General features: G+C 39.2%; 1 protein-coding gene across 1 annotated transcript; it reads right to left on the bottom strand.

Moving 5' to 3' along the window:
• Positions 1-40807: 40807 nt before the first annotated feature.
• On the bottom strand, positions 40808-135656 carry FSHR (follicle stimulating hormone receptor). Its single transcript, XM_070947698.1, has 10 exons — positions 135481-135656; positions 94167-94238; positions 70930-71004; positions 69933-70007; positions 63754-63825; positions 62078-62155; positions 55512-55580; positions 53794-53868; positions 46197-46382; positions 40808-41975 (listed from the first exon to the last, which is right to left on the bottom strand). Exons 1-10 carry the CDS (start codon positions 135654-135656, stop codon positions 40808-40810), a joined length of 2046 nt encoding a protein of 681 aa, XP_070803799.1.
• Positions 135657-144179: the final 8523 nt, after the last annotated feature.

The raw sequence follows: 144179 nt of genomic DNA, 5'->3' as shown, positions 1-144179 counted from the left end.
AGGCAATAGGCGCGAAAATTACATATAGAAAGCATCCCTAAAACTCTTCCCCCAACTGTCCAGTCAGGATTATCCAATCCACATTCCCCCCAGGGGTCATGTGGGGTGCAGCGTCCGATGGTGCCATCCTCCTGGTATGTCATGATGGTTGACCTTGAGTAGTTATCAGCTTCAAAGAAAATGCTGAAGAAAACTTTCTCTTCTGTTCTCCACCAGCTCACTTCCCCACTCCCAGACATTCAAACAGCTCCCCCGCCCCCCGTTACAATGGCAGCCGAGCAAGTAAGCAATGAAAAAGCAGAGGCTGACATTAAGTCAATATCTGGATTTCCATGATATGCTAAAATACAACATCTGTTTGAAGTTAAAAATAAGCACCACAGACAATCTTGCAATTGCAAGTGGTCTGTCTCTGATATTTGAGCTAGACTGGGGCAGTATGTAGCATAGCTGCCTAAGCCATGCAGTGCAAACATAAGCATCATTTCCTTAGCAGACACTCTCTGAAACAACATAGTATGGACTGGGACATGACATGCAGCTATGTGAGAAATAAGAGTACCCATTGCAATATCACGACACACATTTTGTATTTGCACCTTTTAATGGATGCCTCTGGTTGTAAACTGTGTGTAATAGTCACCTCATAGTTATCATCTGAAGAGGAAGTACAATAGAATACTTTGGCTACTGAAGAGCCAGGATACAATACAGCATTTGTGACAGAAACAGTTTCCAACATCTACTGCCCTGTGGCTCTGGAATAGAATACTGATGGACGGGTTCTTGGTATCCTCTGAGCTTGGTTATTATACTGTATTGTATTGTATTGTATTGTATTGTATTGTATTGTATTGTATTGTATTGTATTGTATTGTATTGTATTATTATATAGAATATATTATATTATATTATATTATATTATAAATTATATTTATTTATTATATTAATTATATTTATTATTCTCCTTTATTAATTGTGATGGAATTACATACTATCCAAAGCCATGAGGATATTCAGTGTACGGTAATTTAATGCCAGCTGAGCTTCCGTGGAGTGAGTCTCATTCTGTATGAAAACATCAGTCAGAAGCAGTAAGGCAGTAAAATAGTTGGGAATAATCTTGTCTAGCATCTACTGAGCTTTGAATTTTGCAATTCAATTTCTAAACCTTTGTTATTTCCTTGACTCTGCATGGCTACTCAATCCTTTGGATTTGTGTATTTTGCTATCTTCACATCTTTAGCTCTGGATCATTTTTGACCATGTTAGATACTGTTTTGAGTAACCTGGATAATTCAAATGTATTGCCTACATAAATTTAGTTTGGAAATTTATTGCTGGAAATATAAGGGGAAACAGGGAACAAGTGATGCTGCCTCTCAGTATGGAAAATTGTGAAGGAAGGATATGGATATGGGAAAAAAGTAAAGTAAAAGTAAAAAGTAAAAGTAAAAGTAAAAGTAAAAGTAAAAGTAAAAGTAAAGTAAAGTAAAGTAAAGTAAAGTAAAGTAAAGTAAAGTAAAGTAAAGTAAAGTAAAGTAAAGTAAAGTAAAGTAAAAGTAAAGTAAAAGTAAAGTAAAATAATTTTTTTTCATTTCAACACATTGAGCAAATGCAACCAACCAAGCAACCAACCAACCAAGCAACCAACCAACCAACCAACCAACCTCTATAATAGTTGACCCATTGACTTCCGGTGGCACCGCGGGCGCCGAGGATGCTCTTTTCTTGAGCGCCAGCCCCGCAATCTCGTTAAACTGCTAGAACAGCACAAATCAGCTGTCTAGTGGCTTGGAAACTTTCTCCCTGGGAAAAGGGGAGGAAGAGAGCAGATGGGCGTAGGTAGAGCTCCCCAAGGAGCCCCAGGAATAATTCTGGGGCTCAAAGGGTGAGAGCTCCCTGGAAGCCCGACAGAACTCCGGATCTGGGATGTTTCTGCTTTAAGCAGAAGAAGATGCTGCGACCACCCCTGCAAACAACGCTTGGAATAAACATCATTCGGAAGCAGGCTGAGCAAATTCAGGAGAGATTAGATCTGCAAGTACTGAATTTTAACTCCAAATGTGTATTACTTCTGACTTATTAAGGGGAGAAAGTGAAACCAAGATGGTGATTGAGCTTTAATGGGGCATGAAAGTGAAAGTTAAAAAGGAAGTTTCTTTTAGTGTTGGCAGCCCCTGTTCAAAATTAGAGATTTGTGCTTTAAAAAAAAAGGAGAAGATCAAAGATTACAGCAGTGATTTTTTTTTAAAAAAGGATTGCTATTATTTAAAGACTGATTTCTGGATTTGGTGGATTTACCGTTCTGGCAGCTGATTAAATTTAAATTGGAAACTAAAAATGGCTTCAAAACAAATTAAGGCTATTGTTCCCAAAAGTGCTGGGACTTCACCAGCTCAAACGTCCAGATTGCAATCTCTCTCTGTTCCAACGGAACCAACAATATTAACATTTGAGATGTTGCAGGAAGCCCTCAAAACACAAGCCTCTGTTACAGAAAAAAAAAATTGCTTCAATGTTTCAGGAGCAAACTCGAAAGGTTGCTGAAGAGATAGCTCAAGTCAAAGAGACTATTCAAAAATGAAACCAAGAAATTAGAGAAGATATTATCATGGCAGTACAAGGATTGGCAGGACATATTGAAGCAATAGATGAAAAAGTGGAAGAAATTAAGCAGTCTAATGAGAACTTGGAAAATAATGGGGGAGGTCCAGGACAAGACGGAAAGAGCAGAAGCTGATGTGATAATGATACAATATAGAGACATGGAATTTGCTCTGAGAATAAGAGGCCTCAAGGAAAATAAGCAAGAGAATTTGAGAGAGATCTTTTCAGAAGCATTTGCACAGATAATGGGAGATCAAAAAGCAAATTTTGAATGGCAAATTGACAAAATTTATCGTGTCAATTCATGGGTGGCCAGACAGAAACATCTACCAAGAGACATTGTAGTTTATTTTACAACAAGGAGACTACGTAATGAAATCCTATAAGTCACTTTTAAAAATAAACTTCAAGTGCAGGGGCAGGAGGTTTTAACATTGAAAGAAATTCCCCCCAGAATGTTGAGAGCCAGAAAGGATTATGCCTTTCTGGTGGAAGAACTGAGAAACCATCAGATACAGTATAGATGGGAAGTTCCAGCTGGTTTAGTGGTGAATTATTCAGGAGAAAGATATCGTCTCAATTCAGTGTGGAAGGCAAGAGATTTCTATACCAATGTATTAAAGGCTGGATGCCCACAGCCCCAGGAAGCTAGAAGGAAGACGGAAATAGAGGGGGCAAGAAAGGGGGAGAAAGAAGAATTGTTGGCACAGGCCCAAAAGGGTGACTTGATTATTCAAGAAGAATTAATACAATTTTCGACTACTGTTCAAGCTTTGGAGATAGAAGAACCTAAGGATCAAAGACAGACCCAAGCGGCAGCCAAGCATCAAGAAGAATTAAGAGTGCAGCAACTTCAAATGATTCAAGATACTACAAAAACAGAAGGAGTGGGCCAAAAAGCAAGCCCAAAAAGTAAAATGCATGGAGATTTCCAGCATATTCTCCAAATGCTTCAGGGGGCCAAGAATGGCAACTAGATTTTTGACCTGGAATGTTAATGGCCTAAATTCACCACAAAAGAGGAGAAAAATATTTCATTATTTGAAACAGTTTAAAAACGATGTAATTTGTTCACAAGAGACTCATATTAGAAGTAAAGATCAAAAATACTTAATAAATGCAAGGTTAGGTATACAATTTGTTGCATCTGCTCCCGAGAAGAAGAATGGTATAGTTATATATCTAAAAAAAGACTTAATTGCCAAATTAATTGAAGCAGATCATCAAGGAAGATTTATAGCAACTGAACTTTTAATAAAAGGAGAAAAAATACTTTTAATTGGAGTCTATGCACCGAACCAACAACAGGAAAATTTTATAAGCTTTTACATTCCAAGTTACTACAATGGGATTATAAATCATGTATTTTATTGGGTGATTGGAATGGAGTTTTGGACACTAAAAAAGATAAGAAGGGGCTCTTGCAGAACATTTCAACGCGTGCCAGATTGCCAAAATCGTTTTTTGAAATGATGGAGGATAAGGAGCTGAGAGATATCTGGCGAAAGAGAAACTCCGAAGAAAAAGACTTTACCTTTTTTTCTGATAGACATCAATCTTTCTCCAGGATTGATTTTATATTAATTACAAATGTTCTCTTTTCCAGGGTGAAGAAGATGAAGATTTGTCCAAGAGTTTTAACGGATCATAGTCCAGTTTGGATGGAATTAGAGTATGGAAGGGGATCTAAGAGGTCTTGGAGGTTAAATGAAAATCTGTTTAGATATGAGGAAAATGTAAAAGAATGTAAAAAATTTATGAAAGAATTCTTTATCATAAATATGCATAAGGGTACATCTATGGAAATGGTTTGGGTTGCAAGTAAAGCATACATGAGAGGTATTTTGATATATCTGAATAATAAATATAGACGCAAACAAGAAAAAAAAGGAAGGACTTAGAAGAGGAAATTAGAAAAAAAGAACAAGCTTTGATATTGAATCCAGCAGATAAGAAAACAAAAGAGGCAATTAATTTATTGCGAGGGCAATTTAATATGTTAATGGAAGATCAGGTCGCAACTACTTTGCAATATGCTAAACATAACATATTTTGTAATGCTAATAAACCAGGGAGGTGGTTAGCATATTTGTTAAGGAAAAAAACAAAAGTCACGGACTATAGAGAAAATAGAATACAGTATAAAGGTAAAGAGGTTTATCAGCAAAATATGATTAAAAAAGCATTTTTAGAATTTTATACGAGGTTGTATGCTAGGGGAAAATTGTTGTAATGATTGTTAAAACTTTTTAAATAAAAAAAAATATAATAGTTGACCCATCCTCAAAAAATGGCACAAGCACAATTCAAACCTTGGTAGATATTTGTGAGAGAAGAAATACACTTTGGGAATTCTGAAATTTGGCTATTAACAGGCAGCTTCAGCACATGTCAAAAAGAGTTGCAGTACTGCACCTTACTGCATAAGGACTGTAAGCAGAAATCCTGTAAAGGTTATGCAATCTTTTATCCATTTGCCTCTACAGCATTGCTGGAATGAGCAAAATGATGCACCCAGAATAGAGGTCTCAGAAATCCCTTTTGAAAATGTCCACTTTCAAATCTGAACTATTGAAGTGGAACCAAACATTTTCCTCAGTGCTTGCATGACAAATTCACTGAGTACATGGAGAATCTAGAGCTATTGAAAGTATACTTGTATTGACAAAAATGATTATGGTGTCCTGGTACAGTTTTATTATCTAAAATGACATTCAAAATTCCCCAAAAGTTCCCACTCTGCCATTTCTGCCCCATGCCAGATATTATAAGTAATAAAACAGCTTTGTGGTTTTAATGACCCTCTTGGTGAATTATTTAGTACAGAAGTGATCATGACTTCACTAATCTCAGTATTAGATTATAGAAAAGCACTGAACCTTTTGAATAAATCCATAACGTATCATCACCAGCTGACCTTGCAAATTTTAAAATGATTCTTTTTTTTTTAATAAAAGGTTTTTATTTTCTAATCAAACAAGTATACAATATAAACAATCATTCAAACTATCATCAAGAAAAAGAAAAAAAAATCAATCCTAGGTAAACTCAATCTTCAACCCCTCCTCACCACCCCCCACCCCCGACTTCCCAGAACAAAAACAGGGCATAGATTTCACCAAACATTCGCTAAAATAAACTAGCTAACTGCAAGATTTAATAACTCCCAAGACCCCTTAACTCCCCTTTTACAATTTCATCAACCTCCCTTTTTATAGACTCAAAGTAGCATGTAATCTAATAACTCTAAGAGTTTTAAAACCATTAACAAATATTAAACATTCAAACCTAAAAACATTTTTCCCCCTCCTACTTTTCTCAAAGTTCAGATATTTTGAAATCTCATAACAAAAAATAAACCTTAGATATTCACTGATTAAATTTCTACATTTTTCAAATTTCTAAATTTCCCCCCTTCATTATTCCTCCCTCCAACTTTTAAAATTTTTAAAAGATAATCATCAACATAATTAACCATTAGTACATAAACTAGAAAACCAAAAAGGATTAATCAACCATTAATGCATCATATTTAAAAATCAATATTTAACTTTATACTTTTTCCCCCTCAGTAGTTATAACACCTAAAACATAATCATTTTTAACCATAAGTAGAACAACTGCAAAGCCAAAAGAAAAGGTTAATCTTCCATTCTTGCTTTCTTATTTTGAAATCTCATAACAAAAAATAAACCTTAGGTATTCACTAATTAAATTTCTACATTTTTTAAGTTTCTAAATTTCCCCCCTTCATTATTCCTCCCTCCAACTTTTAAAATTTTGAAAGATAATCATCAACATAATTAACCATTAATACATAAACTAGAAAACCAAAAAGGATTAATCAACCATTAATACATCATATTTAAAAATCAATATTTAACTTTATACTTTTTTCCCCCTCAGTAGTTATAACACCTAAAACATAATCATTTTTAACCATGAATAGAACAACTACAAAGCCAAAAGAAAAGGTTAATCTTCCATTCTTGCTTTCTTTTTATATTTTTTCCAGTCTTTCTGCATCCCTCCTACTTCTATTTTGAGGAGGTTTTTCATTTTAATTTGAGGTTGATGTAACTGCAAAGATTGTCCCCTTTTTGAGAAAATTTCCTCTGATTTAGAGCCCCCAAATCGCCTCTTCATACTTATATAAATCAGTTCATTCCTTCGTCTGTAAAACCAAAGTTTGCCAAGAGTTTGTGAAAAAAAGTTCAGTTGTTTCTTTTCTATTAAATGTATAAATGCCACTGGCAAATCTCCTTCATCTTCTGAAACTTCAAAGTCTGGTCATTTACTACTTTTTTCCAAACCAAGTCATAATTTTGAAAGATTCTATCAATTTTTCCGAAAAGAGCAGAGAATAAGCTCGAAAATTCTTGAGAAGATTCTTCCACCCTCTCTGCTGCAATCAGAATATCTCCTGAATTGTCATCATGCTCCGTAGTTGTTTTTGTCTCCTCAGTCATTTCTGTTGTTATCCCTTTAAGAATTGCTATTTGATTACTTATAGCTGCAGTATGATTATTCATGGCTTCTTTTATAAATTCTGTAAATTCTGCATCAAAATCCTTATAACTCTGTAAATCAGACAACTGTTTCGTTTCTGACACCTCCAAATAACTTCCAGCACTTTCAAGATCTCCTTTCTTAGAAGCCATTTTATTTTAAAAAGATTTTCTTTTTCCCCACAACCATAAAATCATAAAGTCAGAGCCATCCTTTTGAGCAGCTTTCAGCAATTTCTTTATAAATCACCAAACGAAATAATCTTTTGCCAAACAGCTCTTCAAAATCTATTCCAGCAACTTAAAGCCAGTCTCTGAGCACGAGTCTATTAGCGAAGACTTTCCTTTCTAACTTTCAGTTTTAAAATCGCAACAAAGAAACGCCATCTTAACTTCCAGCTCAGAAAATCCAATTAGAAACATTGTATCCCCGGAGTTAAGTATTATACTTGCAAAAAGCTTGTCCTCCTGCTTCTGTTCCGCCTGCTTTTTTGAAATCATTTAATCTTCTGTTTGACAGCAGAAATTGGACGCAACGCCTAGCTCTGTAAAAAAAACAGAGTCCCCCTGGATCCGGAGCTTCAGTGGGCTGAACGGGGAGCTCTCGCCCTCCTAACCCCTGGAATTAATCCAGGGGTTTTCGGGGAGCTCTACCCTCACCCACCTGCTCTCCTCCCCTTCTTTTCCCGAAGGGGAGATTTTCAAGCCGTTTGACAGCTGATTAACGCTGTCAGAACGGCTCAACGGAATCACGGGGGCGGCGGTCTAAAAAGACCGTCAATGGCGCTGCGGAGCCAACCCGGAAGTTGCAAATTTTAAAATGATTCTTGATGCATCCTGATTTCTGATCTGGGAGAGAAAGTTAAAATTTCTCCTGCTGCATGCAGTATTTCACGTAGGCCACCATTAATATAAATCAGATGGGAGTATGATGAATCTTGAACATATTGTGTAGCTTAGACCTCATCTCTAAGTAAGCTAGCATAGGATTGCCATTACGTAAATATCCATTGCTCCAACCAAGGATATTCAGAAAGTTTTTGTTCAGCTAGTTTTAAACTGATCCAACATTTTTGCAATTCTTGAGCAGTAATATTATTTCTAGGCCAATTTTCTCACCTCTTTGATCTCTAGTTCTCAATACAGAGCATATTACCTGGATGTGTGAGCTGAATTTTTGAGTTTGTAATAAAATGATTAAGAGCATTTTTATGTCTGATTCTAGAGAAGAAGGGACTTTTAGGGAAGAAATGATAGACTGAAGAAGGTCTCTGCAAAATATGCAGAGGAATGAAGAGCCAGAGAGTACATTGGTAATTCCTTTCTGATTCTTCTTTAAAATTTTTCCTCTTTGATAATTCCTCTTAGGATAAGAAAAAGACTTGAGATTGCCCACAAATGCTCCAGATGGCTGCTCCTGACAAGGAGATTGAAAGACCATGGTTTTAGAGCTCTGGCAGATGAGAGAATAGCCATCTTGCTCAAATCATGATTTGCTCTTTTGAAAGGGCATTAAGTTTGCATACTTCTTTTTCTAATCATTTTTGTAAATGGCTTGTTTTGTTCACTGTCCCTACAAGACGACTTAGGTCAATTAAGACTCCCGAACAGCTGAGATGTTAATGGTTCTTCAGGAGCCCTTGAAGAACCTGTTGTCTCGCTGTGACACTGGTCATGCCTCTCCCTTGTTAGTACTTTTCAGTTATTAGGAGCCTTTGGATGAAGTTATTTTAGGGCACCAGGTGAACTTCTTTCAAATTTTAGCAAAAGAAGTTTTAACTATAAGTTTAAGAACTAACTTTTTAAATAAATAGCAAAAGGGTGATTAAAACTTTGATTTTAGAAAGTTACTGACTAAGGATCCAGAGAAAATTGAAATAAGATTTTGAAATTAATTATAAAGAAACTTTCCTATGGGAAAATGCTTTTGTTTTGAATTCTTTAAAGTAATATTATTAAAATAAGACTTTAAAAGTTGGATACTAGAGGGAAATAGAGGGAACTAAAGATAATAATTAAAGGACAAGAATATTCAAACTCAATTTACAATTATAAATTGTAACTTGACATATTGAAGGAACAGTGAGCAATGAATCAAAAAGCTAATTTTAATGTTTGCTTCTGTAGATAGACTATGTTTAAAAATGTTATGGAAGAGAAATAAGCATTACTAGACATGACTGAGACTAATTTAAAAATGAATTTAAAAATGACAGGGTACAAAAATGACATGGAAAAAGATGTTACTTTGACATGCAAAAGTAACCCAGTTGTCAAGCTTCGTTGTTATCTCCAAATAAATGAATTTCCAAACGCCCGATCTTTGAGGAAATTTTTCTCTTTATTGAGCATAACGAACTGACCCTGACTCAATGCGTAGTTAGCACTGAACTTTAGCCCCCCCAAAAACCTCCCTTTCCGGTTCCCAATTCTCTGCGTCTCGTTGGCCATCTTCCAAACCACTCTACTCATCCCATCTCTGTCATTTCACAGGAATGCCCCCCTCCCATCTCATCTCCGTGGAGACAGTTCTTCAGGGGAAAAAGTAGGTGAAAGTTCAAGCCTCTCCTCTCTTCCTTATAGCAACTTGGAAGCTGACACCAGTAATGTGTTAATAATTAAAAAAGATATACAAAAAGCAATCCAAGAGAGTGACTGGGATAATTTTCCTATAATGGATGTATAAAAGAGGCTAGTTAAACTCTGAATAATTCTATAAGAAGGGACAAAGAAAAAAATGAAAATAAATCAAATTCTAGGACATTATTTGAAGGGGCTAAAGATTAAATTTGTTAGAAGTAAAAGAAAGGAATAAAAGATTGATTTATTTGATCAAGGTTAAAATAGAAATGTTATCTCTGATAACCAGTGGTGGGTTTCAAAATGTTTTACTACTGGTTCTGTGGGTGTGGCTTGGTGGGCATGGCTTGGTGGGCGTGGCAGGGGAAGGATACTGTAAAATCTCCATTCCCACCCCAATTCAGGGGAAGGTTACTGCAAAATCCAAATTTCCTCCCAATCAGCTGGGTCTTGGGAGAATAGATGGGGGGGGGCAATCAGAATTTTTACTACCAGTTCTCTGAACTACTCAAAATTTAGAATAGAATAGAATAGAATAACAGAGTTGGAAGAGACCTTGGAGGTCTTCTAGTCCAACCCCTTGCCCAGGCAGGAAACCCTACACCACTTCAGACAAATGGTTATCCAACATCTTAAAAGTTTCCAGTGTTGGGGCATTCACAACTTCTGCAGGCAAGTTGTTCCACTTATTAATTGTTCTAACTGTCAGGAAATTTCTCCTTAGTTCTAAATTGCTTCTCTCCTTGATTAGTTTCCACCCATTGCTTCTTGTTCTACCCTCAGATGTTTTGAAGAATAGTTTGACTCCCTCTTCTTTGTGGCAACCCCTGAGATTTCCGTTACCAGTTCTCCAGAACTGGTCAGAACCTGCTGAAACCCACCTCTGCTGATAACCCTTAATGGGCTTTTGCTGATGAGGACTGAAATGATGAGGTTTTATAGATAAGGGATGGAGTATGGGAGAAAAATATCATTTGTTGTATTTTAAGAGAAAGCGATAAATTAATAAAATTGTTTATGCTTGTGATAAAGGCAAAATAACTTATTTATGCATTTCTTTTCTTTTTCTTTTTCTATTTCAATTTTTTCCTTCTTTTCTGCACCTTTTATTTTTCTTTTTATTATTTGTTGTTGAAATTGTATCCTTTAATAAATTTGTTAAAAAAGACAAAAAGATTGTAGCCATCAACTGATTTAATTATATAAATGAGAGAAGTAATGAAAAATGGAAATGACTGAACCATCTCCAAAAACAAACAAACAAAAGGCAAAGAAAGAAATGAATCTAAAGTTGCTGGAGATATCAGAAATTGAGTCTCAAGCCCATTAGGAGATTGACGGTTGAAGCCTAACAATGGAGGAATGAAAGAGTAGGAGAGTGTGTGTATATCTTTATATATAAAAGAAAGACTGAGCGAATGAAAGAAGACAGACTTTTCACTAGAGAGAAGGGGAAAGAGTAAATGATGGTGTAATTTGCACTTTTAAGATGTCTTTCAGTCTCGGAAAGATCTGCCCCCTCAGGAGAACCATTTTTCTGCCTGTCAGAGTGAAAATGCCAGGATTAGCAAGTCCAGACATTTTCTAGCAAGATGATCAGATTCATCTTAGGGCCAAGGAACACCAGTGCCCTTCTCATTGTGGCTGCTTTTTCAATTCCTGCCTATGGCATCTCGCCATAGGTGAGTGGGGAATATCTTTCTTTCTACTTGACTTGTTTGCTAGAAGCAAGAGCTTGAATGTTTCATGTTATCCAAAATGCTGTCATTGGGATTTGATAATGGCTTGCATAAATTCTAGGTCTTCCTGATGCAAGAGGAGGGTATCTGTTCAGTTCATTTTTAAAAAAGATATTTAATGTTTTGCATAATTGTCACCTGTTCACAATGCACAGTTCAAAATCTGATTGAATTAAAAGTGATTTGGGGCAAAGGGGCAGGTACTGATATATATTAGGCAAACTTATTATTTAAAATGTGGAATAAATGGTATCAAAATACATTTGTAGGCTCTGGAATCTCTCCTTCTCTCCCTCCCTCCCGCTCTCTTTCTTCCTCTTCTCTCTCTCATCTCTCTCTCTCTCTCTCTCTTTTATCTATCAATCATTTGTTGCTTTTTGTGGTTGGAGCAGGATTGCTTGAGGACTCTTCATCTCAAAAACCACATACTTTATCAGGGGTCATAAACACAGTGTGATTTAATCACTGCAGCAAACCTCAGAATTGCTCAAGAATCTTCTTATCAGGGACCATAAACCATTTTTGAGTGAATTCCTGTACATGCAATTTTAAAAATGGGTGGGTTCTCATTTTTCACTGAATTATAATGTGGTGTGGTTTATTTTGGCTTTGGCTGCACTGGTTTGTAAATCATGGCTTATGGCTACACTAATACTACACTACACTCTACACTAAGAGCCTTGGTAGTACAGTGGTTTAAAGCACCCTGTTATTAACACAGCTGCCTGCAATTACTGCAGGTTCGAATCTTACCAGGCTCAAGGTTGACTCAGCCTTCCATCCTTTCTAAGGTAGGTTAAATGAGGACCCAGTTTGTGGGGGCAATAAGCTGACTTTGTATAAATATACAAAAGTATGAAGGCTATTGCTTAATGCATTGTAAGCCGCCCTGAGTCTCCGGAGAAGGGCGGCATATAAATCAAATTAAAAAAAAAAATGACGTTCAATTTCCTTCACTCAGTAAGAAATTAGAACCTTCTCAAGCGAATTTGACTGATGGATTTTTGAAACCAGCAAATTTGAATAAGAAGAAGCTTTTAAACATTCCCTTTCCACAAATACAGAGCCTTGATAGTACAGTGGTTTAGTGCACCCTGTTATTAACACAGCTGCCTGCAATTTCTGCTGGTTCGAATCTCCAAGGCTCAAGGTTGACTCAGCCTTCCATCCTTTCTAAGGTAGGTGAAATGAGGACCCAGTTTGTGGGGGCAATAAGCTGACTTTGTATAAAATATACAAAAGAATGAAGGCTATTGCTTAACGCATTGTAAGCCGCCCTGAGTCTCCGGAGAAGGGTGGCATATAAATCAAATTAAAAAAAAAAGATTAACTATAGGTAAGACATCATCTATAGATATAACATCCCCCCCGCCAAAAGGTTTTGCTTTAAATCCTCTAAACCCTCTAAATCACTCAGATGCAGCCAGCTAGGCCTTTGCCGCTTGATCACAGCTTTCAAGATATATATTTTTTAATTAGGAGATTCTGTGGCCTGAAAAATCTTGAAAATTCTTACTCTACATCATCATAACTATACCAATGTGTATCTACCAATCTATAGATAAAAAGGGAACTGAAAAGCCCCCTGCGGAACCAATATATCTCACATAAAAGAAATTATAACTTTATTTGCTAATGTGAGTTGCCAGTTTCTAAGATTTGAGAGAGCATGCTGTGGTTGGCTTGTCTGTCAAATCACATTAAGCTACAGATTGTAGGCCTGGGATATTGACATCCATGACTCCCAGACAATTGCCAATAGAGTGGAAAGCAATAGATGAGCATCACTTTGGATTTCATGCCAGTCTGTACTGGAAATCTCACATGACAGCTTGACGTGGCCAGAACCTGTTTGGACTGATGCCTATATTCTTGGAAATTTTGTCTCCTTTTGTCTATTCTGAGTAGGATATAGTGTTGTTTGCTGTAAGATCATTATAGCATTCATTGGATATATATGCTGAAGGAGGGCTTTTCAGCCAGTCAATTTCCAAACTCACCCCAAAATTTAGAGAACAGCTTTATGCTGACTCAGGCCATTGTTCACTTCCATTCAGTATTGTCCATATCATGAAGCCCATGAAGTATCTGCCTAACTTTGTCTACCTTATGATTCTTGATGAATGTATCGTTTCTTTTATGTACATCGAGAGCATATGCACCAAGACAAATTCCTTGTGTGTCCAATCACACTTGGCCAATAAAGAATTCTATTCTATTCTATTCTATTCTATTCTATTCTATTCTATTCTATTCTATTCTATTCTATTCTATTCTATTCTATTCTATTCTATTCTATTCTATCCCATCCCATCCCATCCCATCCCATCCCATCCCATCCCATCCCATCCCATCCCATCCCATCCCATCCTATCCTATCCTATCCTATCCTATCCTATATTTGTATAAGGCGTCTTGAGTCACCATGTGCAAATAGGTGGAAATATACATTTAAATAAATAAATAAATAAATAAATAAATAAATAAATAAATAAATAAAAAATGCTTCAGCCAAGAATTTCTGGGTTTGAGGAGACATGTCTGAGTGTTTCACTGTATTAAGTGCAGTTACAATTGCTGAAGCATCTGAGATCAGGTATATGCTGTTGCATGTAGATGGAATTTATGAACAGGTCAGAGGGCTAAGCTTGACCTGAGGCTAGATTAACATCCAACTTCCCTTCACACCTTGGTGGAAAAAAGGAATTTTATGGCACCTATTCAAAAGAATAGTCATACCTATAATGGTGTCTGCTGAGGTGATCTTCATGCTGGGACAATCCATATGAGCATGAGAAAATGAAAAACCATATTTAAGACATCTTTAATGATGCAAAAGCAATAAAATTATCATTAGCTTTAGATTTAGTGCACTGAACTGGTTGTTTGATTATCAAAACAAATTAAAAATAGCTGTATCCTACTGACAATATATTTACTTCAATTCCCCACTTTGCCACCAAATAGCAGATTCTTCTAATGTGTGGGAAAAAATTCTCCCCTTCCCTCCAGAAATGATGCTCAGAAAACTAGCTCTATTTTAAAATATCTTATCCAGACAAAACTGATTAATTTTTACATTCAAGAATTTTCATTTTAGCTGAAAAAAAAGATGTGTCTAAATGAATCCCTGTAGCAAATGATGTCAGATGAAAAAAAGATGTCATTTCTGATTCCCAAAAAAATATTTTATAACTGAATCTCAAAGATCAGTCTGTGTATGTGTGTGTTAAACTTTCATCATTTAAACTTTTCCTGTCACTTAGCGGTTGCTTTATAATTGTGATATTATAGTGCTTTTAACTAACTCTGAAACTGGTGGCTTTTGACCAAATTAATATGACTAAATGCTGCCAAAGTCACTTATAAATAATGTTTGTTCAGCTGTTTAATAGATCAGGCATGCTGAAACATAGATTTTACTGATTAATTATTTCATAAAACCACAATGCCATTTTGTGTCTTTTTCAAGGTGAAAATTTAGAACATTGAGTTAATTTTTTGGTAAATATGGTGTTTGCATGCTACATTTCTGTTTTTGCAAAAGTGATTTTCACTCTGTTTTGCGAAAGTAAGTACGTGAGACATACTTCTATGCAAAGTGCATAGAAAAATTAATTCAAACATGAGCTAGTAAGTGTTGTAGCAACAATATTTGTAACAATACACAATCATATGTCTATATCTATATAAGTAGTCCTCGACTTAAAGCCACAACGAAGCCTGGATTTTTTGTTGTAAATTATAATGGTCATAAATGAAAACACTGGACTCTATTCTCTTTTTTGGGATAGGATGTAATTTATTCATTTTTTAGTTGATATATGTTGTTATTCATTGTGATCTCCACAGATCTTCCATGATATCAACAGACGATCAAGTTATGTTGGACCTACCACAGAAAGAGGAAAGGAGATAAAAGAGGGATATAGAATCAGCCAGCTTAGTTTAAAGAAAAAAGTTTAAAGAAAAAAGGAATGCAAACAGAATTGGGGAAAAAAAACATTTTAGTATTTTATAGTTAACAGTGATCTTTCTAAGCATTATTTGCCCCCCTCCCCCAAATATGAAACAGGAGAATATTCAGTGCATTTCTATTTCTACAGTACACTGGGAAAGCAATCCTGCAAGAATTCCTCCGTCTCACCAGAATCTGTTTTCAAAAACATGGCATGCTCCACCTGTGCTTTGTCTGTGATTATGTCTTTTTATAAATAGACTCATAAGTGTCAAGGACTCAGCAAGAGGAACAGTGCACCATGCGGTATTACTCAGTGGGAGTCCGTCTTTTTCTCCCTACCTCAATTGGAAATTGTTTGTTGCCATGGTGACAACTCTACTCATCATCCGGGTTTTATTTCTCCCTCAGGGGAAAGTTAGCCAAGCTATCATAATAATGTATCCCCCAACTGGAGGACTGGGAAAAGCCTGCATGGCGATAAGCTTACCGCATTTCCTGCAGATCTGGTGAACATTTGTTCAAGGAGATACGTGTAACTGTTAAGTAGCCTGTGTTATTCATTGTGGGCAGCGAATAAACCTATGCACCACTTATTAAAGGCATCTGGAATAAATAGGCTGACCCTGCAGATAAGAAGATACTGGATTTTTTATGCTTGAAAAGAGGGTCTTCAATTTTCTCAGTGTTTGGAGAAAGGTTCCCTCTCAAACACATGAACACATTAACAAATAGGAAAGGGCATTTCCCATGAAATAGGTTTTCAAACTGGCTGGGGCTTTCAGAACGTGCTAGTTTAATAGAGGTGGGAGTTTATGTTCATCCTTAGGGAATCTGGTTGTCATGATAAACTGTCCTGTCCTGTGCTACATAATACTACCAAGGAGCCTTGGTAGTACAGTGGTCTAAAGCACCCTGTTATTAAGACCAGCTGCCTGCAATTACTGCAGGTTCGAATCTCGCCAGGCTCAAGGTTGACTAAGCCTTCCATCCTTTCTAAGGTAGGTAAATTGAGGACCCAGTTGTGGGGGCAATAAGCTGACTTTGTATAAATATACAAAAGGATGAAGGCTATGGCTTAGCACATTGTAAGCCGCCCTGAGTCTCCGGAGAAGGGCGGCATATAAATCAAATAAAAAATAAAAAATAAAAAAATAAAAAAATAAAATAATTGTGTCTTGTTCATTAGAATTTAGCCCATTGTGTGAACACGGACATTGAAGGCATCCCTCACTACTACTACTACTATTAATATTATTATCAAAATCTTATGAGATAACTCTGTATTTTCATACGTACAGAGTACACATAATATGTGAACTCCTTAAGAAAATTCCCAAGATGCTGAAGAAAATTAATTGAATTCATAAGGTGTTTAAGGCAGGCCTTCCTATTTGGTCTCCCTCCCCCTCTCCAGAACTCACTAGAGTTCAGTACTCTTAAAGTGACCAGGAAGTGATCTGACTATGACAAAAAAACAAAAATCCTGGTGGAAATGTTCTCTGTTAAACCTAACCCAACTGCTCTCAGGTAAAGATAAGACGTAACACATGGTTACCTGCATGAGATGGGCTCTAATCTCCTGGGGCAACCTCATACTTGTCATGGTGGCCATGTGTTTGCAAGCCATTCCTGACCTCACTCCCTCAGCACTTTATGAAGCTGTATGTGTTGCCAGCTAGTTTCATCCTTTTCATCATGGTTAATTCCAAAGGTAATTATTCTGCTTTCTCCCATATACAACTTTATTTCCTTGCTACTGAAGGAAATTATCCGCTATGTTTCACAATACTTTTCTGCAAAAGAAGTTTATGTCTTTTCCTCCTTTCTCACTGCCTTCATTCTTACATAGAATTTACCATGGAGTCAAAATGGTCAAACTGCTTTTTGTACTCACACTGCTCACAGAGAGGACATTTCCTAGTGACCTGTAGCCTGGGATTGTGCTGTCTGTGGTAAACAGCCATTTTTCTTTTACCCAAGGTCTCCACAAAAGAGATATGGCTGGCAGATTCACTGCTATCCTTTTTCAAAAGTAAAAGTGAAGGGACCAACGAAATGGAATACCAGTAGATTTAGAACAACCTGAGAAGAAAGAAAGAAAGAAAGAAAGAAAGAAAGAAAGAAAGAAAGAAAGAAAGAAAGAAAGAAAGAAAGCCCTTCATAGCACAATGCATAATTAGCTGATGAGATCCATTGCCTTAAGTTATTGAGCTGGCAGCTTACTAAGACAGCTTTAAAAGGTCATTAGCAGATCCATAGAGGATAAGCCCATTAAAATTATTAAAAATCATTACTAAATGGAACTTGCCTATTCAGCAGCAACAGATCTTGCACTAACCAGATAATGAAAATAAATAATGGAAGGACTGTTAAATTTGTATCCTGCTAATGTGCTTGTGTATGTTCCTGGGGTGCAAAAAGAGAAGGCATACATTTAATAACAAAAACAGCAGCTATATAATTGTGTCTGATGGATCCTCAAGGTAAATTTGACTCAGGTTGACTCAGCCTTCCATCCTTTCTAAGGTAGGTAAATTGAGGACCCAGTTGTGGGGGCAATAAGCTGACTTTGTATAAAATATACAAAAGGATGAAGGCTATTGCTGAGCACATTGTAAGCCGCCCTGAGTCTCCGGAGAAGGGCGGCATATAAATCAAATTAAAAAAAAAAAATTAAAAATTCAACGGATGACATGGGCATTTTTTTCCTTCCTCATTCCTCTCCCTTGCACTCATAAAGTCTGTTTCAGAGATTCAAGAACAGATTTGCAGTTTGCAGAAAAATGTATTGGAAGGAGTGGGAGGGAAGGTCCTTTTGTATGAATGGAAATCCTGATACGATATTAGATGATGCCTGAAATCCGAATGAGTCAGTTTGCTTAATGTCCCTTTTCTTTTCTTTCAAAAAATACTGTTATGTGTTCTGATTGATTGTAATACACATGTTACGCCACTATGGATTTTTCCTCCCTATCTAACAAATCAACCTAACTGTAGAAGCTTTTTGTGTTTGTACTATCTGATAGAAATGTAGCAGTGAAGGTTGGATAAAAGCAGGCTGCCAGTTGTCCTATTTTCCCTCACCTTCACTTCAGGAAAGAATTGAAATAGAATTTGAGAAACAACATTTCCATTTCAAGAATTGTCCTGCACTTGTCATTTCTCCATTATGACAGGTGGCAAGGAGAAAGACATTCTGAAGATACATCACCCATGACAATGGCAATGACTTTATTGTGCCATGTTAACTCAACAAACCATCTTGGGAAATTCTCTGCATGCTATTCACCACAGCTACATGTTTTCCCAATATGAATGTGTTACTAATAAAGAGCATATTCTTTAAATAATAAATATTATGAAAGTCCTCTTTGATAGTTTAAAATTATCCACTCTCAGCAGAGGTGCAGCTGTTAAATTTTCATCATTTTCATCATTTTTAAAATCAGAATGTCTCCTAAAGCTGCTTATTACTCAGAAATGAGTTTTTCTTCACACTGCTTGTCTCCAGAATGTATGTATGTGCTTTGGGAGATAAATAAGTAGCAAGTAAAAGAAAGAAGAACAAATCCAGATTGAAGTATGCCAAAGTGATGCACCTGACTTTGCACATTTTCTTGAATTCATGGCCCAGTTTATCCCAACTTCCTTTAGCCTCCAAAGCTCTTTTCAGTTGTTGTCTCAGAAATTCTGAGAGTTGCAGTCCACAAATCATAAAAGGGCCAAGGTTTCCCACCCTGTCTTAAATCAACTGCCTGAATAAACTACAGGTAGGCCTCAATTTACGACCACAATTGAGCCCAACATTTCTGTTGCTAAGTAAAATATTTGTTAAGTGAGTTTTCCCTGGTTTATGAATTTTCTTCCCACAATTGTTAAGTGAATCATTGCAGTTGTTAAGTTACTAACATGGTTGTTAAGTGAATCTGGCTTCCCCAATGACTTTGCTTGTCAGAAGGTTGCAAAAAGGAATCCCATAACCCTGGGACACTGTAACTGTCATAAATACAAGTCAATTGCCAAGCATCTGAATTTTGATCACATGACCACGGGGATGCTACACCGGTTGTAAGTGTGAAAACTAGTCATAAGTCACTTTTTTCAGTGCCATTGTTACTTTGAACAGTCACTAAATGAACTGTTATAAGTGGAGAACTACCTGTATATCATCTATTAAACCTAAAGCCACTTTATAATTTAACTGGTTTTAGCTTCCAAATTCTGGAAATCCAACAATTGTATCTATTTCAACTTTTGGTAAGCTTCAGAACTTGGCTAATGACTAGTGCATGATGGGAGTAATGGTAACATGGCATATGCATGTATCCACCAACCAAGTTTTCTGGAGTAGAATGTGCACTGCAACAGGAATGGAATAGATCTGATTGCAGGGTTCAATCCCATGTTCTTTCTCCTACAGCCTATTTTGTTATAACCCAAGTTGATTAAAAATGAAGCTTCATCACAAGCAATCTATTTAGGATTTCTCTCTCTTTCGCTCCTCTTTTTATATAAACAAGAAAAGTCAGTTTCTATATTTCTCCATATTTGTTTAGGAGATAATACTAAAGGGAAGGCTGATCTTACCATTTCAGTTTTATGTATGTAGCTTTCTTTGTATTTCATGTACTATTGTGTGAAACTTTATAAGAAGACAATAACAGAATGATGACATATGAACTAAACTGGGAATTGAAGGGAAGGGAAGTATGCTTGAAATGGCTACTAGGTACCTTTCTGATCCTGGTTATTATCTGTCACCTGATTTAATGCATTAAATGATTTAACTCATTAATGCAGTGAGGCTGAAGCTTATCAATTTAAGTAAGGAGGTACTACCTTCTTACTTAATACCCCATACAGCAAGGGAAACCTGAAACCTGGATTCTTCTTGGCTGGTGATAGAATGAACCAACATGCTTTGTATCCCAAAGGTAAGCGTGCCATCCTTCAAGGAGATCGTGTCCTTCTAGTGTCAAAATTCTCCCTTCTTGTAATTTGATCCACTCCTTTATCCAAATTATTTTTGCCATCTTTTGATATAATTCCCAGTCAGGGAGCCCGAACCCTCCCAAATTTCTTTTCCCTTGAAGTGTCTTAAGAGAAATCCTCGATTTCTTGCCCTCCCACAAAAAATTCCTGTTATGTTTATTCAAATCCAAAAAAATTTTTTTATCTAGTGATATCGGTATATTTTGGAATAGAAATAGAAATTTTGGTAAGATATTCATTATGATCGCCGCAATTTTACCAGTCAGGGACAATTTAAGCCTCCTCCACCTATCGAGGTCTTGATTAATTTTCTGCAATAAGGGGATATAATTATCATCTTTTAATGAAGAGAGTCTCGCCGTAATCCATATTCCCAGATATTTTATTTTCTTAACTGCCTGGAGGCCTAATAAATCTTCTAATTCTTTCATTTGTAGGTTTGTCATATTTTTCACAATTATTTTAGTTTTGTTCTTATTAAGTTTAAGGCCCGCGACTTCTCCATAATTCTGTACTTCCTGCATTAATTTTGAGCTGGTGTCTAATGGGTCTTCTATTATGAAGGCAACGTCGTCCGCAAAAGCCTGTGTTTTAAATATTTCCTTCCTGATCTTCAAGCCTTTGATATCTTCATTAGCTCTAATCCTTCTAAGTAAGACCTCTAGTGCTAGAATATAAAGTAAGGGGGATAGGGGACATCCCTGCCTGACTCCTCTTTGGATCTGAAATGTCTGAGTTCTGCCTCCGTTTACTAATATATTTGCCCTCTGATTTTGGTAGATATTCTCTATCATCCTCCTAAAGTTAGTCCCAAATCCCATTAAATCTATTTGATTTATCATGAAAGTCCAATTCAAATTGTCGAATGCCTTTTGGGCATCGACAAACATTAAAGCCATCTGTTTTTCAGGGTGTTGTTCATAATATTCAATGGTATTTAGGACTGTTCTCAAGTTGTCTCTAATCTGTCTCCCTGGGAGAAAACCATTTTGATCCTTATGTATCCATCGGTTTAGAATTTTCTTGAATCTCTCCGCTATTATAGTCATAAATAATTTGTAATCTGCGTTAAGCAGTGAGATGGGTCTATAGTTAGAGATCTGCTTCGGGTCGGCACCTTCTTTCAGAATGATCGTCAAATACGCTTCCCTCCAGGAGTCTGGGATTGTTATGCCAGCAATAACATCATTTAGAATTTCTAACAATTCCAGTTTCAGGGCATCATCAAATTTTTGATATAGTTCCCCGGGGAGACCATCAGGGCCTGGAGTTTTATTCTTCTTTATTTTGGATAAGGCGGTTCTTAACTCCCCTATGGTGATCTTTTCATTTAACATTTCCTTTTCTTCTTCCGAAATTTGAGGAAGGTTGGCTTCCAACAAATACTGTTCTACCTTGTTTAACTCAATTCCTTCATTTTTGTAAAGACATTCATAAAATTTTCTTATGCTTTCTAATTTATCTTCTTCCTTCGTCAACAGGATGCCCTGTGGGTCTTCTAAAGCTAGTATTTGGTTTTTTTCCTTCTCTTTTTTTAGTTTATACGCCAACCATCTCCCCGACTTGTTAGCATTCTCGAAACAATAATGCTTAGATCTTCTTATTTTTTGAGCCATCTCCTCCTGGTCTAATATATTCAATCTATGTCTCATCATCAACCACTGTTGTTTCGTCGTCTCATCTCCCGGTCGTTGCTGTAGTTCAACCTCAGTTTGTAATAATTTTTGAGTAAGTTCTTCTCTACTCTTTCTTTTTTCCTTATTTTTAAAGGCAGTATATGAAATAGCTACTCCTCTGACATAAGCCTTCATGGTGTCCCACACAATTTCTTTGGCTGTCTCTCGATTCCCGTTTTCTAAGAAGAAGCATTTGATTTCTTCATTCAATTTGAGTGTGAACTCTTTTTCATTTAGGAGATTGGTCCTTAAGCTCCATCTCTGTTGTATTTTCTTCGTATCATGGGACCAACTGATTTCAAGGAGCTTATGATCTGCCCAAGTATTGGTGCCCATGTTAACTTTCTTAATTTCTAACGCCAATTTTCTAGTAACCCAAACCATATCAATTCTGGACCAGGAGCTCTGTGGGATGGAATAAAATGTAAATTGTCTGTCCTGGGGGTGTAAGGTATGCCACATGTCAATTAGATTTATCTCATCCACCAAATCAAAGAAAGTCTTTGGTAAGGGAGATCTTTTATTCTTTTTGGTTATATCACACTTATAATCAAGCTTTGGATCTACAATTCCATTAAAATCCCCTAGCATACATATTTCAAGATGTGCCTAATTTGCCAACTGTTCCTGCAGTTTCCTGTAGAATTTCCCTTGTTTTTTATTCGGTGCATAAACCCCTACTAATAGCAGCCTAGAGTTACCTCTCATTATTTCAACTATGAGTATTCTCCCTTTTCCATCTTTATATTTACATTCTGCCATTATTCCTTTCTTAACATAGATGGCGACCCCCCTTTTCCTTTTCTCAGCTAGTGAGGAAAATACTTTACCAAATTTACAGTAATTTAAATAGTCAGCTTCGTCTTTTTTTATATGGACCTCTTGGATGCAGATAATATCGGGATTTTGTTTCACCAATTTCGACAATATTATCCTTCTTTTTTTGTAATCATTTAAGCCGTTCGCATTTACCGATATGATCTTGGTATCGTTCATTCCTGAAATTGGTTTCTAGTCTCTTGTTCTTATTTACCTTTTAAAGTTATTGTTCTCACTGGTCTTGATTTTTTCCCTCTTTCCTCAGTATCCTCCTTTTTCTTCTCCTCTTCTATATCTTCCCTAGTAATTTGCTCTTGGGATATCTCTTCTTCCGTATTTACTATCTCGTTATCCTCCTTACTGGTTTGTTCCTCCTCTCCTCCCCTTAGTTGTTCTAGAAAGTCTTGAGCATCACTTAGACAATCAATTCTTATTTTCCTCCCTTGCCAGGAAATTTGCAATCCTTCTGGCAGAAGCCACCTAAAAATTATACTTCTTCTGTTTAGATGATTTGTCAAGAACCTATAATTTTTCCTCCTTTCCCTCACTCTTCTTGGAATTTGTTTCAAAATATTAATTTCTTTTCCCCCATAGGTAATTTTTTCCTCCCGGGCTATATTGTACAGGATGTCCCTAACTTTTTTTCTAGCAAAATGCACATGGACCTCTTTGGGGAGTCTATTTCTTCTTACGTAATTCGTCTGAACTCTGTACACCTCGTCAATCTCATGAATTATTTCCTGCTTGTCTTGCTGCAGAGTTTCTGCAATCAACTCCGCCATCTTATCACCTAAGTCCTCATCTTTATCTTCCAGGATGTTCTGGAAACGCAAGTAAAACGAGGCCTTGTCCATCTCAAGTTGGATCAGCGCGTCTTCTGTTTCTTTGTTTTGTGCCGACAAAGTTTGGTCCACTTATTTTCATAAACATAAAATTAGAGAGACACTGATTCGTACGTGGCTGGAAATTAGACAGAAGATATATACCAAGGTTCCTAGCTGGTTGTCGATTATGGATGCTCTAGTGGCCCCAAATAGGAGAGGGAATTATAAATTGGGCACATATAAGGATATCTTGGATGAAGAAGGGAAGCTCAAACCTTTGGAAGTATTGAGGGACCAGGGGTTTAACCTGGATTGGTGGAACTATCTCCAGATTAAGTCTAGATTTCAAGAAGATAGAGATAAATGTGGTATTGAAATGAAATATGGATATTTTGATAAAATTATTTGGGGACCAGATAAGAAAATGTTATCGAAAATCTATAACTTTATATTAGATGAGGATAGAGCAGAGACGATAGCTAAAAATCAGCTAAGCATTTGGGAGAAAAACTTAGGATATGGCCTTAATTTCAATGACTGGGAGATAGCTTGGAACAGGAATTTCAAAATAACGAAATCGGCAACATTCAGGGAAAATCACTACAAAATGTTGCATAGGTGGTATCTAGCCCTGGACAGGCTGGCCAAAATATTCCCAAATTCCTCTGCTTTATGTTGGAAATGTGGAAAGATGGTCGGCACCTTTTATCATCTTTGGTGGACTTGCCCTGAGACCAAAAAGTTTTGGTTAAAGTTTCGACTCTGGCTCTCTGAAATAACGGGACAGGAGATAGCCCTGGTCCCGGAATCTTTTCTCTTAGGTATGACTGAAGATGGTCTCGACAACAATAAAACCCAACTGGCAATTCAAATTATTACTGCGGCTAGATTAGCCTTTGTGAAACTCTGGAAATCTAACTCTACCCCCTCTGAGGAAACATTAATAAATAAAATTCTAGAGTGCGCAGAGATGGCTAAATTGACGAGCGAGCTAAAAAATGAAGAGAATTCTAAGTACTACGAAGTATGGGGAATTTGGTATAACTGGTTAAAGAATAGGATAAAAATATGATAATAGGCTATGATTTGTTAGACACCCGAAATGGACTTAATTGTATAGAAATGTAGAGAATTGTATAGAATTGTATATCGTATAGTTATGGATGGAATTAATCCAATGTTTGATTCATGAAATGTGTAAACACTGTACCTCGGATCAAGATTGTGATTGTACATTGTCTTTTTAAAAATTGGAAAATTCAATAAAGTATTTAAAAAAAAAAAAAGAATGAACCAACATGGCAGATGTTGTTCCCATAGTGTAATTGGAGCATATTTGTGGTGTGGTTACATGGAAATAACATAATAACAGAGTTTGAAGGAATCTTGGAGGTCATCTGGTCCAACCCCCTGCAGATGCAGGAGACCCTATACCAGTGATGGTTAACCTTTTTAGTGCCGAGTGCCCAAAGAAAGCACGCTCCTGTGCGAATGCATGTGCACGTGCCCAAATCCCCAAATTGCAATGCGAGCGCCCCGTGCATGTGCCCCACCCCTGCGCATGCATCCCACCTCCTCATGCCCCATTTTGGCTTCCAGGTTGATGCAAGAGGATTTCCAGGCCCAAAATGGGGGGCAAGGTGGGACCCTCACGTGCCCTTTTTGGCTTCCAGGTTGGTGCGGGTGGCAGAAATGGAGTAGAAAGGTCGGGCATGCTGAGGGGAATCTGCAGAGATTGGGGAAGGCACAGGTGGCAGAAATGTAGTAGAAAAGTAAGGGGGGGGGACCTGCGGAGATAGAGGAAGGCCCGGGAGGCAGAAATGGAGGAGTAAGGTAGGGCGTGCTGGAGGGAATCAGCGGAGATCGGGAAAGGCCCCGCCCCCTGTACATGCATGACAGAGACCCAAAGACCAGCTGGCTGGCAGGAGGTGCTTGCGCATGCATGATGGAGCTGGACTGGGGTGATGGCTGGTGTGCCTGCAGTGTGCCATAGGTTCACCATCACAGCCATTCCAGACAAATGGCTGTCCAATCTCTTCTTAAAAGCCTCCAGTGATGGAGCACTCATAACTTCTGAAGGCAAGTCATTCCACTGGTTAATTGTTCACTGTCAGGAAATTTCTCCTTAGTTCTAGGTTGTTTCTCACCTTGATTAACTTCCATCAGTTGCTTCTTGTTCAGCCTTCCGGTGCTTTGGAGAATAGCTTGACTCCCTCTTCTTTATGGCAGCCTCTCAAATATTAGAACACTGCTATCATGTCATCCCTAGTCCTTCTTTTCACTAGACTAGACAAACCCAATTTCTAAAACTGTTCTTCATAACGCATTGTAAGCCGCCCTGAGTCTCCGGAGAAGGGCGGCATATAAATCAAATTAAAAAAAAATGTTTTAGAAAATGCCCCCAACGCACCACCATCAAGGATAAAAGAGAGGACTTTTTTAAAAGCCTCTCTACATTTACAGTAATCTACTAAGTAAGGCTAGGCAATTTCTCCTTGTAGTAACTTCATGCTGATAGTTAACATGTTTTGTTTAGCTACGCCTTTGACATGTAAGTTGATATTTGAATGTGCCAAGCTTTCTTTTAAAAATGTTTTTTTTTAAATGGAAAATGTGTCCATGAAACATTCTTGTTGAAATGTATGTGAATTAAATTCCCCCTTATCCTTCGTTTTTCACTGCTTGTTGAAGAGCTGTTATTTTGCTCTTGTACTTGCATATTTATAAATAAAACAAGAGTCTAGACATTTTCCATGCTGTTTTATTTAAAGGAAACTGGACTCAATAATGTTGCCATGGAACTTACAATCTTTTGGAAGTGCCAAGAATATAGTATATGGCTGTGTTCTTTGCATTTGATTTTTTTTTTTACTTCTTATATGCTTTTGAACAAACTTTTGTCCAAAATGATGCTATTGTTAACTAGAAGCTTTCAGTTTTTATTTTCTTTTTAACTAGGAGCTGCAGCCTGCAGTCACATACAAATGTACATTGCCACTAATTCTTTGTGTCTGGGTGGTTGCATGACGTAATTCTTTCAAATTTTGAGAGTCACAAAACAATCTAGTCCCCCCAGAAACTCTCCAGTTAATCCCACAGTTTTCCCTCTTTGCAGATAATTGCAAATAATAAGAAACAGAATGGCATTTAATACTTTTAAATCCATATTTGAAGCGACTAAGAAAACGAATCCTTGCATAACTCCTCAGAGGCAGCATAAGGCTCCTGCAGCTGCTTTAATGTTCAAAACCAAGACAGAACTGTGTGTCCCGAGAAAAACAGCATTCTTAGGTCTGCTAATGAATAATTAATGCTCCCTTTCCTTAGCGCATCCTCCTGCAGGATTTCTTTCCCCAAGATTGCAGTAAGAGGATTTATACCCCCGCACCCCCTTCCTAGGAGCAAACAATGGCTGTTTTGTTATCATAATTGTGAGCAGACCGTACATCTTCACTCCAGCCTCACCGCTTATCTTATTGGACTGGTTCAAATTTTGGGGTCATTGCAATAATATTTTGTGCCTTACAAAGAGAAACTGCCCAGTTTTTTTAAACAATGATATAACTCCTGGGCAAAGGTTGCACCAGACTTTAAATGTCTTTCTTTTAGGGAGAAGAACAGCAGTGGAGAGTTTTTATGGCAGTGGCTTCCACAATAAGGTTTGTCAGCATCTCCTTTCTGGCATTTCTGAAGCAGGCAGCTCATTTGCCTGCAATCAATCTGAAACTGTATTTCCCCGATCCTTTCTCATTCGGATGAAATGATAATAATTCAACAGGGGCTCAGCTTTTTTGATAACTAGGCTATCATATTTGATCTGTTTTGAATTCTAAGTATTTGCAGCTTCCATGATTTTTATGTGTCGGGAAGGCTTAGAAATGCTATGAAAGAACAACCAGCTTGTTCTTCTGTCTTTCTCCTCAAAATAAATCCTGCAATTTTTCAGTAGGCACTTAAACATTAGGTAAACAGGGTCCCCAAGCAGTCCAGGGCACTCACCGGTAAACCACTTAGACAAGAGGCTAGCAGGAAAAAGGAAAGGGAGATACTTGTTACTCTTCTTGGCTTTCCTAAGTTTTGGGGAAATGATTTCTTTTTCTGAGCAAAGAAAGGAATTCTCAGAGGTTCAGATTGGGTTGGAGGGCAAAAAGAACTTTGGATCATTTGTAAAGAAAGCTCTTCTTATCCTGACCAATTCCTGCACTGAAGCTTTTCTGAGCAGACTTCCAATGTTGGTGCTTTGTTTTTGAAATAACTAGTTACAAAGCTGGCTATGTGACTAGAATGGGAATCTGATCTGGATTTGTTTTCCGAGGTACATGCTGATTTTTCTTCATCTCTTGGGTTGCGTACACCATTATCCATTGTTGCTTGCAAATAATGCATTGCTACAAATTTATATTTTCAAGTGGGTGTCTCCTCACTGCCTTCAGAAAACGTGCTTGCATTTTTGGGGGTTGTTTGTGGCAGAGACAGATACAATTCACATTCCAACAAATTCATTTCATGTCTCTGGGATTGTTTTCCAATTGGAGGAAGTTCCTGCATGCCTCTACATCGCAGCTCATAGCTACCATTTCATTCTAGCCAGTTTGGGGAAAAACCACCTAAAGCGATTTTGCTACCTAGTTATTTTCATAGGATTTTCTGATGTGCAACACTGAGGAACTGTTGAGTTAATACCCACCCCAGGGCATGCCCAACATTATAGATCTAGAACCATAGCAAACAGAAGGCTCTTAATGCTTCTCAGTGCATTTGCCAATAGTTTCAAAAAGCAAACTTCCTCTATAATCTCCTCCATAATATTCTACAGTGATGAATGTTTGGAAAACCAGTAGACAAATCTATGCAAATACATGTGGAGAAATACGTAAGACTGTATGTATGTGAAGAAGAAATGCTAGAAACGTATTTGCTACTTTTTGGAACAAGCTCAAAATTGGGCTGAGTAATGATTGGATGAAAGTCAGGGGCGGGTTCCAAATCCCATTGCTACCGGTTCGCTTGTGCGTGCACGCGTGGTTGTACGCAGCACTTCTGTGCACACGCAGAAGCATCTGGGTGGGTGGGCGGAGCCTCCTCCTGCTGCCACTACTGGTTTGCCCAATCCGGTGTGAACTGGTAGCAACCCACCACTGATGAAAGTATTCTCAGCAATACTCATTGCTCATAAGTATAGAGACTAAAACAAAGTGAAAGTGTTTTGAGACCTACATGTAGTAGGAGATCAACATGTAGTAAGGACAAGGGTGGAAGTTACAAGTTGGCTTTAAAGTAGCTTGGGAATGACTAGCAAAAGGAATAATTAGTGACAGAGCTGATTTCAAAGCTTCCCTCAACTTGTTAAGGAACAATCTTAAAAATACTACTATCAATCTGATGAAATTATACTGAACTCATTGTAACTAACTATGAGTAAAGACACATTGTATAACATTGTTATGCATAAATGGGGAGCCAGAGTCCAAATGCACATGAGAAATTCTACTCTCTCTAATCTTTGTTTTGCACAAAACTAATGTTCATCTAGGGACTAGAATCTATTCTCTTATTAAAAATACTGTTTATTATTGGCATGATTAGACCTGTTTATTCAAAATCCCATTCAGTTCAATGGAGATCATTTGCAGTTAAGTGAATACAGAATTGTATCCTAGATTTCCATTTAGGTTTACTAAGAATTGGATCAAGACATAATTATTCTAGCTGTTAATTTTCCTAATTAACTTTAATCCAAACTGATATTTCTTCACGGGCTTGGCAGTAGAGTAGTTGATAGACAACAAATATTGGAATACAGGTAATTGTCACTTAATGACTGCCTGTTTAATAACTGTTTGAAATTACAACTGTGCTGAAAACGTAATTTATGACCAGTTCTGGCAGTTATGACTGTCAAAGCATACCTAGTCACGATTTGGATAGTTTGAAACGGGGAGATGTTTATGATAGTTGCAGCATTCTGCAGTCATGTGATCACTACAGTGAGACATCACACGACCACAACTTGCATGCTTCAAAGCTGGTTTCTGTCACATAGAAGTCATGGTCACATGATGAATTGCTTGCAACCTATGCTGATTCACTTAATAACTGTGGACAGAGGGAGGTCATAAATCCATTGTGATAATGTAATCTCTTACTTAACGACCACATTATTTAGCAACAGAATTGTCAATCCCAATTGTAGTCATTAAGCAACTTTAAGTACTAGTAATGTTATCTACAGTCACAGAACGAGATGGCATGGAAATGTAGCTAAACAAAATAACAATGACCACCTGTAAATGGTTATTTATGCAGGGTATTTTGGGAAGGGGTTTGAAATATTAGCACTTTTCTCCAGATTGACTTCTCTGGCTGTCAGCATCCGCAGATAATTGCTCAGTTATCCTGGGCCAACTGCATGTTTTATCATCACAGTTCATCTGTTTGGTAGAAAATCCAGTTACTCAGCATCATTCTGGGTTCTACAGTATGGTGCCCTTCACTCCTAGGTAGTAATTTATAAAGATTGCTGCTCTAAGATTTCTTATTAGAAAAAGTCAAAGGAGATATACTTCTATCATTATTCACTGTAAGAATAAGACAATGTTTTTCTCCTGTTGATCTGTATGTTTTCTGCATTTGCTGTTCGATGTACGCCTGCACAAACCCACACCCATATATACCCACACATATAGACAGACATGGAAAATTTTTCCTTGGTTGTCTTGCTAGAGTGAACACTATTTTTTATTCTTCACTGGGTGTAGGTGAAGCATTATGACTGAGCTACAAATCAGAAAATCCCTGGTTTGAATCCCATTTCTGCCATATATTCATTAGATGGCCTTAGGCGAACAACTTTCTCCCACCTTCAATCTCCCAATCTAAAATATGAAAGATAATAATATTGACTTAACCTTGTGGAGTTGTTTTAAGAATGATTGACTTTAAAGTGCCATTGAAATGCACTTGGATGTTGCTATTGTTACAAAAACCATTAGAGCTAAATAGGAGAAACAAAGAAAAATTTGGAAAGGGCATTCATCACTATCAGATTTGAATGTGATTTATTCCTGTGAATTTAAATATAAGGCTGCCACTATATTATTCTATTTTGGCTCAAAGAGGTGACACCAAGAACAAATCCTCTGTGAGGAAAATAGTAGTCTGATAAAATCTACACAGTTCTCAGAAAAGGGGAAAAAAAGAGAATTTGAGTGCAACACATTCCCTTTTTTGTTCACTTTTTATTCTTTTCATCTCCATGAAATTTTGAAAGAAATTATGTAAAATGGCCCAGGACTTTCAATCTATCTGTCCATCAGTAAGACAACTCTCTTGGTAAGACAATGGGATAGAACAGAACCAAGTTTGGTGAGAGAAGAAAAACCAGAAAAATGTTTATAATGGGCTGGATTTGAAGAGAAAGAAATAGAATATCAGAGTTGGAAGGGATCTTGGAGATCTTCTAGTCCAACCCCCTGCTTAGGCAGGAAACCCTACACCACTTCAGACAAATGGTTATCCAATATCTTCTTAAAAACTTCCAGTGTTGGAGCATTCACAACTTCTGGAGGCAAGTTGTTCCACTGATTAATTGTTCTAACTGTCAGGAAATTTCTCCTTAGTTCTAGGTTGCTTCTCTCCTTGATTAGTTTCCATCCACTGCTTCTTGTCCTGCCTTCAGGTGCTTTGGAGAATAGTTTCACTCCCTCTTCTTTGTGGCAACCCCTGAGATATTGGAACACTGCTATCATGTCACTCCTAGTCCTTCTTTTCATAAGACTAGACATATCCAGTTCCAGCAACCGTTCTTTATATATTTTATCCTCCAGTCCCTTAATCATCTTTGTTGCTCTTCTCTGCACTCTTTCTAGAGTCTCAACATCTTTTTTACATATATAGCAGTGGTGAAATCTAAAATTTGTTACTACCGGTTCTGTGGGCGTGGCTTGGTGGTGGTGGGTAATGTGACTGGGTGGGCGTGGGCATTTTTTTTTTTACTTTTACAACCATTTTTTCTACAACCTTTTTGGCAAAGAGGTTGTAAAAAAATGCTTTCAAAAGGCTCTGATGATCCCAGCTGAGTTGCCTGATCAGCAGAGGCATTTTTTCTTTTAAAAGCCTCTGATGATGCAAGCTGAGTTGCCTGGTCATCAGAGGCATTTAAAAGAAAAAAAGCCTCTGCCGATCAGGCAACTCAGCTGGGATCATCAGAGCCTTTTGAAAGCATTTTTTCTACAACCTCTGAAGAGGTCAAAAGGCTTTTTACGTACTTGCCAGTAAACAAGTGAGAATCTGTGTAATTTTATTCTGTTTCACAGAAAACAATCCATACATTAATAACATGATTTCCTCTTATCCAGTATCTCCATGTACATGGATATTGTTCAAACTGTCCCGTATGCAAATGTCTATGGAGATTCTCAATCATCCAGGTCATGGTTGTCCCAAAGGTGCTTTTTCAAAAGGCAGCTGGACTTTCTGTTTTTTTTTTTTTTGAAGACGTTTCGCTTCTCATCCAAGAAGCTTTTTCAGAACGGAAGAAGCTTCTTGGATGAGAAGCAAAATGCCTTCAAAGAAAAACCAGAAAGTCCAGCTGCCTTTTGAAAAAATACCTTTGTTCTATATGCAGTTTTTACTCCTACATTGCTAAATGCAACTCAACTGATTCTGCAGCTGTGTGTGGGAGAAAATTGTCTGGCAGCACTGTTTCATTCCCTCTGGATTGTCAGGGAACAACACTGCTGAGAAAAGTGCATATGTTGTATTCAAGGAAAAGAGGTTTTCATCTGAGAAAACATGTAACACAGATGTCTGCTCAGCAGGGGAGTCAAAGGTGGGAAAGAAGTGCCTGGCAACATATCTCACATACTAGAAATGGGTGTTCTCTCTCTTGTTCAGTGCAGGTTCATGTCTTTGGTCTTGCTTGGGGGTGACCAATCAATTGAATCCTTTGTAAATAACAAATGCCAAGGGGATTCTCAGAAGCAGACAACACTTCTACTGTCTGAAAAGCAAAGCAATTATGCATACACACGGGCAAAGCCCAAGATACTGGATGCCTTATCTACATTAAAAAAAAAAACAAAACACTAGCTAAATCTGATTTTCTCCTTCAGATAATCCATTCTACTGTAATATTTGGTTGGTAACTGCTAGAGTTATCAGATCTGGGCTGCAAAACTTTAGCTAACCACCAGTAGAGTCTCTTAATTCTGGCTGCCATCTAGATCAGGGGTCGCCAACCTTGGCAACTTTAAGCCTGGCGGACTTCAACTCCCAAAATTGCCCAGTCAGCAAAGCTGGCTGGGGAATTCTGGAAGTTGAAATCCACCAGGCTTAAAGTTGCCAAGGTTGGAGACCCCTGATCTAGAGGTTATCTTGATTTCTACAGTTCACTAGTGCTGGGCAAAGCAACGCCAGCACAAATAAAAGGAAAAGCTTGGAAGATAGGATGAAAAAACGAGCAACCTAGGCTTAACCTTTAGTTTATGAGAGTGTTATAAGAACCAGCAAGAATAAAAAAAAAGCCAAGAAGAGATGCCAAATGTTGCTTTGGAGAAAAATGGTGTGACTTAGAATTCTTTTTGTTTTTCTTGCTGCAGCTTGGTGGAGTTTCAGTATTAGTATATGACAAGCAAAAATTATTAAACTGCTCTGAGTGTTTATACAAATTAAAAGGCAGGAATTTAACAGAAAAAAAATAAATTACACCAAACTTTAATAATCTAGTACCCCAACCTTCCTTTTGACTTAACCTCTTTCGGAGCCTAAACCAACCTCAACAACTTTAAGATGCATAGACATCAGTCCTATTCCCAGCATTCTGCAGCCAGCATGCTGGGAGAGGAAATCCACACATCTTAAAGTTGCTGAAGTTGAGAAACTTCACCTTTTTCTTCCACATTCAGTAAACCGGATTTTTTTTGTTATTACAGTTTTATCAGGTGGAAACATGACCTCTGTTAAAAACTGTCCTTCTTGAAGGTGAGGAATGATCCTGATTAAAAGGCCTCAAGATGAACATTTCTGAGAGCTCCCTTTTCAATCGATGTGGATCCATCTCAAGCTGTTTATGAGCAGGTGATCATGCTCTAGGACCGTGGTGGCATGCAGAGCCCCCTTTGCAGGCACGCCAGCTGTCACCCCAGCCCAGCTCCACCACACATGCATGCACGCCTCCCGCCGGCCAGCTCGTCTTCAGGTCTCTGCCGTGCATGCGCAGGGGACGGGGCCTTCCCTGATCTCTGCAGGTTTCCCCTAGCGCACCCTACCGTTCTCCTCCATTTCTGCCACCTATGCCTTCCCTGATCTCTGCAGGTTACCCCCCAGTAACCTGCACCCCCCTCCATTTCTGCCACCCACACCAACCTAGAAGCCAAAACAGGGTGTGGGGGTGCTGCATGAGGCCCCCCCGCACCCCATTTTGGGCCTGGAAAGCCTCCAGCAGCAATCTGGAAGCCAAAACAGGGCGTGTGGGGTGGCGCATGCATGCATGGAGTACATGCGTGGAGTGGTGCATGCATGGGGGGTGCATGCATGGGGCACTCACATTGCATTTTGGGGGTTCAGGCACACGCACGTGCATTCACGTGCATACACACTTTGGGCACTCGGCACCAAAAAGGTTAACCATCATTGCTCTAGGAGAAAGAAGTTATCAGTTATTTGCTAATTTGTAGTTAATATCACAGCAGAAAAGTATGGGAGTTTAGCCTTTATAGGAAAAAGGAGAATCAGGAACCTGAGGCTGTGAGACAAAAGTTGAGATAATGGGAACTGTGGGAACTGTGGCGTTCCCATTCCCAATAGTGCTTCTATTACAAGAATGAATCCAGTGTGATTCTTGTACAGTGCAGTTCAGTTGGAAATACACTGGCTCAACTACGCAACAGACATAATGGTTTGGATCACATGGCTGATCTGAGAACAGAGAAAACATTTATTGTTGAAAGCATAATGTCAATGCTCTCAGACTCTTTATCTAAAAAAACACTGATCCACCTTATGATGTTTCCTAGCTTTGGGTCCATTCTGACTTGGACAACTCCACTGGTCTTTCTTATTGCCAATTCTTACCAGGATAATCAGTGAAATGATTTGCCTCCAGAAATTGTGGGTGTTCCAACACTGGAGGTTTTTAAGAAGAGATTGGACAATCATTTGTCTGAAATGGTATAGGGTTTCTTGCTTGAACAGGAGGGTGCACTAGAAGACCTCCAAGGTGCCTTCCAACCCTGTTATTCTGTTATTTTGTTAATTATCACTGCAGTATTCCAATGTCCAACTCAATCCATGTGTGCCCCAGAATGTCTCCCCGTCCCAAAATCAGCTTTGAGCAGAGAAACTCTAAACAAAGAAAAGCCAAGGCAGTAAAAAACAAAACAATTTCTAATGAAGCACAGAAATGCTTTTGGGACTAGTTGGAGTGCACAAAGAACTGAAGATCTTAAAATATAGTGGGAAAAGATGAAAAGAGGGGTTTGGTTGTTACCATGTTGCTCCTCTTATTTGGGATGAGTGCAAATGTGTGTGGGGAACAGTGGTGGGTTCTACTTACTTTTACTACCAGTTCGCAACGAGATTGTGCAGGTGCCTTGCTTCTGCACATGTGCCTTGATTCTACGCATGCACAGATCACCGATAACCATATCCGGGGTGGTGGGCCGGGCCTCCTGCCGGTTTTACTACTGGTTCTTGCGAACCGGTGCGAACCGGGGGCAACCCACCACTGGTGGGGAAGTGCTCCAAGTAGAGGAATGCACCATGCATGCTTACTCTCTAGAGAAAGAAATCCCTGCACACAGATTGCACCCACATTTGTATGTCGTATGTTGTGCCAGCTACGTGCCTTGGATGTTTTGGTTTTTTGGTCTATGACCACAATAAAGTATGCTGCTGCTGTATGTCTAAAAATACTGGAGGAAGAATACTAGTTTTATGTGTCAGGGAATTTTACTTAATTGTTTTTAAACAGGAGAAAGTATTCAATCATACCTCTTACACCCCCCACCCCCAACTTCAAATGCTCCTCTCTGGAATAATGGTGGGCAGATGCTCTATACTAGGGACTCTCAAACTTTTCATAGGTCACATAAACTATTTTTAAAAAAAGAATATGCAAGCCTGATATTAGAAAGTGTTCACATATGTAACACTGAAACTCACATAGGTAATCCAATATGCTACATCCTAACCAACCATCTAAAATGGGTTAGTGAAAAAGATTAAGATTACTTTTTATTTCTCCTTCCAGACAATTATTATTTGCAAAAGATAACTCTGAATTTTTTTTATTCTCATTTCTTATTTCAGGTGAACAAAAAGGTTCATTAACTTTGTTCTCTCAGTTGCATACTTCTGTTATGTCCTTCTGAGTGTTCAGTGATTGTTTTTTATTTGCTCTTTTCAATTTGCTGTGGGCCAGTTCTACCTAAAGGTCACTTCGACCCTGGTTGTAGACTGTGGGTCAGATAACTGGAGCTGCAGATAAGGCTAACACTTATTCGGGACTTCACTAACAAATTCCTCCCATTCTTCTCCCGTGAGGTTATTTATTATTTCTCTGTTATTAGTTTGGGCAGTAACAAATTGGGAATGTATGAACATGGTATAATTGAAAGGCATCAATAAGGCTTCTGATAGTGCTGTGGAGAACATTTGTCACTGCCATCAGTGGCTTCAGAGAAGATATGTGGGTACATTTTATTTCTCTGAATGAAAGTTTTAGGTTAGAATTTTCTATGACCGAGCCAACATTCCATCTAAATGAAAAGGTAGAGATTCACATTGTCTGTCTAAAGTTGCAGGTGGGCTGAAGGGAAAAAAAAACTTATTGAACTTGGAAGGTGGGAGGAATGCTCTCACTTAGTGAAACATCTCCTGTTGACACAAAGACTTCTCCATTGGCTTCAATTCAGGGGTGAAATCCAGCAGGTTCTGAAAGGTTTTGGAGAACTGGTAGCAGAAACTTTGAGCAGTTCGGAGAACCAGTAGCGGAAACTAGTTGTAGTTTGGAGAACTGGCAAATACAACCTCTGGCTGGCCCCAGAATGGGAATGGAGATTTTGCAGTATCCTTCTCCTGCCACGCCCACCAAGCCACACCATGCCCACCAAGCCATGGCCACAGAACCGGTAGTAAAAAAATTTGGATTTCACCACTGCTTCAACTAACAAATACAGAAAAGGGGAAAAACTATTTTTGATGTGAATGGGGCATTGCATTGCAATGTCATAGGGAGTGCAAAAAGTGTGGCTGCTTGCATTCTTTCCAGGCAAGGGCTCCTCCCTTATTAGCGAGTCAAAAATTTGGGGTCCTTTGGATGTACTTTGGGTTGGGGGGGTGAGCAGAGGTTTTAAATGGCAAAATATGTGCCTTAAATGGTGCAGTTATTCAAATGACTGAGAACCTCCTAAAATGAGACTGGAGAATAAGAAGTCTTTGGTCAGCTTTCAGAATAAGCTTTACTGTAAGCAGGCCTCTAGAATTTGCATTGCCTTGGCATAGCTCACCTGAAATACAGTGATTGTAACAGTACCTTGCCTTTCAGAGTTATTATACCATGAAATATACTTGAGGAAAGCCAAGTCTAATGGTCACTCATGCTTCAAATGTGTTTCCCAGCACACAGTATCCACAACTTCTAGGTCTGTTCCATCCTCTTAGTTGTTAGGGTTATAGAAAGTTATATACAGGTGGAAGCTTCACAACTATTTTTTTTTTTTACTAAATGTATTAGTGGTGGTGGAGAGTTAAATTAAACCAAATGACTGCTGTAAGGATAAGTTAACCCTTATCTAGTAAGAAAACTGCAAACTCTTCCATCACAATTTCTCCAGGAAAAGGAGAATTTCCCCAACAGATTCTTAGGGCAAAGGCACAACTCCAGCAATGATTTATAGCAGGGGTATCAAACTCATGGCCCACGGGCTGGATGTGTCACGTGCTGGCCACGCTCACCCCTGGTTTAGCAAAGGGGAAAAAAGTCCTGATACGTTACGTGATGATGATGCGATGACATTTGACACCCCTGATTTATAGCATCTTCCCCCCCCCATTCCCTCTTTCTTCCACATTCCCTTACCTTTATTTGCCTGTGTTACTGTTAGCAGCCATCTTTTACATTTAAATACAGTGGCCCTGTTTTCTTTTTCTTGAGATGGTATAAAATGGGTTTGGAAATTTACTGGATGACTTGGCTAGTCACTTACAGTCAGATCAACTGACTTCAGAGGACTATTGTAGAGAAAAAACTGGATGAGGGAGTCCAGTGTACACTGAATATCTACTAAATTTTTTATATCTATCAAGTGAAGAGAAAGGAAAAGAATGCGTTTTTCCCCTCCTCTTAAATGATTTGAGAAAATTTAGCTCAGACCTAATTATATAGTTGGTTCAAGAGGGAAACAAGATAAGAGAATTTGGAACTCCAAATGCAAAAATAATTTGGGAGAAAGAATTTAAAAAGAATCTATACTGTACTACTCAATCGATTTTCTATCAACCCCCCTAAAACTTTACTGAAAGTGTTTTTCCTTAGCTTGTTAGTCTTCAGCCTATATTTGGTTATTTGATTTTTCTTGTTATGCTATATTTTATCCAGATCTTACTGAATGCTTTTTGTATTATCTGCAAAATGGTGCTGGATTAATACATTTTCTGTGTATTTTTGTTCAAATGGGTGAGGATGTTGAGCAAGATCTTCTTACATCATAAATTTAATTCCTGTTCTTTATCATTCAAAAATGATACAAAATGGAGACTTAACAACATTTTTGGAATTTTTATTATTATTGCAAAGAAAAATGTTTTCTGACTTACTCTTGTGAGCAGGAGATATCAAAAACAGTCTATTTAAAAATATGGAATCCATGCTGACTGTCCACAATTAAAAAAAAAATCTAGTTTCCTAAATCATAGGATTGTAAGGGACCTTAACATTGTCTAGCCCACAATTCTTTTGAACATCTTAAAGTTGCTGAGGTTGAGAAGATCTAGTCCAATCCATTGTAGTATCCATTATAGCATCTCTGCCAGATAGCCTTTCAACTTCTGTCTGAGCACCTCCAGAGAAGGACAGGTCATCACTTCATGTAAAAGTCTTTTCTACTCTTTCCTTGTAGCTTTAATTCATTGGTTCTGGTCCTACAGTCTGGGGCAAGAAAAGAAGTCCATGCTATCACAACTGCCCTTGATCATCCATTCTTTCTCCAATGGCTTAACTATAATCCATTTCCATTCTGAGAAGATATGTGCAAAATAGGAGTTAAGAGGTTCTGCTTTCTTGATGATGATGATATTATCCATTCAATCAAATCTGATTCTTGGCAATTCTGTGGGCCAGGTGTCTCCACATCTTCTGATCTTGCACTAGTTCTTTCAGTTTTTCTATGCTCTGGTTGGTGTCAGCTTTGATGGTGTCCAGCCACCTTGTTCTTTGATGGCCTGGTTTCCTTTTACTGCTAACACTTCCAAACATGCTTTCTCCAATGAATTCCCCCACGTCATGGCCAAAGTAAATAAGATGAGGTTTTGTGATTTTGCCTTCTAGTGACATGTCTGGTATTATGCATTCCAGCACTTGCTTGCCAGTCATCTTTGCTGTCCCAGGAATATGCAGGAGCCTTCTCCAGCTACCAACCATTATCTACATTTATTACGAGAACTAAGATCACATTAAGGCAAAATTATAAGCTATAATAATTTAGTTAAACATTAACAAATTATTCAACATTTCGTCCAGGCCTAGCAATACGCACATATTATCATGTTTACTGAACCCATCATTTAACTGTGAAAGGAGGGGGAAGATAACTTATTATATCATTTTTCTAACTGTAATCTCTCCTCTTCCTACCTTGGTCTGTCGTGTGGGGGAACATGTACTTAGTTAAGTAGTGTTCCTTTGCTATTCTTGCAGGCAAACAAGGATTTGACAAATCTTTTATTTAGTACCCAACAACAGCAAACAAACCATCTGTTACCAGGAATCCCTTTCATAACTTATAGACGTTTCTTCCATCAGCTTTGCAATCAAGGAACAGACCAGAAAAAGTAACTTAGAATGGACTATAAAGGGGATATATTTTTGACAATTCACAAAGATCTGGATTGAGATTTCTGCTTTTGAATTGGAGATTCCTGACCTTTGCATTATATGGATTTGATGGCTTTCATGTTTCTTTGATCTGAAGAATGGTAAAAAAAGGGAAGCAAGGATCTATGGTTCCAACAATGTACAATATTTGATCACCTAATTTTATTAAGTCTCACAGCATTTGACATTTATTGCTAAGGTAAATGTAGGAAGACCTTACTAAAAAAGTGACACAGCATGCATTTTATACATAAAGGTTTGGTTTCTGGCTTGTTAGATTCTTTAATGAGATTTCAGATAGGAAAATTACTGGGAAATGAACTTGCCCAAGATTTTGAAGATGTTAGTTGTAGCAGTTAGTTCTGATCTGGATTACATCAGCGTCAACTTGGTGTAAATTTATTTTATCTGCTCATTAAAGAAGTCCATAGTAAGCAAAAGTATATTATTACTTGGATCTCTATCATGAAAAAAAAAATCAGTTTAGTTTGGAGAGTACATTCACAAATAGCTTCGATCCAGAGCTAGTCATAGTAAGTAGAGAACTTTTTAAAGTTACTGATGAACATAATTCTCATTGATCTAAATAAATCTATTTTAAATATAGCTAAGTTTGCAGCTAACACTATGTGCTTTATCAAGTTGGCTAAATCAAAATATTTCAGCAATAATATCACACGTTAGTAACTATCGTGTTTCCCCAAAAATAAAACCCTGTTTTATATTTTTTTTGAACCCTGAAATAAGCTCTTGGCCTTATTGCCATGCGCTCAAAAGCCCGATTGGGCTTATTATCAGGGGATGTCTTATTTTGGGGGAAACAGGATACATTTAACCCCAGCAGCTGAATTTTATATCTGTGTGGTATGCCTGAGAACTAAACAGCTAAATAGCAATTTGAGATTATGGAAAATATTTGTCATTTCTTGTAATTGCCTTCATCTTGCCAAGGAAGCAAGGATCACCATTTGATAACCTTTGACATAAATTTACAGCCATTCTGCTTCAGTTCACATGATTCAGAGGCACTAATGAATAAATGGTTCCATCGCTGGTTTTAGAAGCTGGTGTACAATGCCCATTTTTCATATGGGAGGTATGAACAGAAGAGGAAGTTTCCGTTCTATAAATCTGAGCGTACATTTCACAGCAGCCAAACTTACTTAGTAGAATGAAGAAATCCCTGCGAAATGTCTTGGTGAAGATAGCATAAAGAAATGGATTGGCACATGAATTAATGGGGTAGAACAAAACAAGGAGGATCTTTGAATTGGACACAGTGATCAGAGGGACCTTGAGTGATGCTGAAATGGCAAAAAAGGAGATTGGTGCCATGCAAAGGAAATCTGTGAAGATCAGTATGGCCATGCGTTTGGCAATCTTGGTGTCACTATTGGATGAGAAAACATTGGGATTCCTCACCGTGAAGTAGATGCTGATGTAGCAGGAGCAGATGATAACAAATGCAAGAATATTTAATATCAGCAAAAACATGACGTAGGTTTGGGCAAGCAGCGTTTCGATATCCATAGGTAGGCAGATGCTAACTTTCATGTAGCTGCTGACTTCAAATATGGGAAGGAGGGCCACTGTGAAGGCAAAGACCCATCCTACCAACATAATTATCACTGCATGTCGGAAGCGGACTTTGCGGTCTAGTTCCATAGCATAGGTGATGGTATGCCATCGTTCTAATGTGATGACGGTTAAAGTGTATACGGAGAGTTCACTTGCAAACACAGTGAAAAAACCGGCTGTATTGCAACCAGCCCCAGTTTGCCAGTCAATAGCATAGTTATAATACTGAGTTCTACTCTGCATGTCTTTGATGGCAATCAATAGTAAATAAATACCTGTGCAAAGATCAGCAAATGCAAGATTACACATAAGGAATCGAGGGACAGTGAGCTTGTATTGGCTGCTAACTAAAATGATGAACACAACAAGGTTCCCCATGATGGCCAAGATATTGATGAACCATATGAGAACTCGGAGAATTATGTGGCCCATTATGTCTTCACATGGGTTGAAGGCATCAGGCTCTGGGAAGCAAGCCACTTTAAATTCTTCTCTACATAGAGCTTGATAGTAATCATTTTCATCCAGCTCAAAACTGAACTCATCAGACTCTTCTGAAAGTGCAGATTTATTGCATATAGGGTGGATCACAGAACTGAAAAAGATGAAAATAGTATAGTCAGAACCTGGGATATACAGTACCAATATTAACAGAAATACTAATTGTGAATTCTGGGAAAATACTAATAACGTCAACAAATTTTTATTTTTTAAAAATAAAAATTATGATGTCAGAAGACATCATAACTGGCTACCAAGTTTGGAGGACACCTGGCAGATGTTTTTCTTTAAGTTGTGCGGAAGCTTAAGCAGGTAATTCCTTCAGCAGTAAGCAACATTTAAAACAAAGAGTGATGGCTAACAGAGATAAGAAAATCAGAGATGGAATTTGCAGTCTCCAGAAGCATCATTAAGTGACCTCGCTCTGCAAGGCCAGAGAAGAGGCTGTTGATGGTGAGAGTGAAATACCTAGCCTACTCAGGCTGCAGGTATTTAAAATGTATAGGAAAAAAGGAAAATAAAAGTCACATGGCTACAGTGGCACAAAATACACACCCACCTTCTCTGTCATTGCAAAGCATCCCTTTGCCAGCTGAAGGGATGAGGGAGAGGACTCTGATGAAAGTGCTGCTGGTGATTGAGGCTAATTCAGGAGTGGCAGCAAAGGATGGAGATGGAGGGGCAGCAGTGGCAGTGAATACTCCCTCCCCCACTTTATTCTATGCCACTTTTCTGCTGTGGATTTTACTGGGGCCATGTACGACCAGAAGGGTATAGGGGCATTATCATCATCGTCATCATGAATAAACTTGATTTCTGGTCTTTTTTTTCTCGTGGGTAGAGTGGGTGAGTGGGAAACTTGGATTGAATTCAAGTGTTCTTTAATGCTAGTCAGTGAAATAAAACAAAATTCCCCACTTTTTTTTTTTTTTAGTTTGATATGTTATGTTTAGTCTGATAGGAAAGAAGTCAGGAGGGCATGAAGTACAGATTGGATTATGAACTTATTTGCATGCCAGGCAGAAAAAAAATGTATACCAGCAGCTACTTGCTTGAGCTATAACTGGTCATATGGTAAGGCCTCCCACTCATGAAATTTGTTTGTGTTTTCAGTCTGCACTTCAAAAAAAAAAATGAAGTTCCCATCACTTTGTAATTACACATACACACAAATACAAAATTGAGTGGTGTTATGATTAGGAGTAATATATCTAGGCTGCAAAAGTCTGGATGGCTTCTAGGTCACAGTAAAGAGTGGCAGAGAATGCTATTTGCTACTATATACATAGTGGTTGTCCAGAATCTTGCAGTCCAGTTATAAAGCAAAGGAAGTTTAACTTTTTTAAAAAAAATAAAAAGCAAAAGCATCCCCCAAAATACTGCCTTGCAACTGATTACTCAGTTTTGTTTTAAAAGCCCTTACAAATGGTAAAAATGATGTAACATTTGGAGAATGTTGATATTTAAGTCCATCATGATCGCATGTGGCTGGAATGGGGGAGAGAGGAAATAAATTCTTAAGAATATGTACTGGAAGAGTTAAGCTTCAGAGACAGAACAGTAATAACTAATTTCATGTTAGGAATGCAAGGGAGGCTGAAGCTTTAGGTCTGCCAATGAGAAAACAAACCTTCTACAAGGTTGGTAGCAATCCAGAAGAAAATACCAGCATTGCCACTGTTTCAAACAAACTATAGCAGAATTCTCCAATAAATGAACTCAGTTCCCCAAGACAAACTGTGGTTATGTCTGTGAAATCTAGAGCCAATCCTTAACTAAGGCAAAACACTGGTGTAGACATGCCATTGGTTACCTTTCAAACAGTCTGTAACTATATTACTTGCTCTCTTATTTATGCATAGTATCTCTGTAACCTTCATGTGATTCTGGAGGTTAATTTATCCTAAATAATAAAATAGCCATATATGTAGTGACATCTCACTAGCTGTTGTGGATGGGGCATTAATGAGAAGAGTTTTAGTATCACAAAGATTATGAACGTGTAGGAGAAAGCAATAATTATTTTTTGCTCAGAAAAAATAAACATTTGCTTCTAACATAATCTATATATGCCAATGATCAGTAGCTTGTGTTGTATATATTTTCTGAAACTCTTTTATTAAAGTTCCTACAAAGGCCTTTCAAAAATTTTCAGCAAATGGTAATTTTTAAAACTATGTTAAAATTATTTAAAATTAAATTAAAACATGGTCTTGTAAAATATTTTACAAGAAATAGGGCTGGAAGCTCATCAGAAGCAGATCCACTTTGGAAACAAGGAGGACTTTTCTAACAGTGAAAAGGATTAATCAATGGAACAGCTTGTCCCACGGAATATTGGGTACTCCATTGCTGGAGGTTTTCAAGAACAAATGGATAACCATTTGCCTAAGGTGGTATAAGGATTCCTGCCTTGGGCAGAGAATTGAACTAGAAGATCTTTAAGCTCCCTTTCACCCCTATAATTTTATTCTATGGAGAAAAGTATCAAAATTATTAAATATATAGGTTATAATCCTATAAACGATTCAATTATTTAAATTAATTATTTAATTTAAATAACTATTCAATCATTTAAATCAAATCAAATCAATATAATTATTTATCTGTCCCTAACTACTTTTGGGGTGGACTTTTCTCATATCATAGTATTCAAATATGAATGTTGGCTTGAAAAGATTGTATAGCCTTGCTGCAGTCTTCAAGACATCCATATGTATGGAGTCCTGGTTAATAAATATCAAATGCTGAAGATAGGTGTTATTTCAAAGAAAGCTAAAATATCAAAGACTGAGAACAGCCCACTTCTGATGTGAAACATACATTTGTGGAAAAGTTAGAAACATAATCAGCAAAGCACCTGAAATAGCTTAAGGGTTAATTAAACTGGTCATTGTGCACATCTCAAAGAATACTTGAAATGACAGAAATAAATGAGGGGGTCTCTTGATGCTTGAAGGCCTAAGTTTTACAGGGATGGCAAATCAACATGAAGGAAGTCTGATTTAAGACAATGAGAAGACCTGATGATTAGTACCAGTGAAACTCCATGGGGGGTTGTGCTAATGATTATATCTGAAAACTGGAGTTATTAAAATGAACACAGTGGTGATATCTATTTCACTGTTTTCATTTTTCTCCTGCCTGAAGGCCGTCCAAATGCCAAGGCCTGCTTTATCCTTCTTGTGTTTCTAAATGAGGAAAAGTTGCAGAAATATTTTTTCACAGGAGCCATTCTCTTGAGAAGAGGGCTAGAGCTGATGATACTTTGGGTAGAAAGGGAATTCTTTACATAGCTGCTGAATTCAGGAGGGGCAGGTAGGCATACAAACAGAGAATGTTAGCTTTAAAAGAATATTAATCTCTTCATGTAAAATGCTTCCTGTTTGTCTTTAAGCTACCATCAAAAATTGAAGACTCTTTGATCTTTCTTGGTGACAGTCAAAGTAGTCCAATTATGTTTTTGAGCTCCTGATGGGAATATGTGGAGGAGCTACTAGCTATTAGTCTCAAATATGACCAAGAAACCAATTTTATTCAAATCTAGAGGGCTTTTTTATTACATTTTTAATAAATTTAAGAGTTATTTAGAGCTATATACAAAATATTCAATGTTAGAGTAAATAAAATATATGAGTTTTAAATACCATGAAATATATTTAGCCTTTGCCATCCAGTCCTTTCTACACATTTGAAAGGAAACACTCATTCTAAGGAAGAAATGTTATTTTAGCCCAACGAACCTCAGTTACTTTTTTAAAAAAATACTAATCATTTTGTATATGTTAGCTGTTTTATAGTCTTGTACACCATGCAAAATCATTTTTTTTCATTAGATGGGTGCTATATAAGTTTCAGAAATAAAATATTTAACCCAATCCTCATTAATTCTTACAAAAAAAATCCTTGTTGATATAGCCACCATTTGAACTCTCTGTTACACCCCCAAAAGCCAGAAAGGAGCAGAGCTTCTTTTAAACGTCTTCCAGATGTTATTGCCTTCTAGTTAGGACTATTAAAAAATAGAATGTAACCATATTTTAGAGGGCCACATGTCCATCTCTTGTGACTGGTTAATCAGGAAGAAACTTGGCCACTAGAATCAGTATCCAACTTGTTGAGAGAAGGAAAGTCTATAACATTTATATTTTTTTGCTGGGCTGAGAAACCTAAGGGCTGACTGCATGATTTTTTTCCTCCTGCCTGGCAGATTAAACAAATTGCATGTTACTTAGGCTAGTCATGAAAATCAAAGCAGACTGTGGCAGTCACAAATGCATCAAAACCCTACATGGAAAACAAATAAGCTACTCACTTTTGTTTAGTCCGATTTTCAAATGCACAGCAATGGCTTGGATATGTGAGGTTTGCCTCAATCAAAGCATGGAACTTGTCCAAGGGAGGGAGCTTTTTTAAGTTGTATGTAGATTTCGCTACCAACTTGTTAATGTGCTCTAGACCAATGTTTGGTAGTTGACTGACTTTTGTCTCAGAAATATCCCTGTAAGAAAAGATAATGAGAATTTCAGATGCTACACAGTTCCATTAATGATTTCTCTGCAATGTTGGAAATACTTCAATGTCAGCTTTTTTAGCAGTTTCATTTCTGATGAAGAAATGAAAAAAAATATAGGTTGTACAATCCTGTCCAAAAATTGGGAGCACTTTCCTGTGAAATGACTGGGTCTTACCTTCAGTAGACATACCACACTTCTTCTTTTTTTTTTTTAATTGATTTATATGCCACCCTTCTCTGAAGACTCAGGGCGGCTTACAATGTGCTAAGCAATAGCCTTCATTCTTTTGTATATTTATACAAAGTCAGCTTATTTCCCCCACAGTCTGGGTCCTCATTTTACGTACCTTTGAAAGGATGGAAGGCTGAGTCAACCTTGAGCCTGGTGAGATTTGAACTTACAGTAATTGCAGGCAGCTGATGTTAATAACAGTGCTTTAGTCTGCTGCGCTACCAGAACTCCTAATACTTGAGCTGAATGCCTACTTTCTCCTTAAAATTGTAAACTTTGAGCTAAAATACCCAAAAGACTTCATACTTTTATTATTTTTTATGAAGATGGGATTTCACCATGAGCAGCTTTTTCACTTTGGCTAATTACAAAATTAAAATTGTCACAGAGTTGTTAAAGAAACAGGCACTGAAATTTCCTTAGCCTGCTCTAATTATAATCTTACTGTCATTGGCAGTTCCCCTCCACCCTCTGACCCTCAGGATGGAGTGTCTCTAAAACCCATTTACGTATTGGCTATTTTTTCCCTTGATACTTTAACACTTTGCCTCTTTTGATTTTAGATCACGGCTTATTTTTTCTTCTTCTCTTGCCTTCTCAGAATTCACAGGGTTTGCCAAAGTTCTGCTTGAGTTGACACATTTTCTTGAGAAATTAGAATGTTCATGACCCTCCTTTATTATCACAGATTAGCATTTGAAGTAGAAATTAGCTGCAGAAGTAGAAAATAGTTAACTTTTCGTTTTCAAGAGAAGCTTGTAAATAAATAAAGGTACCAAGAGCAAGCAATCTCTTTGAGGTCTAGGCTAGAAAAAGATAGGATTTTTTTTTTTTTTTTTTTTTTTTTTGCAGAAATGGCAATCTGGGCTTGATGAAGAAGTTCTGTGTGCATGTTTCAGAATGAATCAGTACAGCTGAAAGAGGAAAATAGATAGATTTAAATCACTGAGGGAGGAAAATATCCTGCAGGATTAGCAGTTGGGGCAGAATTCTTTTCATTTTACATCAGTGGCCTAAAGGAGAAAAGAAACCCAAAAGAGCAAAGGTTGGATGATAACAGAAAACTGATGAAGTGAGAAAAACTGATTGAGGGAGAAGCTGTGGCTGAAAAGGGATTGGAGGGAATAGTCTGTGTTCATTGCAGAAAATTGACAATTAGGACAAAATCAATATGACCACTAAGAGAAAAAAATGACTACAGAGTCCTGCCAAGAATCAAGAAGGCCATTTCTGGCTTACAACGTTGTTTTGAAGAATTTGGGCCACGTTGGTGCTAATTATCTAAAAATAAAAAAAAATAATATTAAGAAAAACGTAGTTTGTCATCAGCAATACCTATTTCTGGAAAAGAACCTTTCATCCTGGCATTATTATTTTATGTGTTTATGGTTTTGAGTGCACAAACACATCCAAATTGGAAGACAACTAGATAGAAGTTGCTCATATTGAAAGGCCAAGAGCTCAACTAATTGGTTCGAAGGAAGAGGGTTTTTATCCACATAATTTTATTAAAATTAAAAAAAGGTAAAAACTAAAAGAAACTAATATTAAGACAGAAGAAGACAGCAAAAAGAAAACAAAGCCAAAAGTGCAGAAAAAAAAGAAAAGAAACTATAAAGAAATAGTTTCTGATTTTCTTTACAGCAGTTATAAATATAAATTTATCTCTTACAATGACTCTCTCACTTGTTAATAATCTCTTTTCTAATCATTAAATCCATAAATCTTACGTTTTTTTGTTTCATTCGTGTAATAATCTTGCTACAGTTTTCATATATATAAAATAAAGTTCCATGACTTTCCCCCCCAATTGTTTATTGATAAGTTCCAAAAGAAAAACCTCTGGATCCAATTGTATATTAATTTTTAAAATCTTCTGAATTACTGAATCCAAAACTTTCTGGCTTGTTAAGTTTCCACCAAGCATGATAAAATGTCCCTTCATGTTGTTCATGTTTCTAACATAAACTTGAAATACATTTATGCATTCTAGACAATTTTTCTGGTGACAAAGATACATCATTTTATTAAAAAATTGCTTTAAGTTTTTAATACAACGTACATTTCAATCCTTTTAACCACATGTTCTCCTCCTGTACCAAGGAAGCCTTGTGGTCTGCTGTGATTCTCATCATTGGAAGGATCCTTTATCATGCCCCATGAGAGAACAATGAAACAGGACACAACAACAGACAAACTTCCTGTTGAGGGAGCAGGTCCTAGCCCTGGTGCTGAGGCAGAATTAAATCCCCTTGCTTCAGACTCTCCCTCTGCAAACTTAGATCCTGCACTAGTTTCTCAATATCATGCCTAGAGGGAAAGACGGAAGCTAGAAGGCAAGAACAAGTTGCATGAGAGAACATCTTGACTTATCAGAATTGATAAGAGCCAGCTGCAGAGTTTCCAGCATTTAAGGCTCTATCTGTGTGCAGCATGAAGCTGAACAATTTCTCTGTTCTTCAGGAAGTTTGTATCTCCAAAGGTAGGTGTTGCATCACTTTTTCTTTGGAAAATTAGATCCTTTTTTGACAAAATGCTATTAACCATACACAATTTATTTGAAATTCCACATCTATTCAAGTTTCCATTTTGTTGTTATACGGAAAATAATTCAAATAAGTGATTCTTCAACCTCTTGTTTAAATATGCTATTTACACCTGGACAATTAAATCTAATTATGCAGTGAAGAATAGGAGTTTTATTTTTGTTAGGGTTTTTTTACTGTTTCATGGTAAAAGCTCGTCTGCTTGTCATAACACTATTAGTCTCACATGATCCTCAAATTTCCAAATGTGTCCTCATTTACCTCTTTGGAAAACCCTTAGACGTTATTTTTTTTTATTCTTTTTATTCTCGATGAATGTATTTTATTCTCCTTATGTACACTGAGAGCATATACACCAAAGACAAATTCCTTGTGTTCAATCACGCTCGGCCAATAAAGAATTCTATTCTACTCTATTTTCTGTACAGGATGCCAATTCTACTTCACATTTGGATATACAGTTACTAGAGCTCCATTTAAACAATAAATGTTTCTCTGGGGGGAGACGTGGGATGAGATGCGTGTGTGTGTGTGTGTGTGTGTGTGTGTGTGTGTGTGGTTATATATTTCCTTTAGGACAGTGGTGAAATCATTTTTTTTTACTACTGGTTCTGTGGGCATGGCTTGGTGGGCATGGCAGGGGAAGGATACTGCAAAATCTCCATTCCCACCCCACTCCAGGGGAAGGATACTGCAAAATCCTCATTCCCACCCCACTCGAGGGGAAGGATACTGCAAAATCCCCATTCCCACCCCACTCCTGGGGGAAGGATATTGCAAAATCTCCATTCCCACCCCACTTTGGGGCCAGCCAGAGGTTGTATTGGCTGGTTCTCCGGACTACTCAAAATTTCCGTTGCCGGTTCTCCAAACTGCTCAAAGTTTCCACTACCGGTTCTCAAGAACCTGTCAGAACCTGCTGGATTTCACCCCTGCTTTAGGACAATGTTAATGCAATACCTTTGTAAGCAGGAGCTGAATACAAATATGTACTAAAAGATTATCAAATTGATTTCACTGCAATTCAGTTTCATCCAATTGTTTAAATTCAAACATTGAGTTATTTTTATGAGAATTATTTTGTTTTATTACCATTGTATCATAGATGATGAATTGCCTTTTTTGATCCTGGCCAACTTCATGGAACAATGTTCTTCTAGAGATCTGCCACCTTACACTAAATATATTTTCAATTACAAGAGCGATTGGCTTGAAGTAACATTTTTGCTTGGCAAAAACAGAATTGCCAGATAAATCAATATTTTTGCTCTTGTTCTTTTTTCCAGCATAATGAATAACCTTTTATGAAATAGCATGGTTGACTCTCTTAAGTCTTGAATTCCAAATTCTCATTCAAATAGCAATTAAAATGCTGTATATAAAGTATCTTTCTTCATCTTTATCTTTTATTAGATTTGTATACCGCCCTTCTCCTTTCGGACTCAGGGTGGTGAACAGCCAAAATAAAAACATTTGTACACAAAAGTTAAAATAATTTTTAAAAATAATTAAATGAAATTTGGCCCATAATTTAAAACATTTCAATTAAAAATCAGTATCAAACGTTAAAACCAACATGGAATCAGGCCAGCCCGGCTAACTGAAAAAAGTAAGTTTTTAGGGCCCGACGAAAAGTCCGGAGGTCTGGGATCACTCGTATCTCTGGGGGTAGATCGTTCCAGAGGGTAGGTGCTACCACAGAGAAGGCTCTCCCCCTGGGGGTCACCAGCCGACATTGTCTGGCTGACGGCACCCTGAGGAGGCCCTCTCTGTGGGAGCGAACCGGCCGGTGGGAGGCAATTGGTGGCAGAAGGCGGTCCCGTAAGTACCCCGGCCCTAAGCCATGGAGCGCTTTAAAGGTGGTCACCAACACCTTGAAGCGCACCCGGAAGTCCACCAGAAGCCAATGCAGCTTGCGCAGGAGAGGTGTCATGTGGGAGCACCCCGTCGCTCCCATAATCCCCCACGCGGCCACATTTTGCACCAGTTGGAGCCTCCGGGTGCACCCCGAAGGGAGCCCCATGTAGAGAGCATTACAATAGTCCAGACGAGAAGTGACAAGTGCTTGAGTGACCATGCGTAAGGCGTCCCAAGGGGCGCAAGTAAGTAAAAAGTAAGAAGGATTTTTGGAGAATGATGAAAGGTACACATGGATAAAAATGCATGTAAAAGAATTAGTGCTGCAAAAAAAAAAGGTGAGAGAAAAATATTGTATATTGCTTATAAAAAGTAAAAACAAAGCACAATTAAGATTTAAAGAGGCAGAGGAAATGTAGATTGATTTTGATTGAAATAACATTATTTTGGAAATAGGTGGAGATGAATAAAAAGGTACCTGCAGGAGAGTGAAAGGAATTAAAAATAAAAATGATGAAATGATTTGGGCTGAAATTGAAGTGAAGGATTGATAGAAAGTATATTTTAGAGATTTGCATGGGAATTAAAATTCATATGTTGAAGAATGAATTTGAAGCAAATGCTATCCAATTTAACATCCACCCAATGATGAAAAGCAAATAATAAATACATGAGAATATGGAAACATTGTAAAATTGCTGGTACTGATGGTGTAAATAGAAAAATGTTAGAACAAATTATGTGGTTTTCATATGAATTGGTTGTACAGTATATTAAACCTGTGTATTTATGCTTGGCCAATTGGAAGAATCTGTTACTATTCCCCTATGTAAGTGAATGATACAGTAAATACAAAAACTGTAGAGGGATTAGTTGGCCCTCCTGCCTGGGAAGATAGATTAAAAGGGCAAAAGTAGCAATCAAAATCAAATAAAAATGAGTAGAATAAATTGGCTTTGTGATGGGCAGAGTAGAATTTTGCTTTCCAACAAATTATTGAAAAAGATCAGAATGTGTGGAAATTTATTGTATATACTGTACAATATGGTATGTTAGAGTTTGCCAACATGGTACTTAGGACTTCCTGCTTCTCTTCCTCTTTGGGACTACCCTGATCTATTCCATTGCTTTTGATTTGAGGGATACTATTACTACTACTACTTATAATCAGAATCATAATAATCCCAAAATGATAAAGGTGATATGAATCTTTATCATATCAGTGTTTCCTGGAAACTCTAGATGGGCAGCAAATAAATTTGATAATAATAATATAGGCATCTTGGGTGCAATCCCAAGACAACTGGAGCACTACTTGAACATCACTGGAATTGAAAAAAATCACCATCAGTTGATTGCAAAAGGCAGTTTTACTTGGGACAGCTTACATACTGTGGTCATACCTTAAAGACTATCAAACATCCACATCTGCCCTTGGAAAGGACTTGATAGATGGACAAAAATGCCAAATTCAGTCTGAACATCTGGCTGACTGTCCGATGAAGAATAGCATAACAAGATGACATTGGTGCATCTATCCATAACGTATTACAATATGGCACGAAATAGCATACATATACACATACATAAAATGCTGAAATACTTCCCTGTTTTTGCCTCTGAATATGGAGTTTTCATTTAGTTTATCCATTATACTTTGTACTGGTTATGCTGAACTGGAGTACTGGGTCCCATTCTGGGCACCACAGCTTCAAAAAGATATGAAGAGGCTGGAGCATCTACCTCTTAAATTAAGGAGCCCAGAGGCTAAATCTTAAAGGAGATGGGCATATTTATAAAACTAAATAAAAAGGCAGATGTAGCAACATACTACAAATGCCTATAAGCCTGTCAGATGAAGACAGAATCAATGGTTGAAAACTAAAAGAAGATGATTCAGGTGGAATATTCGGATAAATTAAGTAGTGAAACAGTCTGCTTAGAAAAATGGGACTCTGTCTTGGTGGATACTTCTGAAAGGATGTTGAATGGCTATCAGCAATGGAGATTCTGCTGGATTCTTGAAATGAGTAGGAGTTTGGACTAGATGACCTCTAACAGGGGTGGGTTTCAAAATTTTTTACTACCGGTTCTGTGGGTGTTGCTTGGTGGGCGTGGCATGGCTTGGTGGGCATGGCTTGGTGGGGGTGGCAGGGGAAGGATATTGTAAAATCTCCATTCCCACCCCAATCCAGGGGAAGGTTACTGCAAAATCCCCATTTCCTCCCAATCAGCTGGGACTTGGGAGGCAGAGAATAGATGAGGGTGGGGCCAGTTAGAATTTTTATTACCAGTTTTTCTGAAGTACTGAAAATTTCTGCTACTGGTTCTCCAGAACTGGTCAGAACCTGCGGAAATCCACCTCTGACCTCCAAGATTCCTTTTAATCCCTACAATCTGTAACTTTATTGACTATGAATTTTTCTCACTTCCTTTTAGCTTATCTAAATTGGAATTCATTGCCAGTTCATGAGGAAATACATTCCTTAGTTTTTTATATACCCAAAGCTCCTTAAATGAATCATAAATTGGGAATTATGTGTTAATTATTTTATGCTCTTTAGGGGAGCAAAGAATCAAAAGTAAATATACAGTGCAGAGTGAAGAGATTCATGCAGTGATGAAATTTAAATGCTTCTTAAATTTCATAAAGCCACATGCATTTTTTTTAATATGAGCCGTGATGGTATCTTAACATCTACTTATCTGAGATTATATAAGCATCAGCAATAGTAAGCATATAACAAGAATTATTACTTACAAATAACCTGGTCCATGGGCTCCTTGGAAAACTTCATTAGGTAACTTTTCTAGGTTATAATTATCACTCAGATTTCTGTTAGAGACACAAAAAATAAACAACAATTGTTTAAAGCTAGGTACTTCAAGAAGGTATCCACATATTCATGTATCTTTAGAGACCTCTCTAATTGCTCACAGACTCCCTGTGACATTTGACAAGGTTGCTTTATGATGAAAAACTTCTGAAAAACAAAAGGCCATCCAACAACATTTTTTCCCAAGAACAAAAATGAGCTTCATGCAGGTTCACAGCTTCCTTCAGAAAATAAATATTGCTGCAATGCTGTGTGACACTTGGAAATGTATCCATCGGTCCCTATAATAGAGAGAGCTATGCTAGCATGTATCCTGGGAAAGCTAGGAAAAAAAAAAAGGGGGGGGGAGATCTTTACCAGTTGCATTTGGTAAATGACTATTTTGGATCTGACCATTTTAGGACATGACCATAACCATTTAATTTCACGACAGTTTCATCATGAGAGCCATTCCATGTCAGCAATATATGGTTTCAGAAAGGTCTGAGAATCCTGGTTTACAAGTTTGGAAAATTCTGATTTAATTTCATCCCTTCATTCAGCTAATTGCATTGCTTAAATGATTTCATTTAATTTAGATTTCTCTTGGCCATGTTTACTGGGAATTCTGGTATGGCAGTTTCCATACAACTGAAGATGCCATCTTGGAGAATGTTCTTTTAAGTCAAAGGTTATTCTACAGTCTATAGTTCCATTCTGAAAATCAAGAATGACCTCCCATTTGGAATATTGTCAGCTGATTCCAATATTCAGGTATGTAGGTAGCATTTGAATTCTTGCGGAATATTTCAAAAGTTAAGAACTTTGAGAGTTTGTCTTTGGTATCTAATTTACTTAACACTCTCTGTTCAAAAGAATATTACTTTTAAATAATTTATTTATTCATAGTTATATGTTTTTCTTATTGGTGCCTTCTAGATGCCTTTTGATAGAGCCCTGGATTTAGAAAGCCTGGCAAAAGCTTTGATGCAACAAATTAACATGACAGTCCTTTAAGCAAGTATATAAGTTCCATTCCAGATATTGGGAAGAGAGGATATATAAAGTACAAAGCTTTGGTAAAATTCATTCTTCCTCTCCCTTATGCCACTGACATAGGACCAGGGGTGAAATCCAGCAGGTTTTGACAGGTTCTGGAGAACCGGTAGCGGAAATTTTGAGCATTTCGGAGAACTGGTCAATACCACCTCTGGCTGGCCCCAGAATGGGGTGGGAATGGAGATTTTGCAATATCCTTCCCCCAGGAATGGGAAGGGAATGGGGATTTTGAAGTATCCTTCCCCTGCCACGCCCACCAAGCCACACCATGCCCACCAAGCCACGTCCACAGAACCGGTAGTAAAAAAAATTGGATTTCACAACTGCATAGGACAAAAATATTTTCCCACACACTGCTAATGTAACCATAGTTTAGAGAACATACTATAATTTTAAACAGTGAGAAAGTGAAATGAAAGTTTTTTGCTGCAGTAACTATTTCACAGGAAATCTTAAAAAAATTCCATATAAAGTAACATAATGTAACGTAATGTGACAATACAATACAATACAATACAATACAATACAATACAATACAATACAATACAATACAATACAATACAATACAATACAATACAATACAATACAATACAAATATACGCACAGCTCAGATAAGATAGTCCCATTGAAGGCATGGTTTTCAATTTCACATATTCCATTTTTATTCAGTCTTCTGCAAGAAAAAAAAGTTGTTTTTTAATCTCTAAAAGACTTTTAGTACAAACTGTTGTTCAAACAGTTAGTTAAATAACTACATTTTTCTCAAACACACTTGCATCAACTTGATGTATTCTTCCAGTCTCCCTCCTTTTCCTTCCTGTTCTTAATAAGGAAAAAGTTCAAGAAAAAGATTGGGGGAATTCCGGGACTTTCCCACTGAATACTACCTGTAAAACAAGGATCAACCACTCTCTTTAATGTGTGTTAAAGCACTTAAGAGTGCAGATGGGTGCCTGGGGCAAAGAATGTAGCTGTCCTTAAAGTCTCCTGAGTGTCAGGTAAGAGGCAAATTTGTACTTCTTTGTGCCCTTCAATCAGGCTATTCATGAACAGAGGTCTAGCCTTCTTCTAATTTAAATATCTATACTCTAGACCAGGGCTGTCAAATGTGCATTGTCACGGCGGCATCACATGACATATTGCGGCTCCCCCCCTTTGCTAAACCAGTGCATGACGTATCCAGTCCATGGGCTGCAAGTTTGACAGCCCTGCTGTAGACCTTATTTTTAAACAAAAGTTATTGCTCTTTCAAAAGAGCATTAAACTCACATCTTAAAAAAGCAGGTCCCTTTCTCTTAAAAACAAACCCATGAATTCAAGAAGACCACGAAGTGTCTAGTTGGCACTTTCTGAAGCACCAATTGGTTACTACAGCAGATACCACTGCAGAAATTAGGTATCTAATTTTTTTCCAGCAGCTCAAGGAATATGGCCATGGAGGCCAATGCCCAGTGATGAAGGGGAGCGGGCATGCCTTCAGCACCCATACCACTCACTCACTCTCTCTCTCTCAACCCAATCCACCTCAAAGTGTTGTTGTTGTGAAGAAAATAGGAGGAAGGAAGAGTATTAGATTGTTTGATGCCTTGCGTTCTTTATAAAAAATAATAAAGGTGGGTATAAATAAAAAATAAAAAAATCATGACAAAAGAGGATGTCAATGATAGTTTAAACTGAAACAGATAAATGTGACTTTATGTGGCAGATTAGAGATGAAATAAAAGCAAATCATGAGGATGTATCTTTTATAAACATTTTGTGGGATATCTCCATGCTCTGGTTAAAAGGATGTAGGATTGCTTCCTCTGTCTGTTGATTCTTAAGAGATTCTTAACTATTTGCTATTTATTCTACTTCAAATTATGTTTTATGTTAATTTTTTCTGTTTGTATTGTTGGATTTGTTTGGTTTTCTCAATGTAAATTGTTTTATTAATTAATTTAATTAACTTGCAATTCACCAGTAAGAATACTAACTTAAAATTTTCAGATTTATCCTACAGTAAAATTTGATTATATAGATCTTACATTTTTTTCAAATATCAAATGTCTGTGTTCTGTTTAGCACAATTATCACCATCCACTAACAGTGCATTACATAATATAAAAAGGTTAGTTGCTTGCCAGAATTGTCCTCACATTGTCACAGAGATGGGAGAAAGAAATGGAAAGAGGGATAAATAGAGGCAGAATGTTTTAAATAATTTATACCTACTCGCACTTCCTTATAGTAGAATATGAAGATAGGACTATAATATGTATTACAGATACAGTATGAATAGGTATAAATGAATGGACATGCATTGTTCACCTGCTTACCCCTGCTTTCGTCTCCCTTTCCTGGGGCAAATTTTAGATTGTAAACATATTGGAATAGGGATATGTTCTTTTTATATTTCAGTTACATCGTCCCCAATAAGAGCATTCAAAGATAATTAAACTAAACTAGTTTAGTGAGCCCTCTTCTCAGCCCTTGCTATTCAAGCTAGCTCTTGGTCATCTGAATTTACCATTTTACAATCTCAATCCTCATTCTGCAACCACTCCTCTATGCAAGCATTTAATATGTTAGAATATATTATTTCTTTGAATATGGAATGTGCTAGCAAAATGATGGAATGATAGTAAAACTCGAGGAGCCCGCCCATGGAATCTCAAAACCTGCTGAGAATTTGTTCCTCAGGATACAATGAAGTTAATATGCCTTTCCCTCTCTTTGCTCCTTGCTTAGACCCAAACAATCTACAGTCAGCTATATTTATCATTCCTCCCGCATAATTTGCTTTCTTCTCTGCTCTTATTGTGACTTGGTAAGGCTCATTCACTCTTAACCCAAAGTGGCAGGCCTGAGTGATGGGTTAACAATGAATCATTTAATTAAACTGTCAGAAATCCTTCACACTTGGTCTCTAATCCAGAGCGAAACCTGCCCATTCAAGCGATACACTTATCTAAGGTCCGAGAGGGAGTGTGAAGGTTGATGTGGAAATCAATTATGTTCTTGGTAGGGGAGATTACCCTTTTGACAGTGAAAGGCACGCGCCCTTTGGTGTCACATCTTCAATACATGTCAGAACCTATCACAGCTTACCAAAAAAACCTTCCATAATGCCTTTGGAGGTGACAAACCAGAGAGAAAGAGCTTCACTGTCAGGTGCCCTGACATAAGCTCTTGTGGCAGTGGAGAGAAGACCTAATTGTGAGGTGGACCTCCAAACAACAAACTCCTGTTTTTGAGGGAAAATTCAGATTGAGAAGTCATCCAACAGATAATTACTTCCTGGCAGGAGGCTCTTGGAAGGCTAGAATAATGCTCATTGGCAGCTCTTCTATAGGTTAGAGATCAGGGAAAGAGAATCTGCTGAGGTTTTTCTCTTGGGCCTTCTTGCTTAACATCTTTATAAATAATATGGACGAAAGAATACAGAAGATGCTAATTTAGTCTGCGGTATGATAGCTAAAAATATGAACATGGCTTTAGATTGCACTATACTGCCTTTCCAATGTTAGCAGGCAAGTATGAAATTTTGAGATCATATTGATGGCTGTCTGGGATCTTCAAAGAAGAGGTTCTAAAATAAGATGAACCATTCAATCTAGTTCCCAGGATGCTCTTTATTGCTTTATGTTTCACTTCGGTTTTTGGGTTTTTTTTTTCATTTCCTGAGCAGGAGGTCCTGCTTACGCTCAGCTGCAGCCATCCATTATTTTTATTTTCTAAGACTGTTTATGGCATGCATTTAATTTTATTTAATTAAAATAACTTTAAAAATATTTAGGTAGGGCGGGAGAGCTGGATGGTGCCCAGGAAGATATTGTAAACACGTGGGAGAAGACCTTTGCCTGCTTGTGATGGAATTCAGGAATTGCATTTGAAGCACATTTTTCACCATTAAAAGAGCAATAAAAATGTATCTCTTTAGCATAGCCCATCAAATGTAGACGATTTTAGCACTTGCTGTTTTAATTGCCTTACGATTACATTATTTCCATCTTGTGTTTCTATATTGTTAAATCTACTGAGTGTTCAAAGAACAGAAAGACAGTATATAAAATGAATAAATACATGAAGGAACCAATTAAGATGGAAACTTGAATTCCAGCATTAACACTTGATTCATGCCTCTTACAAGATTTCCAGAAATCTACGGTATCATAGGATTTCTTGCAGCGAGCCAGGTAAATTGTTAAGGCTTGTTTTTAGAACCAGTTGCAATGCAAATGAACTTCTTACTACACACATGAGCCTTTCTTAATCTTCCTTCTTTTCAGTAAGGAAAATGGGAGATTTATCGCTGCTCATCATGTGCACCTTATTAGACCACACACTTGAATTTTGCCTGCAATCAGCTGCCTTTTGCCTGGTTTTAAGAGGCACTGCTCACAGCAATATCTTACCAGAATCTTAGAGTTCAGTAGTACAGAATTGGACAGGATCTTGCAGAAGGTCATTCTGACCAACTCAGAAGAATCCATTATTTTAGCAGCTTAGAGAACAGTCATAAGGAATCCTCCCCCCACCCACTGTTTTATGCAAGTGGATATAAAACAGAGATAGGAACATGTAATATGTTGGAAAAGAGGGACAGAGATATTCCCAAACCGCCCAGATTGAACTCTATTTAACTTGATCTTGGTCAGAAAGCATCTCCGAATGGAGCTTCTGGAAGTGGCACAAGCAAAGTTTTGGTGTATTTGGGGCTTTTCCCGTGTGAAATTGAGAGTATCTTGGCGACGTTTCGATGAGATCCCACTTGTTATCTTCTTTGCTTTGCTTTGCTCGCACAAGCACGAAGCTGAAGGCACCAACCTGAAGATAACGAGTGGAACCTTGTCGAAACATTGCCAAGATATTCTCAATCTTACATGGGAAAAGACCCGAATACACCAAAACTTGCATACCTCTACCTGTGAAAATCTACGAAAACTATATATATATATGTGTGTGTGTGTGTGTGTATAATTATTTATTATTAGTCATATTTCTATGCCGCCCACTCTCCGAGGACTCTGGGCGGCTTACACCAAAGACAGTATACTAAATAGCATATTGCCCCCAACAATCTGGGTCTTTATTTTACCCACCTTGGAAGGATGGAAGGCTGAGTCAACCTTGAGCCGGTGAGATTTGATCTGCTGATCTTCTGAACTAGCAGTCAGCTGAAGTAATTGCAGTACTGCACTCTAACCACTGCACCACCTCGGCTCATGCCGAGGTGAACTGAATATATATATAAAACCGTATTTTTCGGAGTATAAGTCACACCTTTTTACCCCCCAAAAGGGGGTGAAAATTTAGGTGCGTCTTATAAACCAAATGTAGCCCTGCCCACCCACTGGCCCCCACCCTTTGGCCTGTGCCTCGCAGCAGTTATTTTCTTGCAAGCAAACAGCAAGAAAAAACAGCCCCCTTCAGCTTCAGCATAGGTTAATTAGCTCTCAGCTGTTTTGCACAGGGCTCTCCAGCTTGCTGCAAAGAGTGCTGGAGCAGATTTTTTTTCCCTAGCTATGCTGAAAAAACGAAACTGAAAGTAAAGCAGGCTCTTTGCTGCAACGTGACAAAATGAGGCAGGGAGAGATTTTTTTTTCTTTTTCCTCACCAAAAAAGGTAGGTGCAAACAATGGGAAATTTAGGGAAAAAGAGGAGAGTTCAAGATTTTAAAACACAAAGAAAAAAAGCTCTATTTAACTAGGGAATTGTAATAATTGAGATATTATTAATTGTATATTGTGTTGAAAGCAGAAATGGTTAAGTTGTGGTTTGGAGGAATATATGGGGAAAATTATTTGGTTTATTATTATTGGTAAATATAATTAATTGATTTGTAAGAAATTGGATTGCATGGAAATAATTGGAATATTCATGTTCATATTGATTAATATACAAAAAAGATAGTTATAACTAATTGATTTATATAAAAATGTTGAATTTGTATTAAGCAATTGTAATATTAAATAATTAACCAATGTTAGGATGGATATAAAAATAGATGACAATGGGAAGGGGTATAATATAGAATACAAGGAAAAAATTGAATTTGATTAAGATTAGAGATGAGGGTGAAGGGTAATATTGTTTTTTTTAAAAAAATAGATGAGGAATAAATATGGCAAAAAGGAAATATAGAAATTGTAAATTTAATTGAAATGACTAAACACTGTTTAAATTTGTGAACCAGCCAAATACTCTGTTCAAAGAAAATACATTGTATGTTTATATGTGTGTTTGTCTAAAAAATAAAAAAAAACTTTTAAAAAAACAACCAAAAAAGGTAGGTGCGTCTTATACTCCGGAGCATCTTATACTCCGAAAAATACGGTATATATTCAGTTATGCCCAACAGACAGAAGTGTCAAGGCTGCATGCTGATTTACTAAAAGACATGATTGCTCCTGCACAATGCAAAAGGTTCCAAGCAGGCAGCATGACACCGCCCTGTGAAGTAGCCAGTAATGATATATTAACATTATGCACAAGTGTATCAAATAATCAGCTGCTCTCCCCATCGTTTAATGAAGGAAGGGAATGTTGGGAGCTGACAGGAAATAAGAAGCCATCCCGCTGACTTTGAGTGGCACTTGAATGATATGAGAGTGTCTTGGCATGTGAAAGGGGGAAGGAATGGAGCCTCATTAATTTTTAAATGTGCTTCATATTGAGAAAAAGAGGGGGGGGAACTGAATGCAAAAGGAGTAAAGCAATTCAATTCTGTCAGCACTGAAGCCTCCATGAAATTTAATCAGTTGGAAAACTGTAGTAAATCCAAAGCCCACTATAGCATCTGCATTTTTTTAAAAAATGTAGGTTAAGCAGTATAAACTTGAGAAAACGAGGACATGGAAAAGGGAGCACTATATAGGACATGCTGTAAGCAGAAACTGGAAATGCCATGAGAAAAGAGATTGAGTTGGATAAATCAGCAACAATAGAAACCAAGGTTTCTAATAAGATTTTTATTGCTCAGGTGTCAGTCTGTCCTTATTTGTCAAGGAAATTTGCATTTTCTTGTTTCCTTTTTTTTCCAAGGCAGCACTATTTTAGTATAATACATCTGAATAACGGTTCATAAATCTCAATTTTAAAACTTCTGAGATAATGAAAGATTGACATACATGCAAATAGGCAAAAAATAAATAACATGTATATGTATAAAATCAGATGTTAACTTACATATCAACACGATCAGAACTTAGGCCCAGAAATGAATTTCTTTCAATTTTGCGAATATTTATGTTGTCTTGAATATCTCTGAGATTAAAAGAAAAAACAAGGGAAGGGATACAAACATGGATTTTCGTGCTGTGTTATTAAATACAAGGCAGTACCTCTCTTTTTCTCATTCTTTAAACCTTAGCAGTTTTTTGGGGGGTGGGGGGTGGGGTTAAGATTTTATAGTAGCAGATACCAAAGTAAAAATGAAGTGAGAGCATAAGTACGATCATATAAACATGCAAATATATAATAAGTACTTTTCAAAGCAACTAATAATATTTTATTGAGGACCAAATTCTGGTATGTACCAAAGTTCTTTTTTATGGTGGCTGAACCTCCAACCAGCAATCACCACACATAATGCTCTCTCTGCTGTGAATCACTATCAGCATAACAGAATTTGAAATTCACAAGGAAAGGTCAAAGTCTGATTTTAAAGAGAGAGTTTGAAGGTAAATCCTATTTTCTTCTGGGAACCTATTCTTGTGTAAATGCCAGTTTATGTAGTTTCCATGCACAAAATGGCTTTGTTGTCTTCAGAAGTATTTTACGAATGAATTCCAGTGGTGTGCATTTACTGCTACCACAGATATAAGGAGAATGAATGGCTCCTTCCTCTGCAGCTTTTTATCTTGTCCCAGTACTTGTTCTGGAGACGGCTAGGAGCTCTCCAAAGCAGATCTGGGGAAGGGCATGTAGGTACATGTGAAAGAGATGGAGGGGAAGTCTCTGCATAACTGCATAACTCGAAGTATATTCAAATGAAGTATGTCATGTGCATAACAGGAAGTATGTCCGCATCTTACTAGAAAGAATTTTACATGGCCAGATCATTTTAATTTGATCTATTGTTCAATTCTGAAGGTATATTCACTTTTAAACTTTTGTAATTGTCTGCTATATGGATGTACAGAATTCAAGAGTTTCCAGAAATAAAATATGTATTATCCCCTAACAATTTCTATTTTCATCTTTATGTTGCAAGTTGAAATCTGAGATTTTACTCTGTTGAAGATTTGTATGAGCTAAACTGTAATCTGGGTGGAATCCATTTTAATTTATGTCTCCTATTTCTCTTTCCCAAAGGTGCTTTTTCAAGAGGCAACTGGACTTTCTTGTTTTTCTTTGAGGATGTTTTGCTTTTCATCCAAGAAGCTTCTTCAGCTCTGACTAGATGGTGGGGAAATGGAAGGATTTATATTCCTTGAGTATAATAGGAGTATAAATCCTTCCATTCCCAACTGTTCAGTTAGAGCTGAAGAAGCTTCTTGGATGAAAAGTACAGGACAGAATAATAGAGTTGGAAGGGACCTTGTAGGTCATCTAGTCCAACCCTCTGCCCAAGCAGGAGATCCTCCACCATTTCTGACAGATGGCAATCTCTTCTTGAAAGCTTCCAGTCATGTTTCCAGTGAAACATCTTCAAAGAAAAACAAGAAAGTCTAATTGCCTCTTGAAAAAGCACCTTTGGGGCTTTTTCCTGGATGACTGAGAATCTCCTTAGACATCTATTTCTCTTCGCTTTACTATCCCCCATCCACTCTCTCTCTCTTTCACCCACACACACACACATGCACATACATAATATATGTTCCTAAAATTAAAACTGGAAAAAATATCCAGGAAAAACTTACAACACAACTTTGTGCAAAGCATGTACTTGGTTAACAACAGGCAAAAATCTGATGGCAGTGTTCGATATCAACCTAAAAGAAGAGAAAATATATAGTCATAATTAGCTATGGGAGGAAAGAGGGACTCATGAGAAATGCCTTCTCAACATGGATGCTCTCTAGTTGTGTCACTGCAAGCCAGAATGTTCACTGTTAATTCAATATATTTGGAGGATAGCAAAAATAGTTAAAAACAATGGAATTTATAATCCCACAGAACCAGAGAGTACTAGACTGAAGAAGGCTGTCCCAGGATGATCTTGTGATCTTGCCACTGACATTATTTCTGACTCCAGTAAACAACTTTATACAGATATGCTGCATAGTTCTCAGCTACAATATGTGACAGTAAAAGAGGAAAAACAAGTTTTGTCTTCACACTTATGAGAATTCTGAAGGGATTCTGAAATATGAAAAGAAGCAACAAAAAACTTGTGTTGCAGAGTGTTGTGGCCCATACATGGCCTATGTGGCTGGTGGCTGATTCGGACAGCGAGGAGGCTGGTGTGGTGCTGCACCAGCAGCCTGTGCAGCTGGCACTCAAGTTGGACAATGAGGCTGGAGAAGATGTGGTGCCAGAGGCTGGGATTCAGCCAGGGCCTTCAGAACCTCCAGAAGCTCCCTTAAGTGAAGAGGACGAAGAGGAGGAGCCTCTTCTCGATGCACGGGCGCGCAGAGCTGCCAAAAGGCAGGAGTGGCTCCTCAGGAGGAGGTCTCCTTGAGAGTAAGGCTTGGGGCTAATTGGCCACTCCCTTAGCTTATTTAAGGAGGAATGCTGACTGAAGCAATTTGCAGGGAACAACTTAGTTCACATACCTTCGTGCCTTGATCTTGGTTCTCTGCAAATTGCTTCTGGGCTTTCTGCCAACCATAGTAAGATTAAGATTATTTATTCTTTGGATTCTTGTAGGCTGTTAAGAAAGTTAATTAACAGCCTTTGTTTGAAAAAAACCCTGATTTAATTTAGTAAACTAAGGTTTGTACAGACTTTGTGTGTGCTGCGTTCTTTGGGGTCCGTAGCTGGGGCAGAACACAGAGGGACTAATGAGTATGTGGCAGTAAGTTACATATCCAACATAAGGAACAACTAGTTCCATTCCAAAGCCAACCTTCAAATCAGTATCATGATTCCCTGCACTGTTTCCATCATTCTTGCCATTCACAGTCTAATAACGGTTTATTATCTGACTTATTTCATATCCTCACAGCATTTGCTTGAGAGCAAACAGCATGCAAAGGAAGGCTTTTACATCCAAGAGCCTGTGAATACTGATGACATTCTGCTCTTTGCATCTCAGAAGGAGGGGTGGCAAATCTGTCCTTGTCCTTACTCTCAGTATGCCAGAATGTGGCCAGGCTGAGTGACTTCCTGAGAATATCTATCCAATGGTGAAGCTGCTTGTGTTTCTTTTAGGTTTTTCAGCTCTCCCTATTTCACATACAGTTATTAGGTCTGTGGACTGAATGACTACAGGTAGTCCTCAACTCACAACAGTGTCAGCACTTCAAGTTGCATTTACTCTAGTGCTGACATAAGAAGGAGAAGCGGAGGCGTCTAGAAAGGGACGTTTGACTTTTCACCTACTTATTTTCCCTGGAGATAATATCCCCTAGGAGATGGACGGAAGGGGAGAAATTCCTTTGAGCTGGAGCAGTAGATTAGGGGTAGAGTGACTTGGAAGATGGCCAATGAGTGCAGAGGAGTGGGGAAAGGAAAAGGAGGATTTTGGGTCAGAAAGTCAGTGTTGGCTTCAATGGAGTTAGAATGTCGTGCTTAATAAATGGTAGATTTTCATCAAAGACTTTGTTTGAAATGCAATTTATTTGAGATGACCTCGAAACTTGTCAAACAGTTCATTTAGTGACTGTTCAAAGTTACAACGGCACTGAAAAAAATGACTAATGAGAATTTTTCACACTTATGACCATTGCAGCATCTCCATGGTCACAGGATCAAAATTTGGATGCTTGGTAACTGGTTCATATTTATAATGTCCCGGGTGTCCTGGATCATGTGATCCCCTTTTGTGACCTTCTAACAAGCAAAGTCAATGGGGAAGTCAGATTCACTTAACAATGGTGTTACTAATTTAACAACTGCAGCAATTCACTTAACAAGTTGGCAAGAAAAGTTGTAAAATGGGACAAAACTCACTTAACAAGTTTCTCACTTAACAATCTAAATTTTTGGTTCAATTGTGATCATAAGTTGAGGACTACCTGCAGTGTTTTATGAATGTGACTAGATTATATTTATTTGTAAAGTAAACAATTCAAAATAAAATTCTTGGCAATCACATAGATTTTCTCCAGGATTATGGTTCACATGTTTCAGAGATGTAACTATATGTTTGTACAACACTGTGAAATATGGCCATGTTGCAAGAAGGGGATGTTTTTGAATTCTGAAGTGGAACAAAAGAGAACACTTTTACTGCAGCATGAATTGTCAGGCTTGAACCCCTGCCAGTGCTTCTCCCCTGGTGCTAGGACCTTGCCACCTTTTCAGCCCCTAAGAATGTACAATTATAAACCAAACCCAACATGGATTTCAGTGCCAGGGAAATCCCATTCCCTTTCAAATTTGAACTATATGTAGGTTAGGACAGGAACCATCAAATCTGTTAAAAGTAAAAATGTATGAAGGGATTATAGTCATCAGAGTTTGTTGGTTTGTGATTAAAGCAGCATCTAAGCCTGAACAAGCAAGCAAGCAAATAAATACATAAATACAGTCTATGTCCAATGTGACATTTTCAAGTACTGCTCTGTAAAAATAACTCCTGTAAATATTTTAAAATCGCCTCCTGAATTGTTGTATAAATTTTCCTAATCTTTTTGTAATAAACATACATTTATATCCCACTTTCCACAATGTATACTTTTTATACATACACTCATACACATTTTAAAGCTATCCAAGGTATGCTTTTCTTCATGCAGCTTTCCCAAATGTTTATTCCAGTGAAAGAAACATTCAGACCTAAGCTAGCCAACTCAACACATTGTGTTTTCATCTGTTCTGGAAGATTCCGTGTTGGTGTCTCCTGCCATTGAATCTGACAATGGAATTTATGATGGATTTCTTTCTCATCCCTTGAAATGACACAGCATTCCAGACTCCAGATTATAAATGTAAAGCAATTCTGGAAACAAAAGAACCCAACGGTGCAATTTAAAAATCCAAAACACTATCATACAGATAATGATTCCCCTTACTCTTTCCTTTTAATAAAGTTTATATCTACAGTATTGAAAAAGGCAACAAGTTACCATTTGGAAACAGATTGTCCATTTGGCCTGCTGGAAAGAAGCAATTAACAATTTTATGTTCTGTATGAAAAATCTTTGGAAGCAAGTCAAGGGCACACTTTCCTTAAAAAAAAAGGGAGAGAGATGGAGAAAGAATGACTGAAAGAGCCCTTAACAAACTTAATTGGGCCCTAATCATATTAATTCTCTTTTACAACTCAACAACGAATGCATAAAGTAGTTATTGACCAGCATTTTAGTTTGAACTACTTTATTAATCTATATGGATGCCTGATTAAGATTTTAAAGTTAAGTAGAGAGTTTAAAAATTAACATGTGGAAGAGAGACACCGAGTAACTGCAATTTCTTTTTCCCGATTGAAACATGTATTAATAGAAATAAAATGTGATGTGAAACTAAATTCTGTCTATGCTTACTCAGAAGTTACTCCTGTAGTTCAGAGTTGTATGTAAAAGTGCACGGCTTCTTTACTAAATGAGAGATGTCAATAATATTATTTGCCCAAAAATCATGCCATCAACTTAGTTTCCTAATTGTGTATGACTCAGTACAGGTAGTCTTTGACTTACAACCACAATTCAACCCAACATTTATATTGTTTAAGTGAGTCAGTTGCTAAGTGAATTTTTGCCCCATTTTACAACCTTTCTTGCTACAGTTGTTAAGTGAATCAATGCAGTTGTTAATTTAGTGACACGATTGTTAAGTGAATCCCATTGACTTTGCTCATCAGAAGGTCACAAAAGGTGATCAGTTGACCCTGGGACACTGCAACTGTCCTAAATATGAGCCAGTTGCCAAGTATTTGAATTTTAATCGTGTGACCCTGGAGATGTTGTAAAGGTCATAAGTGTGAAAAACATGATTTGATATAGGCTGATTGTACTTATTTATTTGCTTGCTTGCTTGTTCAGCTTATATGCTGCTTTAGTTTCAAACCAACCAACTCTAATAAATATAAGTCACTTTTTTTTAGTACTGTTGTAACTTTGAACGGTCACTAAATGAATCATGGTAAGTTGAGGACTACCTGAATATAAAGCTGGTTATGATTTATCAGTACCAAGAAGGTAGGATGTTACTATTATGACCATTTCGTTAACAAGGATTCAGAGTTACAATGGCATGGGCAAAAATGACTTTGAAGTTAAGATTCACCACCCCCACAGTTATGAGATCACTATACAGGTGACTTGCATTTACAACTGTTGCAGTGTCTTGTGGTCATATGATCATGAGATTCCAAAAGGCAAAGCCGGTAAGGGAAGCTCGATTTGCTTATGACTATGTGAGTCAGTTAATGACCATGAGATTTGCTTAACGACTGCAGTGAAAATGTTCATAAAAATCGGATCCAGCTTAATGACCATATCACTTAGCAACTGAAATTCCAATCCCAATTGTTATCAAGGACGTACTGCAACCTATAAGAGAAGGCTATTGTATGTCTCTGCAAGAAACAATAAGCAAATAATCCCCCTTTTTGGCACCCTTCCTCCTAACATAAAAATCTGAAGATATGGCATAGTGTATAATAAATAATGTGGTGCCTGAAATAAATGGAAAATTAAATGTACACCGGTATCTGCCGCTCTGTCCCTTTTCTTTATTCATTAAGTTTTTAAAAAGCCACTCAAGTTTTCTCAGTGGAGTGTGTAATGCTGTGATGAAATGCTGAGGTTCTTTTGCCTTTCCATTATATCTCATCAACTGATCAGTGTGAAATAAAACTGGGAAGGAACTGGTCTGGCATAGCATTTGTGAATACATTGCAGTGCCAAAAATAATTAAAACAACAACAATACAAATTGTAGAATTCGCCTCAGGTGTAGACCACAGTTTTTAGGAATTCACATAAGGAATGGTAGCATAGTATCAAATGGGTCACAATTCCCCAAATCAGACTGAGCCTGACTTCTTGTATCTCCATCACAAATTAAGGCAACAACGGTTTAAAAAAAAGCCCTTTGGTTGTGAAAAGCGAAACAATAACAACAAAAAAGGCCATTATATCCTTAAGCTTGTTTCTTCAACCATAAGGATGTAAAGCCTTTGTTTTCTATCATTAACATTTGCCTGTTTCCAAGTTTAATATGATATACATATATTCAAAGAATATATGAGCTATTTGGGAAAAAGAGAGCATCTGTTGTAGGCAGTGCTGCATGAATGAATCTTTGATGCACATAGAAAGTGCTAATTCCTATTCCAATATCTGATGGCAATCACAGAGTGGTAAGAAGATAGTAAAGGGAGGGGCTGGTAGACTTTTTCCTGTTGACTATCCCTTCACTGCAAATAACTATCCTAGACAGAAGAGCACTATGGTTTCAATTAAGTCAATGGAGTACATTAAAAACAAACTCTCTTAGAACCAGAATGCTCTTCTGGATCATTATATGGATCATTATGGCAGCAAAGGGAAGAGCAGAATTGCCCTTTGCTCCTGAAACATAACAGAATTAGAAATATATTTCTGATAGTGACTTGCAGTTCTTAGAATTATACAGTTTACTTTTTCCCAAAAGGCTTTAGAAGCTCACAACATGTTTCATATATGGAAATGGGAGAAGGAAGAAGCTGCCACACTTATCAAGAAACAATCCCCACAGTTACATTCCGCAAACACTAAAAAAATATAGCAGTAAATGCATAAGCTGCAGAACCTGAAATAAAATAATATTACCATCATCAAAACTTTCATTTTTGAACTGGGAATAGGAACAGTTTTCACAACAGGAGCAGTTGTGTTAATTACATGAAAGAAATTTACATGGATGGTTATTGTGCAGGGAAATCAAAATAAAAAGAATACCTTATGTAAAAATAACTTGATTTGAAACAGTTCCATAAATCATAAACTTACAAATATCTGAGACTGGGAAGATTCTGGAATGCATGTCTATCAATATACACAAGATTGTTTGCTTTCTCAATCCTTCTGTAGGGAAAAAAGAATATGTATTGTAAAGAGTCAAGACTTGCTCTTTGAGAGTGAACAGAATGGGTAAGCAATATTTACCTACCAAGCTGTATGTAGCTTGTCAAATATAAAATTTCACTATAACCTTGATATCAAGTTATATGTTTACAGAAAGGCACACTAAGAAAGTCACCACCATCTCCTGAGGACCATTACCCTACAGAAAATACTTTTCTGATGTCAGTGTAATCAATGTGTACATCAACATATGATAACTGTAGCCCAAGTACAAGCTTATTGTAAATCAACTATTAGATGTTTATTATCACAGTATCTTTCTATTGATCTGTTCTTAACAAAAGACTAATTTATAACATGATCAGTTAATCATAAATTTATTTTATGAATTTGATTTTGGCCAGAGCTTATTTTGAAAATTTACCAAGGATTATGATCCATCTGGCAATTCCTTCCTTTACTCCAAATGCATCACTTCTTACAACTGATTGAGTAAGTCAGTGCTTCAATATTTCCCTTTTGAAACTGTTTTTTGTCTTAGATTATTATTTGAAGCTTCTCCCAAGTGCCACCATTTTCAATTTTAGGCAAGTAGGAAAAAGAGGCAACCTTTTCAATGATGGCACCACATCTTCATAATACTCTCCACGAGAATGTATGGTGGATGATGCCTTATAATGATTTTACTCAGTCTAGTGGTGAAGAAATGGCAGCCAAGGGCTAATTTCTATTTTTTAAAATAAAAATAATAGTACATTTTTTCAGGCTGCAAAGAAAAGAGGTCATGGTAGTTACCAATGGTGGAATAGAAATAGACTTTTGCCCCCTTTTGACAAATATAAATAACATTTATATCATTTCATCAATTAGTTCATTACATTTTTAATGAAATTTTCTATTTTTATTTCCATTTATTACTTACATTTCATAAAGCTTGGGTAGGTGGGAGAAAACATCTGATTCTATAGTTTCCAGTGCATCATTTTGAGAGACTTCTCTGTCAATGAAATGGAAATAAAATGATTGGAAATGTTAATAGGGCCAATACTGTATGTATGAAAACCAATAATTAAAAAAATTGATAATTTTCAAGAATTAAATAGCTGTAAACTGGAGTCCATTAAAACACACTATTGCTTTTAAAATCATATCTCCAAGAGATTTTTTTTTAGCACCAAACTGTTCTCCATAAATGAGACATAATCTTCTCAATTTAAAGGTTAATGTTTAGGAGAAAGAACCTAGTTTTCTTTTCAGATATAGTACTGTACTTGTGATCAACCATCAGCAAGAAAGAGACTTGCTTAAAAACTTTCTTCTTGATTTTGAGTTTGTTTATACCTTCATCACTTGTATTGACATGATTGCCTGGAAACTAAAGTAAGGCAGGTCATTCTGCTGTCCGTGTAACTTCGCTTGTTCATATTGTCATTAATGTCATATGTAATAACTTGCAAGAATGTGCAATATCACAGCAATAAACATGTTTATTTAATCATCTTTTGATTTTTTTGGGTTTTTTGGTATAGATTTTATAGATTTTTTTAATCTGTAAGCCAAGATTCACTTCAATAGTGAAGTGAAAGTGTATAAATGCACTAAATAAATAAATAAATACATTCCAAACTCAGTTTTACAATCTTCAGAACCATAAATTCTTTTGCCTCCTTTAAATCTTTCTAATAACTAAGGAAACCATTGACAGCTATGTTCCTTTGTTACCAGTTCTTCGCTTGATTTTATTTTGTATTCCTTGTGACAAAATTCTAGTATCTCACAATATGTTAACCATTTGTATTTGCTTGTTATTTCTTGCCTTTAAAATGCTTCTGGTGCCAAGAGCCACAAAGGTGTTTTTGAGCAGAACCTGGATTTGTACCTAATCCATATTCTCAATGTAGCCTGTCTAACATGATGTAATGGAATGCATGGACAATGCTTGAGGAAAGAGAGAAGCAATATTGCTTAGAAAACCACCAGACAAAAGAGGCAGGAGCCCACAATTGTTTAATAGTCAATGAAAGAAAGAGGAAAGACCTGCCTTAATGGTTCTAGCACTTAAAAGTGGAGAATGAGAAATTGGTAATATCACACAGGATTTAGCTATTTGAAGGCTTCATTGACTAGAAATACACTCATAAATATTATATTGAACAATTAATAGAATTTAAAACCATCAGCTTTATGAATGAAGAAATTTTTTAAAAAATCTCCCTAGCCACTTTATGAAAAACAATTCAAAACGGATGACTTTTTAAGGTCTGCTTAAAAGGTTGATTGATGATTCCAGATATATCTTCCATGAGAAAGGATTTCCATTAAACATGAAATCTTCACAGAAAAAGCCAATTTTCTACTGATCTGATTGACAATCAGTGTATATTAAAGGCAGACTGGACAGGTTCAGAAATACGATATGTAAATATGGGGAGTCAGTTCAGGTTTTCAGGTGAACTTTTGGAGGCTGAAGCTGAGATATGTATTATAAATGTTAATATCTTCCTTTCTTCACACCTTCTTTGCATCCACTTAGGGCATTTGACAAGGTTCTTAGAATAAATTGGGCTGGTAAGTATTATTTTTCTCCCCCAGGAGTGAGACAGTAGAGAAAGAACAAATTTAATTAACCTTATAAACAACTTAGAAAATGCAAACACCAAAATTTATATCCACCCTTATATAAATTATCCACTCATAATGAGAAATGCGATTAACTGCATTTCTATTGCTAATTCCACTACATTACACATTATGATGAAGCTGGGAACAGCAGGTGCTTTACAGTGACACTGTATATTTCACTTTAAAAAAAATCAAATTGTGAATTAAACAAACCAACCCATCTTCTATAAAAATGTGTCTTTTAGGTTTATGAGCTGTCTCTTGCAATTCAGTCAAGCTGAAAAACTAGATGCAGCTTCTACCTCCGTGAATACTAGCTCCCTCTCAAAGGGATTGTTTTTTATTTGAGAACACACCAGGTTTAAAATAATTGTAATATTTATCTTCTAATTTATACAGCATGCAGAAAGGAGCAGAGGAGGAAGTTACTATTTTGGCAGGTCTAGCAATTCAGAAGTGAGCTGAGGAAAAACAATAGTCAGGCTTATGCTGCTTAAATTTTAAGCTTTTCTGCTCTCACCACCTTCTCTTCCTCTTTCTCCTCTCATGTTCTGGCAGACAATTAGTCAGATAGGTTTGAGTCTCAAGAAGATCTAAATTAATCATCCTAATATTTGGTCTCTATTTAGATCTTGCTAGCCTTCTAGCTAGCTAGCTAACTACTTTGCCTAGTTTTTTTCCTGGCTATTTCTCTAAACCTTCAGTTTAGATGAACTAGTTCATCTCCAAATGGCTACAATACTGCAGTTCCTTAATTCCTGTATTTTCTTGTTATCTTATTTTATCTTGAATGGAAATTTCCAGTAGAATTAAGCAACTGAGAGCTGTCTTCACCAAAACGACCATATATAGCACGCCTCCAAGGAATGTAATTGTTACAAGCTGATCTCTTGTTTATATTTTTTTCTCCACTTTGTCATATTCTGTGTTCCCCTCTGTTATATTTTGCAAATCTCTTTGGGAAGGATCTGCAAATTTTGTGCTTTGTAAAGTGCTATGACCCCAGATGTTATTCTTAAAGTTGCCTTATGCTGTCCTTTCTGGTCCAAGTTAATTATGAAGATCCATGGTAAATAAAGCCCCCTCATTTGTGATCTGGTTCAGGAGGGGGGTGCGGACCTGGTAGGTATTACGGAGACCTGGTTGGGCCAGGAGGGGGGTGTCCCCCTCGTTGAGATGTGCCCTCCGGGCTTCTATGCATTTCATCAGCCGAGGTCCCAGGGGAGGGGTGGGGAGGTAGCGGTTCTGGTAAAGGAAGGTCTCGCCCCAAGGGAGGCCACTGTACCTCAGATAGCCGGATGTGAGTCCCTCCTTGTGAAGTGGGGACAAGGGAGGCAGATGGGCTTGCTGATTACGTACCTGGCTCCCTGCCACCCTGTCGGTGGCCCTGCCTGAGCTCCTCAACGTGATTGCCGAGGTGGCGATGGAGACCCCCAGGCTTATGGTCATGGGGGACTTTAACCTGCCGTCTGTCGGTGAAGCGTCTGAGGCGGCTCGGAGTTCATGGCTTCCATGATGGCCATGGACCTGACCCAATTAATTCATGGACCCACTCACACGGGAGGACACACTCTGGACTTGATTTTTGTCTCTGGACAGTGGATGAATGATCTTGAGATAGGGGAGTTAGTGACTGAGCCCTTGTCATGGTTGGATCATTCCCTTCTTAGGCTTGACTTTCTAACCGCCACACCCCGCCACAGGGAGGCGGAACAGACCAGATGGTTCCGCCCCAGGTGCCTGATGGATCCTGATAGGTTCCAGATGGAGCTTGGGCCATTTCCTGAGGCTCTGACTCATGGCTCGGCTGAGGAGCTGGTGGCCGCCTGGGATAGGTCGGCCACTGGCGCTTTGGACCAAGTCGTGCCTGTGCGGCCTCTGACCTGTCGCTGAGTCTACCTGGCTCCTTGGTTCTCCGAGGAGCTGAGGGAGATGAAGCACCAGAAAAGACGCCTAGAGAGCAATTGGAGATCTAGTCACTCCGAACCCGACCGAACACTGGTAAGATCTCATATTAAGACTTACCTAGTGGTGATAAAAGCGGCAAAATGTAACTATTTTTCCACTCATCGCATCGGCAGATAATCTCCTGGCCGCCCTGTTTAGGGTGACCCACTCCCTCCTCCATCTGGGAGTGCGGGAGGATCCCTTGCAGGGTCGTGCTGAGGATTTTGTTCAGTAACTGCATGATAAAATCACTCAGATTCGGGAAGGCTTAGTCTCTGACTGGTACGTACAGACGGGATGATGGGTGCCGGTCTTGAGACTATCATTTGGGAGGAGTTCGACCCTGTTGCTCCCAAGGACGTGGACAGGATACTCAGGTGGCTGAACGCGACCACATGTTTTTTGGACCCGTGTCCCTCCTGGTTGGTGCTGGCCTCCCGGGAGGTTACGCTAGGCTGGCTCCAGGGGACTATCAACGCTTCTTTGAGTGAAGGTGTCTTGCCATCCGCCTTGAAAGAGGCGGTGGTGAGGCCCCTCCTCAAGAAGCCTGCTCTGGATCCAGCTGTTTTGGCTAACTATCATCCGGTCTCCAACCTTCCCTTCTTGGCGAAGGTTGTTGAGAGTGTGGTGGCGCAACAGCTTCCTGGGTACCTGGATGAACCTGTCTATCTGGAGCCGCTCCAGTCCGGCTTCAGGCCTGGGCACAGCATGGAAACGGCATTGGTCGCGTTGGTGGATGATCTCTGGAGGGCTCGGAATAGGGGTTGCTCCTCTATCCTGGTCCTGTTAGATCTCTCAGCGGCTTTTGATACCATCGACCATGGTATCCTGCTGCGCCGGTTGGAGGGGTTGGGAGTGGGCGGCACCGTCCTGCGGTGGTTCTCCTCTTATCTCTCTGACCGGTCACAGTCGGTGTTAGCAGGGGGGCAGAGGTCGACCCCGAGGCGCCTTGTTTGTGGGGTGCCTCAGGGGTTGGTCTTCTCACCCCTTCTGTTCAACATTTATGTGAAGCCGCTGGGCGAGATCATCCGTGGCTTTGGGGTGGAGTTCCATCAATACGCTGATGACACTCAGCTGTACATCTCCACCCCAGGCCATCCCAATGATGCCCTGGAAGTGATGTCCTGGTGCCTGGAGGCTGTGTGGATCTGGATGGGGAGTAACAGGCTTTGACTCAACCCTTCCAAGACCGAGTGGCTGTGGCTTACAGCGTCCCAATATAGCCAGCTGGTGCCATCGATGGCTATTGGGGGCGAGTTATTGGCCCCCACGGATAGGGCTCGCAACTTGGGCATCTTCCTGGATGCACGGCTGTCTTTAGAAGAGCATATGACGGCCGTGGCCAGGGGGCTTTTTATCAGGTCCGCCTGATTCACCAGTTGCGTCCCTTTCTGGATCGGGACTCCTTACGCACAGTCACTCAGGCACTCGTCACCTCCCACCTGGATTACTGCAATGCTCTCTACATGGGGCTCCCCTTGAGGAGCACCCGGAGGCTCCAACTGGTGCAGAATGCAGCCGCGTGGGGGATTATGGGAGCGAGGGGGCACTCCCATGTGACACCTCTCCTGTGTGAGCTGCATTCCAGTTGTCTTCCAGGTGCGCTTCAAGGTGTTGGTTACCACCTTTAAAGCGCTCCATGGCATAGGACCTGGGTATTTGCAGGACCGCCTTCTGCCACCGATAGCCTCCCACTGACCAGTACACGCCCACAGAGAGGGACTCCTCAGGGTGCCGTCAGCCAGGCAATGTCGGCTGGTGACCCCCAGGGGGAGGGTCTTCTCTGTGGCAGCTCCTGCCCTCTGGAACGATTTGCCCCCGGAGGTACGAAGGATATTGGATCTCCGGGTCTTTCGCCGTGCCCTGAAAACTTTTCTTTTCCATCAAGCAGGGCTGGCGTGAACCCCCTCCCCCTTTTTTAGTCTTTTTTAGTTTTTTAGTTTTTAAACTGTCATTGGGTTTTAATTGAATTGTTTTAAATTGGGCCAGTTATGTAATTTTTTAAATAATTTTAAATTTTGTATTGGCATGTGTTTTAGTTCTGGCTGTTCACCGCCCTGAGTCCACTAGGAGAAGGGCGGTATACAAATTGAAATAAATAAATAAATAAATAAAAGATCAAAATCAGATTTTAGAAATGGCTGCATTGTTAATATCCAGAGTTCTATCTTTTCCTTTATAGTGAGATGTATGAATTTCTACTGTATTTCTACTATTCTACTATTCAAATCAAATAAATATTTATGAGTATCTACTGTTAAAAATAGGAAAAGCAAAATTTAAAAACATTTTACTGTTTTTTTCGGAGTATAAGACGCACCTTAGTTTTTGGGGAGGAAAATAAGAAAAAAGTTGATTGGCAGGTGGATCGGTCTCCGGAATACCCCCAATCAGATGTTCCCAGAGGTGAATTTTAGCAACAGGTTCCTTGGTTGTGAGCTCTGTGACTTGCTTTTTTTTCTTTTTTTTCTGCCTCTGAAACTTCTGAAACTCTGTTTCAGAAAAAACTTTTTTTCCTGCCTCTGAAAGCCTCCGAAACAGCTTCAGAAAAAAGGCCTCTGAAGCTCTGTTTGAGAGCTTCTTTTCTGAAGCTCTGTTTGGGGGCTTTTTTTTCTGAAGCTTCGTTTCTGATGCTTTTTTCAGCCTCTGAAACCTCCGTGAAATGGGCAGGGCTACATACTTTTGGGGAAAAAAGGTGCGTCTTATACTCCAAAAAATACGGTAATCTTTATTTGTCCTATTTTTGCTATACTTCATTTCTTTTATTATCATATGTTAGCTGCTACATAAATACATAGCACCAATTTTATATGGTTACCACTTATATTGTTTTTAAGGTTCGCTTATATATATATATATATATGTGTGTGTGTGTGTGTGTGTGTGTGTGTGTGGTCAATAAAATTGTTCTGCTGATGAGCATATTTGAATTTTGCAATTTTGTTGTGGATGCTCTCATAAAATATCTACTATGATGGATGTGACCTGGTCACGTTGCACTCATTTACCAGAAAACAACATTTCATGATTGTTTTGTCATCCCCTGTAACCTGTCAGGTGGTTCTGTACCATCCTAGCTTACCTGTGCATTTTTTCTTGGCAGTGGGATATACTAATTGGCAGCCACTTACAATGCTTATTTCATAAGAATGTTTACAGACAAACAACACTGGTACTCTTAAAAATAAAGATGTGGAAGGCTAGTATATCATGGATTGATGGGTTCTCATTTTTAAAATAATTAAAGAATCTAAAAAAAAGGAATATACAAATAAAGATAAACTGTAGATGGAGGTTTGTAAGTACCAGCTAAGATATCTGTTGGCATAGATCCAGTTGCATCTTGTCAACTACCGTTGTAGATGGATTATTTGATTCCCTTTCATCCTTCTTCTCCAGGCCTATGAACCTGACATAAACCTTAGCAACAAAGACATGTTTGTTCTGTTTAATTCTAATATATTGTAAATTTTAGCTCTGGTTCAGGTTCTTATGTCTTAAACAGAATTTTGCAGCTACTCCATTGCTGCCTCAATCCCATAGAAAATTGCTGCCCACTCTGCCAGTTCATCCATCTATGTATCTACTTGTACGTGCACTCATGGTCACTATTATTTCTTAAGAAACTGATTTTAAAGTGGCATATAACTTAGAAATTGTGAAAAGAAAATAAACAGCAGTAAAACATTCATTGTGATAGGTCACATACTCACTTGTGTTCCAGAATTGATTTGAATGAATTATCTTTTAATTTTAAAAGCCTCAGCTACTCTCTATAAACAATTCTGGGTAAAACTACCAAATATTCTTTCTTTTGGTCCATGACCCAGAAATTACTGTAGCAACTTGTCTTCTAATTAGCCTTCAGCTTCTCACAATCAGTATGATTAAGTAAAGTCAGCTTCAAATAAAATACTATGGATTTTCTTAAAAAGCGATGCCAAAGAATAATAGAATTAAGGAACAGACTTCATTTTGTTTTTCTTCTTAGGCATGAATATGATTTTTTAAAATGTCCAAAACTTCTCCTGTTACACATTACCCCACAACTTTAAAATCAGTGCATTTAAATATTTCTTTTTGTATTTTCTGATTATACAGAAATGGCAGAATAGCTGCAGATCGCCAATTAAGAAGCAAAGTTCTAAACTCATCTGTTTTAAGGTTTTGGCATAGGAGGTTGCTATAAATTAAAATGCAAATTAAAATGCAAAAGCATACACATCTTTTACTGTAGAGAAATAAAAGCAAAACTTAATAATGTACAACAGGATGTAATTACTACATAAATGGGAAAAATATGTTGCACGCACTTAAAAAGTGCAGAACTTTATCATTCTTTCTCTGCATTGTAAACTAAATTAGGGTTGCTGAAATCAATGCCATCATTTTGAGCCAACTCTTTGTAGTGGCCTTGTTGCAAGGCTTCAGCAATTTTTGAGAAAGCATCGTGCAGGCTGCAAATAGCCCCATTGAGTTCTGCAGATAAGTCAATAGCTACAATTTGGTACCCAACCGAGAAGGAAATATCACTTTTCCTCTGTGCACCATTTTCCCCATATAATAATAATAATAATAATAATAATAATAATAATAATAATAATAATAATAATAATAATAATAATAATTTTATTTCTATACCGCCCTTCTCCCGAAGGACTCAGGGCGGTGTACAGCCTGTTTAAAAATACAAACAAAACAACAATATAAAATTTAAAATAATTAAATAAAGTGGCTCAGAATTAAAACCCCAATAAATTTAAATATCCCAATTTAAAAGCTATTGTGTTGTTAGTCCGGCCTGGCGGAATAATAGGGTCTTCAGTGCGCAGCGAAACGCCCGGAGGTCGGAGATCTTACGAATTTCCGGGGGCAGTTCGTTCCACAGGGATGGGGCTCCCACAGAGAAGGCCCTCCCCCTGGGCGCCGCCAGTCGACATAACTTGGTTGACGGCACCCTGAGGAGACCCTCCCTGTGGGAACGGACTGGTCGGTGGGAGGCTATTGGTGGCAGGAGACGGTCTCGGAGGTACCCGGGTCCTATGCCATGGAGTGCTTTAAAGGTGGTAACTAACACCTTGAATCGCACCCGGAAGACCACTGGGAGCCAGTGCAGCTCGCGCAGGAGGGGTGTCACATGGGCACAACGAGTTGTGCCCATAACCACCCGCGCGGCAGCATTCTGGACCAGTTGGAGCCTCCGAGTGCTCTTCAAGGGGAGCCCCATGTAGAGAGCATTACAATAGTCCAACCGGGAAGTAACAAGGGCATGAGTAACCGTGCGTAGGGCGTCCCGATCCAGAAAGGGCTGCAACTGGTGAATCAGGCGAACCTGATAAAAGGCCCCCCTGGCCACGGCCGTCATATGCTCTTCTAAAGACAGCCGTGCATCCAGAAGGACACCTAGATTGCGAGCCCTCTCTGTGGGGGGCAGAGATTCACCCCCAATAGTCAGCGATGGCACCTGCTGACTATATCGGGGCGCCGGAAGCCATAGCCACTCGGTCTTGGAGGGGTTGAGTCTGAGCAAGTTCTTCCCCATCCAGACCCGCACGGCCTCCAGGCAGCGAGACATCACATCAAGGGCATCGTTGGGGTGGTCTGGGGTGGAGATGTACAGCTGAGTATCATCAGCGTACAGATGGCACTTCACCCCAAAACCACGGATGATCTCACCCAGCGGCTTCACATAAATATTGAACAGGAGGGGCGAGAGGACTGACCCTTGCGGCACCCCCCATGTGAGACGCCTCGAGGTCGACCTCTGTCCCCCTGCCAACACAAACTGCGAGCGGTCGGAGAGGAAGGAGGAGAACCACCGCAAAACGGTGCCCCCTATTCCTAACCCCCTCAACCGCTGCAGCATGATACCATGGTCGATGGTGTCAAAAGCCGCTGAGAGATCTAATAGGACTAGGACAGAGGAGCAACCCCTGTCCCGAGCCCTCCAGAGATCATCCACCAACGCGACCAATGCCGTTTCTGTGCTGTACCCCCGCCTGAAGCCCAACTGGTACGGGTCTAGATAGATAGCTTCATCCAGGTGTCGGGAAAGTTGTCGTGCCACCACGCTCTCAACAACCTTCGCCACAAAACGAAGGTTGGAGACTGGACGATAGTTAGCTAATTCAGCCGGGTCCAGGGAAGGCTTCTTGAGGAGGGGCCTCACCACCGCCTCTTTCAAGGCGGCAGGAAAGGCACCCTCACTCAGAGAAGCATCTATAATCCCCTGGAGCCAGCCTCGTGTAACCTCCCGGGAGGCCAGTACCAACCAGGAGGGGCATGGGTCCAATAAACACGTGGCGGCACTAATCTTACCCAGAACTCTGTCCACATCCTCGGGAGTCACAGGATCAAACTCCTCCCAGATAACATTCTCAAGACCTGCCCCGGTCTCCTCCCGTGGACTCATCCAATCGGAGTTCAAGCCATCCCGAATCCGAGCGACTTTATCATGCAGGAATTGCACAAAATCCTCAGCACGACCCTGCAAGGGATCTTCCCGTACTCCCCCCCGAAGAAGGGAGTGGGTCACCCTAAACAGGGCAGCTGGGCGGTTCTCTGCAGATGCAATAAGAGCGGAAAAATGGTTAGATTTTGCCGCTTTTATCACCACTAGGTAGGTCTTGATATAAGACCTCACCTGTGTCCGGTCAGAATCGGATTGACTAGTCCTCCAAATGCTCTCTAGGCGTCTTTTCCGACGCTTCATCTCTCTCAGCTCCTCAGAGAACCAAGGAGCTAATTGAGATCGGCATCGGGTCAGAGGCCGCAAAGGCACGACGCGGTCCAAAGCTCCAGCGGCCGCCCTTTCCCAGGCGGCCACCAGTTCTTCAGTCGAGTCGTGTGTTAGAGTCTCAGGAAACGGCCCAAGCTCCGTCAGGAACCTTTCGGGATCCATCAGGCGCCTGGGACGGAACCATCTGGTTGGTTCCGTCTCCCTGCGGCGGGGGAAAGCGGTAGGAAAGTCTAAGTGAAGGAGCGAATGATCTGTCCATAACAAGGGTTTGATGTCTAGGTCCCCTCTACCAAGATCATTCAACCACTGACCAGAGATAAAAATCAGGTCCAGAGTGTGTCCCCCTATGTGAGTGGGGCCTTGAACTAACTGGGTCAGGTCCAAGGCCGTCATGGAAGCCATGAACTCCCGAGCCACCTCTGACGCCCCACCTGTGGATGGGAGGTTGAAATCCCCCATGACAATAAGTCTGGGGGTATCGACCGCCACCCCGGCAATGACGTCGAGTAGCTCGGGCAGGGTCGCTGCCATGTGGCAGGGAGCCAGGTACGTAGTCAGCAGACCCATCTGCACCCCACGGCCCCACTTCACACAAAGGGACTCACATCCGGCTATCTGAGGAACAGTGGTCTCCCTCGGATAAAGACTCTCCCTAATGATCACCGCCACTCCCCCACCCCTCCCCTGGGCCCTTGGCTGATGAAATGCACGGAAACCTGGCGGGCACATCTCTACGAGGGGGACCCCCCCTTCTTGGCCCAACCAGGTCTCCGTAATACCTGCCAGGTCAGCACCCCCCTCCGAAATAAGATCACAGATGAGGGAGGCCTTATTAACCACTGACCTGGCATTACATAACATCAGCCGCAGACCCTGGGTATGAGGCTCTATACAACCCAGGACACGAGTCACGCATTGGGGGCCGGAGTGCGCAATCGCTCGGAGACAGCGTGTGCGCACCCCCGACACTTGATATGACCCCCTGCGCCCGTCATACCTGCCCCTCCCACTCATGATTTCAATTACACAGCCCTTTCTATCGTCCCCCTGCCCCCCAGTTAAATTTCCTTTCGCGACCCCTCTGCTGCAGCTAATTAACCCATCATCCCGTGCAGACGCTATCTGGACCCCCCCAGGTCCACTTTTTTTACAACCCCCACCCATCCTCCCGGGTCCCCTTAAAATTTTCCTTAAAAATTTAGCTAAAAAACCCCTCAGCCCCCTCTTTGCTGCATGCCATCTCTCGGGGTCCCAAAGCCCGTCATCAAGATAGGCCCTCGATAACGTGGAGGGCCAGGCCTGCGAGAGGGGGGAGTCTCGCAGCGCAAGAAGGTCAGTTTTTTGGAGCATCAACCGAACCAAAGATGGGAAAAGAAAAGCCAGTCCAGGAATCTGTCATAGTCCAAGGGATAACTGAGCATAAAGGTCATAAAATATCCATTTATAGGGCTGGACTCCACTGTCCTCTCACGACAGGGAGAAGGTCCAAAGTTCTTTTTTTCCAACAGAGGCTAATGGCCAACCATCCTCTCACGATGGCCGGTCTCGTTAGAAAGTTAATGGGAGCAAAGTTCTATCCTCTCCATTGGGATGTGGAAAATCCCTCAGCTCTCTCAAATGGTGCACAGTCTCTCCTAGCAGTGAGGGCGTGAGTGGAGCATAATAAGGGGTCCAGAGTGTCCAAAGTGTAGATGTTAATAACGATGGTAATAATAAAGATGTTAATAAAGATGATAATAGACCCATGGGCATAAGATCTTCTTTGAGGTGAGAGTAGGAGTAGCAAGACAGGGAAGTCCAATCCAGGGGTGGTTGGCCATAGAGGCCAACATCCACCCATACCTGGGGGAAAAGGGGGGGGGAGGAGAGGCCACCCGAGGCGACCAACCAACCAAACCATGGTCAGCTTCCTGCCTCTCCAGCCCCAATCTCCATAACCCCCAGACACAGCTTTGTTCTAAAACACTCCATCACAGTAAAAAATCAACTGTGAGCCAGATGGTAATTCTAGGGGTGAGGCTGTCAGCTTCTCCCCCATCAACCTGCTGCCTGGTTGTTCCTCTGGCCGGCCGGTCCATGTCAGCCATTGCCACCGCCGCCGCCGCCGCCGTCGTCAGCCCGTAATCAGGCACCCCAAGCTTCCAAGGCATACCGGAGCCCCGAAAACGCCGGAAAAGAGCGCCCCAGGGATCTAGAGGGCCATAGGGAGCGGGGGGGGGGCACCTCAAGCCGCCGCCGAATAAACGCCGCCCGCCGCCGGATGCCTTGGACTCCATTTCCCCCGACACCGGAAACAGCCGTTGCAGCCAGGCCCATCGCCCCATCTCCCGCGGAGCCGTCCAGCCCTGCCCTGATGCTCCGGAGGGCGAAAAAGCCCTCAACAGGCAGGGCGGACGCTCCCCTCACTGGGACTGGAGCCGAAGATGGACAAGAGGGCTCCTGAAGACCCCGACAACCGGCAACTCTCCCATCTCTGAAACGGAGCTTATTTGGTCGCCGCCATCTTGGAGCATGCGCAGAAGCCGAATAATGGTTCATATGTAACCAGGTATGTATAAATAATGGTTGACCTAGGTATATAGCCTAAGCTTATAAATATTTAGCACTCTGGTTGTCTCATAAATTCGGGTTTTATAGAATATTGCTCTTGGCCCATTGATTCCAAACATTTTAAAATATATCTAGGAAAAGACCTGCTCTTTGATAGCCAGTAGGTTATTGGCAGGAATAACATAAATGATCAACTCCTTTTTGTTACTTCTTCAAGAAACTGAAAACAACATAGTTGTCAAGGTCACTCACACTGATAGACCTTGATGGTAAATAGCAGTCTGCCATATGCTCTCCTAGTTAGGTGGATAGAGCAAAACAAGCAATAGAAAGGAGTTGTAAGAGTGAGGAACTCAACATATTTTTTTTGCCTTTTGGACTGTTTTAGGTGGATCGTTGAAATGGAAAATAGATTTGATAATTGCCACTTTATTTTAACTCCCAAATCATATTGCTAAAGATCAGTTATTTGCTGCCGAGTATCTATATTGTGATCAGTCTGTGTTTTGGAGGTTGCAGATATCCAGTGGCAAATAACTGATTTTATATTTTATAGTCAGCTATTTGGTTGTGGCCCCTGGGTTGACAGGATTGCACATTCTTCTTCTAAGCAATAATCTACGTCGGGAAGAGGTATGTGCAGTTTTGCTGCTGGATCCTCAGTAGGCAACAGAATAAACACATGCCATAAAAGTCCTTTAGGCTCAACTAAAAGTACTTCGATGATGAAATATAACCCACAAACTACTGGTTGAACATCCAAACTATTTGTGGCATATTTTATCTAGTTTCTGGCATTCAAATGGATTTTTTTTTCACATGCCAATTTTTTAAGAATAAGAAAAGCATATTAAAGGCTGTTCTCCAGTGCTTGAGAAGAAATGCATATGATTATGAAAATTCAGCAGTGTGCACATTGGCCCTAGGACAAAGAGGGAGTTAAATACTCTTAATTTACATTAGTAGAGATTATGCATAACAGCTACATTGTTGCTCTCTGAGAGTGTACCCTGGAGAGTACAGACCACCTAATCTACATGCACTTCATTGTGCATTTTGATATTTAACTCATATAGATGCTATTCAAGGGGAACATTTTATGAATTGTAATTTAATTAAGATACCTGAAAGATCTTTTTAAACCACACAAATAGCTGAAATAATGTCATAAATTGTACAAAAATCTGCCTCCACATTTGTCAAATAGAGGAGGCTTCTGCTTTTCTCATAATGGCGGGCATGGCAGTCATGCCTGGGAGTGACACAGCCTTCATCCAATGGGACCGGGTCTGCTGAAAATTCTTAAGTCCCGCCTCTTCCTGTGTAGTCCAGTTTTTCGACTCGGTCTTCTCTGGGACAGTCGTGTCTGTAGTTTCTCCAGATTTTGTTTTATTTTAATTTTACTTTAATTTTATTTCTCAATCGGTTTCTTTTATCGAGAGCGAGAAGGGCTTTTGCCCTTCTCGCCAGAGCGGCTTCGGACTGCTGGCCGGCAGGTCCTTTGAACAGTGCCCACGAGCTTGGTCCATGGCGCGTGGCTGAACCCCCGGGCCTAAAAATTGGATATTTCGGCGTAGGCAGGCAGCTGCTTATAGGGATTTTACCCTGCAGCCAATTTGGTGTGAAGTCATTGCCGCACCATTTACGATTGCGCCAGGCTGGACGGCTAGCGATTTCTACTCTTCCCATGAAGCTCTGCAAGCTCAGCCACAGGAATCCAACCTTCTCTCCTTCAGCCCTCTCATATTCCTGCTCTGTCACCAGATAGGTCTCTACATGAGTGTTCAGGTGCAGCTGATGCTTCATCAGTGTTTCCTATTTCTGCTATAGAATCTAGCCACATTACTGAGGCTCAAGTTATTTCTCAAGCTGAGCCAATTCATGCAGCTTCAGCCTCTGAAGGGGGAGACCATTCCAAAGCAGACCAATTGATTCCAGAGATTTCTCCGGCTCTGGCCTCGCTTATATCTAATGCCATTCGCCAAGGCATTGCTGAAGGTCTTTATCAACGGGCCCCTTCTGAAGCCTCTGACTTAGAAAGTCACCGTAGCCATTCACATAGGCCTCAGGTATCCAGGGAATCTGAAGCCAAGATTCTCTATCAGAGGGAGAGATAATTCCTGATCAAGAACTTTCTGAGGATGAGGGTTTAAAACCGGATCAACCTTCCTTTGTGGGGCTATTTAGACCTCAGATGTTTAGATCGTTGTTGTTTAAAGCTCAAACTACTACTCATCTTGGTGCACCCAGCCCTAGGTCTGCTCCAACATCTTTGTCTTCTGACCCAACTACGTCAGTTTTTCTGGAACCCATAGTTCACACAGAGGTCGTTCCAGCACCTAAATTGTTCTCAGATGTAATCCAACGACAATGGTCTTTTCCTAGTACAGGTCCCTTGCCTAATTCAAACATTTCTACATTTGGCAACTGAGTTCTCTCATATATTACAGGTTCCAGCTGTGGATGCTCCTATAGTAGCCTTGTCATCATCATCTCTGGTTTCAGGTCCCGTGGAAGAAGCCTTGCGCCCAGAGGATAAGAGGGCAGAGACATTATTAAGGGACATCAGTCCTCTGCATGGCCTGTTCAAGCTTCCTCTGCGGCCTCATTTTTCAGTCACGCAACTACAGTATATTGTGGCTTAAACAACTCCAGGAGAGGATTCCAGCAGCCAATCTTAGGTCACATCAGGACTTAAATAAGATTTTGGTGGCTGTGGAATTCTCAGCGGATGCCATTCTTAATGCAGCTCAGTTTTTGGCCAAACCAATTGGTTCTTCAGTGACCTCTAGACACCTCCTCTGGCTCAGAAATTGGCATGCTGATCAAAGGGCTAAATGGTGTCTGGCTTCCTCTCCTTTTCAGGATGACAAGCTGTTTGGGGCCTTTCTGGAACCCCTCCTGGTCAAGACTAAGGATCATTGAAAGATCTTGCCTGCCCTTTCTAGAAGGTCGGAGGCCCGTCCACAGAGTTCCTTTCATTCGGGATCCTTTCATGGCCAAGACTTCAGCTTCTACCAGCAACATTCCCAGCGTTCTTTCCATACGAGGGGATCTCAACCACACAACACTCAGGTTAGAAAGGGGTACAGGTTCTCCTCCAGGAGACCGTTTAGAGGCTCCAGGGGCTGGTCCTTTCGCTGAAACCGCTAATTCTCCATCTGATTCCATGATTGGTGGCAGATTGTCCTTTTTTGTGACAAGTGGGGTGTCACCATTTCTGATTCCTGAGTTAAGGACACTATTCGATTCGGCCTGGCTCTCGAGTTTTGCTCCAATCCCCCCGACCATTTTCTGCATTGTCCTCTGTCTTTGGACAGATCTAAACGTGCCTGTGTAGATGCGGCTATTGATCACCTCCTACAAATCAAGGCCATTCAACCGGTCCCCTCCCCCCAATGGGGACAGAGATTTTATTCCCGTTTGTTCCTAGTGCAGAAATCTTCGGGGGATTGGAGGGCTATTCTAGATCTGAAATCCTTGAACTGGTATGTAATTTACCTCCGGTTCAAAATGCAATCACTCCAAACAGTCCTTTTAGCCATCAGACCTGGAGATTTCATGTCCTCTATTGATTTAACGGAGGCTTAATTGCATATCCCTACTCTTCCTGCACACTGTAAATTCCTCCGTTTTTGTTACAATGGTAGACATTTTCAATACAGGGCCCTTCCATTTGGACTATCCTCAGCGCCTTGGGTATTTACAAAAGTTATGACTGCTCTCATCAGTCATATTTCATTCATCCAGGTTAGGATACTTTTTTACCTGGATGATATTCTCATCCTTTCCCAAACTGAGATTAAGGCTCGTTGGGATGTTGCCACATCCATTCAGATTTTGAGGGATCATGGTTTCTCCATTAATTGGAAGAAGAGCCATTTAACCCCTTCTACCCATCTCCAACATCTGGGGTCGGTAATTGATACAGTTGTCTCCAAAGTTTTCCTGTCCCAGGATCACCAAGATAGTCTCACTGGTCTTGCCCTCCATTTTGTTCACCAGAAGTTGGCCTCTCTCCTGGGTTTGTCAAGTTAATTAGGAAAAATGGTGTCCGCTTATGGTAGAGTACCCTAGTCTCATCTTCATAGCAGGGAATTACAGTGGCTTCTTCTTCCATATCAACGGACCCTCAGCAATCCCTCGACCTTCACTATTTCTCTTCCCTCGACCGTCGTCGAGTCTCTCAAATGGTGGACTCCCACAGCAGTCTCCAAGGGCTGCATCTTCCAAGAACCTCACAGAGTAGTCATCACGATGGATACAAGCCTAGTAGGCTGGGGGGCTCACCTAGGACCTCACATGGCTCAGGGCAGGTAGTCCCCACTGGAGAGCACCCTCAACATCAACCTTCTGGAGCTAAGGGCAGTTTATCTCGCTCTTCAGAATTTCAAGCTTCATGTTCTCGGCAGGGATGTCCTAGTCCTCACAGACAACATCACTGCCAAAGCGCACATCAACAGACAAGGGGAGACCTGTTCGCGGGTTCTTCTACAAGAGGCTCTTCGTTTGGGGCTCTGGGCCGAGTCCCATCTGACATCTCTTCGTGTAGAACATATATCGGGGGTGGCCAATGTTCAGGCAGACTCTCTCAGCTGCACTCCAATAGACCCGGCAGACTGGAGCCTGCACCCTCTTCTATTTCAGGAACTGACCAAACGGTACGGCACCTCTCTGATAGACCTGTTTGCTTCAGAACACAATCATCAACTGCGTTTCTTCTCCCGATTTCCCTCTCCAGGGGCGGAATCTGTGGACACCTTACACAACCCGTGGCCTCCAGGGGTGCTACTCTACGCATTCCCTCCATTTCCTCTCATAGCCAAAGTAATCTGGAAACTCATAAAGGAAAGGGCAGAACTCGTCCTCTTGGCTCCTCACTGGCCTCAACATCCATGGTTCGCGGACCTGGTGTCCCTGTCCGTTGCCCCTCCCTGGAGGATTCCCAGATAGTGCTCCTTCAAGGATGACTGATTCATCCCGATCCTCAGTCCTTCCAGCTAGCCGTCTGGAGATTGAGCAGTTCCTCTTAACAGAAGCTCTAGTTCCTCCAGAGGTAATCACTACCATCCAGGTTTCTCGCTGCCATTCTACGACTCGTATCTATGATGCCTTTACAGACACATCAGTCTGCTGATCTACCTCGTCTCAAAACTGGACTACACAGGAAGAGGCGGGACTTAAGAATTTTCAGCAGATCTGGTCCCATTGGATGAAGGCTGTGTCACTCCCAGGCATGACTGCCATGCCCGCCTGACATAGAAAGGGCATATCAATGCCCATTCTATCCTTTCCCCAGAATACCTGAGAATGTCTTTTAAGTTTCTCCTGGTGGGTTTTGAATGTTATCATTGAGGTTGTTTTTTGTTGCCTGTCTTTCCATTATTCCAAAGTCCCTTGATTGTATAAATCTGTGGAGAACTTACATTTATTGCATCTTCTGTAAACTCACATTTTGAGGTGTCTGGTAACTTAGAGGCGGAAGTTAATGGGTTCAGAGCAATACTTATTAGCAACTGATGGAAGTACAGATGCCATGGGGCTAGAACCTGTTTTCCTAGTTCTGAAAAGGTTTGTAAGTGCAAACCCGACAGCCTAGTGTTCCATGCAACCTACCAAAGAATTGGAAAAGAATTGCATTTTTCACCAAACAAGGTTTGCTTTAGACTGACGTCCTAGGTTGGAATTAGAAAATTTGCCCATTCCTGATTCCCAGCCAATACCTCCACTCCACCCAAGCAACTTCATGGGTATTTCTCTCCTTCTGGACAAACACATAATGTCATGGAGCCACCTGCTCACTTGCTTAGTGGTCTTGTAACTCTTGCATAACATGTCCACTCTTTCACTCTTGGAATGAAATGAAGAATTCACTTCCCTAGCCTGTCTTAGTCTAAGTTATGGTCTGTTTCATTTTTGTTATTATTCGTAGAGTAGTTAAATTCTAAAAATATTTTTTTTGCAAGCTGTATGTTCCAGATTTGATTTTGGATTTGTAAGGAATAATCAGACAGTCGAGTGCTGTGGATTGATAATTTTTGTTTGTGAATATGTTTATTTTAAAATAAAATTTAAAAAATAAAACTTCTAATTGCTAGATTTCCCCATTTGAAGTGGGGAAAGTGATTTCCCCATGTTCTCCAAGTAAGTGTAAGATTTAAGAGAATCCCATGCTGCAAAAACTATGCCTGTATTTTTAGGTTCACTGCATATAAATGGTTCTGGAAAATAGCAAAATCTAGACTTCGCTGCTTGTTTCTGCAGTATTATGCTACTCTCTCAACTCACAAGGCTAAAAGCAAAGCTGTACAGGATCATGGGTGGGTATGGAAATGCATTCTTTCATACTTTGACCAACAAGGGGATAAGTAGTTTAATAAAGCTGGATTGACACTTGTATTAGAGATGGCAGCTGTTTTAGACAACTGATGTTGGATATCATGAAAGGGCAACCAAGTACCTTATATTTATTTCAGAACTTGTGATTTTTAATGTTAGGAGGAGCAAGAAATGGCTATGGGCTTTTCTGCCTTACTTGCAAGCTAGACTTGGGTGATGTCCAGTCTCATTCATTTGAGAACCTGACTGGAGCAGAAGTATTCTTGCTAGGGCAAATCTGGGATGGACCAAATTCATTGTTATTCTCAGACAGGGTAGAATTTTTCTGAACCTTAAGGAGATAGTGTGGAAGATGAGGGAAGGGATGTTCCCCTTCAATAAAGGAGAACTTCAGGTTCAGTGAGATAAAGAAGCCTTCAAAAGTTTTCTTTGGAGTTGTTCATTTCTATGACATGGGTGCAGGTGTTATTGAAATATTTTGAGTTTAAACAGTCAATAAAGTAGTATCTTGTATTCTGGAAAGTCAAGATGTGTGTGTGTTGATTTATTTATTTATTCAATTTCTATAGATGTTTATTTCAGCCAATGACTCTGGGTGGCTTACAGTTTAAAACATACTGTATATTACAATGAAAACACTAAAACATTTTAAAACAGTAAAAACATCCAAAACAAATATTCATAGCAGTTGAGTTACCTGACCAGTTAGCAATAAAGCCAGCAAATGGGGCCCTTAACAAATTCAGTATTCCAGGCTTGTAAACCGAGCCAGGGTTATAGGACCTCATGAAAGACTGACTGGGTTGGGGCCATTGTAATCTCTAAAGAGATAATGTTCTATAGACCAGGGGCCTCTGCAGAAAAAAAGCATGTTTTCTCTGCCAACTGACATTCTTTGGCTGATCTACTAGATCATGTTGAATGGGTAGATGAGTAGAAACTCTTGGAAAAAGGCAATCCCTCAAGTAACCTGAACTTTAAAGGTGACAACCAGCCCCATGAATTTCACCCAGAAGCACATGGTAACCAATGCAGGTCACACAAAAGTGGTGTCAAATGCGCCATATATATCTGGCACCATTTACTACCTGCACAGCCGCTTTCTGCACCAAGTAAATTTATAAATGCTCTTCAGGGGCAACCTTGTGTAGAGTGTTGCAGTAGGCTAAATAATGATTTCTTGGGAGATTGCAATTCTCCCACTTGGTGTCTCTTCTGAGCCTTGAGGGGGAACTAAGACAGAAAATAAAGCAGGCTCTATGTGAGCTTACTTGGAGTGGGCAGTTTATGCAAATTACCAAGATTCCTTAGAGAGTAGGGACAACTGATGAATCTATCTGTAAAATGTTTACATCATCTTTCATTACCTGGAAACGAGCTGCCCACTTTGTATAATATGTGAAAGAGTGTTGATTGGGGAGGTGATACAAGGGACAGATACTGTTAATCGAAAGACAAAACTCTAAATGCTAAAGAGTGACTTTCTTTTGAAAATACACCAATGTGCTATGGCAACTCTGTGGGGAAATTGCTCTGAAAACAGGGGTGTGTAATGAATATGCAAATGAGAGCAATCAGCATCAGCAGCATCTGCAGATGAGAAGTAGCAATGAAATATGAAATAGCTCACAAATCAAACATATAAGCCTTAAAACATTTATCGGCAGTAGTCGCGATAATTGTTGGACACAAACTAAATAATCAAGTGATATATCTGCACATAGAACAAGAAACTCCTTGTGTGAGCTTCTTCCTCCCCCTCTATAACATCATGGTTGTATATATGCACACACATGCGCACCAGTATTAAAATGAATAGTATGCTGTTTGAAGGAAACAACTATTAATAATGTAATGCTTCTATGTGATAAAATTCATTTCGTCTGCAGTATACAAATTAGATACTTCAATACACATATGGCATGCTAGCAACCTGCCAATCTGCTTAAATAAATAAATAAATAAATCTCACAATAAATATATATTTCCCACAGATATTTCATGAATTAAAAATTCATCCATCCTTTCATTTTCACACTAGATTCAGGCCAATCCCTCCAAAGTCTCTGCTGGTAGTGAAAATGCATGTCTGAATGAAGAGCTTGGTGGACAGGTATCTTAGGAGAAACATTAAGTCGTTGATTAAGTGTATTCTCTGAAATAGATGATTGAGCTTCGCTGAGTTGGGATCATGAGAGAGTCTGGGTATTTCTTTCTCTGCTACAGAATTAAATAATAAATATGGGCTCTTATCAAATTGCTTGATGGATATGACCTTCACACTGCAATTTACATATGTGCCATGTGTGCTGTTTTTCCAGGAATCAGGATTTAATGTTATCTACTGAGAAGCAACTTTCAATTGGTGGCCAAAGGAATATTTTGAATTGCAAGAAGTTCTATTTGCGTTAAATGGAATTATTGGTTCCAGATTTCTTGTGTTACCATATGGTATATTTATTATGTTTAGCTGGATTTGTACACTATGCTCTGATGAGATAAGCCATGGTATCCTTAATTATGATTTGTGAATAAATAGGAATTGGCTGATATGTAATTTGCCTTGTTTGGCTTTGTCTTAGCATATTGGTAAAATAAAAAAGCAGACATAAAGACTTCAAGTATATAATTATTTTGTTTTGGGTGAAGGAACCAATCCCACTCCACTTTCCTTCTTGAGAAAGTTCCTCTACTGATGTCTATAGAGATTCTCAGTCATCCAGGTCATGGTTGTCCCAAAGGTGCTTTTTCAAGAGGCAACTAGACTTTCTTGTTTTTCTTTGATGGCATCTTGCTTCTCATCCAAGAAGCTTCTTCAGATTTGACTGGATGATGGGGAATGGAAAGATTTATATTCTTTGCAGACAGCTGGTCATTTGCATTCTTTTAGAGAGATGTTGAGACCACTTGAAGGCTTATCTGTGTCCTCAAGGTCACCTGAGTAATGCAAATGGATGTGGAGCCTTCTGTGGAACTCCTGAAAGGACTGTGTTGTAGACTGGAAATAGATGATGTTATATCCCTCCCCCTCTGTTGAAAGAGGGCTATTCAAGTGACCCACCATCCAGTCAGAGCTGAAGAAGCTTCTTGGGTGAGAAGCAAAATGTCTTCAAAGAAAAACAAGAAACTCCAGTTGTCTTTTGAAAAAGCACTTTGATACTGATGACTCATATTTTAGAAAAGAGAAATTTATTGTCCTCAATAACAATTGCTGTTGTTCTTGATGCTATCAGGACAGGACTTTGGGACAGAGATTTGAAGCTCAATTCAGAAGCCCTTTCTGAACAAACTAGTAAGAGCAAGGGTGTCTGCCTTCTTGTAGATTGGGGATGTCCCAATCTGCAAGATGGCAAGCACAATGTTGTGATGCCATCCCCAAGCCTTATATAGGATTCTGACTCCTGATGGATGCTGCTGCTTAGTCTTGAACTAACATTGCAAATGTCTATTCTGTCATTGGTTTTGTTGCTCAACTGAGTTATAATAAAACCCCATATGTGTGTGTATGTGTATCTCTATCATCTCCATCTATCCCTATCCCTATCCCTATCCCTATCCCTATCCCTATCCCTATCCCTATCCCTATCCCTATCCCTATCCCTATCCCTATCCCTATCCCTATCTTTATCCCTATCTTTCGAGTTGCTGGATAACACTGCTTTGGAAGGCTACTTCTGTTTTGCTCTCTGCAGATCATTCACTAAATCCACATCAGTATTCCAGTTTAATTCAATCTGTACCAATTTGATAGCTCTTATAATTGGATTGTCACTCTTATAAGTGTCTGCTCTGTATATTGGCTGAGAATAATAGGAACTGATGTTGAGCATATCTAGAAGGCATGAAGTTGCTCTAGGCTAGTTCGATTAAAACATTGTGGGTCAGGGAAGAGAAGGCATACAAGGGACCAAGGCACGAAGATATATAAACTAGACATACTGAGTATATTTGAAAATACATACATTTTTTCCACTTCTCCAAATCCCGAGAAAGCTCCTTTGGGGATGATTCTTATTTTGGTGAGGAAAAATATCCTGAAAGCACAAGAAGATGCATATTTTATTTATTAAGTACTGCATAATAAAATATCCCAAAAGCACAAGAAGATGCATATTTTATTAAGTACTGCATAATATTTAATTTTGATTCATTTTTTGACTAAAAAGAAACTAGGATTACATGCCAAAATATAGTAAGTTATTGAGATGCTATAAAATTTATTCAGTTTGGGCTTTCTCCTAAATCTGATAGTGAGATTCTGAAAAATGTGCACCTTTTTTTTTTTTTTTACTTCGGTAATAGAAACAGAGTGGGTTAAATGAATCATAGGCAGAAGAAATATAGCTAGTAGACCATGGCTCCAGTGTGATGTAGCTGTCAGAATGCAGAATTCAGAAGAAATGAAAAGACATGAGTAAAAGACTCTGCTCAACCATGAAGATGAGAGAATGGGCAGGATAAAAAAATAATAAACCATAATAAAAATGAAATACTTAGCAAGTTAATAATATAGCAATGGTATGCGAGTCCTTTACAAAAAAACATAAGCAAAAGAAAATATTTTGTATAAAATGCATACAGTAATTAGCAAGCAAAATTCACAGGGTATTGTTTTAGATGTTTTTGTGATGGCTTAGAAGCAGAAACTGCAAACAGACAGGCTGGAACATACTTATCATCTGAAGGATGTGAAAGAGTTGATCAGGATCTACAATTTCCAAAAATTCAACAGCAGCATAAAGAATTAAAAGTTAAAACTCTGATTGGTTTTGTGCCTGCTGCTTACATTTATTTGTAAAAAGGCATATCGGTTGCTTGTTTTGAGTTTGGTGTCCATGAAAATCTACTAGGCCAAATTAGAGACCTTGAACTTTGCTCAGTTTAGAGATTTTGGGTGTTCTATAAATAAAACAATAAGTGAACAATAACAAAAAACCAAAACCAAAAGCCTAATTCAACTGTAAAACATCTTTAGGCAACTAAATGGAAGATGGGATTTTTAATGATTCCAGCCATAATAATTAATAATCCTTTAAATACATTATATTTATATCACATGATGCAGGGGAACACTATTAAATGACCTTTCCAGAGCCATTCTCAGGGGGAATTCATTTCACTCCTTGAAATAGACTGATGAATAAGATGACATTTTTGTCTGATTCATCAAAATAATTCATTCATTAGATGATGCTAATATTCTAATATCATGCTTACTGTTCGCTAACTTTGAAAATGTTAATTTTCAGAATATGGATCAAAGCAATGTTTTAAAACACAGTTTATCCATCTCAAAATATGGGTTTAGTTTTATTTGCATAAACCTTAGATTCTACCATTTTCTTTTTTGCTTTAATTTTAAATTTGTTAAAAATTTACTAATTTTTTTTACTAATTTTATGTTTTTTAAAGATGTTTAATAGTGCAACAGCTAGATTTATTAAATTAGTAATGTGCTTTGCTTCATTTTGGTGTATTGAAATAAAGAGACCCTGACCTATATAACGTTGAAAAACAGGGCTCAAATATGTATGAATCAGAACATTGTGCCTGTTTCAAACAATCTCAGTTATAAGGGATGGAAAGTGCTACCACTGTAATATCCTTATACAAATCTACAGTACAGTATGTCTGTAACTGAAGAACTGTCTGTATTTCAGATCACTATGCTTGAAAAAGGGAAAAAAATATGGGTGGAAAAAGTGCTGCTGAGAAAAACCAAAATTATTAAGGGAGTTTGAAAATTTTCCTGGCAAGAAATTAGCTACAATATTTGTGATTCTTTAACTTGGAAAAAAAAAAAGATGTGTGAGAAAGGACACGAGTGAGGTGGATGAAATCATTCATAACATGGAGAAGATAGATAGGAAGAAGTTTCTTCCCTTTCTCAAACATTAAGACCAGCACTCATCCAGTCAAACTGATTGAAAGAAGATTTAGTGCAGACACAAGCAAGCTTTTCTTCACATAGCACATAATTAACTTGTCCAAAATGTGGTGCTGGACACCACCTTGGATGACTTTAAAGAAGAATTGGATAAATTCATGCTGGACAAGTCTATTATGGGCTGCTAGATTGTTGTCTTGGGGTTGGGGATGGTGTTCCTGCAGATAATTGCAGAGAAATAACTTTGTGAGAAATATGTTTCTTTTTCCTGCTACACAAGCACCCAAGAGGCATCTACATGGTTACTATACAACCAAAAAGCCAAACTGGGATGGGCTTTCGCTGATCCAACACGGCTGTTCTTATATTCTAATACTTTAATATAATAAGTGAACCCAGCCATTGATTATGGCAGATTGAATGAAACAGACAGGGTTTAAAATTAAAACAAGTTGATTCTGACAACTGTGAATAGCCAGTGATTAGACTACTTCTCCAGGTTTCACTATCATTTTTTGTTCCTAGAAGTGAGAATTCTCCTCTGAAGCCACTCATAATATAAAGATGATATCATCGGCTAACTACTTTTCACAGTCTGCTTCCCCTTAGGAGTGACAGCTAATTGTTTCTTGAATTACTGCAGTTCTTGCCTCAGCAATCTTGCTTTGATAGATGCATCTTCACTTTTATCTCCTCAGAGCACAGATTTCTTTTCTAATAGCAACTGTGAATCAAATTTTCTTTGCAATATTGTTTTAAAATCTTTTTTTTCTTTTTTTACTCCATCCATTTCTCACTTAGCCCTGGATAGGGTGAGTGACTCTTGACTTGATTCTATCTGCTGCATAATGTTACTGATCATGCCTGCAGCCTCAAAGCCAAAATTCATAGCTCTGCAGCAGTGGCATATTCTTCTGAAGCATGTCCTGATGACTTGAGGTTGTACATCTGCATCAGTGGTGGGTTTCCATTTTTTTACTATTGGTTCTGTGGGTGTGGCTTGGTGTGCATGGCATGGTTTAATAAGCGTGGCTTGGTGGGCATGGCAGGGGAAGGATCCTGTAAAATCTCCATTCCCTCCCCACTCCAGGGGAATGTTACTGCAAAATCCCCATTTCCTCCTGATCAGCTGGGACTTGGGAAGCAAAGAATAGATGGGGGCGGGGCCAGTCAGAATTTTTACTACTGGTTCTCCGAACTACTCAAAATTTCCATTACTGGTTCTCCAGAACTGGTCAGAACCTGCTGAAACCCATCTCTGATCAAAATTCAGAAAATGTGATTTTGGGTACATAGAAAAAGGAAGTAAAAAACTGAAGCCAACAAATACAAAAATGGCACATATTGAAAATTACTAAACAAGAAAAGGTAACTTCAGAACTGCTATCTAAATTAGATAACAATTAACTCCTGCAATAGTTAGTTATATAAACCATTAAAAATGAGAAAGACTATAGTAAATATTCAGCATGTGCTAATATGTCTTTAAAAAAGCTGTATAACTTCATTTTTTAATTAAAAAAATCATATAGATAGATAGATAGATAGATAGATAGATAGATAGATAGATAGGGTTCTGTGATGAAATGAAACTGGTATTGTTGTCTGTGCTTGGGAAAAGCAGCTGCAGCCAGTAGAAACAGTTCCCACTCCACTTTCTTAAAGCCCAGCACTGCTCTTGTTTTATAGGCTGTAAAAGTTTATAACCCGGAAACTTGAGAGATGGGCTCATGCATTCATTCATTCGCTCGCTTGCTCACTCACAAATTTACTCATAAGAATCCACACCAGCCTTCTAGCTGCCTGACTAATTGAGCTACACGCTGCATTTCAAGGACACTATAGTCCAGAGTTGCTTCATCCCATCCAGACCCTTAGTTTACAAAAGCAAATGCTAAGATGGAGTGTACAGGTGTGAGGGGAAAAGCAGATGGGGAAGTAGAGGCAATGTCTGGAGGTTGGCAGCTATTACAAGCTGACAAGAGGACTACCAGGACCACAAACAATGATGGGATTCCTGCTTGGAGCTTGGGAGCAACTAGGAAAGAAATAGCCACACTGAGGCAGCACCTCATCCCAACGAGTAAGAACTTTTGGTAGGAGACAAAGGTTCTATGTCACTTTACAGACTTTGAGAGTTTGTTTGGACATCATTTTGCAAATCCTAGCAGGATGGAGAGCAATAGCCTGTTGTTGGGAAGGCCAGTGTACAAATCTGCTATGATATGGTGTGTCCAGTCCTTGGAAAGCAAAGAACCCTCACAAGTGGTGACAAGAATAGGATCTTAAAAGCATGCACATCTCTTAAGAAAAAGAAAAGAAATGACAGGAGGCTGGACACGGACAATTCTAAAGGAGAAAGGGAAGAGAGAGAAGCTCCAAGAATGGATTTTATTAAGCTATTTTCCCTTCTCAGGTACACAGAAGCCATGGGACAAGAACCCCCAGATTTGTCTAGCTGTACTTCTAGTGTAGGCGGGCTTGTAGGTCCCTGTGTTAGGGGTATAAAAATCTGCAAATTAAGTGAAGATGAGAACATAAAGGCATTTTTCACTATGTCTGAATATGTGTCAGTGGATGAAAGAAAGTTGGCGGAGCTAGGTCCCAATAATGCCAACAAAATGGGTTCTCAAACTTTGCAATGGCATGTAACTCTAAAATTTGAATATAAATGTCCCTTCTTATCACCATGGGATCATAAATGGAGGCATCTATTCTAAATAATCAAATTTAACTAAAGTTAATTTGGAACTGTTGAAAAATGCAGTGATTTTGAAATGTAAAATTCTTCCATATAAAGAATTCCCCTTGAGCTGGATAGCATTTGTTGATAATAAAATGTTAGAAAATTTGGTTCTCGCTGTTTTACTCAAAGAATGGGAAACATAAGGAAAAACAGTTTGACATCCATCTAGAGTGTAGATATTGGGAAGAATATGGGTGCTTAAAAGGAGCTCTTTGCCTTTAACTTTTTCCACTGTCTTTTCAATTGTTAGCCATTCGAAATACTGCTGATGTAGAACACAGATAATTAAAACAATTTTAAAGGCATTAACTAAGAAGTATGAGCTTCAGTCCTAAATCCACCGCTCCCATTTCTACTTGGAATGGAGTGGTGTGATAACAATTTTGTGCTCGATGTCCTGCTGAGCTAAATAGACATAGTAATTGGAAGACTTTTTCATCTATAACAGGGGTGTCAAACTCACATCGTCACGGCAGTGTCACGTGACGTATTGGAACTTTTCCCCCCTTCGCTAAACCGGGCGTGGGTATGGCCAGCGTGTGACCAGCGGGCTGATCTATAAGCTACAATTATGCAGAACAAGTTGCTATCAAAAAGGAATCTGTAGAAATTAGGTCATTTGTTAGTATCAGTGTTTTCTGGAGTTAAGACATCAGTTCATCTTTTTCCTGGGGAAGAGGAGGATCCTGTAAGAATCGGGGCTCTGGCTTGTGCATGCAAAGTCCAACACTTGCCAGATATCTCGGGAGTTTTCTTCCCAGTCTGGATCAGCTGGAAAAGATGAGATTTTGATTTAGTCCTAATGTGTGGGACAGTTTAACCCCAAGTTGTCACTCAGTGGTAACTAGTTTCTTTGGTTCTTTGCAGGAATTTAAACAGATCTTCTCACTAACGATAAAAAACCAAAAACAGGCTCACAAGGAGGAAGATAAATTTTGATCCCTTCGCTAGTTAGGTAAAGAGTACCCTGATCCAACACTCGCTTCTGGAGACTTCATTAACATCTCTGCCTAATTTTCCTGGCAGCAGTACAAATGCTGTTGGCCCTTCCTTTCTTCAGGGAAGATATCTTTTTCATCTTAGTTTAGCTTGATATTCCCCAGAGGTTTCCTGTGCAACTGCTTCCCTGGTCTGACCTCACTTAGTTTTGCAAAATCAGTCACTTAGCTGTTTCTGTGTGCTTAGTGGCCCAGGGACCTTTGGCTGATTCCAAGCAAACTGTGATTTCAGGCAGATTGGTTGCACTGAGATCAAAGAAGTATATTACTGCTTTCTGCCAATACAGAGAGCAATCAGGGAGTGTGCTGAGAAATAACTGTTGTTTCTGAGAGCAAGGGGCTAAAATACAATTCCTGCCAACACATAATTGATTTTTTAAAAGATCTAAGATTCCCTTAGTCAGTCAGTCCTTTTGCATCCCACCAGCATTATCTGCCATTCCAAAATAAAAGTACCTTCAGCTAGGCATGATACAAATGAAATGTGGAGCTTTGCCCCAGTATCAATACAACAGAAATAACAACACGACACAGAAATATACTCATTAAAACATGGGAAGACTGCCTCTGAAATCAATGAAAAAAGTTCTGAATTTTGAATCAGTAGTGGTTAAAGGGCAACTTGTCTATTAAACTCAAAGATTCAAAGATATCATGAACAGTCTTTGGACAGAAAGCTAAGATTAATTCATATAAATAGAATAACACTGAGCTGATACTCATGAGGATACTCTGTAGTGAAATACTTGCCCAGAAAGGCAGATGGGGTGCATAGTTAATCCTTCCACTGCCTACTGCTTTCTGTCACCTTCCCCATCTTTCCTCTCAGCTGTTCTGCTCGGTATCATGGCAAATGTTGGGTAGCAATCTAATCCAAGAAAAAGATATCCATCCATGTAAGGGGAAGGTTCTGAACAGGGTCAGGTTGAGCTTTTTCTCAACCTGACCCTTTATCCAATTTATAATCTTTTGAGAGGACTGGGATTCCCCAAACTATTTTTGATTGTTGAACACATTTTTAATATGTATGCAGCATTCATTTCCCATGAAAGAAATAATATTTCATATTACTGGTTCCTTTTTATGACACTTGTGGTAATTTACAGCAAGAGTTCTATACAAACTGAAAAATGTTATTACTTAATTTACGCTTATTACAAAGAGTGCATGATTTAAACTGCAAGGCTATTTTATAAATTGATAATAAATATTTATCATTATATTCAAAAAAGCCTTTCCCCTCCGCCCCCCTATTCATAATGGAGTTACAGTAGTTTGGAGGCAGGCTTCCTTTTATTCTGAACTCTCTCTCATCCAGATTATTACAGGAGAAATGAATTTTGATTAAAACTATTTTTTTTTTTAAATTTGATTTATATGCCGCCCTTCTCCGAAGACTCAGGGCGGCTTACAATGTGCTCAGCAATAGCCTTCATCCTTTTGTATATTTATACAAAGTCAGCTTATTGCTCCCACAAACTGGGTCCTCATTTCACCTACCTTAGAAAGGATGGCAGGCTGAGTCAACCTTGAGCCTTGGCGAGATTCGAACCCTGCAGTAATTGCAGGCAGCTGGTCTTAAGCAGCTTAATAACAGGGTGCCTTAAACCCTTGTACTACCAAGGCTCTTTTTCACTTATCAAAATTCAAGTCAAGTCTTTAAGACTGATTATATTTTTCAATCTTTTAAAAACTAATAGTCCTTTCTGATAGCCATATCTCTGTTTTTAATAATTTCCAGTATTCTTTAAATAACTTTTCTTTTTAGCTAGTTGCATGGGTTTCAGAGCAGTGAGTGATACAGCATGTGCACATTGCCAAAAACAGGAAATAGATATGCATAAATGATGCATATGCTTATTAAAATATATTGGTGCACACTGAGAAATATACTTTTATTTGTTATTTCCCCCACCCCCAGTTTTAGGAGCTCCCGTGGCTTTCATGAAATTTTTCCATCACTTTGTTCTCAGAAATAGTAGAGTAGAGTAGAGTAGAGTAGAGTAGAGTAGAGTAGAGTAGAGTAGAATAGAATAGAATAGAATAGAATAGAATAGAATAGAATAGAATAGAATAGAATAGAATAGAATAGAATAGAATAACAGAGTTGGAAGGGACCTTGGAGGTCTTCTAGTCCAACCCACTGCTTAGGTAAGAAGCTCTATACCATTTCAGAGAAATGGTTATCCAATTTCTTCTTAAAAACTTCCAGTGTTGGACATTCACACCTCCTGGAGGCATGTTGTTCCATTGATTAATTGTTCTAACTGTCATAAAAATTGTCAGAAAGATATTGGGAAGTAGGAAAGTAGGTTGGTTAAAGACAGAATGACTGGAGAAATTTCCCAGTGAATTTCCATGGGCTAAGGGTGGAGCTGAACCTGTGAGTACAGTGTCTTGAGATATACATGCTGTGCTCTAATTCCTAGCAGAAAAGACAAACCAGTTGCTAGCAGCAGGCTCCCACCCAGACTGGTTAGCACAAGGAAGGTCAGTGCCAATCATGAAAGACCCACACAAGGGAACAGCAATATTCAATTACCAGCCAATAACCTGACTCCTTACAAAATGGAAAGTCTTATCAGGTATTGTAACTGTCAAGGTATAGGACCATATGAACCAGTACATGAGTACAGTTTAGAATAGGGTGTCAAACTCCATTTCATTAAGGGCCACATCAGCATTGTGTTTGACCTTGGGGGATGGTGTGGGTGTGGACAGGGTGAGCATGGCCAGCTCCACGTCAGGGGCGATGACCCGAGCACTCTGCCAGAGAAAACGGGCTCCCAAGCTCTGTTTCGGCTGCGATGGCCTCCTGCAACCCTCTGCCAGAGAAAACAGAGCTCTGGAGGGCCTCATGCAGCCCTCCCAAACTCCATTTTTTCTGGCAGATGCACTGCGGGCCAATCCTTCATTGTTTGGGTGGCCCTACAGGCCAGATCTAAGTACCCCGTGGACTGGATCCGGCCCCCAGGCTTTAAGTTTGACATTCTTGGTTTAGAAAGTCATAGGGAACAACACCAGAGGCTCAAAATACCAGTTGCTAATAGATAAAGCAGTTGCCCAAGACTCAAAGCCTAGACAGATCAATTTGAGTCAAGCCTGGATTGACTATAGGAAAGCTTATGACTCAATGCCACACACATGGATCTGTGAATCCTGGTGCTATGCAGAATCAACAGGGCACTAAAGTTCTTCCTCAAGAACTTGAGTGTTGTGGAAGACGACACTGGAAGTCAACAGCTCACACAAGTGGACATCTAGTGCTCATATACTAAGGTCATACACTATTCCCATTGTTCTGTGTAGGCTTGAATCCTCTCAGCCAAATAATCACAAGGACTGGATGTAACTACAAAGTCAGAGCTATCAGCCACCTCTTCTACATGCATGATGTCAAGTTGGATGCCAAGAAAGAATGAGCCTGATCCACCTGATAGGAAACTACAGTGAGGATATTGAGATGTCATTCAGGCTGGAGAAGTGTGGCCAAATGGTAGTCAAAAGAGGGAAAGTAGTAAAGATTGATGGGGTGAAACTACCAGTGGGTTGCATAGTAGGCATGCAGACCAGTTACAAGTACCTTGGTATCCCATAGTTACATGGGAAGCACAATGAGGAGGTAGTAACGTTGAAGTAGCACCACAGGATCAGTCAGATTCTGAAGAGCCAGCTCAACAGAAAGAACAAAATTCATGCCATCAACAAATATGCCTTGCCAGTCATCAGATATTCCATTGGTATAGTGAGCTGGCCAATGAAGGACATGGAAGCTGCCAATATGAAGACTCAAAAGCTCCCCACAATGTATAGAGATCTCCACCCCAGGTCCGGCACCCAGAGATTGTACACCAGACAGAAAAAGGGCAGGTGGAGTCTATTGAGTTCAAAGCCTCTATCCTGGCTGGGACTCAGGGGATTTAGGACAGTGGGGAAATCCAAACTTTTTTACTACCAGTTCTGTGGGCATAGTGTGGCTTGGTGGGTGTGGCTTGGTGGGCATGGCAGGGGAAGGATACTGCAAAATCTCCATTCTCACCTCACTCCAGGGAAAAGGATACTGCAAAATCCCCATTCCCTCCACACTCCTGGGGGAACGATATTGCAAAATCCCCATTTCCTCCCCATTCCTGGGGAAACGATATTGCAAAATCTTCATTCCCACCCCACTCCAGGGGAAGGATACTGCAAAATCCCCATTCCCTCCCCACTCCTGGGGAAACTATATTGCAAAATCTCAATTCCCACCCCACTCTGGGGCTAGTCTGAGGTGGTATTTGCTGGTTCTCCGAACTACTCAAAATTTCCACTACCAGTTCTCTGAACTGCTCAAAATTTCCACTACAGGTTCTGTCAGAACCTGCTGAATTTCACCCCTGATTTAGGAGTACATTAGTAAGATGGCACCCAAAGACGAGTTGCTGAAAGAATGCCTGAGGCAGCAGCAGACATGGGTGAAAGATCAAGCAAAAGATGTGCCATGGCGAGAGAAGACCCCGCATGGTATATAATTGACAGATGCGGAGGTGGCAAATATTGGGGAATCCTGCCAGTGGCTGGAAAAGGGTGGACTAATTGTAGCACTGAGGCACTGATCATAACAGCACAAGAAGAGGGACTAAGCACCAGCTCAATAGAAGCAGAGATCTATCCCACTAGGCAAGACCTGAGGTGCAGACTATATAGAGGCCTCAGAGACAACACGTAGTGGCCAGGTATAAGATGCAAGCAGGAACAGCATATACTGAATGGCACAACCAAGTCACTGGCATTGTGTACGGGCATATCTGCACAGTGTATGGTCTAGATTCTCCTAAATCCAGATGGGAAGATTATGGAGAATAACAGGGCTAAGAAACTGTGGGACTTCCAGATCCAGATGGATAGCCACCTGGCCAATCAATCAGACACTGTGGTATGTGGCTGTGACTCCAAAGTTAGGAGAGTGGCTCCAACAGATCCCAGGAACATCAGAATTCTCTGTAAGAGTGCAGTGTTAGGAACAGCTAAAATAATGCACAGAACTCTCAAATGTCCAGTCATCTCTGGTAGAGGATTTGAGATTGAAGAAGACACACACTACACATAGAGGTGAGAAAGGAATGTTTATTTTCACACACACACACACACACACACACACACACACACACACACACACATGTTCCTGTATGTATTTAGGAGACATTATTGAAAAGAGTTTTCACGAGTTTAAGAGTTTTATAGTTTTACACACACATTGGAAAGAAAATGGTATATAAATGGTGAACAAGTGGGAGGATTTGAAATCAATTCCTATATTAAATATATAGGACCAATTACGGCTTCCACCAAAAGAATCTACTTAGGCTACAGTAAACATATTACCCAAGTGCCCCATTTTACTTTTTCTTCAAAAACAAGAATGGGAAAAGAAAAACGCTTCTTGCAGTGAGTATAGAAATCTATTCTGAGTTATCTGGTCTGATTAAAAAAAAAAGGTTCTTGGGAACAGGGACAGTACAGAGAGTTTCTTTGTCTCAGTCACTACAGATTGCCTACGCAAAAGTATACTTGCTTTTGTATGCATTGTACTCTAATGTATAAAATTGCTTTTCATATACATTCTATTCATCACTATAATGGGAAAAATTGTTAAATAATTAATTAATGTGAAAGAAAGAGGAAGCCAAATAAAAACAGAATATTGTATTGGTACTTCTGCTAAAATCTGGGACATCACAAAATAATTCAGAAACTTGCCCTTCAGCAAGCAGCTTTAGTCATGAAAACATGATGCTCTCAGTCTCAACACTGATCCCCTAAAAAAGAGTTATCAGGACAAAGAATTCAATGTTTGTTTTAATCATTCACCATGCAGAACTATTTCATCTGTTCATCTGTACAACTCTGTGCTCAAGGCTGCAATTGCAAGCCGTTAAAAATGAAGATGGAAATACTTTTTCATGCACCACAATCACAATTTAATGTCTGCAATAAATAATTTGTTTTCAATCTCCCTCAAGGAAAAGAAAGGTGACTGGAAAAAATTAAGGGCTAATGCATAGACTAATTTTAAATAATTCTTAAGCTATTGCATCGTCATATCTGGAAAATTATTTTTTGAAACTCTTGAAAATGTACCTATTGAGATTTTGCACTTTCCCAGCTTTAGCACAATGTCCTTTAACAACAGAGGCACTGAATGTCTTGTTGTTCTGCTGTATTACTGTATAGTTACAGGCAGTAGTGAAATTCAATTTTTTTTACTATCAGTTTTGTGTGCGTGGCTTGGTGGGCATGGTGTGGGTGTGGCTTGGTGGGCGTGGCAGGGGAAGGATATTGCAAAATCTCCATTCCCACCCCACTCTGGGGCCAGCCAGAGATGGTATTTGCTGGTTTTCTGAACTATTCAAAATTTCCTCTACCGGTTCTCCAGAACCAGTCAGAACCTGCTGGATTTCACTCCTGGTGGCAGCCAGGATGGGACCAGCCTTGAAAAGGGTAATACTTTTGCTTGGTTTCAGATAAGGTATCTTAGTTAAAGGAGGCAAACTGTTGCTGCCTGAGAGCAAGAATGTAATGCTTTCTCTTTCTCCACATAAATATCAATAATGCAACAGCATCTTCTCCCCCAAATTAGAGCCACAGTCTACTTGGAGGTTTGGGTTCTACTGCTCCTTTATGCTTAGAAGTTGGATGAGTTATTTTGGGATAGTCATGCTCTCTCAAACCTAGGCAAGACTGGGAAGTCAAAAAGCATCTATCTAGCAATAGCAATAGCAATAGCAATAGCAATAGCAATAGCAATAGCTCTTAGACTTATATACCACTCCACAGTGCTTTACAGCCCTCTCTAAGTGGTTTACAGAGTCAGCATATTGCCCCCAACAATCTGGGTCCTCATTTTACTGAGGCTGAAGGCTGAGTCAACCTTGAACTGTTCAGAATGAATGAGGAGTGAATTAGCCTGCAGTACTGCATTATAAGCACTATGGCATCACGGCTCTACCAATCTACATTGGGCCAGCATTGGGCCATAATTTCTTGTGAAAAGGCCTTCATCCTGCAATGGATTTATTCATGCTGAGGATAATGACAACAACAACAAAGGATTGCTTTGGTGAGATAGGTGCAGTTATATAAATTTGATAAATAAACAGCACACACACAAATTCCTCTTGGATAGGACAAAATACTCCCAGCTTTTTCCAGAGTAGTTTAACTTAGTTTCCCTGATGTTTGTCATTGCTTTTTGCAAGATTTTGTTTTCAATCTCTAAGTTAGCTTAGAGGGTTTTTTGTTTAGTGATCTATCAAGTACTAACTGCATTTGAGCGTCCTTAGTTTTTTAATACATCCTAAGGTCATCTAGGTACTCACATCTATGGCAGACCTGCTGAACCCATAGCCATACACTGATTGGTACATTAAAACCCGATATTCAGTACACCTCTTTATTAACAAGCAACAAGCAATAAAGCCTTCTTCTTGGCTGTATTTTAGAGATTCAGGGTGTTTGAGGCTAGAATTTTTTTCTTGATAATTGACCTTGGCAAGTGATCTTTCATCTTCTTGAGATCCATCTGCTGTCACTCCATGATCCCAGTGCTGTGTAATGAGATAACAAAAACGAATCCATTCCATGCTGAGAAAAGGAGGTTCTAAAAACTACTGCTAGATTTGGTTTTATTTCAGTGGGGTATTTTTATACTGAATTTCTTTTCAATGTCCCTTGCTGATCCTATCAAGAAAAATAGCATTAATGAGAATATCAGTATTTCCAGCCCAGCAGCCTTCTACTGATGTCCTAAATCTTCACTTTTCTCAAACTCAGGGAAGAAGTGCATTATAGCTGAAACCAGATTTTTCCTGTCCCAATAAAATACTTAAATTCTGTCTTTTTTGCCAAGACATAGAATATTAGCAAAAAACAAAAACAACAACAACAAAAATCCCACCTCAGGACAGATGATTATTAGAAAAGTTAATAATCTGCTTCTCCTCAAATAAAATGTTTCTAGGAGCTTAGCTTCATTATATTAAGAATTAGAATTGGAGATTAATTATATGTTTTCAATATTGAAGCTTATTTTTTAACAATGAGGAGCAGAAAATATTGCCAGGAAATGCTACACTGCACAGTTAGAAAAGGAGAGCAAATCTACCCTAAAAAAACTTTTTAAGCAACTTAATGGCTTCTATACACCCTCCGTTATACATCATCCGTCAAAAATTATCTGTTCAGTTTCATCACTCTTCAGTATTTATACCAGGGATCCTACAATTGTTGATAAATCATAGTTCCTAGTATTTCCAGTCAGTAGAACCCCAGCATTGAGCTGGAGGTTATCTTCCCAACATTCCTTGTAAGATATGGCCATTTCATTTCTGTGTGAGATGTCAGATAAATTAATGTATAACTTATAGTTTAATGAAAATTAGATGGACTATTGGTTTTATAAGGTTCTTTTTTTAATCTTCCTGTTTAAGTCTCCCATCTTCCAATTTTAGTACTGCTCTGTCCTCATACTTAATAGGGATACATATAGCTTTAAAATCTATCATGTCCTCATATTCAAGTTAGCTATTCCTCACTAGACACACTCACTTGTCAGGCAGATTATCAGTCTTTTAACTTTTTGTGTATCCTTCAGAACTGACAACCAGTTGGCCTTTAACTCACTGGTCCTCTTGAATTCAGGATGCTTTGGCCTAAATGAAGTAATGCAACAAGTGTATGCCAAATACATTTAAGGAAAGTTATATTGGAAGAAGATGAATCTGTTTTTAAACATTGGAGGAAGAAACATCAATAATCTGTGCTATGCTGACACTACCCTGATAGCTAAAAATTCAAAGAATCTGAAACCCTCCCTAGTACTAAAAGTTAAGGAGCAAAGTGGAAAAATGGGAATAAAATTAAATATAAAGAACAAACTAATGACAATAGGCAGAAGACTCAGCCATAGATTTGACAATGAAAGTATTGAAATATGGATAGTTTCTGCATTTTAGGATCAATCATTGACAGTAAAGGAATCAGGAAATACTATATGCCATAGCATTGCACTTCACTCCAAGTAGCAGTGAAGGCCTTGGACAAAATAGTCAAATGCTGTGGTGTGTCTATACCCACAAAACCCAGAATTGTTCAGGCCATGTGACACTCTATGGAAGCAAATGGTGGACTTTGAAGAAGCAAAATAAGAACAGTATTGATGCCTTTGAACTTTGGTGTTGGAAAGAAGATTAGTGAAAATATTGTAGCAGACACACACAAATCAATGGATCATTGAACAAATCCATCCAGAGTTCTCACCTAAGGCCCACAGGACCAGGCTCAAATGATTCTTCTTTAGAACATAATGTAAAGACCTAGCTCTCTGAACAAGGCTCTAATGTTGGGAAAGGTGGAAGGAAAGTAAAGTAAAGAAGAGGATGATCAACTCCAGATGGATGGTCTGAGTTACAGTGATGATCGGTGCACCATTGGGAGTTCTGAGAAAACAGGTTAGAAATAAATTGTCATGGAGAAAATGTATCTATGTGGTCACTAGGAGTTGAAAACTACTTGGTGGCACATAATCAAACAAACAATCTGAACAATTCTGTCACATTATACCATCCTTTTAGGGTAATAATGGGAAACCTGCTTGCTTTTCTACAACTCCTAATAACTCCAGCCATCATGACCAATAGTGAAGTATGCTCAGACTATAGTTTTTCTGGCTATTAAAGATTAACCAGCTTGTGTTAAACCCTTGATCAGTCTCATACCATTAGCAAATGGCCAAACTCAATTATGTACTTTGGCCATCATTGGGAAGCAAAGCCCCACCTTCCTCTCTACAGTTGCCATTCCCAACTATGTTTCCTCAAGTTATGTGTGTTGAATTACAACTCCTGGAATTTCCACTAGCTGACTTTGTATCAAATCATCCCCTGATATTACCTCTATGTTCCCACTGCTTTAGAGCCACACATTTTCCAATAAACTAAAAGAAAGTTTAGAAATGATTGTGCCAATTGTATAAATCATCTTTAAATTTTGAAGGCCGCACAAAACATCATGTGATATTATTTCAGCACAATAGTCCTTAAAGCCTTTGGAAAATTACATTGGGCCAAGAACCTCCGGTGTAGACCATTTATGAGTCCTGAAATCCAAATATATAGTAATCAATATTGGCCCTTTTATTTTTGTAAACTGATAAGAGAAAATCAAGCCAGTGTTTCTCCCCATGAAGAAAAAGTATAAAAATATTTTTGCTGATATAAATATATCATAATATTTAATTTCAATAAAACAAATACCTATTCATTTGCTGTTATTTTAGAATAGTCTAAATCAGGGGTGTCAAACTCACACCGTCACGTCATCACGTCACGTATCAGGACTTTTTCCCCCTTCGCTAAACCGGGCGTGGGTGTGGCCAGCACGTGACGCAGCCGGCCCATGGGCCGCGAATTTGACAGCCCTGGTCTAAACCCACTTCCTGATTTTTTTTTTAATGCATGGTGGCTGGGGAATTCTGAGCCCACACATCATAAAGCTGCCAAGTTTGAACAACACTAGTGTCAGCGTTCCAAATTAGGCTTTCTTCCAGCGCTGACATAACAAGTTGAAGCAGAAAGAGCGGAAGCTTGATTTATTGCTGAGATGAACTTTTACCTAGTTTTGTATGTATAGATAGGGTTTCCTGGGAGACGAGGATGGGGGCTGCATTCCTGTGAAAAGAACGTGCCGGGATGTAGAGATGGATCTGTATGATGGCCAATGGGACGTTGGGGTTGGAGAGCGGAAGAGGAGGGGGTTGGAAGGAGGGGCCAGTTTGGCTGCAATTTGAGTCAGAAATGTCGGATTCTGCTATTCTTAAAAATAAAATGATTCATTAGACAGCTTGCGCTTGAGAATGAAGTTTATTCAAGATAGCACCGAAACCTGACAACTAGTCTAAGAGTAGGTTAGCCCAATGCATATTGAAGACAGGTTATATAAGAAATCCTACTGGTATGGGACATTTAGTCTACATATACACCAGTGGTGGGTTGCCCCTGGTTCGCACTGGTTCTATAGAACCGGTAGTAAAACCGGAGGGAGGCTCCACCCACCGATCCCGACATCATCAGAAGGTTGCAGAAGAATATGTGGAGAAGAGTGTGTGCACGGCCCCATTGTGAACTGGTAGTGAAAGTAAGTAGAACCCACCCGTGATATACATACTTGCATAATCTGGACTCACTGGAACCACTTATTATTAAATCAATGGATTTCTCTTGGTAAATGCTTGTCAAATAGAGCTTAGAAATTACTGGCCTATACTGCTTATAGTACACAAGTGTTATTATCAGTGTTGTGGCTGAAATGTAGATAAACAGGCAAGGTAAGGGGGAGAGAACAGCCTTCATTTCAACAGATTGTCTTTATCTTTCTGTTTCTAGCAAGCGTTGCTCTCCTGCCTCCCTGCCTTGGGCTTAATTTCAAGAACACAGCATTGAACCTTTGAGAGACAGAGATTACTCTAACAGAAAATTTTGTTCACTTCATGGATTTTGGAGCATGTCCTGGAATGTCCCAAGGCAAACTAATATCCCAATCAATAGAAATGCAATAGTTTCCTTTGGTAGAAATCTCATATGGTATCATGGTTAAAATGTCAATTCAGTAATACACACAGAGCATAAAAAGGGACTTTAATTTCAGCCCAGAAGAGCTGATTTGCTCAGTAGCAGCCAAGTATAATTCATTTAAACTGAACACATGGATCAGTTTCATTCTCTTTCTGCACTAGTCAGGTAGATGTACACATATGCATGCATGCACCCATGTATACATACACACAAACAAACACGAAGATACATTTATTTTCATTTATTCCCCTAAAATGTGCCTTTTCCACACAGTTTTCATAATTATATATGTTTGTGTATGATTTCAAACTATTTGAAAACTACACTACAAAATTCAAGGTGAATTGACCAAAAGATAAATATATTTAATCCAAATTTTGACCTAGGAGGTCAGTTCCCTTTATAAAGAGTACCAAATTCTCTCCCATCCTTATAGAACTTGCTAGTTTAGTTTAGTTTAGTTTTATTAAATTTGTATACCACCCTACTCCTGAAGGACTCAGGGCGGTGAACAGGCACAAGATAAAATACAGAAATACAAAAGTTAAAACAATTTAAAACCAAATTAAATAATATTGACCCACGACAATTAAAATCCCAATAAATTTAAAACCAATTAAAATTTCAATTTAAAATTTTAAAAAGGGGAGAAAAATTAGGCCAGGCCGGCTTGCTGGAATAAGAGGGTCTTAAGAGCACGGCGGAAGGTGCGCAGATCCGGGATCCTCCGTATCTCCGGGGGGAGCTCGTTCCAGATAGTGGGTGCCCCCACAGAGAAGGCCCTCCCCCTGGGGGCTGCCAGTCGACACTGCTTGGCTGACGGCACCCAGAGGAGACCCTCTCTATGACAGCATACCGGCCGGTGGGAGGCTATTTGTGGAGCCTCCGCGTGCTCCTCAAGGGGAGCCCCATGTAGAGAGCATTACAATAGTCCAGGTGGGAGGTGACGAGGGCATGAGTGACTGTGTGTAGGGAGTCCCGATCCAGAAAGGGACGCAACTGGTGGATCAGGCGAACCTGATGAAAAATCCTCCCGGTCACGGCCGTCAAGTGCTCTTCTAAAGACAGCCGTGAATCCAGGAGGACACCCAAGTTGCGAGCCCTCTCTGTGGGGGCCAGCGATTCGCCCCCAATAGTCAGCGATGGCGTCAACTGACTATATCGGGACGTCGGAAACCACAGCCACTCGGTCTTGGATGGGTTGAGCCTGAGCCTGTTCCTCCCCATCCAGATCCGCACGGCCTCCAGATCACTTCAAGGGCATCGTTGGGGTGGTCTGGGGTGGAGATGTACAACTGAGTATCATCAGCGTACTGATGGAACTTCACCCCGAAACCACGGATGATCTCGCCCAGCGGCTTTACATAAATGTTGAACAGAAGGGGTGAGAGGACCGACCCTTGTGGCACCCCACATACGAGGGGCCTCGGGGACGACCTCTGCCCCCCTGCCAACACAGACTGCAACCAGTCAGAGAGAAAGGAAGAGAACCACCATAGAACAGTGCCCCCCACCCCTAACTCTTCCAGCCGGTGCAGCATGATACCATGGTCAATGGTATCAAAAGCCGCTGAGAGATCTAACAGGACCAGGACAGAGGAACAGCTCCTGTTCCGAGCCCTCCAGAGATCATCAACCAACGCGACCAATGCCGTTTCCGTGCTGTACCCAGGCCTGAAGCCCGACTGGAATGGATCCAGATACGTCGTTTCATCCAGGTACTGGGGGAGCTGTGGTGAAACCACACTCTCAACAACCTTCGCCACAAAACGAAGGTTGGAGACCGGACGATAATTAGCCAACACTGCTGCTAGAACTAGACAAAGCATCATTTTTTTCAGTCCATGTTTTAGCACGTGAACTGCTCCTTCTCCACATTTCTGGTTCCAATTCCTATGAATTCCATACAAATTAGTAGACATTCTAAAAATCTTGAGGGCACCAAAATGTCCACATACGGCATCATTATATAAATTATATTAAAATTTTATTTGGAGAACTTCATAAAGTGCAACAAATAAAGGATAATTAGTTGGAATGCATATCAGCAGTTTATCTTGACAGTTTTCTTCCAAAGCAAGATTTTGAAAAAAAGATAAAAAACAGAGGATGTGAAGCTTTTGCCTCTTGACTTGGACAATGTTCATAACAACATGAAAAACTGGATTACAAAACATTCCACTCTTATTAAAAGAGCAGGACAAATGAAAATAGATCACAGAATCTAAAATGGATAGAGGTTCTTAAAATTTCCCCAAAGTGTTATAATAATAGTACAGAGTTTGAAATATGTAGCAAGTCCAGCCTAGCTACTAATGTTTAAACTATTGCCAGTGGAGGATGAAGGGCCACAGTGGAAATAATGTTGAAAATTAATTTTTCCTGAAATGGGAAATTATGATTAGCACTGACACCCCCCTCCCCCCCTCTCTCTCATATTAAATAATCAATGTGCATATTTTTGTTTTGAGCTGCAAACTATATCACAAAATTAAAAAAAGTGCACTTTTGTCAATATCCTTAAAATGTGACAATTAGAAATGGAAACAAAAAATACAGATGCTTCATGACAAACATAGGATAGAACTAACACTTCTCATGGTTTGTATGCTCTGTTTTTCCAATTGTACTCAAAAACTGATCATGGAACAAATCTATCTATCTATGTGGTCATTAGAAGTCAATAACAACTACTGTATGATAAAATGGGCACAAAACGTAGGTGAGCCAATAATGATGGAAACATGGGAAAAGATATGGGTCAGAAATGTAAGATTTACACAAGCACAAAATCTAAGGGAGAATTTTTATAAAATGTTTTATAGATGGCATTTCCAAATTTACAACCTAAGTGTTGGCGATGTGAGTGTAAAGATGCTACATATTTTCATATATGGTGGACATGTAAAAAAATTAAGGCTTTTTGGATAAAAATATGGTGGATTATTCAAAACATTTTAAAGAAAAAAAATTAAATTTACACCACAGTTCTTTTTGTTGGGAATAGTCATGGATTGTACTGTAATAGAGACTAAGTTAGTTTTGAACTTAATAACGGCTGCCAGGTTACTGGTGGCACAGTACTGGAAGAAGGAGGATCCACCCACCATTGAGGAATGGACATTAAAAGTTGTGCATTTGGCAGAAATGGCGAAAATTTCATCATATCTTAAAGATCATTCAAATGAAAGATACATATCGGAATGGAGAAGATGGATCGATTACATACAGAAGAAGTATCTGAATAAGAAGATTCATATAGCATATGAATGAAGTAATTTTAAGTAGTTTATGTTTGTTTTTTGAATTATAAGGAGTTAAGGATCTAGGGAGAATATGAAATGTAATAATTTGTTAGCATATTTTAGCTTTTGATTTGTGAATGCTATACCCTGTGCTTGTTCTGGGAAGTCTAGGGATGGGGGCGGGAGGGAGGGGTTGAGGGGGGAAGGGTGGGGGAGTGAAAATGTTTGTATTTTCTATAAAACTTTTTAATAAAAAAAAGAAAAAAGCTTTTTAAATAACAGTACTACATTAATAGATTATTTTCAGTTTCTGATCTTCTATGTGTTTCTACAGGTTCTGATTTAAAAATAATTCAAAGCCCCAAATTTCTCTACCTTTACAAGCATTGCCAACTTGAAATTGAAGGGGTGGGTTGGCTTCTATTTCAGGAATAAAGGGAAATTCTTTGTGCTGGAGAAGGGGAGAATAGTAGATGGAACTCTCTTTTTCAGGTGCTTTTTGAATGGAGACAAATTCAAACCAGGTAGCTGCCATTATTAAAGAAAATGTGCATTTGCCCGAGAGGGCTATCATTATGGTAGATAAGAACTGAATCATCTTGATGGAAACTGCATCCTTTTACACAGTGCGTGAGCTGTTCCTCAAACATTTCATTCAAGGGGTGCAGTATTATTCAATACATTTCTAAAGAAAGAAAAATATTAAAACAGGTGGATGGATGAATGCCTGTATATAAAGTCACACAGAGCTGTAATGTTCCATACCATGCAAACCAATTGTCCATGGTTCATTACTTTATTGTTTGTAATATTTTTCTCAAAAGCACAAATTTATTTATCAAAGTTCTATCCTATTTTTATAACTAATAATAGTTCCAGAGTAAGCTACAATTAATGAAAATGAATATTAATATTTACAAAGTTTACGTAACTTTCTTGAACATCAGATAAGCATGTTGGAGAACACTAGAATAACCAGAGCAGAGGCAGAAGCCCCCCCCCAAACCCTGGAGAAACCCTGATGCTAGCAACAGAAAAGACTTTGTGCAACCATTATTATGTTAAGTAGAGTATTCCCAAATGGAGGTGTTTATACTAGCAATGCCTCTGCTCTGTCTCTGCATAGCAAGTACAAGCTTTATTCAAGGGCAGATCCCAAGGCCTGCCAGTTTTTTTTAATGTTCAGCAAAACCAAGTGAAGGGAGGGGAGCATGCCTTTCAAATCTGTTCTTTCTTAAATGATTGGATCAATTATATCTCTGGATGAATAGTTGTTTCTTTGCAGACTTAGTTCAAGGTTTTGGGAGCTCTCTCCCCTTGACTTCTTTCTATCCCCCTTTCTCCAGCTGCAGGCTGATGCCATTCCTTCAGCCTTCATTTGAGGGAGAGATTTGGCTGCTTGATGTCCTCCAGGCTGAAAGAATGCAGCCACCTGGGTTATCACTATCAGCAAAAATAAGGAATGAAGCCAAGGTTTATTTCAACACCTGCAAAGAGTTTGCACAAATTTTTAGAGGGACAAAAAGATCAGTCTTCCTATCTGAAGAAGTTTGTTTTAAATTCGGCATTCTTATTTTTCTCCATCTAGATATGCTGAATATTTCATAAAGAAAAGCAAATACAAATATATTTTATTTCAAACTCTATACAATTAGCAAATGTGTATGTGTTTAAAAGCAGGGAGGAAAGAAGACACAGCATGTAAAGTTCATAAAGCATTTCCTTTTTTTTTTAACTTTACGCTTTTCAAAGCTTTTCCTTCCAAGAAGGAAAAATAGACCACTTTCATCTGTATAGTTTTTGTTGGGAAACCAGATTTGTAAGTGAGAGTATATCAGTTTACAGGCAAAAGGCAGGAATCAACAACCCCAGCTCTCTGCAAATCATTTCTTTGCTGTAAATTTTGTTTACTGATAACTTTGTGTTAAAATAAAAATAGAAAAAAACAATAAGCTTCCAGTCTCATTATCCAAAACTATTCTTAAAATGTTATCAATGGAAAGCATATTTTTATTCAAATCCAAGTACCCTCATTTCACAGAGACTCTCTGAAAAGCATCAAATTTAGCAATTTAGTGAGAAAAGCAAAAACAAAATCCAATCCATGCCTTGCCTTGCCTTGCCTTGTCCTAAGCCACTGATTAGCAGCATTGAGAAAGAAATTCCTCCTTCACAAGGCCAGTGGTTGATCTAGGAAGGGGAAAACCAGTGCGATGCATTAGTTAAAATGTTTGGTTTGTGTCTAAGAGACCAAGGTGCACAGCTCAACACAGTGACAAAAATTCTTTCACTGACCCTCATCCAATCACCATATTTCTATTATATAAGGAAGAATAAAAAAGGGGAGGAGAGGCAAAAGACTCCTTCCCAAAAGAAAAGATGCTCGGCATCCATAAGATTTATCTCCAAGACTGCCTACCCTGAATGAATCTCCCCATCCAATAAGATCTGAGAGAGAGAGGGATGGATGGAGGGAGGGAGGGGGCAGGGCAGGGCAGGGCATGCTGGGAGTCCACTTCTGAAAGAATTCCATCTACAGGAACTTCATAGCAGGACTTGCTTAATGGTGGGATCCTTTTTACAGAATAGATGGCTTCCATATATAAAGACTACTTTCTTCCTAATGAATTTCTATAAAAAAATAAATCTGGGAGAGATGATTTGGGAAATGTTCAATGTTCTGCCCTGTTGGCCAACATCAGTGGAATGTATATTATTTATTACTGTCCTGTTGCTTTTAATCCTCTGGGTTTTTTTTTTTAAGTGCACTGTTCTAGCCATTGGGAGTACAGTGGCACGGAAATGTTAATAACAATTGAATAATAAGAAAACCCCCCCAGCTTCTCCAGCAGTTTAGAGACATTATGGAAAAGAAAATCTTGCTTCTGGCTTTAGGAAATTAATTACATTTCTTCAGAGAAGACTCTTCAAAAGCACTTGGTACAAATCATTGTAGAATGCCAATTCACTCCCTTTTGTGAGATTGTAATCTGGAAATATATTTGTAGAGGCCCATTTGCTTTGAAACAGCAAAGGAGGGACAAGAAATACTAGTACATGAAGCATCTCCCATCTGCTGTTGTGAGTTTAAAATGAGTATCCCCACAGTCCCCACAGACTGTAGTAAATTTAACACAAATTCAGGAATACAAAACCAAAGCAAGCAAACAAAAACAAATGTCCTCACCCATCTTTAAATTTGCTGTTGGTGGTACAGATGTGAAATTCTCTTAACAGAGCACCAAGAGCTAGTAGATGAAAGGTATATAGAAAGAGACAGAACAGAAAATTAGAAGTTCTATATAATTTAGGTTAAATGGAGGAAAGAAAATGGAGGAAAGGCTTCAATGTGGGGTAAAAGGGTAAAAGGGACCTTAGTTAAATAATGGACATTAAAGCTTATTGACTGAGTCCAGAATTTCTTGTCACTGTATAATGTGATCAGAAAACATTAAAGTTGGCACTATCTGGATAGGGGCAGATTTGGCTAATAAGTGATAGATGTCCCTAGCAGAAAGGAATATGGAATATGGAATTGACAGTTCATGAATGCAATAATAATGCTATATAATGAAAGTAAAGCATGTGTATGTGTGTGTATATGTATGCATGTTTAGAGACAATCCTGTATTGTTGGCTGAATATGCAACTGATTTACAATGAAATGTTGGATTGAATGTGTGTCGTAATAAGAAGTAGAGATCTGAAAAGAAATGTACCAAAGTCCAAAATAGCTATGTTTGACAATGAACATGAAACGAACAATTGCAAGTTAAATAGTAAAAAAAAACCTGAAGACATAGATATATTTGTGTACCTTCATATAATGTTCACTAAAGATGAGAAATGGAAGGACAAATTTTAGGACATGCAAATACCAGTAGAGTGGAACTGGGCAGTTATGTACTGTTTTGGCAGTAATGAATGTTTGTTGAGAGAAGCAAAAATGGCTGTGAATAAGAGAGAGCTTTTATTCATTTTGTTATACTGTACTAAAGCGAAAGGTGGATATTAAAAATAGCTTGAATGAAGGGAATGGTGTGTATAGTAAAATAAAAAGCAATAAAATAAAGAATAACTCAGTGCTGAATGAATATATATGGACTGAATATTAAATGACCAGTATAAAAGTCAGCACATTGAGTTAGTTTACTCCTAAAGAGAGATTATGAATGAGGACCACATAACAAAAATATTCAAATATTATTTAATAGTCATAAATATATGAAGGATGGATGGCTCCAGAAGAAGGGAGTGCCCAAGAAAGTCAAGGTTGAATGAAATTAATGGGATCCTCAAAAAAGATAGAAGTGAGAATTTTTTAAAAGAAGAATAGAAAAATATGGAGTGTTAAGAAGACTGGTGTTGCTGTAACTGCATTTAACTATATTTTTTATTTGTTAGTACTTTTGATTTTGTGCAACATTGTTTATCCCAAAAGGGAATAACAAGTTGGGTTTATACTCATATATAAATGAAATATTACCATCATTTCTCAAGAAACCCTATTTCCATTCTGTATAGCACTTATCATTAAGAAGTTTCCCCAAAAGGTTACCTGAAATACACTGTCTTGCAATTTATATCCATGGGATATAATCCTGTCCTTATTTAATTCTTTATTCCTGGGTCTAATTGTGACCAAGCAAATACCTTTTTGCTCTGCATCAATTAATATGTAATTGCATTCAGGAGGTGAACCATTTATTTAGCTAGCTAATAGCCTTTTGTAGACCTCCATTAATTTCTTATTTCTTTTTAAAGCCATCTAAGCCAGTGACTGTCATTCCCTCACACAGCAGTAGAATTTAATTCGCAGATTATGAATTCAGTGAAGGATTGTTGGAATTTGGTGCTATTCATTTCTATCCAACTATGATTATACTTTCAAGCTGCCATTTTGTTTCATATAATTGCTCATATATTGTTTTCCTTTCTACTATGGATCTAATTTACAGTTGGTGGAGCTCAAAGATAGCAAATAGTAAAAAGTAAACAGCATCCCTAGCAACTCAAGATTATACCACTGACATTTATTTATTTATTTATTTATTATATTTCTATACCGCCTTTCTCCCGTAGGACTCAAGGCGGTGTACAGTCAAGAAAAATATAGACACACAAACATCATAAAATTGCTAATTAAAATTGTTACTTAGTTTGGTCAATTAAATAAAACCCAGAATTAGATAACATTTAAAAAATCATTTGCATGTTTGTATGTTTAGCCCTGCCTGTTGGAACATCAGGGTCTTGAGGGCACGGCGGAAAGCACGGAGATCAGGGATATTCCGTATCTCCGGGGGCAGTTCATTCCAAAGGGTTGGAGCCCCCACAGAGAAGGCCCTCCCCCTGGGAGTCGCCAGTCGACATAATTTGACTGACGGTACCCTGAGTAGTCCCTCCCTGTGAGAACGAACTGGTCGGTGGGAGGCTATTGGTGGCAAAAGACGGTCTCGTAGGTACCCAGGTCCTAAGCCATGGAGCGCTTTAAAGGTGATAACTAACACCTTGAATCGCACCCGGAAGACCACCGGGAGCCAGTGCAGCTCGCGTAGGAGAGGTGTTACATGGGCGTAATGAGCTGCGCCCATAATCACCCGCGCGGCTACGTTCTGGACCAGTTGGAGCCTCCGGGTGCTTTTCAAGGGGAGCCCCATGTAGAGAGCATTACAGTAGTCCATACGGGAGGTAACTAGGGCATGAGTGACCGTGCGCAAGGCGTCCCGATCCAGAAAGGGACGCAACTGGCGGATCAGGCGAACCTGATAAAAGGCACCCCTGGCCATGGCCGTCAAATGATCTTCTAAAGATAACCGTGAATCCAGGAGGACACCCAAGTTGCGGGCCCTCTCTGTGGGGAGCAAGATCTCATCCCCTATTGTCAGTGATGGTACCAGCTGACTATACCGGGACGCCGGAAGCCACAGCCACTCGGTCTTGGAGGGGTTGAGTCTGAGCTTGTTTCTCCCCATCCAGATCCGCACGGCCTCCAGGCAATGGGACATCACAGCAAGGGCATCATTGGGGTGGTCTGGGGTGGAGATGTATAGCTGTGTGTCATCAGCATACTGATGAACACTCACCCCAAAACCACGGATGATCTCACCTAGCGGTTTTACATAAATGTTGAACAGAAGGGGTGAGAGGACTGACCCTTGCGGCACCCCACAAATAAGGTGCCTCGAGGTCGACCTCTGCCCCCCTGCCAACACAAACTGCGAACGGTCAGAGAGGAAGGAGGAGAACCACCGAAGAACAGTGCCCCCTATTCCTAACCCCTCCAGCCGGTGCAGTAAGATACCATGGTCGATGGTATCAAAAGCCGCTGAGAGATCTAATAGGACCAGGATAGAGGAGCAACCTCTGTCCCGAGCCCTCCAGAGATCATCCACCAATGCGACCAATGTCGTTTCTGTGCTGTATCGTGACCTGAAGCCCGACTGGAACGGATCCAGATAGACAACTTCATCCAGGTATCGGGGTAGTTGTCGCGCCACCACACTCTCAACAACCTTCGCAACAAAGCGAAGATTGGAGACTGGACGATAATTTGATAATATAGCCGGGTCCAGGGAAGGCTTCTTGAGGAGGGGCTTCACAACCGCCTCTTTCAAGGCGGCGGGAAAGACACCCTCACTCAGGGAAGCATTTATAATCCCCTGGAGCCAGCCTCGTGTAACCTCCCGGGAGGCCAGTACCAACCAGGAGGGACACGGGTCCAATAAACATGTGGCAGCGTTAAGCTTGCCCAGAATCCTGTCCACGTCCTCAGGAGCCACAGAGTCAAACTCTTCCCAGATAACGCTCTCAAGACCTGCCCCCGTCTCCTCCCCTGGATCTACCCAATCGGAGTCCAGGCCTTCCCGAATCTGAGCGACTTTATCATGCAGGAATTGTACAAAATCCTCAGCTCGACCCTTTAAGGGATCTTCCCGTACCCCCACCTGAAGTAGGGAGCGGGTCACCCTAAACAGCGCAGCTGGGCGGTTCTCTGCAGATGCAATAAGAGCGGAGAAGTAGCTAGACTTCGCCGCTCTTATCGCCACTAGGTAGATCTTAATATAAGATCTCACCTGTGTTCGGTCAGATTCAGATCGGCTTGTCCTCCAATCACTCTCCAGGCGTCTTTTCCGACGCTTCATCTCTCTCAGCTCCTCGGAAAACCAAGGAGCTAGACGAGATCGGCATCGGGTCAGAGGCCGCAAAGGCACGACGCGGTCCAAGGCCCCAGTAGCCGCCCTGTCCCAGGCGACCACCAGGTCCTCAGTCGAGTCATGAGCCAGAGTCTCAGGAAATGGCCCAAGCTCCATCAGGAACCTTTCGGGGTCCATCAGGCGCCTGGGACGGAACCATTTGGTTGGTTCCGTCTCCCTGCGGTGGGTGGAAGTGACTTGAAAGTCCATGTGAAGGAGAGAATGATCAGACCATGACAAGGGCTTGATGTCTATATCCCCTATTCTTAGATCATTCAGCCACTGATCAGAGATAAAAATCAAGTCCAGAGTGTGATTCCCCAAGTGGGTGGGGCCTTGAACTACCTGGGTCAGGCCCATGGCCGTCATGGAAGCCATGAACTCCCGAGCCGTCTCCGACATCTCACCAGCAGATGGCAGGTTAAAATCCCCCATAACAATAAGTCTGGGGGTTTCCACCGCCACCCCGGCTATAATGTCGAGCAGCTCAGGCAGGACCGCTGTTACGTGGCAGGGAGCCAGGTACACAATCAGTAGGCCCATCTGAATCCCCTGACCCCACTTCACAAGGAGGGACTCACATCCGGCTATCTGAGGAACAGTGGCCTCCCTCGGGCAAAGACTTTCTCTAAAGATTGCTGCCACTCCCCCACCCCTTCCCTGAGCCCTTGGCTGATGGAATGCACGGAAACCTGGCGGGCACATTTCCACAAGGGGAACTCCTCCCTCCTGGCCTAACCAGGTCTCCGTAATCCCTGCCAGGTCAGCACCCCCCTCTGAAATAAGATCATGAATGAGGGGGGCTTTATTTACCACTGACCTGGCATTACATAACATCAGCCGTAGACCCAGGGTCTGAGACTCTGAACAACCCAGGAAACGAGCAGTGCTTTGGGGGTCGGAGTGAGCAATCGCTCGTAAACATCGAGTGCGCACTCCCGAAACATAATATGGCCCCCTGCAGCCGTCATATCTGCCCCTCCCACTTACTATACTAATGCCCATCGCTTCATCCTCCTGCATCCTTGTCAGATTTCTGTCCCCATCCTCCCCACCATGATTATCAGACCCATTACCCCTTTCAGTGGATTTATGGATCCCCCCAGATCCATTCCCACAATCCCTCCCAGAACCCCTTAAAATAGAACTTAAAGATTTATCTAAAAACCCCCAAAGCTGTCGGTTTTTTGCAAACCACCTCTCAGGGTTCCAAAACCCGTCCTCAAGGGCGGCCCTTGATAACTGAGAGGGCCAGACATGCGAGAGGGGGGAATCTCGCAGTGCAAGGAGCTCCGCAGTTGAATACATCAAAGATAGGAGCGAGTTGAAGGAGATGAAGGATCATTTTCTTCTAAGAGTGTTAGAGATGGTTAAGACAGGTAATTTAAAATAAGGGAGGAAATAGATGTAAAAGGGAGACCAGTAAGTTACAAATGTCAATACATCGGAACATCATCGCCCTCTCACGACGATAGGAAGTCTTGTGGTTGTAGTAAGTCCATCCAAAGGAGGTGGGGGTAGAGGTCTCAAAAGGTCGTCCTCTCACAGCGACCAAACCATTTGAAACAAACAAAGAGAAGGTGGTCTATCTCCCCATAATCCAAGACTCTCGATGTCTGTATCTCCTCCAGTCCTGATACCAGCAATGGCCGAGGATTAGATCAAAAAAGTAAGGCAGAGCCACTGGACAAAGTATTTAGGGTTAAATAATCAGGGTAACCTTGGGGGAACAGGTGGTAAATAAAGCTGCAGATCGATCTAAGATTGCAAGTTAACGCTGAGTGGTCGTAATAGATCTAGATCTGATAAAGGAGAGAGGGACAGTTGAGGGGGAGAGTAAGTCATCATCTCCAGTTTGTAATCCTCAGTCCCTATCCATCACCTTGCTCAGGCTACTTAGTTCAATTAGTTTAATAAGTCCTCAGAGTTTCAAGAAAGAGGAGTGCAACAGATCCCTAGAGGTTGAAGGGATCCTAACATTTATAGCCTTTGCAGCATTGCCCTCTCCTCTATTAACAACAAGGGCTTCCTTGCAGCCTCCTGGTGTTGCCGTCGCCGTCGCTGTCATTAGCGCCATTCCCCTCGCCATTGTAACCCCCCTTGCCATAGACATCATCGCCGCCATGTTGCTACAAGCAGTGCCTATTAGCCCAGGCATCATTATCAACACCCTATCTGGAGTCGCTGTTGCCACCGTCTCGCCAACCATTCTACCACATCTGGTAGAAAATGGCCAAATTTTGGAATTGTTGCTTCTTTCTGTTCTCTGGATAGTTGAGAAGGCAAATGATTTAATATTGGTGGGCTTCCTATTTCTAACTACTCTTAATTCTTCTAATTTTTTTTTTTTAAAATCTCCCTCCCAACAGTTCATGTTCCTGCTGGTGATGTCCTGTAGCAGAGGTGTCAAAGTCACGTCATCACAGTGTTGTCACGTGATGTATTGGGACTTTTTCCCCCTTCGGTAAACTGGGTGTGGGCATGGCCAGTGTGTGATGCATCTGACCCGCTGGCCGGGAGTTTGACAGCCCTGTCCTATAGCCTTCAAGAAGATCAGAAGTTTATGTTGCAACTCTCTCTCGCCTCTTCAAACAGTGCTTACCTCTGATCTAGCTGATGTTAATGTGAGCTTGGTCTGGGTAGGAAATTAAACAGTGCACTGATTCTGGTATTAAAGAAATAAAAAAAGAATACAACTTAGCTTTCCTTTTTTTTCCTGGAAGCTGAAACTATCCCAATGAATGCTCTTATCCTATAATTAATAATTCACATTTTTATGTTCCAAATTACTTGATTTTATTTTTGAAGCATAATCACATAAGAGCATTAGAAATCCTCTCTTATTTTTTCTTTTATATCTAAATGTTGTGCAGAGAGTTCTTCACTCATTTGCATTTTCCTTTTCACAAAGGATCCTCTTGATCACAATTTTATGAAATCAGATACAATGCCTCATTAAGATTTCTTTCTCCTATATTTTATTGATATGCATATGGTTTTGTGTAACTGGATGACACTGCAGTGATGATATGATCAATTATGGGCCAAGATACCAGGAACGTCTTATGCTTTGTCAATATACAGGAGCATTCCCAATGTGTATGGGCATTATCTTGTATTATCTTAATGTGATTATGCATATAATATGAAGAAACTCAGTGTGATTATATGAAGGAAGGTTGCTCTTTTGCAACAACAACAACAACAACAACCCTTCTTAGTTCTTACCCCTATGGGTGGTGTGTATTTTTCTCAGTCTCAGTTCTTTTAGTAAAGGCATGAGAGAATAAGGGTTTTGCACTGTATCTTAGCTATTCCTAACACTGCACTCTTTTGGACAGAGAGCTCTAATGTTGTTTCTGGGATCTACTGGAGCCACAGCCCCAAGTGCTCCTACCACCACTAAGGCCACTTTGGCCTTTACTTTCCACATCCTCTCCTTCTCGCTCTGGTATTTCTCTAATTTCTCATACTCCTTCTTGATGTTGCTATCACTTGGCACTATTACATCTATCACCACTGCTGTCCTCTGATCCTTGTCTACTACCACAATAACTGGTCATTTGGCAAGTAATTGTCTGCCTGCCTGGATCTGAAAGTCCCACAGTATCTTAGCCCTCTTATACCCCCTGACATTCTTGGGATCTCTCATCTGGACTTGGGAAGGTTAAGGTCCCATACTGTACAGATGTTCCTTTATACGTCAGCTATAATGTCAGCTATTTTATTGTACCATTCAGTGTCTGTTGTTCCTACCTGCATGTTACACCTTGCCACTATGTGCCTCTGAAGCCTCTTTGCATAGACTTCACCTTCGGTCATATACATACATACATACATACATACATACATACATACATACATGAATGCATACATAATGAAGACTCTAAAAGTTGCTACAAATTATCAGCAAAATCATATACAGGCTACTCAAAAGTAAACATTTTCATGTTTTCATGGAAGCATAATAAATTCAGGATGGGATTAATTTTAATCCTGAAACTAATTCCAGATTTTTTTCTAATTAAACCCAAAACGGAATGAGAGGCAGAGATAATTAATAGCATTCTGAAGGGATATAAAATGGGAACTTTTCTTTATATTCTGTTTCTGATCATCAGTCTCTGGGTTTAAGTTGCCAAAACAGCAACATCCATGTCATCTATGCACTGACAAATGGAGAATAATGCTGAGAGTCACAATAATAAATGGAATAGGAAATAGAAAAATAAAAGGTTCTAGGGAGACCCGAACAATTCCAGAAAGATGGAGCAGGGAGTTGATGAAGGAGAGGTGAAGAAATATATAGGAATATATATCAGTCTCTTTCTCAATATCTTTTTTTTTCTCTCTCTCTAGAAAGAGAACAATTTTTTGATCATATAATAAGGTTGCTAGGTAGCATGTGACATGTATAAACTAAACAAATAGAAAGAGAGAGCCACTTATCGTCTGGGTGTGTAAGTTCTTGAATGAATCAATGAAGTTGAAAGAATTTATTGCCTATCAAAATCAATTGCCATGTGGCAATTGCGTGGTCATAAAATGCTTTAAATAAATAAATAAAATCAGTGGAGAAATCCAAGAAATGTTTTTATGGGAGAGTTCTGAAAATGACCGGAGAGGCGTAGTCCAGCTTATAATAAAGGAAAACATGTCTGACTTACTGAAACAACAATTAAGTGCCAAAACATCGCCAAATCCCTGATTTTAACTATTTAACAAAGATGTTAAATAACAATGTTCATGTTAACTGTGTAAATAAGTAAACATAGCCCTTCATTCCTGAGAATGAAAGCAGACTTTTGTTTGTAGAGGCATTTTTATCGGTGTTTTAATAACGGTTTGTTCCCCTTTTTTGCCATTTGCCTTAAGTATTTCTTTCAAGGAATTTCCAGAAGTACACAGAGTCCTTGTTTGTTTACCCATGAGAGACACTAACTCAAGAAGCCCTGTGTTTCATTGTGATAAGAGCAATTGTAGAATGGAATTGTGCTATTTCAGGAGTTGCTAAAGTTGAACAGTATAATTCACTGTATTGGAATACACTTTCACATTAAACCTGCCTTACAAGTAAAATTATAGACTCACAATAAACACCCCCCCCTTAATGTGTAAGTATTATGATTACCACTTATGCAAGTGATAATAACTCTTGTGGGCAGTGCTAATGCAAGTGAAAACTTGCTCTACTTCTATGTTCCCCAATTCTCCATTTGTATCTTTTCCTTTTTTTCTAGATGGGGGGAAAAGGAACCCCTTTGATTTTTCTGCATTCAGTTAGATAATTTAAGGAGCAATAGCTAACTAAACAATGCGGCTTACAATGCGTTAATTGCTTAACGCATTGTAAGCCGCCCTGAGTCTCCGGAGAAGGGCGGCATATAAATCAAATTAAAAAAAAAAAAATAAAAAAAAAATAAAGCTCTTAACTGTCTGTACAAGCCTATCTGAGAATGGGATATAAGCAATAAATCATCTGCATAGTGGTAATGACATCTAGCTTATATAAGGTTTATTAAAGCTGTGCACAAATGACCTCTTGAAATTATTTCCCTGGCAAGTTATTTCCCTGGCAAAACATCTTACCAAATTTCTCTAGGAATAGCAGTAAATCTTCTATATTCCTCAGGGATATGCTGGCAGTAAAACCTTTTTGATGGCTTTACCCAATGATAACAACTGCCTTGGCAACTAGATCTCATTTCTAATGTTTAGTAATAGACTTTGAATCATTCTGTGGCCTCTCATATGAAAAAGATGATAAGAAGAGATGAGAAAAATAGGAATGGGGTGACTGCAGTGAGATTCTTGCATTCAATATGTTCTCAGGTTTTATGGACTTCACTTGAAATCTTTCTCTTCCCCTAAACTGTTCTCTTCTTTTGACCATTCTGATAGTCTTCAAGCGACAACAAATGTTTTGAGGTTGGTCTCCTGGCAACCTTTAGCAAAGGACTAATTTACCAAAGGACCAATGTAGTGAGAAGCTACCTTAGGCAGCAAGGTTAAGAACCACTAATAGCAGGTCACTTTCTTTCCTTGGGAAGTCCTACTCCAGCACACATTGGGGGAGACTCTGCAGAAGGGAACAGCTATTTCCTGCTTCCAGTTTTCTTTGCAGAATTATGGTGTTGAAGAACTCCCGATAAGGAGCTTTCCTGCCTAAAGATTTCCTCAGCTTGCTCCTTAGGCTAAACAAGACCTCACTCCCTGCTGATGGTGTCATCATCAAAGGGGATGAGAGCTCCTTGAGTGGAATCAACATGTTCACCTACATAACTAGTGTCTTGAGATTCTAATACAGCAGGAACTGCTTTTTTTGTTACTTGATTTTTGTTTGGCATTATTAAATGTATTGGGGAAATGGTGGGAAAAACAGTTGAATGAACAAACATGCATCATTATATTTACTGCAGCCAAGGGCCAGGAATATTAAATGCTAGAGGTCAAAGATTAAAATAGCAAGTCAAAGTGGGAATATGATGGGACGCTGAAACTTGGCTACTTCTTCATTGTCAGTCCCTAGCCTGCTGTATTACAGAATATCCTGGTAGAAAAACTGGAAGAAGCTGGTTCTTTCTTTCCCTATGATAGTTACTAGATTAGCAACTTAATTTAGGATTAAATGCTTGACAATAGAAATATTTGAATATTTAAATGTTTGAGTTTTAACATAATGAAAACAAAGATAATGACATAGACATGCAATGTTTAAAATCAATAAAGAAGAAATTGAATTAGTTCGAGAATTTATTTTCCTTGGATCAAAAATTGTTCACGATGGTACTTCTGCTCCTGAAGTCAAATGCAGGATAACCTTAGGCCACAGTGCAATGGTTAACATGTATAAGGTCTGGAAAAGCAGAGATATTGAAATAAATATAAAAAGCAGGTTAGTTAGAGAATAGTCTTCCCTACAATGATGTTTGGGTATGAGAATTGGACACTAAGGATGGCTGATCGAAGAAGAATTGACACCTTTGAACTGTGGTGCTGGCGTAAATTATTATGCATGCCACGGACTGCCAGAGCAACCAACAGAGAGATGCTGAATCATATAAAACCAGACACATCATTAGAAGCCAAAATCACAAGACTATGTCTAATTTACTTTGGCCATGTCATGCATGCAACTTCATTGGAGAAATCAGTGATGCTGGGAATGGTTAGGGGAACAAGAAGGGGCAAGCAAAGTACATGCTGACCTGATAACATCAAAACTGATACAAAGATGAACATCCAACAACTGAAAGAAGCTGTGCTTGACAAGGAGCTAAGAGTCAGACTTGGCCAAATGGTTAAAACAACAACTATAGAAATATTACCAGCAACTGATGTGGCATAAAAAGCAGAAATTAAAATTGGAGGTCTAACTTATCTTTCATCTAGCTTCCTTGTGTATACTGCAACTTTAACCTAGAGAGGTGGAAGACTATACCGGATTGCCACCCATCAGCCGGCCAAGTTTGAATGCTGCTGCATTTGGGTGACCAGGGAAATATAGGAATGCTATTTAGTGTACTATTCTTCTTTGCCATTGTATTAAGTCTTAGACTTTTTGCAGGAGTTCAGAGTCCATGCTGAGGCTATCCAGTCCAGAATCACTCAAGATTTCATGCCATTCCACAAAGCTCTGAGTTATTTCTTATGCTGTTTAACATATACACGAAACCACTGAGGAAGTCATTTGGAGTTTGGTTTTGGATACAGTCGGAATGCTGATGATACCCAGCTTTTTAGTACACTTGAATGTTGCCTACTTGAAAATGAGCTGGGAGAGGGAGAACAAGCTGAAACTCAATACAGATAAAATAGAGGTGCTATGAGTTAGGAAAAAAATGAATTTTGGGACTTTTGAAATTTGCTCAGGCTTGGGTTGCATTTTCCCAAAATACTATTGCTATTGTGCCAAAAGTGACTACCTGAGCTGGCTAAAGTTACCATCAGTTAGTTGCACCTTATTTTCACTATCTTTACCTAAGCAAAAAATCTGCAACCACTAAGTGATAATAACTGCCTGCACAGTTTAAAGTTGTTGACCTTTAAAGCCCCAAACGGCTTAGACTCTGGTAATCTCCAGGGTTACCTCACCTGCTATGAGCCTGTCCACTATCAGTCAACAGAAAAGATCTTTCTGAAGATTTGGCTCTTAGAAGTTAGACTATTAGGTATGTGAGAAAGAAACTTCAGTTTTGTTACTATTGCAAACTCACTTGGATGTTGGAATACACAGAGAAGTGGCTTATAAATTCAATAATAAAAAATATACCTGGTAATCTGGAATGACTGACCTAGTGCTAATGGACTAGTCCTGATTAAGAAGCTGGACAGAGAGGCAGTTGGCTTAGACCAGGGGTGTCAAATTTGCGGCCTGCATGCTGGATGTGTCACGCACTGGCCACGCCCACCCCGGTTTAGCGAAGGGGGAAAAGTCACGATATGTTACATGACTACATGACAATTTGAGTTTGACACCTCTGGCTTAGGCAATGCATTTTAGCAGATATGTTGCTCTGTTTTGAAGTGAATAATAGGAAGCAGGTGCTAAATGAATGGCAAGCTAGTTTTCTCCATAAATTATCCTCTACCATTAAGTAAAGATAAAGGGTGAATTTTAGAAATAATGCAATGCAGATGCTGTAAGTCCAAGCATAGTTATCAATGGCCAGCAGTGTGGAGGGAAAAAAAATCAGGACACAATGTTTTTTGAAGCAGAACTCAAGACAGTCTTCCACCTTTCACCAAAGAAGTGCTGGGTTCCTCATAGGTTCAGTCTTTTGGAAGGAAATGTCCCAACCTGAACTTAATAGAGACAGTTGGTACAACTTCCCAGTAATAAATCTCCTTATACGTGACTTCCAAACACTGCTATTTCAAGGAGCAGACTAGGGAGATGACCTTTTAAGTACGTTTATTTATAGAATGTTCCGGGTTCAAAACTACATGCATTTGTTTAATCTGAAGGTTTTACTATTGATGTCTGCGATGCATTACAAGCCTTTGGTTGGTAGAGAAGTCTATTGATGAATGTAATTACATTAAATATACCCCATCCCTATTTTTATATTTCATAGATCAGACAGCAGAAATGATTGAAAATTCCTGGCAGATAAATTCAGATCTTTCAGTGTGTAATCTACTTTAAGGACGTGTCATCAGAAAGACAGTAATTTTTAAAAGAATTGTTTCTCAAAGATAAAACTGAGTGAGCAAATCAGCATTGGATATCTATATTCCAACTTTTTGTTTAGGCTCCTCATCCTCCCTGTCTAGACTCAATAGTTAGCAGACAAAGAGCAGCAACAATCTTCTGCAACCTTGATTGCTTGCAAAATTCATAGGAATATTTCAAACTAGTGAGGGCAGGAAACTTCTGTAATCTCTATCGTTATTGTTTCCAGTGTGAAATAGTGTACTTAGCTCAAGCTGTCATGTAAATCTTAGCCAAAAAGCAAGGTTCTAACATATGTACTTGTTATTAGCAATGAAAACAAGCTAATGACATTGGAGGTGTGGGGGAGCAGCCAGAAAGATACGAAACATTTCTGGGGACTGCATGAAAGGCTAAAATTTGCTGACTGGGGAAATCCACACATCTTAAAGTTGCCAACATTGAGAAGCATTGCCTTGGACCTTTGTAGGGCATTTTGTTGGGGAGATTTAATATATTATTTATCTTCTCTTACTACTTATTTTTCACCCATTTTTTTCTTGAAAGGGAACCCTCAGAGATTCCCATGTTCTTTTGATCTCCTTTTTCATTTTATCCTCACTATAGTAAGAATAGTGCCTCATTTAGATTATCTAGTGAGCTCCTTGGCTCAGAAGGCATTTCTGAATATCTAATATTCAACATCTGGCATGCTATCATTATATTACTCTATTACATTGACTATATTCTCTCTCTTGTATGCATACACTATCATATTTACAGCACACTGTACTTGTGGATATTCTCAAGCGATAGCTTTGCAATAATAATGCTAGGTCATCTAAATTTTACTTTATAGCATGCCTAGATAGCAGTGATCTGGCAATGATTTCAAATAAGCTTGTTTCTGTATTAGAAATTATTTCTTTATTTGAATACCCAAGTTATGAGATCTATAAAAACACATCAGAGCATAGATGTATCTGAATATTGCAGAACTGTAAGCCAAAATCAGACCATATTACATTTTAGCAAATGTGTAAACTCAAGTCACTAAAAGAGATGGTAGTATTCTATAAATTAATCTACCCATTTTGTAATAATCTACTCTTCTTTTCTGTTATTCTGTTATACTCTGCACAAAGTTACTGAACGAACTGCTTCATTTATAGAATTTCTGAAATACATATTTTGAGCAGTATCTTCATATTGATCTTTAATAGAAGTAAAGTCTTATTTAATGATCAGAGTAAAATGGGTGGTTGTAGATTTTTGCTACATTTCCACATTATTCTTTGAATACCTAAACACTTTGATGAGTAAGGAAGTGTGTGAATTCTAATTTAAGTGTTGCCTTCAGTGGGATTTTTTCCAAGGTAAATCTGTGCAAGCCTGTATATGATTATTGGACTTGCTTAATTTGGTTAATATACTTGTTTAGTAAATGAACCCATTTTATAAAGCACATATTCATAGACACACACAATACCACAACCTCAATTGCAACTAATCAATCTTAGTATGTTGTACAAAAGGACCAGCTAGATCTTTCAATGATATAATTAATCACATCATACAAATCCAGGGAAAGAATTGCTTTCATCAATATTCATGCACAAATGGAACAATTATTGAAAATAGAAAGGGGGCCTCCTGTAGCCCATCCTGACCATCTGACTCAGCTCAAGAGACTAAGGAGCCCAACTAGAAAATATTTATGGGGAACATTTTCTGTGATTCAGGAGAAAAGAGGGAAAGAAATCCTACTACCTCCCTGCATGATTATTTGATTCCTGCATTGAGTGGGGATTGGATTTGATTGAATTAAATAATTCTTTTGAACCTCTTGATTTTATATTGAATATGGCCTATCTTTCTATTAAATCCCTAGGCCTAAAATGCTCATCTAGGCATTGCCATTATGACTTTTCACAGTGTTCTTGAACTCTCAAAAGAAGACACTGAATCAATATTTGGTTCAATGCCTATTAAGTGTTTGATTAATGGACACTTTTTTATCTTTTCCTTTCATCCATCTGCTTTTCTTCCAAATTTGGATTGTTGAGTGAATACTTTCGCATAAGAACAGCTGAGAGGAACAGCTGAGAAGAATAAATGTTATAAAAGAGACAGACTGCACACTGCTGTTGAAATTTAGTCTCAAACAAAATCTAAAGCAGAGTTGTGATTATTCCTCAGGTAAAAAGATGCAGGAAGATTAAAAATGCAATTTATAGCATAATTTCTACAAGGATAGAAATGGGTGGGGGTTTTTTTTGCCTATTTCTACAATATGACTAAGATTTTCTGTCAAGCAGAATATGAATTTTTGGATACATACATACATACATACATACATACATACATACATACTTTTTAAGAGATAGAACCAGGACATTGGTTTACTGCCAAAAAATGAAAAGGTAAAGATGCCAAGCTGACTCCTTGTCAAGCTGACTCCTAGTGTTTACATGAACACAACTATCCAGTTTGGCAGTAATGCAAGGTATTTGGCAGTGCCTTCCTCCATGATATTTTTTCAATGTTCCTGCCTAACGGTCTAAAAGAGTGACATAAAAACAAAATAAATGTCAATGGATACAGATGGTCTGAATCGAAACACTGAAATCTGGGGAACTTTTGTTAATCAACTCATGAGCCCTGCCCTTTCCTCAGGATATTCTAACCACTCTTTTGGTTTTTTTCACAGTCCTCACAAAAGTCAATGCTGTTTTAAAGGAGAGCTTGTCCATATTAGCTGCCTGATGGGCTTGTTTTGGACTGTGCTTAACTATGGAGGGTCCCCAACGATGCATTCCCTTACCTGATCTTATGTGTGTTTATTATTTCTAACCGCTTTTGTAGAATGTTTTAATTGGTGATTTTATTCTTTGCTACTTTTGTGTCAAATGGGCAGCCATATAAATTTGACAATTAAATAAATAAATAAATATTTGACTCTAAACTGTATCAGTTATGAAGAATGGAGAGTGGGATAAGATAAAGGCAATATTATGAGGACACAATAGAAACAAAAGTTGCTGGGAAATGTTTGTGCCATGGTTACGAAGAAGTGAAATACACTGAAAGTGTATTTGAGCTGCCCAGTATCACATTTCTCCAATAATGCTATTCATTACATAGAAAGATATATATGATAGATAATATCTAGCTTGCCCTTTGCCTTGATATATTACTTTTATAAAAATGGATTTTCATTTTGAGGGGTGAGTCCAACCTGCACACTAGCCAGACACAAATTTACTAGTAGATGATCTCACTACTCAGTCACCTTCAGTTCTCTCTCAGGCTATTTACTTTTTTGCTATTACTTGCATGGAAATACAATATTTTTTTTTAAATTACATCTTTATTTAGAGAAGAAATCTTCATGTCTAAATTTTGTACATTCTTGCTTTTGGTACATGGTTGCATTGATCTTTGCCCATAAAAAGAAACTGCAAATTCACTTACAAAGTCTCTTCTTTGTAAAGATCCCAATAATCCTGAAAAACTTTACTGATGTAATGCAGCTCTTCTGAAGTTACAGCTATGTCATGAGGTTTGTTAAGATTGTCACATTAGACCCACTTTCTTGGGACTAAGCTCCACTGAACTCTGAGACATTTAAAGGCTTCAACTCTATCATGCAAGATTTAATGCTATGAACTCATTTTGTATCTTCACAGATATGGGCACATTTTTGTACTCTGCATCTTTAGCAGGCAGATGGAGAAACTGTTTTATTTTTGAGATGGGAAAAATACCATTGTTTTTAATGTAGTAACAACACAGCATTGGTGCTCCAGGAGAGGGTGGGAGCAATTTGTAAATTGCTTCAGGTCTGTGGAAATTGAATGAAAACTTTAAGAAACTCTTCCGCTGGAGAAACTGTCTCATTTATTCTCATTAGCTGTTCTTCACAAGGACCATTTGCTCCACTGACTTTCTTAAGAGTCACCCTGCCTCTTTACAAAACTCTGGAAAGTACTGTGTGATCCTAACACAAACCACCAAGTTTATGCCAAGAAACCCATACCTTCTTCCTGAAGAAGTGACCATTGCCAGATTTCTAGCTTCTTAGCAAGCAGATGTGCTCTGTTCAGTTTCAACTGCGCTAACATTCAAGCTTTAGAGAGGAAGTACTGGGTGTTTTAATATAAATTATTTTGGAAGCATTCACCGCTATCAAAAGAAACTTTGTTTTAAACTTCTGTCTGAGGTGGCTTATCTTTGCTCTGCAGCTGCAAAATACCATGGGAATGAACTTCAAGGGCTGCAGTGCTCTGGAAGAATCATCAATCCCCAAAAGCTTTCACCCCACACAAACACATTGAAAATGTTCACCGGACCTATCAAATGAGAAGCTGACCCAGAAAGACAAGAACAAAAGCTGCTGTTGACTTGGCTGTTTTTTGTCTGCTTCTCTTTTTTTACTCACAGTTCAGTGGAATTCCTGGGGATGTCCCGTGGTACATAGGTCACCTCACTCTCCTGACAGATGAATGCCATTCTGTCCGAGCACTGACAGAGGGGATGCTGGCACCCAAAGCAAGCCCCCAAGAGGAGCCACAGGCTGAGGAAAAACAGAGCCATGCTTGCTTCTACGTTGCCCATGCCTCCCTGAGCAACTGGGAAATAAGCTCCTCCTGCCTCCCACCATCACTCTCTTCCCTGAGGATCCGCCTTCAAGATTTGTGGTGAGTCATGTGATGCTCAAGGAAGAACATCTCTGTGCATCAGGGTTTTCAGTCTATCAGGGTTTCAGGAAAGGTGGAGTTACGATGTGTCTGCCTCTGCTTCATGTGCTCATCATGTACTTTTTGCACTCTAGATCTGGGTATTTGGCATCAGTGAGAGAACTTAACACACTGCAATATTCAGAGTAGTTTTGTTTGCTGACATTCATTTGTACTTACTCCCTATAATCCAGTATAGACTGACTTTCTTTATGGCAGGACTAGGAAACAATTTTTAAGCCAAGTGAATTGCCACAAGTACACTCTCCAAGGTGGGTAGGGTCTTACGAAAAATTAAATTTGATTAAATTTAAATCCACATGCAGTACATTTGATTATTCCCCATGGAGTTAAATATAGAATCCTGCTGTCACATTACCAATTAAAATTCAGTAGGAACCTTTGATGATGCTCATAGTTTGGAGCATCCTAGTCCTCATGGGGGCCGCACGTTGCCCTAGGATCCCAGGATGAACTCCTCTGCTTTATGGGAGCACCGTATTTCCTGACCAGGTTATTGTGAGCTGTCAGATTTCTGTCCTGTAAAGGAATATGGAAGCAGCTCTGTTTTTTTCATGTTTTTAAAATCTACAAAAGAAAATGAATGTCAGGAGAGAAAATAAAAAGGAGCCTAAAAAAAAAATTATGGACATGATAACACAGACGATGGACTCAGAAGCACGGTGAAAGAGAAAGAAAAGAAAAGCCATTGAGGAAGGAAAATAACAAAGAACAACTACTTTTCATGTACTGTAAATTTATTAAGCTTCCTTACACATATTTAGTCCTATCGAACCAGGAATCATCTCTTTATCTTTATCTTTATTTGATTTGTATACCGCCCTACTCCCGAAGGACTCAGGGCAGTGAACAGCCAAACAGTAAAATACATAAATACAAAATTTAAAAACAGGATAAAATCGAATTAAACAATTTGGCCCAGACAAATTAAAACACCCCAATCATTTAAAAAACAGATTAAAATTTGCATATTAAAAAGAAAAGAGGGAAAAGATTAGGCCAGGCCTGCCTGGTGGAATAAAAAGGTCTTTAAACGTGGCAGAAGGTGTGCAGATCCGGGATCCTCCGTATCTCTGGGGGGAGCTCATTCCAGATAGTAGGTGCCCTCACAGAGAAGGCTCTTCCCCTAGGGGCCGCCAGTCCCCCATGAGAGTTGTAATCCAATTCATCTGGAAGGTTGAGGAAGGCTGATTTATTTCAATATTTTATGATTTGTAGAAGCCCCTCCTCCAAATCTCATGCAGAAATTTTTCTTGTCACCATTAAAAAAAAAAACTTTTTATCAGGAGATATATATTTTTTAAAGCCAAGGAACAGCTTGCTTTCAGAAATTGAGGGTCCTGCATTACTGGAGGTTTTTAAGAGATTGGACAGCCATTTGTGCAGAATGGTATAGCTTGGTATAGCTGGTGGGCTTGGGCAGGACGTTGGACTAAAAGACCTCCAAGGTCCCTTCCAACTCTGTTATTCTGTAAGTATCTAAGCCAGAGGGCCTTGTTTCTTCAGACCTCTCATAAACATGCTAAAATAGGGAACTTTGGAGCTGTTGTGACTGAATGTTTTTTTCTGAACCAAACAAGGAAATTAAATAAACATTCACTGGAGTAGAAAACTAATATGTTAAGGAGAGGGCTAGGTTGAAACTCATCACCTTGGAATCTATTTTTTAAAAAAGGTATGATAAGTTTACACTGAAATATGTGAAGCATCTCGTTATCACCTGCCCTTATATTTAATTCATTCAGTCCAAACTCATACTGGTTTATCATCTCATACTTCATTTGTGGGAAGTCCCTTGTTGAGGATCAGAAGCTTTCAGGTCATACTTACTGAAAAATGCTCCATAAATATTCTTTGACACAATGTGGTTTGCCATTCATTTCAAAGTTTGCCAAGTTTTTTGATAATGTGTATAAACAAACAATTTGTAGGCACATAATAAACTCCTTCTTTCTCTCTGACCTGAAAGTGGTCTAGTTCCTCTTAGACAAAGAAAGTACACTCTTGGCAAAAGTACTTTCATGTTGCTTAAGTGCTAAGAAGGATTGTTTAGTTAAGATTTAATCCATAGTGGTATTCAAAGAAACTTGAGGCTGAAGAAAGAGAGAGTGGAGTTACGATGCAACTGTGACTAACAGATATTAAATCAGGAAATATTTTTTCAGGGTTAAAATGCAATCATGGGTCATAGGTTTGAAGGTCATCTTGGACCATTGGGATTTTCATTGTTTATTCAAACAGGGAGCAATTTAGATTCTGCAATGTTTCTAGTTAAATCACTTGGAAGTTGAATGATAGATAGGCTATAGGCATATATTAGAAGCTGGGGTAATGGAACAGGGAAGATGGACTCTTTTTAAATCATAAACAGGTTTTTGAGCCATTGATTTATAATTAAGACTCACTTTGAAGAGTGAGATGGGTGGGACATAATTTAAACAAACAAACAAACAATAATAATTGCAAAGTTTAAATTAAAAGCTGTGAAAAGTTTATGAGATCAAATTGTGTGTGTTTGTGGGGTTGGGCGTCAGATGAAAGTTGCATTTAAAATATATGCTTATTTATTTTATTTATTTCATTCAGTTTAGGTGCCACCTGCGTCCAGACTGAATTAATAGGTCACAATATAAGAAGCAATAAAAATGCAATACAGGACAAAGTGGGGCTCCATCCAGCCTAACTCAAGACCTGGATGGCACATTTGTTTCCTCTATCACTGCCTAATTGTTAAAAAGTTTGACATGCTCACAATAACATGGGACTCCTTCAAGATTAGAGATTTAACACCGTTGGTATTTAACACCAGATAAGTTATCTAAGATGTGTAAAGGTATGTCAAATGTATGTTGGAAGTGTAAAAACAAAGAAGGGACCTTTTACCATCTATGGTGGACATGTGATAAAGCAAAAAATTTTGGACTATGATCCATATTTTAATACAGAAAATCTTGAAAATGGAGATAAAGATGAAACCAGAACTTTTCCTCTTGGGTCTAATGGAAAAAGAATTGGAGAAAAAGTTTGGAACTTCGTTACTATATATGTTGACAGCAGCAAGATTATTGTATACACAAAAATGGAAGGACACTTCGATTCCTACTATAGAAGAATGGTTGCAGAAGCTGATGGAGTTGGCTGAAATGGCAAAATAGACTACTCTGCTCAAAGAAAAGAACATAAGTACTTTTGTTTCCACATGGAAAGCACTTCTGATGGTGGAAAAGAATGAAACTTTGATTCTGGGTATTACAGATTAGACTGATAGACTTTTGTAGAAATAACTGGTTCATACTATTATGGTAAAACAAAAAGTTGTGATTGTTGTTAATGCCTTATTCTATTGTAACAGAGTCGGAAGTCAATGCTTCTTTTTCTTTCCCTACCCTTCCTCACTTTTCTTTGTCCTTTCCCCTTCCCTCTCCCTGTCTTCTTATTTATATTTTGTATTTTATAATACTTTATAACCTAATAAAAATGTATTTTAAAAAAAGGTTAGAGATTTTCTTCCTCAGAACTTCCTGAGATACTATATGATCATTCGTATAGCTTCTTATTCTCAAAGAATCCAGTGTTAGTATAAGCAACCAACCCAGTCGTGGTATTCAGCTGGTTCTACCCAGCTTGGGCGAACCAGTAGCGGTGGTTGCGGGAGGTTCCGCCCACCCGCCTGGACATCATGTCCCGTTTTTGATGATCAGCACTTGCGCAGAAAGCCCTGCGCATGTGTGGAGGCACGCATACTTACATTTGCGAACCGGTAGCGAAGGTAAGTGAATACCAACTCTGAACCTAACCCCCGCCCTAACATACCCCAGTTATCTCATGTATTCTAAACGTATTGTTATTCTATTTGATAATACTACGTATTTTGTTTCTTGGAAAGAATGAATCTTTGTAATCTTTAGTAAGGGTCACTTGCTGTCCTATGACCATAGAATGCCTGTTTCTGACATGGATCAAGAACAAGGAAGATTATTGCTCTCATGTCTAGTTCTTTGAGATGTCTAGCTGTTTATTGAGGAATCCATGATGGTTTAGTAGTTAGGCTTTTGGTTTGATCTAATAGGGCTTTTCTGAATGTGATATGATCAAAACATGCCATTTCTACCTGCTTATGGGGAAGAAAAAAAAATCAGGCTAATCACTCACCTTAGCTGCGGAAACAAATTCAACCCACCTCCCTCTTCACTATGACTTGTAAAATTCTTTGCCATAACTGATCTTTCTCCAGGTTGTATCATATTTTGAACTTTAAATATATACTGTTTATTAAAGACAGGAAAAATCTGAGCTTGAAGGAGACCCAAGCAGGTTTCCCTCAATTATATCTTCCTTTGAAGATTAGTAAAAGAAATGGCAAATTAAAATTTGTTACATTCTCCTCAAAACTATGTAAATTAGGAATCCCAGTTGCTGGTTGCTTAAAAAGAACAATGAAAGTGTTGCAGCATTATTGAAGACTATTTCTATTGACAGAAGGCAGTGAAAGAAGCATAATTACTTGGCAAGTATGGGAAGATGTTAGCGAGGGCAATTGAAGTAGCAAGCTTCATTGTTGGTTGAAATTGAAAATAAAACAACAACAACAAAACATAGAGGCACAATCAGCTGCTACCCATTGTGAGAAAATATTTGGCTTATGGAAGCTAAATGGAGAAATGGAAATATCAGTTGATAGTCATTAAGATGTAGGCTATGTTATTTGGAGTTTTTTTTTTTGTTTTGAGAATTTATAAGATTGGCATTGCATTTTTTTTCTAAACATCTGTGAGAGAAAATGTCAGATGAGAAAGATAAATCTTGAATTAAATGTGATAAGAATATATTCAACCTCCTGTGCATGCTTCTGAATTTCCCAAGTTATCCAGGTGCCCACTGAATAATGGAAAATGCTGGACTGGATTGGTCCATAGACTAATCCAGTAAGAAAGACAGCATTGACTACAAACTAACTAACCTTATACTAACCTCATATAACTAAAAACCTAATGTTTTTAGCCAATAGAGTGATGTCCTAGAAAACTAAGATAGTATCATCTCTTGGACAGATTGAGAGCCAACGTATCTTTGTGTAGGCATTTTTTAAATTTAGTAATGGAGCTTCAAGCTTGTGCCACCAATCATCTGATAATTAGTTTGATAGGAAAATTCAAACAAGAACAGCAACTGAGGGACTTAGACCACTTGAGATGGCCTTGAAGAAGGAATGCAAGAGTCATTATGCAAACATGAGTTTAGCCTGATGTTTGATGTGTAGTGGACAGTAGGAATAACCTTGAAGAACAGGAGGAAGAACTGCTACCAAAACAACAGACAGACAAAATAAATCTGCTTCCTACCCATAAATATAATTTGAAAAGTGTCTCTGACATGACCCTTCCTAGATATCATGAAGATAAGAAGGTGGAGAGGGGTAAGTACATTCAGACTTGCAAGAGTCTGTATGATAAAAATAGGTTTAACTTTCATAATACTGTTTCCTATCTGATATATCTTAAAATGCTGACATCTAAAAGGACAAGGGGTGCATAACAAAGAAATTCAAGAGCGCCCTACTTTGAATCACTTTGGTAGAAAAGAGAAGATGAGATGTTCTGTTATTGTTATTATACCCTACAATGTCTGTTCCTGGGAGGCTGTCCAGATGTATTGGGATTGCAATCTGTAGCATTCTGATCTGTGTCTGCTCTTATTCTGATAACTTCAACATACCTTCCTTAAACAAATACCCTATGGAATGGATATGTGAATATCCTAACTGGACCCAGCCAGAGGATTGTTCCTGTCATTGCTTTTAACATGGGCAACCATTAATAGAATTTAACATTGCAGCAGAAGAACAATGCTTCTTCAATGCAACCTCAGGCCATCTGGATTCTTTTGCTCCTCAGTGCCTTGCTCTGGGGTACTTGCAGAACATTGTGAGGGGACATGATTAGAAGGAAGAAAGCAATAAAGCCAGTCCCTTCTACTGCATCATGCAAAAGCAGTAGGTTTGAAGAAACACATATTTTCTTCTGATATCTTGCTGTATGTTTGTACTCCCTACATTTACATGCTATGCACTCTGTAATGTCTAAAAATAACATACATCTCCTTTGTACTTGACCTTGCATGGTTTCAGACAAACCAGATCTGCATATGAAAAAGAACTGCTCCAAATGAACCAAGACATAAAATATTCAGAGAATCCTTCTGGGAAATGCGGCCAATCTGGATGGTTCATTAAAACAGAAAACATAAAGGGGAAATGGGAAAGAAATATAACATCTACAGAAGTCTCCAAACAGAATACAAAGTTCCAGCACTGTTTTGAGGAGAGTAAGATATGAGAGAGAGGGGGGGAGGGAGGGAGGGAGGGAGGGAGGGAGATGATAGATAGATAGATAGATAGATAGATAGATAGATAGATAGATAGATAGATAGGTACAGCAGGAAGAACATGATCTATGATCCATTTTTTTACACTCGTGGAGCTTTGGCATGCTCTCAAGATTGGGGGGAGTTGAGGCATTGTTATCTCCTCTTTCAGTTTGATCATCCAAACAGTAGTCTAAACCAGGGGTCACTAACCTTTCAGACCTCAGGGATCACTAAGTTCGTAATTTTAAATCCCACAGACCACTAATATGATCTGCCTAATGATGGTAGGCATGGCTAGGTGGTCATGTGACTGGTGGGTGTGACCACCCACGTCAAGGGGTGCATCGCCATCCTCTACTCACCACTCCCATCCCAGCTACTCCTGGCCTGCCTGCCTAGGCTCCTTAGGGCCCCAACAGGAAGCAGTTGTTGGAGCTAAGCAGCCACCACAAGAAAGAGTTGGAAAAACAGCTCAATTCAAATTGGATCTGACTGAGAAGGAGGCTCAGCAGAAGCACCTCACTGAGGACTATGAGCATAAGCTTTCCAAGCAGAGGGAAGACCTGCAGAAGTGCAAGGCCAGGTACTGGCGCCTGGAGGCTCAGTGGGCTGGTCAGCCAGTTCCAGGCTATGATGCAGTCTCACTGGAACAAGGCCTTCTGGCTTTTCGCCACCAGCAGCACTTCCCTCCAGCCTTCAGCCAAAGCCCTGCACCAGGAGGCTGAAGCAGACCCCAAGTCAGAATTTCTCCCCAACTCGGACCTGGACAAAAAGACCCTGAAGTGGGGGACTCTCTACAGCAACACAAATGTTCATTGCACGTATCCGGCCCAGGGGCAGTAGTTTGAGGACTCCTGATTTAGTGCAATATAAAAAAATGCAAATATTTTTTCTGTGGACCACCAAAATTTTCTTACGGACCATCAGTTGGTGACCGCTGATCTAAACCTACTATGATCCTATAGTCATTGTATACCTGAAACTTAAAGTGAGTGGGTTGGAATCAGACTTACTGTAAATGAAAATAGATCCACTGAAATAAATAAGGCTAATCTTCTTTTAAAAAATGGCTCTAATCCAGTGTTCTGCATTTGAAGACAAAACATAGTACTCATTAGTGCTTTTATATGCTATTTTTGCCTGTCCATTTTTATAAAATGGGCTTGCTGTTTGTCTCAGTGTTGTGCTTACACAGGGTAGCACTATCCCTTGAAGCAGTAGGTCTACAACTTATGGGTTCTCCTAAACCCACAGCTACTATTAGCTGAGTGAATGAAGGCTGAATCTAGGAGTGACTTTGCTGAACAATGGGTGTGTACCTCTTGTGGTCCTATAAGAAGCAAAAGAATTCAGTCACAGTAATTCATCCTGTCATCACCATCTGTTTGGATTACTGCAATATAAGGGCTGCCTCTGAAGACCATCAAGAAGTTGCAGGTTGTTCAAATTTCAGTGGCTCGCTTATTAATTAGTTCATATCACCTATGTTGCAGACAGTGATGAAATGTAAAATTTGTTACTACCGGTTCTTTGGGTGTGGCTTGGTGGGGGAGTAATGTGACTGGGTGGGCGTGGCCAACTTTTTTTTTTTTACTTTTAAAACCATTTTTTCTACAACCTCTTCAGCCAAATGGTTCTAAAAAATGCTTTTAAAAGCCTCCGCCGATCAGGCAACTCATCTGGGATTGTCAGAGCCTTTTAAAAGCATTTTTTCTACAACCTCTTTGGCCGAAGAGGTTGTAAAAAAAAAAAGCTTTTAAAAACCTCTGACGATCCCAGATGAGTTGCCTGATCGGCAGAGGCTTTTTTTCTTTTAAAAACATTTTTTCTACAACCTCTTTGGCCAAAGAGGTTGTTAAAAAAAAAAAGCTTTTAAAAGCCTCTGACGATCCGGCACAGGCTTTTTTTTTTTTTAAAAAAAAACATTTTTTCTACAACCTCTTTGGCCAAAGAGGTTGTTTTTTTAAAAAAAAGCTTTTAAAGCCTCTGACGATCCGGCACAGGCTTTTTTTTC

This window comes from Pituophis catenifer, unplaced genomic scaffold (assembly GCF_029215685.1).
Source record: "Pituophis catenifer annectens isolate HBS135680 unplaced genomic scaffold, rPitCat1.0.hap2 SCAF_1, whole genome shotgun sequence".
Classification (NCBI taxonomy): domain Eukaryota; kingdom Metazoa; phylum Chordata; class Lepidosauria; order Squamata; family Colubridae; genus Pituophis; species Pituophis catenifer.
This window is presented reverse-complemented; position numbering and strand designations above follow the sequence as displayed.

Bases quoted from the DNA above. Each gene is read 5' to 3' on its own strand.
- FSHR (XM_070947698.1), bottom strand. From the start codon at position 135,656: ATGGGCAACGTAGAAGCAAGCATGGCTCTGTTTTTCCTCAGCCTGTGG. The intron at 71,005-94,166 runs GTATGTATTTTC...TTTCATTGACAG, and splicing joins TTTGGAGAAGTGGAAAAAAT to AGAAGTCTCTCAAAATGATG. The intron at 53,869-55,511 runs GTGCGTATATTT...TGTCTCTAACAG, and splicing joins GGGACTATCTTATCTGAGCT to AAATCTGAGTGATAATTATA.